General features: G+C 41.1%; 1 protein-coding gene across 1 annotated transcript; it reads left to right on the plus strand.

The window, feature by feature from the left end:
- The first annotated feature begins 30,292 nt into the window (after positions 1-30,292).
- SLC22A4 (solute carrier family 22 member 4) lies at positions 30,293-101,500 on the plus strand. The gene is made up of 10 exons (XM_089530708.1): positions 30,293-30,778; positions 67,729-67,832; positions 69,091-69,245; positions 76,760-76,931; positions 85,597-85,723; positions 90,508-90,605; positions 93,062-93,276; positions 94,301-94,483; positions 95,300-95,435; positions 98,080-101,500. The coding sequence occupies exons 1-10, from the start codon at positions 30,383-30,385 to the stop codon at positions 98,162-98,164; spliced, it is 1,671 nt and encodes a 556-aa protein (XP_089386834.1). The 5' UTR covers positions 30,293-30,382; the 3' UTR covers positions 98,165-101,500.
- Positions 101,501-112,406: the final 10,906 nt, after the last annotated feature.

A 112,406-nucleotide genomic window follows, 5' to 3' on the forward strand; every position in this document is an offset into this window, starting at 1 on the left:
AAAGCAAAAAGTGATTGTAGAAGGCCACAGGAAACTATAGTTTTGAGGGAGCTTTGAAAACATTTTTGGGGTGCTGCCTGCTTCTTGGGAGAGTTGATGGGGCAGGAAACAGGACCTCTCTGTATGTTGGAATGGTGTGCTGCCTCCTATGCTGAGTTTGTGCATTTCTTCATCAACTGCAGTATTGCAAAACCATGCAAAGCTCCGGGGATGACTCCTCACAAAGGAAATTACCATACTCAGTTGAACACTCACTGCCTCAGGGAAGAAATCATAAAACAGTATGTTTAAACATGTTTATTATTTGCCTCAGGAGATAATTATGGCTGTGCAACTATAGTGCTGTATACTGCTAACAGCCTTTGTACTCTGTAGCAGTGCTGTGGGGGACGGAGTCCTTCAAAACTGTTATGTTTGTGTCATCTTAGACATTCTTCTTTCTCTCCCAGGGTGAATTACCCAGGATATACCTACTCTTCATTAGTAGAACTTTCTGCTTGAATTCTTGCAGTGCCCTTAACCAAGTCGCCTTGACTGCACTCCTCCCTGTCATCTAAATGTTGTTCATAAATTATTGGCTAGTCGGTTTCCATTTCAGGGATTGAACTTCACTTGTAGATTCAAAGAGCTCAGGAAAGCAAACACTATATAATTGCACTCCGGAAGGAGTAAATATATATATATATATATATATATATATATAATATGAAAGCCATGCAGGCTACTAGAGACTTGGAAAATACATATTTGAGAAAGTGATTGGACTTTAGGATGATGCTGTGATCCCAAACTCTCTTGGGAATAAAATACACTGAACTCAGTTGACCTTCTGTGATGGATCCCTTCTCCAGGCTGGCCCAGCAGTTGCAAACCCTTGGGCTGGTGTCACTCGCCTTGCCCCTCAAGATCCCTCCCTGGATCGGCTTCTTGGGCCTCAAGGTAATTCCTCTATGGACCGGTGGATGTGCTTGGATGTGGATCAGTGGTGTTCAGTGGATTCACTGTGGTAAGCATAACCAGACTATCAAAATTTAGCAAGAACAGCCAGACACCATTGTAAAAAAATAATAAACAAGTAGAGGTTTATCAATACAAAACTAGATCACACATTAACTCATGAATTATTTAATCATTTACAGCTCTGTAAAACCCTATTCCGTTTCCCCCTGACTGATTCTCCTATCTCTATTACAGTTTTTCCATACCTCTGTGCCATCTTCTACCTATCTCTCTGTAATCTTTCCCCTACCTGCCTTCTGACAGAGACAGCCCTCAGGTTTTGTATCCTTTCTCTCTCATTTGTTGTTTGTTGTTGTGTGCCTTCAAGACATTATGGCAACCCTACGGTGAACGTATCATGGGTTGGGGTTTTTTTGCAAGTTTTTTTGAGGGGTTATGCCACTGCCATCCTCTGAGGCTGAGAGAGTGTGACTTGTGAGAGTGTGGCTTGCCCAAGGTCACCCCCATAGCCTTCCCTGAGCTGTTATTGGTTGGTGCCAACCAGGCTTACCCAGCTCCTCCCTTCACACCTTCTTTTTATCATGGAGCATATCACATTCTTAAATTATGTAAATATTTTGATGAAATGATAGCACAGTGATTCTGCACACTTGTGTCTAGTCTGTCTAGATTCTAGTCCTGTAGAACAGAGTTCATATTTGTTTCTGTTAGCCTGACTGGCGGAAAAAACCTGAATCCACAAAATGGAAGCTTGAAAAGCAAACCTAGGTCTAATCTGCACTGTAGAAATAATGCAGCTTTACCCCTCTTTAACCGCCAGGGCCTCATGCTATGGAATCCTGGGATCTGTTGTTTGTTGTGGCACCAGAGATGTCTGACAGAAAGCTAAATACCTCATAAAACTACTAATCCCAGAAATCCACAGCACTGAGCCATGGCAGTTAAACTGGAGTCAATCTGCATTTGTTTGTTATAAAAGAGGATGGAAATGTTGAACAGAACCAATGCTTTAATAATTTTTAAAAGGCAATGTTGTCATTGCCCACCCAGCAGCCAGGAAATATTCCCCACTCTTGTGACCTGTGTGTGTTTTCAAGCTCCCTGCATGTTTTCCAGAAAGTTAATTAGTTCCACACCCTTTTGCAATTGCACCTACAAACTGCTCAAATAGTCTGGGGAGAAGTTAACTCTTAGGTTGATCCTTTTTCTTTTGGTGTGAGTTCATGCTATCACCATTCCAAAAGTTTCCACCTATAGTTATTACAATTAATTCAATGTCCATGAACATTCTGTGTGCCTCCCCCGGATATTCTTTACTTGTTGAAGGCAGAACATTCCTGCCCCTAAGGTGGAACTAATCATTGCATAGTGAACATAAAACCTTACTCCTTGTTTTCTGGAAAGGGCAGGCCATATCTTGTGCTTGCACTATACAATATTGCAAAAACTAAGTGTTCCCCAAAGGGATATGTTAATTTTTTTTTTACGGCAATTATTGTGATAAAGCCAAGATGTTACAAAACCTTTCAGCGCCTCCATCTCTTATGAAATTGGCCCATATTTGCATTCATATTTCATGGCTGCAACTTTAGTTCAAATTTTCTTTGAGAATTCATTTTACAGGTCAAATGTTAAAACATTACATCATAGCATTATTGCCCAGAGACTTAAAAATTACTAGGAAAGGATAGATGCGCTTAGTTAATTTTATAAGGTAAAAAGTCTAATTAAGGCGCGGTACATACTGCCCCAAAAAGGTGGTCTGAAGGCACCCAGTTTTCCTCCGGAGGGACACCGCAGCAGCCAAACCATGTGGTGTCCCTCCGGACCAAAAAGAATCTGGAAAAAACAGATTCTCCTTGGAGCGCACAGACACCATCATCCATGCGCCATTGGCGCACTGTGATATGTCCATGATGGAAGTGTGGCACCTGGAGGTGTGGACGCGGTGCCGTGCTTGTGTCATGCACACATGCCCTATATGGATGGAGCTGCATAAAGATGGTGCCATCCATATGTGCTAGGGTTCTGGAGCATGCGGATGCTGCACACTCCGCAACCCTAGAATTGGCCCCAGGCCGTCACAAACCGGTGGTCTGTACTGGGCCTGAGTTTAAGTTAAAAGCCTATACAAAAACCATCACAGAAAGATGTTGGGAAATGCCATCAGTGATTTTGTCCCCATTCCACCCTCTGCTTCCTCCTGTTTTGGGTTTGGGATAGAAGGAAACAACTGCATGCATTTTTGAACACCTTACTTCTCATCTGCCTCACCAAACCACTTTTTTTTGCCCTCCTTTTCCCCATTCCTTATAATCTTTTAAAATGTGGATGCAAAGAAGACCATCCTCCTGCTTAGCTGCCCTTATTAAGTGTTGGTTTAAAATATTTTAATCTTGAAATTAACTAAACCTTATAATCATGAACTAAAATAAGTGGGCTGGATCTTGTGATGTAAACACTGTAACTGAGAGACTAACCAAAAGGAAGTAGGAGTTTGGCAAAACAAACAAATAAAGAAAACTTGGCTTTAAGTAAAGAACCAGTTGAGAAATGTAGCATTTGCTGGCACTGTCTTTAAACATTGTTTCTCATTTAATCAATAAATAACTTAATTCTGAATTTAAGGTAATGCTGAAAATCCAACTTCAGTCAAATTAAAAATAGATTTAATTACGCTGTAACTACCATTAAATTTAGCAATACTTCAGCAAGATGAATGCTGGTTCAACTTGGCTGGTATAAGTTATGAGTATATACGAGTTCTCACTTGTCTGCATCCATTGATCCAGAATATGAATTTTTGCAAACCTGTCTTTTCAGCCATCTCACTCTTATCTATATGCCATTATCACCACCACTGCCCCAGCATTTAAATAGCAAGAGTTTTACTTTTTTAACATTTACAAATACCAATTTTCCTCTTTTGCTGCCCTGAGCAATTTCATTATTTGAAACAGCCCTCCCCAAACTGGTGCCATTCAGTTTTTGTTAGACGACAACCAATCTCCAACCAGCATATCTGTTGACTGCTGTCTAGGATTGTAGGAGGTTGTACTCCAGTATTTATGGATATCACTAATGTGAGGAAGGGTGGTTTGGAAGATGAGCAGGATGTGAAAAGAGACAGCAACAGAAGTAAGAGGCAACTATTACCTGATGCTGTTAATAAAGCTCCAATGCTATACAACACTTTACTGTGAATAAGTCCTATTAAACAGAGTGAGGCTTGTTCCTGAATAGACAGGTATAGAATTACACTGTTCACATATTTTAATGTTTTTAACATTCTCTCACAGTGGTTTTTAGGAGCCACATGGTGCAGTGGTTTGACGGTTGGACTATGGCTTAGCAGACCAGGGTTCACATCCCTGCTTGGCCATGGAAACACACTGGGTGATCTTGAGCAAGTCACATTTTCCCAGCCTGAGAGGACAGCAAAGGCAACCATCACCACCTCTGAACAAATCTTGCCAAGAAACCCACATGATAGTACGTAGTGACACCTTGAAGGCACACAACAACACCACAATGTTTTTTATCATTCACTCTATCATCCACACATATTTTTATCCCAGTTTTCTTAGTCTGACATATTTACTTAGTCTGACATATTTTGAATCACACATTCTTACCTTTTCTTAACTTTGAGTTCCAAAAGCAAGGTCATCAAGGGACAATATTAATTAACAAACTGGATTCTTGCATAAGAAATGCAGAGACCATAAAAGAAGCCAATAGCCTTGTTAGTCAATGGTGTCACCAAACTATGAAAGTAAGGGTGACAGGAAGGGTTTAGGATTGTATTCTCCAAAGCAACACATTATCGTATGGGACATCATATGGGTAGTGAAATCCTGAATCAGTGATATTTTTGGAAATAGGCTTTGTCTTGATATTTGAAAAACATTTTGTGGATCAGTAGCAGTGTCCTTTATGCAGTTCAGGCTTATTGTTGCTGTAGCAATTCCATGATAATTTTATGGTCATAATTTGACATCTGCTAGAGTATGAAAGCAGCCCAGGATATTATGTGATTTAGCTTTGAGTTTCCCAAATTTGTTCACAAATTCTATTTCTTTAATGATGTTAAACACTTACTGATTTGGCTACAGACCCTAAAAGTCATTATCTGTTGTGATATACAAAATCATCTTTATTTCATTTTTTAAAAATGTATGTCCTCATCTTTTCATAAAAAGAAATCTAAAATATCACCCTTTCAACCACTGAGAATTTTATCAGCAGCTTACAAACTTGGGAATACCTAGCTAATTTTCCTCCCACCTAAACCAGCTTATAGGCTCTGAGAGTTTTAATGCCAAAGTACAAGCTTAATTCCACAAAAGAAATTAGCTTTCTCCTGAAAATCCCAATTAAATGATTTTCTCTCAAATTCTGATTTCCACTAAGCAGTCTGGATGACAGACACATTCCTATTCAAAATAACCTAGTGCTGTTCTTCTCAACCTTATCTGATGCAAGGGATCAGTATTTCCCCCCCTAATGAGCCAGGGACTGACACCATATTTGGGCCCATGGGCTTAGAATTGTTTCTTTCTTTTATGGAAAGTCACAAGAGACCAAGAGCTAATAGCGTGTGGTTGGCACTACACCAGGGACCACCACTTTGCAGAGCAGTATATGCAATAAGTACTAAATGCTATAAGTAGATGATAGGAAAGCAGTCTGCATTCTGTTTGCTCTTTAAAAACTTATCACTGAAAGAACAACATCAGAAGATACAGTGAAGGAGCCATAGCCCAGAGTGGGAGCTAGAATAACCAGGATTAACAGCACTACAAACTAGAACTCTTTTTATCATACTCAGGGCTGGTCTACATGAGCAAGAGACCCTGTAGTCACTTTGTAGCCACAGTGCAGTTTCCTGGTCCGCAGAGACTCCAGTAACACCACACTCTTACCACGATGAGATCAGAGTAACCTGGAACAAAAGGGCAGTCCCACAACTATCGTGTGTCATATAGTGCGGAGTATTTCTGGCCATACCACCACGTCCTCACCAACAATCAAGATTTTCCAGGCAAATGCATGGTAAAAGGCAGCTCATTCCCCCCCCCCCCAGGATATTTGCATCACATTGGTTGTGAATCCTGAAGAACTTTGTGTACCCAGCTCACATTTAGTATGGGGTGAATACAGGATTTCTCATCAGTGCATACAAGTCCTCAGCCAGGATTAGGAGATACCCACACTCTGAAGGACATTCCTAAGCTCCATGGCAATAAGGAGCATCTGCTCCCAGACAAAATCAATAAGTAATATTGTAGGCCAGGTGTTGGATTTAAAATTATAACCCTTCCTACTAATGTATATATGCAAACTTTAAGGAAGCAAATCTAATTATAAGGTTAAGGAATTAGGAGATAATATGCAAAATAGAGAACCATTCAGGAATGCATACAATAAGCAAAAATATAAAAGCTAAGTTTCATTGCTTTATTACATACCAAAAACATGGAGTTCACACTGCAGGGCGCTCAACACCAAATATCACTAGATTACTCAAAATGCTGCCATATGAACTTGGAAATATCCACTTGATTTTGTTTCTGGTCAGCATTCAAACATTTCAGCATCCACTTGAATGACATCTTCTGCATAACCAACTGCTCATGAATTATAAACCCTATGCGTTCCTGGGATATCTCTAATGTCTCAGCAATTGTTTTAGCTGAGATTTGCCGATCTGCCAAAATCAGGTCATGAACACACTCAATTTCAGGAGTTGACCCTATTGAAGGCCTCCCAGACCTTGCTGCATCTTTGATCTCAAAATCTCCATGCTGAAAGTTGGTCCACCACTTCTTCACCGCAGAGTACGAGGGGTACTCGTCACTCGGTATTGGCATCATATATGCATGGTTGGGAATTGCAGTTTTATTCTGCAGGAACAGGAACTTCATGACAGCCCAGAGTTCAGCACTTGAAAAGTATACTCTTTTTAAAGATATAGTTCCATCAGTAATCTTAGTTACCTCTTCTTTAGGATTCTTCTTTTGTGGCTAAATTATGTCTTACTTCTGTGTTTGTCTTTGGATCCCATTTTTAATAGCCAACAGTTATTGAGGCGAGAACCAGCATGGGATAGTGGTGTGAGTGCTGGACTAAGACACTGGGACACTAAGGTTTGAATCCCTGCTCGTCCATGGAAACCTAGTGAAGAAGGCAAGACCTCTAACAAATTCTTCAACAAAACAAAAACAAACCATTTGGGGTCGCCATAAGTCAGAAACGACTTGGAGGCACATAACAAGAACAGCAAGTTATTGAAACTAATGGGATTGCATGTTTGTGATCCTTTCTCAAGAAGTCCAAGTCTTTGGTCCATAGTTTCTACCTGCAACAAAAGTAAAAAAATTTTTTGGATGATATCAGTTTTACCTATGCAACACCTAAAGGTTTTTCCATATATATCAGTACAGAGCCATTTTGAGAAATTCATTGTTCTCTGCCTGACAAAAGACAGTGATACCCTGAATCCCAAGAGGAGTTACTTTAGGGGTATTAATGGAGTTTAAACTTTTACTGTCCTTTGTCTCGGTCCCTACATAGTCAAGACAGGAATGGCCTCTGTCTGCCCTGTATCCCACCAAACCGAACTACAACAGAAACAACATCTGATACAAAATGTAGGCCTGTGACACAAGCACTTTTCTTTCCTGTATGATTTCCTGTGATTCTAAGGGCTCATTCCCACTGGAGGAATAACCCGGGTCCTGATTTGGCTCTGCCCCGCTAAACAAATTGATTCCAAAAGGCCCCCCATTCCCACTATGAAAAGGGGGCCTGTTTGGAATCGATTTTTCTTGTTGGCACACTTGTTGTTCCCATTGGGAAGATGGAGCAGCCCTTCAGCCAGAAGCCCTGCCAGCCCTGGTGGAACCCGCTGAGGCCCGGCAGCAGTACTGGAGGCCTATCCGACCCTGGAGAAGCAGCTGGGCCTCCAGGGCCAGCAGGTTTTCTGGCATTGCTACCGCACTGCTGCTGCTTGCCTGGTGCTGTGCCAGAAACCCCGCAAGCGCCACCACCCCTGGAGAAGTAGTGGAGGCCCAGCAGCAGCGCCAAAGGCCCCACCAGCCCCAGGGAAACGGCAGAGGCCCAGCAGCAGTGCAGAGGGCACTGCCAGCACCGGGAGGCACAGAAGGAAAGAGAGAAAGGAAAGGAGGAAGGAAGGAAGGAAGGAAGGAAGGAAGGAAGGAAGGAAGGAAGGAAGGGAGCCAGGAGGAGGAGGAGGAGGAGGATGGGGGGGTTGCAAGTAGCTGCTTTGCCAATCTATCAATTTTGCAATTAGTTTTATTTTTTTAAAAAAAAGGAACCAAAGCGGTGGCACTGTGTGTGTGTGTGAGAGAGAGTGTGAGTGTGAGTGTGTGAGAGAGAGACATCTCTGGAAATGGATGACACACACCCCTCTGCCATTTGCCCCTCCCCTCTGAAAATATAAATCCTGATCTGGCGTTCCCACTTAATAGATGTGGGCCGGGATCGAGTCTTAGCAGAAGAACCACTAAAAATGGCTACCAAAATACCCCAGGCTTTTGGAGTTTGCCCCACTTTTTCCCACTGTAATCGATCAAATGAGGATTGGAATCAATTTCAAGTGGGAACCAGGGGCATATAAATCGATTCAGGATTCAGAGCTTTTGTTAATGGGAATGAGCCTTAAGACTGTCACCTTTCTTTCTTGTGTGATTTTTAAAAACATCTTTTGTCTGATGAGAAGCCAATGGAGCTGAAAAAAGTTTGTATAATGAGTTTTGTGCATTTTGACTGGCCAATAAAGGTATATTTTTTCTTTTTTTTAGATTTTGGGTTTAGTTTTAGTTTGCTATATGGCAAACACAGCTACCCTGATTATAAATTATTTGTTGTTGCTACACATGTTTTTGAAGAGCTATTCATATTGTATAAAACACTTAGAGGGATATGTTTCTATCTTCTGAAATACAGTACTCTACTTTGATAGAGTACTTCCTTTAATGGCATATGGATAATAGCAGTTTATAAATAATTTTAAGAATATATTTCCATCATAGAGAAATGTTTTAAATGTTCCAGGACTGAACACTTTAATAGGGACAATTAGAACATAAGAGCTGCTCTGCTTGATCAGACAAACCACTCATCTAAATCAGTATTCTGCTTCTAATAGCAGCCAGCCACATCTCTCTATAATGTTCAAGAGCAAAGCATGAAGCAAACAGCCCTCCAGCAGCTGGTTTGTACCCAACCTTGGACATTCAGGGGCACGCTGCCTCTAAAAAGAAATATAAATTGAGGGGTTGTACTTGCAGTAGTTAACTTCAATCTGTTTCAAGATTTACATATGCAAAGAAAGAGAAAAAGGGAAAGAAAGTTACATGTTTAGGATTTTAACTGTGATGATTTTAGCTTGTTGAAAATTGAGAGTCCTTGCCTTAAATTTAGGGGCGTCAGCCTTTGCTGTAGAGTAGACACTCAGCACAGGGCTGCAGGCAATTCTAGTTTCTTGATGAGTAATTGTGTTATGAGTTATGACACATTTACACAAAACTGCATCATATTCTCGCCATGCATTCTTAGGTATACACTTAAGGAAAAGTTATGTGCTGGCATTTGCCACAAACCCATTGTCTTTTTGAAGCAAAGGTAGTTTGTGAACAGAACAGAAATAAAGCCATAGAGGGGCACTGCTGGGATGGAGAACGAGACCACTATAAGAGAGTCTAGTCTACAACCACTTTTCACTCCGACGTTTCTCTGTTCCAACTTCTCTCCTACTGGATCTGCTCTTTTTAACCAAGAATACAGAGTACATCAGTACACTGGGATGAAAGATCTGAGGTGTATGCTTAAAAATGTTTATGACAGAGACACAGACCTTGAAATACTTTTTTTTGACAGTAAGGGAAAGGGGAACAAATCTAATGTTATATATGCATATTTCATTAGGCTTTTACTTTCATTGAACAAATGAAAATGTACAGGCAAGACAAGCTGCCTATTAGAGCTGAAAATCTTTGCCATTCATTTGTAAGCACAATATTGCCTGCATGGTTTTGTCATTTTGTAATTGAGGTCACTTCCTAAGGCCATCTGCCAAGTCCAGCTGTTCAGAAAAGACTAGTGAGAGGTATATTAGATCCACACACAGAAAAGGCTAATAGGAAGTATATTATATCCATGCACATAATGACATATTTCTTGGAGAAAAGCCACTCTTCACTGGGGTAATATGTAAATTGGCTTGCTCTTTCCCTGGCCACCCCCTCCCAGGCCATTGCATAACAGGGCACACTGCAGCCTTCGGAGAGCCCATTCAGGATTCTCCCATGGAAAGGCTTTCAGGGTCTGATGCAGCTCCTGGTGTGCTGGAACCTGAAAGCGCTGCTCCCTCCAGCAGTCACTACTTCTGATGGGGACAGCAGCACTGCGGCCTCCAGAGAACTCATTTAGGGTTTGTTGCAGCTGCTGGATGAGCGGAAAAGCACCCTTTCTCACTTGCCCAGTACCGCCCCACCAGGTGACATCCCCCTCTGGGGTGTCACCCAGTATGGTCACACTCCTTGCAATGATGCCACTGGTGAGACCTACATTGTCTTTTAAAGTACATTTGTGAGAACTCATAGTGTGGCATCTGAGACAGATGCAGAAAGGCTTCCTGCTTCAGATGACAATTTTCAGATGAAATCAGAAATCAGAGCAACTAGATGCCGAGGGAGGAACTACAACAAGATTAGCCCCCCCCCCCCCCCATTTTAGACAGAGCTGATGGCTACCAAGGAAACAACCTCATCATTTGCACTTATTACAGGAGAAAGAGCAGTGTCAAAAGGAGCAATGGCTCTTTCATAAGCTCAAACAGTGATGAGCAATTAACCATCTGGCATCTCAAGCTTAGTTAACTAGAAATCTTCCAGCAGTTGTTGAGAGTTCTTTGTATTTATCGGCTTGCTGCCCTCTCTTGGTGTATCCACACTGCAGAATTAAAGCCATAGTGCACGCACTGGTAATCTCAAGACTGGACTTCTGCAATGTGCTGTACATTGGGCTACCTCTGTACCAAGTTCGGAAACTTCAGTTAGTTCAAAACACAGGAACCAGACTCATTACTGGGACATCCAGAAGTTAGCACATTATACCACTTTTAAAATCATTCTACTGGCTGCCAGTTAGTTTCTGGGCAAGGTATGAAATGTAGGTTATTACCTTTAAAACCCTACCTGCTGAGGTCCAGATTACCTACAGGATCTCCTCCTCCCATATAATGTGCCCCATATGCTCAGCTCCTCTGGCATTCCAATCAGCCAGGACTGAGTTGGCGGCTGTCAGCCAGAGGACTTCTTCAGCTGCCCCTAGATTGTGGAATGATTTACTGGAAGAGATTTGGCAGCTGAATATGATGTCTGAGTTTAAAAGAGCATTGAGGACCAATCCCTTCTGGCAGGTTTATCATGATGATTTTTTAAATTATGAATTTTAAATGATGGATTTTAAATGTAGATTGTTTTATTATATGTATATCTTATTTGTCTTTTTAAACTGAAGTGTGTTTTAAATTATGTGGTTGGTTAATTATTGTTGTCCCCCACTGTGACCCATGGGGAGAGGCAGGTAAGAAATTTATTATTATTATTATTATTATTATTATTATTATTATTATTATTTTACACCATTATAGCTGTCATAACACTATCCTACAAAATCCTGGGATTTCCAGTCCCTGGTAGACCAATTATATCTGGATGTGGCTCCATAGTGGAACCCTTTTCTGAATTTGTGGATTTCTTTTTGAAGCCCCTTGTCCCACAAATATCAACATGCATCAAAGATATGGGACACTTTTTACAAGTTCTGGAACAGATAATAACACCCAATAATGATTGTATCTTGGCAACTCTTGATGTGGCATCTCATTACACTAATATAATCCATGATGAGACAAGAGAAGGGATTATTTATACCCACCAACACACTTTTTGTGTACATCAGCTGAGATTACTTTGAAACAGAACTACTTTTCCTTCCAGGACCATTATCATTGGCAGACTTCAGGTACTGCAATAGGGTGCAAATTTGCACCGGAAGTGGCAAGCTTACATATGGACAGCTTTGAACACGAATATATATTGAATAAAGATAATATTTTCAAAGCTAACATATTAGAATACAAAATATCTGGATGATATTTTCATTGTATGGAATGGTACAGAGAATGACTTATTTGAATTCCATACATATTTTTAATAATGTACACAACACGATAAAATTTGAACTTAATTTTGATTATGTAAGGATTAATTTTTGGATTTATTAATAGTGAAAAGAGGAACCTCACTGGAAACAGACCTCTACAGGAAAGAAACTGAGGTATGATAATTTCCATCCATCTCATATTAGGAAAAATCTACCCTACTCTCAGTTTATAAGACTGAGAAGAAATTGCTCAGGTCTAATTGAGTATGACAGACAAGCCAAAACCTTAAGAGAGTAATTTGCAATTAGAGGATATCTCAAAAAGAGATTGGAACAGGCTTACTTTAGAGTAAGAAAAATGGAAAGAATAAGTCTGTTCCAGAATAAACAGGGGGGGGGGGGGGGAACCAATCTAGAATGCTATTACCTGTCACATACAATAGACACACAAGATATACCGAGACAGCTATACTTAAATATTGAGACTTACTTCAGGATATTCCTGGATGCTCAGAGAAACCTCTATTTGTATATAGGTGCTCGAGGAATCTAAAAGGCATCCTAGTACAGGGGTAGGCAACCTTTTTGAGCCGGGGGCCGGGTTGCTGTCCCTCAGGCGACTGGGGGGCCGAAGCCGGGGGGTGGAGCTTCGACCCTCCAGGGCGGGGCCACGTGCCAGGGGTGGAGCTTCCACCCTCTGGGGCGGGGCCACGTGCCGGGGGTGGAGCTTCCGCCCTCTGGGGCGGGGCTGTGTGCTGGGGGGTGGAGCTTCCACCCTCCAGGGGTGGGGCTGCATGCCAGGGGCGGAGCTTCCACCCTCCAGGGGCCAGGCCTCCCCATTTTTGCTGGCCCCTGACGGGCCCCGTCAGAGACCGGCAAAAAAGCTGGGGGGGGGCCTGCCAGCGCTGGAGGCCTTCCAGAGTCCCCCTGCCGCCCTCGGAGCCCTCCTGGAGGGCCCCAGCGACGGCACCAGGCCCCCCAGAGGCGCCCTGCCGCCCTGGGAGCCCTCCTGGAAGGCCCCAGAGACGGCAGTGGGCCCCGCAGAGGCCCCCTGCCGCCCTGGGAGCCCACCTGGAGGGCCCCAGAGATGGCAGCGGGCCTCCCAGAGGCCCCCTGCCGCCCTGGGAGCCCTTCTGCAGGGCCCCAGAGACGGCAGCGGGCCCCGCAGAGGCCCCCTGCCGCCCTGGGAGCCCTCCTGGAGGGTCCCAGAGATGGCAGTGGGCCTCCTAGAGGCCCGCTACTGCTGCCGCCGCTGCCGCAGCGGCCGCTCTCAGTGCCGTCATTTTGGGCGGCAAAATGGCGGTGCCCAGAGCGTCGAAAAGCCGCGACGGGCGGCTGCGGCGGCGGCGGCTGCAGCAACAGCAGCCGGGGGGGGGGTAGCCAGGCCTTCGCGGGCCGCATCCGGCCTGTGGGCCGGAGGTTGCCGACCCCTGTCCTAGTACATAGCAAATACACTGTTCACAAAGCTCAGTCAAATGTTATGTTAAGAAAAACTAAAGGGAATTTTCATAGAATCACAGAATCGTAGAATCTCAATCAAAGAATCCCCGACAGATGGCCATCCAGCTTCTGCTTAAAGACCTCTGAGGAAGGAGACTCCACTACACTCCGAGGGAGTTTGTTCCACTGTCAAACTGCCCTTACTGTCAGGAAGTTCCTCCTGATGTTGAGGTGGAATCTCTTTTTCCTGGAGCTTTCATCCATCGTTCGGAATCCTGTTCTCTGGAGCAGCAGAAAACAAGCTTGTTCCCTCCTCAATATGACATCTCTTCAAGCAAAATGGAAGTAGTGGCAAAGTTCCTTTTCTCTGCTGTTAAAACACGTGAGATTATGACCCAAACTAAATGAACAGCCTTATCTTTTATATTTCGAATACCCAAACAAATATCCATTTTGGCCTTGTGTTTTACGGCTTAGTATTATCTAATGCATCTGTGAGTGCTTCTGTATATATACAAATATACATATTACAAGTACGTCATGAATATCTGTTTTATAGCCCCATTTTAATAAGCTTTATATGTTTTATGCGTTTTATACACACTTTGTTGTCTAATGGCCTGTTGGCTGAAATAAAGATTTATATATATATATATATATATATATATATATATTTATTTATTTAAACAGGGCAATCATATCACCTCTTAACCTTCTCTTCTCCAGGCTAAACATCCCCAGCTCCCTGAGTCGTTCCTCATAGGGCATGGTTTCCAGACCCTTCACCATTTTAGTGGCCCTCCTTTGGACATGCTCCAGTTTCTCAATGTCCTTTTTGAATTGTGGTGCCCAGAACTGGACACAATATTCCAGGTGGGGGCTGACCAAAGCAGAGTACAGTGGCACTATTACTTCTATTTTATTGATGCAGCCTAATATTGCATTGGCCTCTGAAACCTGATTTTGTGATTATGGAACTGCCTTCTAGATGTTCACAGACTCTCTGTTTAAGGATCTGCTCTAGAATCTTTCCTGGTATTGATGTCAGACTAACTGGATGATAATTGTTAGGATCCTCTTTTTTCCCCTTTTTGAAGATGGGGACAACGTTTGCCCTCCTCCAGTCTGCTGGGACTTCTCCTGTTTTCCAGGAGTTTTCAAAAATTATTGCCAATGGCTCCGATATTACATTTGCCAGTTCTTTTAATACTCTTGGATGTAGTTCATATGGTCCTGGAGTCTTATATTCATTTAGATTAATAAAGTATTCCTGTACTATCTCTTTACTTATTCTGTACTGAAATCGCCCTAATCTGTCCTCTGCTCCATTATCCTCAGGTTGAGCACCCTTTTCTTTTTCTGAGAAGACTGAGGCAAAGAAGGTGTTGAGTAATTCTGCCTTTTCTCTGTCTTCTGTTAGCATTTTGCCATCTTCTCCACATAATGGCCCTACCATTTCCTTTTTCTTACTTTTGTTGCAAACATATCCAAAAAAGCCCTTTTTATTGTTCTTAACCGCTCTAGCAAGCCTGAGTTCATTCTGTGCTTTGGCTTTTCTGACTTTACCCCTACATGTGCTTGCTATTTGTTTGAATTCTTCTTTGATGATTTCCCCCTTTTTTCCATTTCTTATACATGTTCCATTTGAAACTTAGCTCAGTTGAAAGTTCCTTAGTCATCCATCCTGGTTTCTTTAGACACCTCCCATTTTTCTTCTTCACTGGAACTATTTGAAATTGTCCCTTCAGTATCTCCCTTTTGAGAAACTTCCATCCATCCTGAACTCCCTTCTCATTTAGTATTCTTAACCATGGGATCACCCACCAGTATTTCTCTAAGTTTACTGAAATCAGCTTTCCTAAAGTCTAGAATGCGTGTCTGACTATGCCTGTCTTCTCCTTTCCATTATATAACAAACTCCAGGAGAACATGGGCACTTTACAGAGCGCCCAAAAAGGGCACTCTGCCGGTGCCCGTGTTTGCTGCACTAGGGAACCGCAGCAGACAAACCGCGTGGTTTCCTGGCGCAGCAAAAAGAACCTGCAAAAAGCTAAGCGTCCGCAACATCAAAATGGCAGTGCCCATGTGTATAGGGCACCGCAATTTTGTACATGCTCGGCACGTACTAGGGTTAGGGGTGTCCGGAGCACGTACTCTTTGGCAGTATGGAATCCGCCATGGTCACTTCCACCTAAGGATCCCACCACTTGCACCCCATTAGCCAAGTCATCCCTGCTGGTTAGGATCAGATCTAAAATAGCTGACCCCCTTGTTGCCTCTTCCACCTTTTGGAAAATGAAATTTTCCATGCTATAACTGCAGCGTTTGTAAAAATTGTGTAAAAACCACAGAATTTATCAACCCTGTTAATAATAAAATCTATTATTTGAATTATGTGTGTGTGTGTGTGTGTGTGTGTATAGACACAAAGGGTGTTATATACGTAATCCAATGTCCTTGCAAAATTCTGTATGTCGGGATGACTACCAGGAAAATTAAGATGAGGATTTGTGAACACAAGAGCTGCATAAGAAACTGAAGAACCACTGCACCAATGTGGTCCAGCATTTTTTTACAATATAAACATACGGAGAAGGTTATCAAAATTTGGACAATTGAGAAAGTGTTTGGTACTAGGGAAAACTTGGAGAGGAAATTGCAAAGAGAACTCTTCTGGATCTTCACCTTGCAGACACAGAAACCTTTTGGACTAAATGAGAACTGTAATTGGGTGGAAATACTGTAATTTCCCTTTTTTGCTCTATCTATTTGAACATATATATTAGTTTGTTAGCATTTAAACTGCACTTTGTGTCGCTCTTTGCAGGGTATGCACTCCCTGCAAAGCAACCCTAATCAGTGTGTAACAGGTAATTAAGAGAGGAATATAAAGCTCTCCATTTGAAAAAGTCAGTATAACACTACATTCCAGTGGAGTACCCATGATTTAGTAAATATGAGTAATATCTTTAATCACTTTGAATTTCTTCATTAAATTTAAAATATCTACATATTTTTCTTATGTATACTTTTTTCAGATTTTGATTGCCTAACTTACTTACACTGGATGGTTCCATGCTAATAGACAAATCATTGTGTTGCTACAACAGGTATATTTGTAAAACAATTACTTCACAATATGGTCTTCAACATTTTTATTGACATACTAATGATACTACATTTTTATCTTTCTAGCTCTTTTTTTTCCACTGAGGAAGATGTGTAGTCGGAACGTGTTTGGTTTTATTTGGTTTCATTGGTTTTGTACTTTAACCTTTATTATATGTCCTCTGGAAGTGCATATATTTATGCCAATACATGCACTCTGCTTGTTGGACATTTTTATATTTTGTATCCCATTTGGGATAGATAGTTTTCAGCCTTTTATATATATTGGCAAAATCTGCACTTTACATTCTGTATGCAAATGGCTATTGTATATTATTTATTATTTTCATCTTCTGGCAAAGCGCACAGCCTTGAATATATATAGTTTGCCTGAATGTCAGAGAATTTTTGCTAATATACTATCTTTTGAACACTTCCGATAATAAAACTTTTTCATGTATTTTTCTTTTGCCACTTTTCCCCTAGACCTTTTTGTTTTGTCATAGATTTATAACAACCTTATAAACCACCTTATATTTTTTTTAAGAAAAACAAAATAAGACCTTCTGAAGTATAGCCTAGAGCACTTGGTATTTGTTGGTTGTCTCCCATCCAAGTACTAACAAGAGCTGACCTTGCTTAGCATCCAAGATCAGATGAAATTTGGTATTTTCAGGGTATTTAAGCCTTCTATAACATTTGTTGTTGTGTGCCTTTAAGTTGCTTCCAACATATGGTTACCCTAAGGTCATATCATGGGGTTTTCTTGGCAAGATTTCTTCAGAAGAGGGCTTGCCTTTGCCTTCTTCTTAGGCTGAGAGTGTGACTTGCCCAAGATCACCCAGGGGGATTCCATGGCCAAGTGGAGATTCTAACCCTAATATCCAGAATTTTTGTCCAACGTTCAAACCACTACACCACGCTGGCATTACACTTTAAAAACAACAACTGGCTCCATGTGTATGTGAAGTGGGAGTGGAAAATATACTCTGTTATCTTCTGTAAAGGTTGGTTTAAGTTCAAAGAGTAAACGCTAACATCCCTGACCACCACCACTATTATTACTCTTTCAAAATAGATGTATCATACACATAGGGTAGCCATAGCACTCTTTCTTGAGATAGCCCTCCATTCAAACAGTTAATTCCTTTCAGGCAGGCTGAAAGATTTGCTAAAAAGTATTTATCTCCCTTCTACATCTGCTTTGCAGCTTACTCATCAGGCAAGTCCCAGAAAAGCCCTCGGGTGAGGACTGAATTGCCATCCAGCTTTCCTTGCTGCACCCTGCTGGCTCTGTTCAGACAGCAATAACGTGTCATGTTTTATAAGTGTTCATTGCAAACTGATGACCTACTTACTCACTCAGCCTTTGGGCTGAATCTGTGTCACTGTTGCGCACGTTGCTTTTTAAGGGTATATGCAGTCTCCCGTTTTATTGTTATCTATAGATTGTAAAACTGTATTTAATATTGGAACTATTTTATAACAAAAAGCAAGTAACAAATGTTATAAAATGAACTGTAAGTCAACAATTTCAAGTTTTTCAACCCCCTTAGCTCCACCATTTCCAGAAATAGCCAACAAACGCAGGGAAATGCAATCAGGGCAGATATAGCAAGGGTTGCTTGATGATAAGGAAAACTGAAAATATTCTCCTTAGCCTTTACACCTGATTGTTGGGGAAACCAAGAATGGTCTTATATTCTTCTGCATTTTAGCAAGTTACTTCCAGATTTCTTGCAGTTTAATCTCTTCAGGATGTCATTTGTAACTTGAATGTTTGTGTCATCAGAGACAGTCATCTTACTTGGTCACAGGCCAGATACGGAAAAGAATGCCCTTGTTCTGTGTCAATCTACAGATACCTTTCCCTGAGTCAGGCCATAACCTGTGTTTCTAAATTCTAAATTCCACCCCATGCTCCCCATCTGTCAAGAAATCACTACTAAGTTAGTTATAGACTCAAGAAAATGCAGAAGAGTGCTTAAATTGATTCACCATAATTCTTCATGGCTACCCATCTATAGAAAACATAGGATGCTGCCTAATATCCTAAGTACAGTTAGTTCTACATTTAACTGACAATGGCTCTCTAGGTAGGGTTGCCATAAGTGAGGACCTCCAAACCGGGACAAATGTTGGACAAATGTAGGGCAACATTTTTAAATGTAGGACACGTTTTCATAAAAATGGAGGACACGCAAAAAATTGAGTTTTTTTTTTAAAAATGGTAATATAAATGCATGTTTTTAGGCATGATCAAAATGGAGGACATTTTGGCATTATTCCTAGACAGATGGCAGAAATGTACTTGCCCTCAGGTTCAACTGTACTTCTCAGAAGTGTGTACTTGGGCAAGGGACTGTGGTTTTTCTTCACTGCGCATGAGTTTGTAAAAATCACAGCAAGTTACATTGGCCGTGCCTCAGAGGCTTGTTGATATCAATATCATCATCATCATCATCATCATCATCATCATCATCATCATCACTATAATTGTCCAGGAAAGGCAGACTTGTTAGCAATCAAAGCGCCATAAATACACAGAAAATGCACTTGCATATATTTAATAATAAAAAATAATGAAAAAAAAACAAGGCAGGGGTGTATATATTTGATAATAAAAATTGTAATAAAATAAAAAACAAGCAATAATAAAAATTAATGAAATAAAATAAAAACAAGCAATAATAAAAATTAATGAAATAAAATAAAAACAAGCAATAATAAAAATTAATGAAATAAAATAAAAACAAGCAATAATAAAAATTAATGAAATAAAATAAAAACAAGCAATAATAAAATTAATAAAATAAAATAAAAACAAGCAATAATAAAAATTAATAAAATAAAAAGCAATAATAAAAAGCAATAATAACAATTAAAAAATTAAATAAAATAAGTATTTTATATTTTTAAAAATAATTAAAAAACCCCAAAATACCAAGGCAGACCTAATGGCCATTGACTCAGCTTTCCTCCTCCTCCTCCTCCTCCTCCTCCTCCTCCTCCTCCTCCTCCTCCTCCTCCTCTGCCCCAATTCTGCCCTGGCCCCTTCAAGGCACCCTTCTTCCGGATCTTTCCTCCTCCTCTGCCCCAATTCTGCCCTGGCCCCTTCAAGGCACCCTTCCTCCGGATCCTTCCTCGTCCTCCTCCTCTCCCCCCTCCTCCTCCTCACGATGGCTGGTGCGCGCGGAGGGAAGCGGGGCAGGCGCGCACATGCGTGGAGGGAACCAGGGCAGGCGCGCGCATGCACAGATGGAAGCGGGGCAGGCGCGCGTGCTGCCACTAGCCCCTGCTGAGGCCTGGGTGGCGTGCGCCGAGGAGCCCGTCCTCTTTGGCCAGCTGGCCGATGGCTGGCTGGCCAAAGCAAGGGACGAGCTCCTGTTTTGGAGCCCCGCGCGCGCGCAAGCCCTCACACTAGAGGCGCGGTGGCGGCGGCGCTTCTGCCGCCGAGGAGGAGGAGGAAGGCGGAGCAGGAGGAGGAGGTGGGTTGGCGCTGCCCACCGCGAAGATGACGAGGAGGAGGTGGGTTGGCGCCGCAGCAGCCGCATTAGCGGCAGCGGCAATGGCTGGAGCAGGCCCCCGAACTGGGAACAAGGCACGGGTGGGGGCCCAAACCGGACCGGGACCGGGAGGGGCCCCCCGAAACTGTGATTGGCACGGGAGCCGCCGGGTTATGGCAACCCTATCTCTAGGGTTTCAGGGAAAGGTTTTACCAGCCTAGAGATATGAAGGGCCAAGAAAGTAAATAATTTAAAGAAAGTAAATAATTTAAAAAATGAATATATATATATATATATATATATATATATATATATATATATAATTTTACCCATTGTCCCTGAACTACTGGTATTTGTCACACAGGAAAAATTATAAACTTTAGAACAGAGGGAAAAAATTCCCAATAAAATAGTTTCTTATGAATTTATGGAAGTGTTTTTCAAAACAAGATTTTCCTCACTCAAACTGCCAGGAATTAAATAGTATGAAGATCCTCAGAACTGGTGCCATCCGGCCATGGAGGGAGAGATGCAGGCCCAGCTCCATTGGGCCTGGCCTAGATTAAGAAGCAGAGACCCCCACTCCAGTCCATGTGCCATGGTCCAGGCCTCAGAGGGAGAGAATCATAGAATCATAGAGTTGGAAGATACCACAAGGGCCATCCAGTCCAACCCCATTCTGCCATGCAGGAACTCTTAATCAATGCATCTCCGACAGATGGCCATCCAGCCTCTGCTTAAAGACCTCGAAGGAAGGAGACTCCACTGCACTCCGAGGAAGTGTGTTCCACTGCTGGACCTGATTCCCTGCCCCACCACTATTCCTTCTTTTTTTGTGTCGTGTCTTTTTAGATTGTAAGCCTGAGGGCAGGGAACCATCTAATAATAATAATAATAATAATAATAATAATAATAATAATAATAATTGTAAGCTGCTCTGAGAGCCTTTATGGCTGAAGGGAGGGGTATAAATACCTTAAATAAAATAAAAAAGATAGGGGGGAAATGAGTCAGGATTCCTGACATTAGGCCCTTATCACACAGAGGTTTTTGCAGCTCAGATCTGGGGTGATTCACGTCATAACGTGACTGTTTTATCACAGTTGGTTACCCTTCCGTTGCCTTTCCAAATTGAGGGTGAATCGAATCCAAGACAAGTCACGTGATGCAGATTCACACAAAGTGGAGTGAGTGCAAATTGTATTACTACACCGGTGCATACCATACGGATTCAACTATTCGAATCGGCACTCTTGCACATGCTCAGTGGGGGTCTGAACACAATGTGAACCTTTGCACTTCCGGGGTGAAGAAGGGGGCCACTTCCTGGTTTCACTTTCACGTGAATGCTAGTCTCATGTGAATGACAGCTTCAGGTTCTATGGGCATTAGAGTCCGTTTTGGCACCCAAACTAGCACTCTTTCTCTGGGATATATGCTCCGTTTTTTCCCAGCAACACAAGGAGCCTTTCTATGGGAGATATGGTCCCCTGTGGCACCCAAACTAGCACTCTTTCTCTGGGATATATACTCCGGTTCTTCCAGTGACACAAGCAGCCTTCCCCAGTGGCATCGGAAACAGCCACTTTCCCCCTCCCCGTCAGCATGTTTCCTGTCCACATTAAAACTTCAATACATTCATTCCCCAGTAGCTCTCTGCCCTTTCCCCAGCAGCATCGGAAACAACCGCATTTCCCCTCGGCAGCAATGGAAGTGCGGGGGGGGGGGAGGAGTACCAAAAGCAAATGGGGCAAAATTGCAGGGCAGCATCATGAGAAATGTGGGACCTTGGAAGTTTGGGGGCAGGGAGGGAGGAAGCAAAGTTGCATTCCGCACCAGACCAATTTGGAGTGAAATCGAAGCGAGCTTGAATGTGAATTCTGTGAATTCACTTCTTTCCGAATTCATCGAAATGAGGAGTCACTTTGGAATCACTGAGGAAGCGCCACGGAAGGAGAGCTCATAGAAAGAAATCGTGTGTGATAACACATCATGTTATTGCGTGAATTCGCATTGTTGAACCTGCAGTCATGTTGGATCTGAGCTGCAAAAATCTGCAAAAACCTCCGTGTGATAAACACCATTCTTCCACACTACAAAAATAAAGCAGTTTGACACCACTTTAACTGCCATGGCTCCATTCTGTGGAATCTTGGGATTTGCAGTTTGGTGAGATTAGGGATGCCATAACCCGGCGGCCCCCGTGACAAACCCGCTTTTGGGGGCCCCCTCCCGGTCCCGGTCCGGTTTGGCCCCCAGCCCCTGGTTCGGGGCCCGCATGGCGCCAACCCACCTTTCCCTGCCTCCCTGCGTGGCCGTGCCACCCACCTCCTCCTCCGTTCCAGAGGAAGCAAAGGAGGAGGCGAAGGAGGAGGCAGTGTGCAGGGGGAGGCGGGGGAGGATTGCAGGCCACGCCAAGCGGAGGAGGAGGCAGAGATGGCTGCCTGGCTTGGTGCTCCTTGCGCGCGTGCGCGCGCCAGGGCAGCAGGCACTGGCAGGCAACCACCCACCGCCTCCTCGGCCTGGCGCGCCTCCGTGCTGGGCACTTTCTTGGGCCCGGGAGGCGGAGGCAGAGGAGGAGGCTGAGGCGGAGGTGGTTGGCTGCCTGCCTACTGCCTTGACACTGTCTTCCAGGCCCCAGGGAAGGCTTGGAAGCGGCCTCCTCCAAGCCTTCCCTGGGGCTTGGGGGGCGCTGTCTCCCAGGCCCCAGGGAAGGCTTGGAAACGGCCTCCTGCAAGCCTTCCCTGGGGCTTGGGGGCACTGTCTCCCAGGCCCCAGGGAAGACTTGGAAACGGCCTCCTCCAAGCCTTCCCTGGGGCTTGGGGGCCGCTGTCTCCCAGGCCCCAGGGAGGCCTTGGACAAGGTTTTAAAATGTAGGACCTTTTTTTTTAAATTTCCTGGCAAGGAAATTAAAAAAAAAAAGTCCTACATTTTAAAACCATGTCCTACATTTTTCCCGGTTTGGAGGCCCTCAGGGATGGCAACCCTAGGTGAGATATTTAGCATGATCTGTCAGAAGGGTATGGTGTGTCACCAAACTACAAATCCCAGGATTTTGTAGGTTAGAGTCATGGCATCTAAAGTGGTGTCAACTTGCTTTATTTCTTCAGTGTGAATGTACCCTGAGACCTCAAAACTCATGTTCTGGAGACCATGATTACAGAATTGCAAAGATTCAGTGACAAGAGCCCCGAGAATGCTAGGGAGGAATGCTAGGGAGGAAGACTTCTTTTTGAGGCATTGTAAAGCTGCTACTACTCTCTCAATAATGTTTTTGGGTTTTGTTTTTAATTTCTTCTTGACTGAAACTCTCCAACTGTGGCTGAAGGGGAAGCAAGTGCTTACCAGTTATATCTGATATATAGGGATATATTCCCATAAACTTGAGACGTTTATAGAGATGGTAGTGTGATGCAGTGGTTTGAGTGTTGGACTAGGATGTTGGAAGGCCAGGGTTTGAGTTACCACTTGGCCATGGAAACCCATTGGGTGACTCTGTGCATGTCACACTCTCTCAGCTTGAAAGTAAAGCAATGGCAATGGCAAACCCACCCTGAGCAAAATTTACCAAGAAACCCCCATGATAGGGTCATCTTGTTGTTGTGTGCCTTCAAGTCATTTCTGATTTATGGCAACCCTAAGGCAACCCTATCTGGTTTCTTTCAGTTGTTTGTCATTGCACTGAGGAGGCTGAAATAATGTGACTTGCCAAAGGTCACGCAATGGGTTTCTATGGCCGAGCAGGATTCCAATCTGGTCTCCAGAGTCATAGCCCAATGCACCTTAGGGCCTCCATAACTTAGAAACAACTTAAAGGCATACAAACACAACAACAACAACAACAACAACAGTGATTGTAAGAAACACTGAATCCTCTCTGACCACATATCTGATATGTGCAAGCAGTGGTTTTAGAAGGCCATGATTGAGGCTTTCCAGGAGCTAATGGAAGTGGTAGAAGAAAATGTTTTGGTTTTTTTTTTTTTAAAGGTTTTTGGTTGCTGAAGCATAACATAGAGTTTGGAGGATGTCCTTTCAGACCTTGAGCAAGGACAGGGTAGGGTGCCTTAGACCCTCTGATGGAGTTGTATAAAAACTTTGATAAGACTGCAAACTTATAAAAACAGGTGTTGTGTGCACACTGGTTCCTGAGCTAGCAAGCATTCCAAAGAACATGCTCCATTTGCCCAACAGTTGGGATTAGAAATTATCAGAGTAATTAAATATTATTGGAAGCCAGTGCGTTCTTGATAGAATCAGAGTAGGATCCATACTGGCATTCGTGTCAATGCCAGAATGTGCCAAATGTGTTATAGATTGGGTTCAGTCTCTGGAGCCAAAGGAAATTTCCGATATGAGGGTGAGTTGAGTTATATCCTTTGGAAAAATAACACAAAATCAGGAAAATCTGTTTATGATTTCATGAGCATTAACTTTGACTTCCTTAACTTTCTTCTTAATAGGTTTTACTGTAAAAATCTTAAGCCATAAATCAAATACTGAAGTCTTTCAGGTTCAGGGTCCATAGTTTGCAAGCTGGACTTGGACTATAAATAAATCTGTCCTTCAGAGATAACTAGTTTTTTCTCCTTGAGTTTTGCTTACTTAGCTGCCTGTAACTTATACAGCACCTCCAGGGCTGGGAAGTGGGATAAGAATAATCTGTCAGATACCAGATTCCATATCATGGGCAGTTTCAGGATAAGCAAAGAAGCATTCACAGAGGAAAGGCACTCAGCAGATGCTCAAGAACATGTTGCTTAGGATCCCTAAAAGTTTTTTTCTCCTGTTGACAGAAAATATTCCAGAAGCCTTCAGTCTAAGATTCTGGAATTTTTAAAGAAATACATTGACAAATGTGAAATACAATAACATCCCAAATCCACAAAACAAGGATACCTTTAATTGGCCAGCCAAAATGTACAAAATACATTATGTATTTTCTGCTTTTGGTTGGCCAGATAAAGGTACGATTATTTTGTGGATTTTGGATGTTGTACTTTGCTACCAGCATGGTGTAGTAGTTTGAGTGTTGGACTAGTACTCTGGAGATCAGGGTTTGAATTCTAGTTCTGCCATGTAAACCCACTGGGTGACCCTGGCCAAGTCATACACTCTCAGCCTCAGAGGATGGCAATGGCAAGCCCCCTCTGTCCAAGTCCCAAGAAACTTGCCCCCCCAAAACCCCACAATAGGTTCTTGGCTTTAGGCTCACAATAAGTCGGAAACAACTTGAAGGCACACAACAATATGGCCAACACAACAACCCCTGAATAGGTTTCCTTGACAAATGAATTCCTTTGGAGAAAGTATTGAAAACATGCCAGGCAATAGGGATAGTCCTATTCTGTCTATTTCTTCCAGAGGTACTTTTATCTCACAAAATTCAAAGATATAGCTGTGTTAGTCTGGAAAATCAATATGCAAAAGGACCTTATAGCATCTTTGAAACTAAAATTGCCTTCTTTCAAGGGTGCTAAAAGATGCTTTTATATACTGATTTACTTCACAGAGGCCACTTTCATCTTCTGAAAGAGCATAAAGGTCCCCTCTTTGAGCAAAAATGAATCCCACAGGAGTCCCATTCCAGTCCCATATACCACCCCCAGCTTTGATGCATTTCATCCTCTGGCTCCTGCAAACGGTGTCCAGAGGTCCTCCCTTTCCAGGACATATCCAACATTTCAAACTTTAGGAGGAATTCTCAAAATGTCCTTCATTTTGTGCATGGCTAAGAAGCATGCATTTACATTTACATTCATGTTTTTAGCTTTTATTTCTAATGTCTATTCTCCTTTATGGGTCTGAAACACGGGTCACCTATATCACCAACACCTACAACTCCTCGAACGCTTATTCACAATTCTAAATATACACTGGACCGACTATGTGATGAAAGTTGCTGTCCTTGAGCAAGCAGGGATCTCCAGCATTGAGGCCATGCTATTGAGGACGCAGCTACGCTGGGCAGGACACGTTTCTAGGATGAAGAACCATCACCTCCCCAAAATAATACTCTATGGTGAACTCACCACGGGTCAGCGTAAGAGGGGCACTCCAAAGAAGAGATACAAGGACTCCCTGAAACAACATCCCAGGCTCGGCCAAATTGATCACCAACAATGGTCCGCCCTGGCCTTGCATCAGATTCAGGAGACATGGAGATGCACTATCTACAATGCTGCAGCCCTTTTTGAAAGCTCATGCCAAATGAGTCCTGAAGAGAAACGACAACACAGAAAGAACCTCAACCCGGAAACATCACCCAAGGAGACATTCTGCTGTGCTTTCTGCAACTGGACTTGTTTATCTCAAATCGGCCTTTTTAGTCATCAACGCGCTTGTGGAAAGCGCGGGATGAGTCCTTCCTGAATCTTTGTTCGTGAAGAAAAGCCAGAGAGAGAGAGATCCTTCCTTTTTCTTTAAAGTCCTACATTTTGCAGTACCTTGTGCCACTTTGCAGTGAGGACATCTGGTCACCCTGCTCATGTCTCCATATGTCCATCTCATGTCCAGGATGTCCAGATGTCCTCCTTTCCCAAGACATGTCCTACATTTCAGCCTTTTGTCCATGAGGAATTCCCAAATGTCCTCCATTTTGAGGTCATGACTAAGAAGCATGAATTTGTCTTGAGTGTATGTTAGCTTTTATTTGGTCATGTCTCTATTTTTTTTCTTGAACAACCTACATTCTGGGGTGCCTGGTCCTCCTTTTCGCAAGGACCTCTGGCTACACTGCTCATATCTCCACATCCCCACATCAGTGTTTCATGTCCAGGATGACCAGAGGTCCTTCTTTTCTAGGACAGGTCCTACATTTCAACCTTGTGTCTAAGAGGAACTCCAAAATGTTCTCCATTTTATGGCTAAGAAGCATTAATTTACTTTTATATAAGCGTTTGTAAGCTTTTATTTGGTCATCCCCCCCCCCCCCCGCCCTTTGCTCTTGAAGGTCCTTTATTTTGCAGTGCCTGGTCCTCCTTTGTGGTGAGGACATCTGGACACCCTGTTTATGTTTCCCCATCCCCGCTTCAATGTTTCCTCATGTCCAGGGTGGCCAGACACATCCTCCTTTGCCAGGATACAGCCTACATTTCAACCTTCTCTCCAGGAGTAACTCCAAAATGTCCTTCATTTTGAGATCATGATTAAGAAGCATCAATTTCTATTAGCTTTTATTTAGCCATATTCTCCCTTGTTGCTCCCTTTATTCTGAACAGCGTGCCCTGTTTATAACTCAAAGTTTCCTGACAGGCAGGAGAAATTTTATGTGGACTATCTTTTTGCAGACAGCAGTGAATAGGTAACTACCAAAGTTGCTAAATTCTTTGCAGTTGCTATTATTTGCTGTAGAAACTTTTTAAAACAGATGCAGTAAATTACTATAACTTCTTCCGGAGATACTTTGATAGTAGTCAGTTATCTTTGTTATACCCATATATTTAGTATACTGTTAAATCCATTTAGGTGTACGACTTTGGATTTTATCTTTGACATTTATATGTATATATGTATTCATACGGTATGCTAGAATATGTTGTTTCCAATGGATGCAATGCAGTGTAGTTTTTGTAAACATTTTAATATTTTGTGCTGGCTGTGTGCTGTAATTAGCTTTTATTTGGTCAGGGCTTCCATTTTGGGGTGCCTGGTCCTCCTTTGGGCTGAGGAAGATCCCTGGCCACCCTGCTGTGTCTCCACACCCCTACGTCAATGTTTCCTCATCCCCATGGTGACCACAGGTCCTCTTGTTACGTCTAGAAAAAGACAGATATTCCCTCTAAATACCCAATGTCCAAATAAGAGTTAGAGGATTAAAACAAGAACAAGTTTTATTGTTGATTTGTAAAGCAATATGACTGGGTACAGTACAGCATATCTCTCAAATTACCAGTAAAGAAACAACAGCCTCCCAACTTCTTTTATATCCATGGGCAGAACCACTGTACTTCATTCCTATATTTAGGGTCCAACATCTAATCTAATCTAATCTAATCTAATCTAATCTATAAAATACCAAACAAGGTATGGCAAAAAGGCAGAAAGCACGGCCTCATACATAGACAGGAATATCCCAAGTAGCTGTCTCTTCCAGTCATAAAACTATGTGGAATATTCTGACAAAGACAATCTTCTGGTCTCAGTTAAAGTTTCCTTGAGTATTAACAATTTAATATTAAGAAGTAAATCTCAGATCTTGAGATAGCACTCCTTTTCCAGGACAGGTCCTACATTTCAACCTCAAGTCTAGGAGGAACTCCAAAATATCCTCCATTTTACAGCTAATGAAGCATGAATTTACATTTCTATGTATGTTTTGAGTTTTTATTTGGTCATGCCCTTCTTTGTTCTTGAAGATCCTTTATTTTACAGTGCCTGGTCCTTCTTTGTGGTGAGGACATCTGGACACCTTGCTTATGTCCTACATTTCAACCTTATGTCTAGGAGGAACTTCAAAACATCCTTTATTTTACGGCTGAGAAGCATGAATCTACATTTATACAAGTGTCCGTAGCTGGTCATGTCCTCCATCTTTTTTCTTGAATGGTCTACATTCATAAGAAGCTCGTGGGGTTTTTTTTTTTTGCCCCTGAGTAAAAACAAAAATCCACAAAAGAGTGATACCTTTTATTGACCAACCGAAATGCACAATATACTTGTTACAAGCTTTCAAAGCTCTCCTGGCTTCTTCATCAGGCAAGATGTTACAAACCAAACAAGAGGAAAATTGGAGATGTTAGTAAGATGCCTGCATTCTGTGGTTGTTTCTGTCCTTAGTTAAGATGTTAAATATACAGGCATTTGACTCCATCTCCAATGAGTTTTTCCCCCCTCCTGTTTGGTTTGTAATATCTTGCCTGATGAAGAAGCCAATGGAGCTTCGGAAGCTTGCAACAAGTATATTGTGCATTTCTGTTGGCCAATCTTTTTATTTGTTAAATGGCCAACACTGCATGTTTTTTGCTGTATTAGCTTTTATTGGGCCGTGCCCTCCATTTTTTCCTCGGAAGCCCTCCACTTTGAGGTGCCCCTGTGCTCCTCCTTGGGGGTGAGGAGGTCCTTCTCTCCACATCCTCCCCTCAGAGTTCCCTCATGCGACAAAGAGGCTCTCTAAGGAGTTTATCCCATGGGAGGAATTTCTCTTAATTTTGAATGAAAAGAAAGTGGGGACAGAACGCATTCATGTGAATTCGCTACTTCAGCAAATTTACATGAATGCAAATTGTGTTCAAACTGGCTCCCCATTGCCCCAAAATAACATGCCATTGCCCGAGTTTGCGTGTGGTAGCCTATCACGCAATAACGTGAAACCCATGATTGTGTTCAGATTGCCATTGGATTATACTTCCAACTTCCCTTGTCTGATAACGTCCTGAGTTTTTTGTGGGTTTTTCAGGTTATGTGGCCATGTTATATAAGAGTTTATTCCTAGCATCCCTTTGGAGAATGCTATCCTTGAGTGGTGTGTGTGTGTGTGTATATATATATATACATATACACATGGTAGATGGCATGGAAGAGAGTGGGGTATATCTATACTGTGTGACCCTTGTTTGAGAGGGAATGATTTCCATGTTAATCTGTGTACTGTTCTGTTGCTGATGGCGAGGCCTGAGGGTGGGAGGATATGCAAAGAGGATTTGTGTCTGTTGAATCAGAGGTCCATTATGACCCTGACTGTGAGTGGCTTCTCATGTGCACTTGCTGGGCCTTGGTTTTGCTGTGCTGGTAGCCAAACTGTGTTCACTTGAAGGGTTTCTTCCTCCCTGTGGAGGCTGTCCAGGTGTTTGTGGGTGCCAATGGCTTCCCTGTACATGTTGACCTGGCAGTTGCTGGCATGGCCCAGAACTTCAGTGTTTTCAAGGAGCATTTTATGTCAAGGGGGAGGTTTATAAGGTGTTCTGCTGCTGCTTTCCCTCTGAGGAGGGCTGTGCTTTTCCCGCCCAAACGGAGGGCGCTTGCCGCTGCTGCCGTCTCTCCCTGACAGGAGCAGCCCTGGTCGTCGGCCATTTTCCCGGTGGGCGTGGGAAGGGCGGAGTCCGCGGGAGAGGCCCCTCCTCCGCAGGGATGGAAGAAGAAGAAGAGCCGCTCCGGGCGGCAGCTGCTGGTGCTAGTGCTGCCGGTGCCTCGTCGTTCCCGCTGCCGCCGCCGCCGCCTCCGGTGCCTTGGCCATGGGCGACTACGACTCGTGGACGTCGTTCCTGGGGGAGTGGGGCCGGTTCCAGCGCCTGGTGTTCTTCCTGCTGAGCGCCAGCATCGTGCCGAACGGGTTCAACGGGATGTCGGCGGTGTTCCTGGCGGGGGTCCCCGAGCACCGGTGCCGGGTCCCCGAGGGCGCCAACCTGAGCGCCGCCTGGAGGGAGGCCAGCATCCCCGAGGAGCAGCGGCCCGGAGGCAGGACGGGGCCCCACCGCTGCCGCCGCCTCCGCCTCGAGGCCCTGCGCAACTTCTCCGCCGCCCGCCTGCTCCCGGGAACCGACGTCAACCTCAGCCTCGTCCCCACCGAGCCCTGCCTCGACGGCTGGGAGTACAGCACCAGCCCCTACCTCGCCACCATCGTCACCCAGGTACCGACCACGACGACCTCACGCCCTCCCTCCCTCCGGCCCTTCCTTCCTTCCTTCCTTCGTCCGTTCGTTCCTTCGTTCGTGGGCAGGACAGGGCACCCCTCCCCAGGACTCTCTCGCTCGCAGACCCAGCTCCGCTCCTCTGACCCCCCCCTCCCCCGAAGGGCCTCCTCCATCCTGGAGCCATGGCCAAGGAGCAGGCAGGCATTGGCAGGCAGGAGGAGGAGGGGTCTCGCCTTTGCTTTCTGCCCAGGAGGAAGCCCCCAAATGACCCCGTCCTCAGCATCACTGGGTCTATGGGAGGAAGGCTTGTAGCTTTTCTGCCCAGGAGGAAGCCCCGAAACGTCCTCCATTTTGAGGCCGTGACTAAGAAGCATGCATTTATATTTATAGACAGGGGGGGTCTAACAGCTCTAAGCTTTTATATGGCCATGTCCTCCATTCTTCTTCAGCGTCCTCCATTTTGCGGTGCATTGCCCTCCTTTCTGGCGAGGACACATCTGTTCCCCTGCTGCTGAGCCGGGGGGGGGGGAATGTGGAGACTCAGGGAGGGAGACTGGGGGCCTCCTCCTTTTCCAGGACCTGACCTACATTTCAGCCTCCCGTCCAGGAGGAATCTCAAAATGTCTTCTATTTCGAGCGTGGCTAACAAGCCTGAATTTACCTTTACAGGAAGGGTTTTAGCTTTTATTTTCTGTCCAGGAAGAATTCCCCAATGTCCTCCATTTGGAGCATCACTAACAAGCATGCAGTTACATGTATATAGGTGAGTTTTTCACTTTTATTTTCTGTCCAGGAGGGATTCACAAAATGCCCTCCATTTTGAGCACCACTAAGAAGCACGGATTCACATGTCTATGTGAGGGTTTCTATCCTTTCGTTTGGTCATGTCCTCCATTTTTCTTCCCCGCCCTCCATTTTGTGGTGCCTTGCCTCCATCCTTTGCAACGAGGAGGACATCTGATTCCCCTGTTCAGGTGGGGATGTGGAGGCAGGAGGAAACATTGAGGTGGGGATGTGGAGGCATGAGTAGGGTGAGCAGAGGTCTTCACCTCAAAGGAGGAAAAAGGGACTGCAAAATGTAGGGCATTAAAAAAAACTAGACAACGTGACCAAATAAAAACTAAAAACATACAAATAAAAAGACAAATGTATGATTCTTAGTCCTGCTCAAAATGGAGGACATTTGGGGATTCTTCTTGGACAGGAGGCGGAAATGTAGGATGTATCCTGGAAAAAGAGGACCTCTGTTCACCCTAGACATGAGGAAACATTGAGCTGGGGCTGTGGAGATGCACAGCCATTGACTCCAGCAATGGCTGGGGTTGCCAGACTAAAACTGGTGGGGCTCCAATTCAAGGTGACCGAGTGTCCTCCTTTTCCTGGATATGCCCTCCATTTCAGCCTTCTGTCCAGGAGGAATTCCAAAACATCTTCCAGTTTTGAGCACGACAAAGACACATGCATTTATATTTCTATTAGTTTTTTTTAAAGGTTGTCATTGGTGGTGTCTTCCCTTTTTTTCTTGAAGGTCTTCCATTTTGTGGTGCCTGGTCCTCCTTTGTGGTGAGGACACCTGGCCACCCTGCTCTGGCCCTTTGACTGGTTCTACACTAGCAAGAATCCCAGCAGGTGTGACTCCTCACGAGGAGAAGCACCTGCAGGTATATTCCCACCACCATCACCAGATTCCCTGCTGACCTTCCTAAAGTGGGAGCATAAAGGAGGCGAAGGAAGGAAGGAAAGAAAGAAAGAGGGCAGCCCGAGGGTCTCCCTGGGCCAGTCCTTGGAGAAGGTGCCTGGCTGGGGGGAGCATGTGGCGCTTTCCTGGCCTCTGTTGCTGCCTTTGTCTGGTCCTCTTGGGAAGGTGAGCCCAGATGGAAGAGCCATTTGCCTCTGTGTGGGAGAGGGGGGGGGGGAGTGCTGTACTGAATGTTAAAAGGAAGTGAGTGGGGGAAGCAAGGTGACCAGATGTCCTCACCGCAGAGGAGGAATGAGGCAATGCAAAATGGAGGACATTAAGGAAAGATGGAGGGCCTGACCAAAAATAATCTAGGATTGGATTTTCAGGCTATGTGGTCATGTTCTAGAAGCCTTCAACTTCACAATAGCCTAGAAAACACTCCTATAAATGTAAATTCATGCTCATAAGGGAGGAGATTGGGATGGGGGGAAAGCAGGGTGACCAGATGTCCTTACCACAAAGGAGGAAAAAGGGACTGCCTAATATAGGACATGGCAAGGAATATTAAGGAGCTGATCAAAGAAAAGCTCAAAACACTCATGGAAATGGAAATTCATGCTCCTTAGTTATGTTCCAAAGGGAGAACCTTGTGGAATTTCTCCTGGATAGAAGGTTGAAATGGAGAGCGTGTCCAGAAAAAGGAGGATGCATATCACGAAAAATGGAGGACCTGACCAAATAAAACTTAAAAAATACACATAGAAATGTATATTCGTACTTCTTAGTCTTGCTCAAAATGGGGGACATTTTGGAATTCCTCCTGGACAGGAGGCTGAAATGTAGAGCATGTCCTGGAAAAGGAGGACCTTTTGTTTTGCATCTTGCAGCATCATTTCTATCTGTCTGACATGGTAATAATGTCTGACATCTTCAAGTAGCAACCTTCCTGATTAGGATACGTGAACAATGTGGCTCCCCTGAGAAAGCCAGAAGAGAGATGTGCACAAGCCACTGACATGCGTAAATTTACCCCTCAGGGGACAACAAATTACATTCCTCTTTCTGTAAATATCATTCAGTTGGAACCTGTTTGCGGATTTAGTCCAGGGTTCTTACAGCTCCTCCAGTTACTGGCACATCATTCAGCACATCCAGATTGATGCTGCTCAATGTGTTAAACTCTCCATTGCAAAGTTTTATTCTGTTAACTGCCTCCCGTTCGACTTCGACCCATGAAAGCTCTATTAATTAGAGACCTCCAAGTCACTCTGTCATCAGTAGCCCTACTCAGGTTCCCACAGATGCATGGCAGTAGTTTCCATCAGGAAGAGTATCCATCTGTAATGCCATCTTCCTCTTTTCCTATTCACTTTACCAGGCATTGTAGCCTTTTCTAGTGAGCCCTTTCTTTTCTTGATATGGCCAAAATACAGCAACCTCTGTTTAGTCATTTTGGCTTCCAGGGAGAGTCTGGGCTTGATCTACTCTAGAATCCATCCACTGGTCTTTTTAGCAGTCCACAGCATTCTCAGAACTCTTATCCAGCACATCCCAAATGTGTTGTTTTTCTTCCTGTGGGCTTTTTGTATGATGCCCTCAGCATACAAATTAAATAAGGTGATATAATACAGCCTTGCCTGACTGCCCTTCCACTTGCAAACCATTCTATTTCTCCATGTTCTGTTCTGAAAAAATACCATTGCAAAATCTAACTGTTAGTTCCAGCTAGTGTAGAGTGAATGAATGGGACTTATTGATACTTACTGATTCAATGGCTCTACTTGATTTGGGACTCTGCTTGGAGTTAGCCTTACATCCTGGGCTCAGTATTTTATTTATTTGTTTATTTTAGATTCAGTTTTTTATTAGGAGCTCTGATGGCGCAGCGGTTAAATGCTGGTTGTGATTTCATTTGATCCTGCAGTGCTCTAGGCTGACTCAGCCTTCCATTTCTTTCATAGATTGGTAAAATGTGTACCTAGCTTGTTCAGGGCAATTGGCTAATACATTGTAAACCACTTAGAGTGCTTAGTTCACTATGAAGCGGTATAGAAACATAAAGTGCTATTGCTATTACTTTCCATGCAAAACAATTCTACAAAAGTCATTATATGTACAAAACTATACCAAATAACAGTTTTCTCCTCTTTATAAACATCATGTATTTTACCAATTTCTAAATTGTGTACCTCTCACCCTCCCCTTAGTACAGTAACAAAAGCATTGTTGGTATCATCCTATAAATCCGCAAGATTATAATATATTCTTCTTACAAGAAAAAAAATCCTGATATAGGCATTCCACTTCTTAATAAACAGTTTCTTTTCATACAGTCTATTACCAGTTTGTATATCTTATAAGCTCCAACTCCAATCTTTTATCAAGTTCATCCCCTCGAAAGCTACATAGAGACCTGCATGCTAGAAGTTGTGTAGTTATTGAGTAAAAATAATAGAAGAAACGGGGAGAAGGAGCAACTGATTGCCCACAAATTCTATCAGGTTATTTTAGATCAATTGGATTATATATATTTACTCATACAGAATAACATTAATTTGGTTGCTAAGGGTGTGTCATTCAATGATTGTATTCATTAAAAACATTTTTCCTATCTTCAGAAAGAAAAAGAAAAACATTGTGCATAAAATTAGACTGCCAAATTATACCCCTAATCTAGGAGTGAACATGGTACTAATATTGTTCATCAAACCAAGTGTAAAATAATCTATAGAGATTACATCAGGTCTGTTTATTTCTTCCTTTAAAAATGGAGTAACTCAGTGTCATTTTAAGATACCTCATTGTCATTTTAAAAGCTTTTAAGACCACGCTCACCACAAGTATTAACCCCACTCATACACTGTGGTGAAGATTTGTCTGTTTAGGTAGGCAACTTTACAACAGATCTTTCTAAAGAAGCCCTGTTATAAGATTTTTCAGAAGACTACTTAATCTTATTTAAATACAAATGTGTTCCCCAGTACTTTTTCTTCAAAATTTCTCTCTGCAAAGAAACAGAATGTTTCCTAATCCTTCATAAAATGACAACATTTCTACATTAAAAAATATTATTCCAGTGTTTGTTGCTGTTGTGATTGCTGCATGGAATCAGTTGTGGACATCTGGGGTAGCGCGTGCTAACAGTATTGGTCCTCTCCCTGTATTTTTAGCATTTTAGACTGGTTTGTTGACATTAGTTATTTTTATTTAAAGTTTCTTTTTAATTGAAAACTGAGGTTGATTAATAGCAGACTCTCCTCAAATAGGAAAAACAAAAAAACCTAGAATTCGAGCAAGAAATATGGAGTTATACACCCCAAAGTAAGGATGCTTAAATCACAGATCAGCCCCCATCCCCGTATTAACTGAAAACATGGGCAGACAGATTGGTCCTTCTTGTACCTCAGTTTGTGACTATTTGTGTGGAAGAGATGAAATGAAACATTTTACAGCTAATTGATTCATGGATGCAAATGTACTTAAACAACAGGTGTAATCTCCAGTATAAAAAGGAGAGAGAGAGGAGGAATCCAGCCCCTTTTACTTTTTATGCTGAGCCATGTTAGTCTATCTCCTTTATAATGTCCAATGTGCATGTGAAAGTGTTAGTCTTGTGGTGAATTAAAACAACAACAAAAAACCACTTTGGGGGGGGGGGTTATGTTTGTAGCAAAAGGAAGAACAAGGAAATGGTGGGGCCACTGCGTGAAGAAGATGGTGAAATGTTAACATCTTGGGACAGTCTATTTGGAAAGCAAAGTATAAATGGCTTAAACTAATAAATAAGATATTCGTTGTATTATACCCTTACCATTTAAGTGACACGCTTGGTTTTTAAGATGTTGCTTTGAATGAGGGAATCATTTGTCCCCTTTTTGTTTATGTGACAATGTGATCTTAAAAAGCACAATACAAGCATACGCAAGTATATGTGGTTTTGAATTTATCAGAATGGGCCATATTGTACGTAGCTTACTTAACTAGTGTTCTAAAATATTAGTTCTACAACTAGAAGTTGTATAGAACATAATGGCCATACCATAGTGTGGAACTTGCATCCAGGCCTCAGGTTTCTGTCCCCTCCCCCTCAATTGTTTCTTCATGTACTGCATGTATTCTGATTACCTCTCTTAATTACTTGTTTACAATAAATCTATCCTTGCCACTATGTATGAACAAGATAAGCAGTAGCTGCTCCTCAAACCAAAATGAGAAGCCTTGAGATGTGTAGTTTCTGTGCTCCAAAAAGGCTATACTATTAAAATGAAATTATTCTTCATGGTCTCTGTGTCTTACACATGTGGGATGTAATGTGCCTGCGCAGTACTAATTTGGAATTTTCAAAGCAGTTAGCTTGTGTTCTAGTTGGTAGCCCTTTCTCTCCACACCTATGTATATGAGCCCCCTCTGGTGTTCTAGACAGTGAGCTCAAACTCACTCACGAAATGCACACTACTGCAGGAAAGTTTGGTTTCCCTCAACCATCCTTCCAATGCAGACCCAAATTCCAGAGATTTCAAACATAATCATCAAATCATTTTCAGCATCAGAACAGATCCACCAACCAACCATCTCGGCCTCATCTGCCTTCTAAGCAACACAGGCCCAAGCAAGGTCCGTCACGGAAATTACCTCATGACCAAGGTAAATGGTACCTTTGACACCCCGCATATCCCAAATTGTCCACCATTCTTCCTAGACAAACTTCATCCATTCTGCACTGCACATGCCTCTATTACTACAGACACATGAGTCCTCAGCATCATCAAGGACGGCTACATCATCTAATATAATAATAATATAATTTATACCCCGCCCAATCACTAGGAATCCGGGTGGCTTACAACAATAGGGAAATACAGAGCAGTAGCAATAAACAATAACAATACACATAAGATAATAAAGAAATATAATCTAATTCGAATCCCTTTGTCCCACAGGGCATTTGTCCCTCTACATCATCAGAGGCCCTTCGCATGGAGATCCAAAATCGTCTCCTCAGAACTGCCACAAAGATTGTCCCTCCTGCCCTCAGGCACCGATCTTTCTTTTCTTGTTATTTTTTGGTGGACAAAAAGGATTGAGGCCTCTGTCCAATCTTAGATCTCAGAGTACTCAATGACCACATCAGAACCAAAAGGTTCAAGGTGACATCCCTCTGCGATGTTTTTCCCTTACTCCAACAAGGGGACTGGTTTGCGATCCTGGACTTAACATTTATTTTCACATTTCAATACATAGTTCACACTGCAGGTTCCTTTCCTTCGTGCTGGATGAAACCACTTTCAGTTCACCACCCTTCCATTCGGCTTCTGCACCGCACCCAGAGTTTTCACCAATTGTGTTTCAGCCACTGCAACCTTTTTCAGACAGAATGGAGTCATAGATGACTGGCTACTCATTGCTTGATCCAGATAACAACTACTGCAAGACATCATCTCATCTTCAATCTCCCCAGCCATCTTGAGATGGTCATCAACCTTGACAAGTCCTATCTCATTCTAACTTGGTCCATCACCTTCATTGGTGTGGTGGTAGACTCTGCGATGGAGACAGCCTTTCTCCCTCTTGACAAAGCCTTCAGGATTCACATGCAAACCCTTCACTTACTCCGTGCGAGGTGCACCCATGCACACAAAGTCCAAAAACTCTTGGGCTACATGGCCTTGAACACTGCCATAATTCCACATTCATGGCTGTGCATGCACCCCCTTCAGACATGATTCCTTGCCTCCTTCAACCACGGCCTCGACCCAGTATTGAAACCACTCACAATACCAAGACATCTACAATGGTCCCTCTGATATTGGTCCTCAATCAGTAACCTCATCAAAGGCATGCCTTTCTCTTCACCCCAACTGCATCTCATTTTCATAGTTAACATTTCTCTCCAGGGCCCACACCAAACACTTATTTGTCCAAGGGACTTGGACCAAGTCAAAGTCCACCTTCCACTTAAACACCCTAGAGATGCTGGCCGTCATCAAAGCCCAACAAACCTTCCCGATCCTCATTGCAACCGACAACACCACTGTTGTATATTACATAAACAAACAGGGCAGGACGAAATCCCTGAGCCTCATCAGCTTAGTTTGTCAACTCTGGAATTAGTGCATCAGGAGATCCATCCACCCTGTGTCTATCCACCTCCTGGGCCACTCCAATGAAATCATGGACTCCTTAAGCAGGACCACGCTATCCTCCCACAAGCGGATGTTTCACCCATCAGTCCCCAGCAACCTATTCCTCCAGTGGGGTTTTCCCCAGGTAGATCTCTTTGCCTCGCCCTGCAACCACCAGTGCAAGATGTTCTGTTCTAGGTTCCCCAGGTCAAATCACAACCTCAGTAACACCTTTCTTTTCACTTGGCTGGGACCTCTCCACTATGCTTTCTCTCTCTTTTCTCTGATAAGGTGATCTCCAAACTACACTGGTTCAAGGCGCACTGCATCCTCATCACACCATGGGGTCCCAGACAGCCCTGGTTCTCCCCTCTGATTCAGCTCTCCAACAAAGACTTGCTCCCCCTTCCAACCCACCCAGACCACCTCACCATCAACTAATGGACAGTGAGGCACACTGACCTCCACAGGCTTCGTCTCATGGCGTAGATGATCACCCAACAATCTCATCCCCAGTAAGACGGATTCTCCAGGCAGCACATAGGTCGTCAACCACCCAGTCCTATGATTATAAACGCAAATCATTCTTTTTCTTTTTTGCAAAGACTTTCTAGTTCTCCACATGATTTTTCCACTCACCATGTTCTGGAATTCCTCTCCACTTTAGCACAGAAGGGCCTCTCACTTTCATCCACCAGGTGCTACTTATCTCCCATTTCGTGGTACCAGCAACAAGGGGCATCCCTCCTGCTTCTCTGATAATCTCATTAAGACCTTCCCCAAAGGCTATCAAAACCTTTGCTGTCCAATCACACTTCCACCTCCCAGTTGGAGCATTCATTTTATCTTGTCTCATTACAAAAACCTCCCTTTGAACCCATGGCCACTTGTGACATCAGGCTTCTGACTTGGAAAACAGCATTCTTGGTTGCCATCATCTCTGCCAGGCAGTGAACTCTGTGCCCTCCATTCCGAGCCTTACACCAGATTCCACAAGGATAAGGTTATCCTATGCCCAGACATCTACTTCCTTCCAAAAGTAGTCTCGAAATTTTACCTCAATCAGGACGTTGTCCTCCCTGCCTTTTTTTCAAAACCTGTCCTCTGACCTCGAGATGTCTCTTCACACCCTAGACGAATGCAGTGCTCTGGCCTAGAACAGCCAATTTACTTAAAACTAAATGTCTTTTTATCTGTTATTCAAAATCGAAATTGGGACAACAGGCTCTCAGCATTTCTCTAATTGGGTAACATCTACCATCCATTTCTCTTATGAGTTGGCTGGCAAAAACCCTCGTTCTCCACTGAAGGCACATTTCACCAGGGCGGCTGCCACATCCACTGCCTTCCTAGCAGGCATTCCTCTCCAAGATGTTTGTTGTGCCGCAACGTGGTCCCAGCAGTCCACCTTCATCTCTCACTACCCGATTGACAACAGATCCCAAAGAGATGCTGCATTTTGGCCATGCTGTGCTCTTCTCCTCCAGTGTGTGACACTCCTTCCTCCACTGATGTAAGACATCTCGCTAAATTCCTGCATGTGTAAGGCACAGAGACCACAAAGGAGGAGGACAGGTTGCTTACCTGTAACTGTGTTTCTTTCAGTGGTCATCTGTGCCCTTACACAACCCACCCTTCCTCCTCTCTAGTGTTACTTTCACTCCTCTTATGGTCCTGCTGCTGCAGACTTTGAATTGGGGTGAGGACACCAGAGGGAGCTTAAATATGGAGGCATATACCGCCAAAAACTCCAGCTAACTGCTTTGAAAGTTCCAAATTAGTACTGCGTAGGCACATTACATCCCACATGTAAGGGCACAGACGATCGTTTGATGAAACACAGTTACAAGTAAGCAACCTGTCCTGCAGCATATAAAATTCTTGCCTGCATGTAGAATAAATGCTCTCCTGTCCCTGTTTTCTTCTCTAGGAACAGCAGTCCTCTGCTGCCATTCTGCTTTGCATATTCCTGATAATTGCTATCTATATTTTCTAGCTGAGAGCCATCTGTTGTCCATCAGATAATATGATGAAAGTATTACTGTACTGTGATAACATCTTCTCTTCTTTCAGCTGCATTGTTGCAGCATTTGACAGTGCCTGAAGCAGGTCCTCGAAAATGTGGGCAAAGCTCTGCCCTGTTGTCTGATTTCAATGCTTATGTCAGCAGGGACAAAGGAAAACATGGAAAGAAAGCTAGAGGAGAATGCCATAATAAAAGATTAGCAAATTCATAAATTTGTTTGTATGCTGTCTACTCCAGGGTATTATTTCTAAGATTTCTATTAGTTGCTCTGGTTCTTTACGTTTAGCTGTCTGGTGGGAACTATTGGGCAGGATCAGATGAAAGTTGGTCCAAAACACACTGCAAAAATAATCCAGTTTGAGACCACTTTAACTGTCCTGGCTCAATGCTAGGGAATTCTGGGAACTGTAGTTTTGTGAGACATTTAGCCTTCTCTATCAGAGAGCTCTGGGGCCACAATAAACTACAGTTCCCAGAATTATCTAGTACTGAGCCAGGGCAGTTAAAGCAGTCTCAAACTGGATTATTTATGCAGTGTGCTTTGAACCATAGCCTAGTTAGGCAGGAATGATCATTGAATGAGATCCTGGTCTCTTCATGCATGTTTTCCATCACAACTATAAGGAAAGAATAAAAACTGTTCCATTTTATAAACTCTGCATTTCTTCTTCTTTGGTATCTGTGGAACTCCATACATACTACAATATCCAAAGGTCCCTTAATCTGACTTGTTTATGCTGATACCAATTATTTTGAGCTTCCTGCAGATAATGGTACTCTGAGTTTAGGTATGAGGTGGAATTTAGTTTGCCCCTGTAGGGAAGTAGTCACAATAATCAAAATCAGTTCTCTCAGAATATTGATATTGGCATTTAGTTTACTTGTTTGGTTTTGTTCCTCTGACCTTTTTGAGTTTTTGAGCAAAACATACGCTCTTAGCCTTTATATTTAAAGAGGAATATATGAAAACACAGAGGTAGCAAACACTGCCACAGCGTGGTTGGCTAGAGTTATAATAGTTCTTAGGAAAGTTAGAATAGTAGCTGAATTTGATAGTTCAGATAAGAGAAAGTGGGCACAGTGGAAGTTGTCCTTTGGCTCCCTCCCTGTTTCTTGATTCCTCAGGGGGGCAAAGGAGAGATAAGACGAAACTACGGTTCTTGATATCACTAGCAAAGCAGACAACAGATAGCATGTTTGGAAAACTTTTGCTAGCCAGGGCTGTACACATCTTGTGCATTGGAGATAAGAAAGGACACACAGCAGCGGCAAGGAGGAAACAAAAATCTTGACCATTCTGTACATTCCACCCCCTAAAGATTGTCAGTAGGAATTAAGGGCCAAATTAATGCTCATTTGTATCTAACAAGCAGTTTTTTAAAAGTTCAAATTACATTAGCTTCAGGTTTGGGGCTGATAATTAACAGTGGAGAGGGGAAATTTAATCCTGTTCTCCCCTGCAGCTGATTGAGGAAAATCCTTCCTTTGAAGTTGGCATTTTGTGTCAAGGCAAGTTTCTTCGACCAGAAAGAGCAAGAGTTGAAAGGGACAATTCTTTCTCCTCTCTCTATATATATATTCATACATTTTAAGCCTCTACTACAGAGAAGGAAAAAATGTAAAGAGAATTTTTTAAAAATTGATGAAACTTTGCATTAAGTACGTATTCTACTTTCTGTTTATGTTTAACCTTTTACTACCTTAAGAATATAAATGAATTTGCAACAAAATGTGTATCTCTTTTTTAAATTGTAAAGTAGAAGAGCTTTTGTTAAAGCAATTACAAATTCTTCTTGTTTTACTAATGTTGGTAAGCTGAAAATAACACCTGTGTGAGAGAGAGAAAATTAATGTTGAAAATCAAAACTGTCAGAAAGTTTAATTATCTGGAAAGAATAAGAAGCAGTACATAGATCTCAGCACTGCCATGCAGAAATATGTGTATGTGCACTACAGAGAAAAACTTTGAAAATAGATCTTTCTATAATGCAATCACAATATTTCTGATTTCTGTGTATAATTGTGAAAGCTGGACAGTGAAACAAGCTGAAAGTAAGAGAATCAACTCATTTGAAATGAAGTGGTAGAGAAGAATTCTACAGAGAACAAGGACCGCCAAGTGACCAATAAGTGGATCTTAGAGTAAATCGGCCCTGAACCCTCCTTAGAAGCCAAGTGAGTAAACTGAGGCAATTGATCTTTGGCACATCATGAGATAACATGATTCATTAGAAAAGATGATAGATAATGTTTGACAAAGTGGGACACAGTATGAAAAGAGGAAGAACACATTAGAGGTAGAAAGAGTCAACCAAGGAAGCCACAGCCCGGAGATTGCAGGGCTGTGGATGACAGGGGGTCTTGGGAGAGTCTGCCATTCATAGAGTTGCCATAAATCGAAGTTGACTTGACAGCAACAATAATTCAGTCAAAAAGTGGTACTAAATTTGAATATGGATGCACATTTTAATACTTTTTTTTTTGTATTGCTGGGAATAAATCCCACAGAATTGCATTAAACAAGCATCAATAACTATGCAGAAAGTAATAATTTGGAACCCATCTTTTATTTAATTTATATATTGTTCCATTGCAGTAATAATATATTTTTGAGCTTTGATAGTATTACGTTCAAGTTAATTCTCTTAATTGATGTCCACTGCTTCATTCTGCTCTTTCGGTGGAAGTTTCATGAATTTTAGAAAACAAACAGTTTGAATGAATTGAAATAAATGCATCTGTTTCATATGTAACTTGGTTATATGTGTACAGTATATGTATTTGTCCTTTGGTTATATGTGTATACAGGTTGACTATCCCATATCCGGAATTGTAAAATACTCCAGAATCTGAAACTAGCACATGGGTGGTTGAGATAGTGACAGTTTCTGATGGCTCAGTGTACACCAAATTTGTTTCATGCCCAAAATTATTACAAATATTATGTATAAAAATCAGGCTGTGTGTATAAGGTGTATAAGAAACATACATGAATTTCATGTTTAGACTTGGGTCCCATCTCCATGATATCTCATTATGCATATGCAAATATTTCAAAGTCTAAAACACTTCTGGTCCCAAGCATGCCGGATAAGGGAGACTCAGCCTATAGATTCAAACATTCATATGAAATCTACCTGGCTGATACACAATTTAAAACAAATATCTACAAGTGTTCTGCATTTTGCAACATTTGAAAATGCTTCTATTTAGGAGAGTACAATGGGACATAAGAGGTACATTTTCCTTGTCCTTCACATCTCTGGGTGAGCATACACTGCATTTGGAGATCTAATCTTGAGTTTCTGAAGGAACAGCCTTACAAGTGATAAGCTCTTTCATCATCAGGCATCTCTGATCCTTCAAGTCGAAATTGCACTCCTCTTCCTTCTGTAGCTTCATTTAATCTGTAAGGCAGCAGTTTCACTAAAGTCTGTCATGTTGTTATGTGCCTTTAGATCATTTCTGACTTACGGCGACTCCAAAGGCACCAGATGTTCTGATCTTGCAAGCTAAGCAGAGTCAGGCCTGTTTAGTATTTAGATGGGAGACTGCCAAGAAATAGCAGAAGCTGTATTTCAGAATTAGGAACTGTCAAAACCACATCTATGTAGCCATTGCCTAAGAAAAGCCTATGAAATTCATGGGGTTACCATAAATTGACAAGCAACTTGACGGCACATGCACAAACACACACACACTTGGTAAGCCTGCCATGGACTTTTCTTGCCAGAATTTGTCCAGGAAAGGGTTTGCCATTACCTTTCTCTGAGGCTGAGAGAATTTCCATGGTCGAATGGGGATTCAAACCTAGTCCTACTCAAACCATTGCACCATGCTTTCAAACCACCACAGCATACTTTCAAACGTTTTTCATACCAATATGTTATTGTGTTATTAACACATTTTACAAGGCACTGGCTAACAGTTTCTTAGAGACTGTCTTAGTTAAAGTGCAACTGGACTGACATTTATATTTCCCAGTGTGAGGAGGTGGCAGCAGGAGTGTCGGGATGTCTTGGACAATTAATGACAGCTGGAGAACAGAAAGCAGCAGCAGAACTACAAGACCCAAGAACAATAGTGGTCGGGGTAGGGTCAGTAGGCTCAGAGGTGGAGGAAGGAAGGACGGGGTTGAAAAAGGAGGGAGAGGTGGTCGCTGGGGAAGGACGTGGAAGATCGGGAGAGAAAGAGGCAGACATTGAAAGGGTTAGAGGAGAGAATGGACTGAGAAGCGGTAAGGTGGCGGCTTTAGTAAGGCATGGCAGTTGGTTGCGAGCCAGCAGTGTGTGCACTGACAGCTTGAAAGACCCCATAGTCGAGGAATACCTGGGGGAGTATCCCAAAGCTCCTCAAGAAGAGGTTCTTCCTCAGGAGAATACCCTCCGCCTATCTTATTGGAAAGCGGGGCCCCTTTAGTGGAATATTAAAGGAAGGTGCTGGCCTGTGGGAGATACCTCTGATATAGAGGGAGACTTGGACAAAGAGAAAGGCTTTAATCCAAAGTAAAGAAGAGTTATATAAGTTAAGTTGAAAAGCAGAATGTGAGGGAACATTCACTTTTGTTGGCAGCACTACTGTGTACATGCCTTCTCATTGGGTTAATGCAACATGGAATCCACCAAGAAGCCAACAGCAGCAAGTGGACCTACGGGCCTGCCACACCCAGTTTTTGTGACAACAAGTAACAGCTGTGTAAAATATATTTTGCTACTGTCTCTTTCTTTCTTTCTTTCTTTCTTTCTTTCTTTCTTTCTTTCTGCCTGCTTTTGCTTCATTGTAAGACTATCTGTGTTTATCTCTTTTTCTGTTTGGCTCAAAGTCTATGTATGTCATTCTAGTTAAATGCTGTTTGTTATTATCTGCATCCAGTGCTTGGAATGCTGTATCATCATTGCCAATTGAACCTTGATTTTTAATTAACTATTCTCAGAATATAAAGGGATTTTGTAGCACTTTTGAGACTGAGAGAAAGAGCATTTGATAGCATAAGATTTTTGTAGATTTGAGTCTACTTCCTCAGATGAATTATCTATATTCCCAGGATACATTAAGAATGGGTTCAGTGAAGACTGGTGAAGAGGTTCATGACTTGTTCTAGACACTAAATATTAAAAGTCACAATTTTAGGATTACTTAATGGCATGTTTTGGTTTGTTTGTTGTTTTGCTTTTCTGTAGGATTTTTTTTAAAATCATAAGTGCACAGTCACTACCTGATACGATATTCATACATTATCTTGCTTTATTTTCTGGGACTTCCTTTTCAGTCACTGAATGCAGTATATAAAGGGATCTTGTAGCACCTTTGAATCTAACTGAAAGAAAGAAGTTGGTACCTTGAGCTTTCGTACACTTAAGCCTACTTCCACAGATGCATATTTCTGAGGAAGTAGGCTTAAGTCTATGCAAGCTCATTCTACCAACTTCTTTCTTTCAGTTAGTCTCAAAGGTGCTACAAAATCCCTTTGCATATTGATCTTCCAGACTAACATGGTTGTGCCTTTGAATGCAATACGTTTTAGGTTTGCGGAAAATTCAGTGCTTTGCTCAATTAGTACTTCCATTAATGTTGGGAAGCTCATGTTCATAGACACCAGTAGAGTTTCCCTGGTGACAAGATTAATTGCATGGGATCACTCTCTCCATCTAACCCCACTTCCAGTTATCTTTTTCAGGGTTCACACATTTTATGAACTTAGGTTAAGTACACAGTGCACACAAACGGTATAACTGTGTCTAGAATATGATTATTAATTATTATTTTTCCTAAAATAAACCTTTTTGCATTTTTTAAAAGGAACTAATGTTTGCCTTTGCTTTAGTAGTTGAAGGCTTAACAGTATATTTTGAAAACTGTCTGTTATAATATTTTTGGATGTACCCCTAATCCAATTTAAATCGTGGGATACTGACTTCAATGGTATTAGAATAACAGCAACTAAGCATGTTTCATACCCATAGCTTTCCCATGGAAAAGAAAGGAAAATTCAGTGTAATTGCTTTCAGTTTCATAAGACAAGTAATAAAACTGCCTTAGTACATTTCAGTTACCTCTCTTTTTAAGTTTCTTCTTATAGTGTTAAACCTGTACAGTCTCAGGTCTAAGATCCCAGGATTGTGTACTCAATACAGACTTGTGTTTCTTGAACAGCATCTCTGCATGCCATGTGGCAAATGAGCTATTTGGTTGGAGACTGATGGCAACAATCTCATCTATAATATAAAGAGATCTGTACATTTTGGTTGGCCTTGAAAACTCTGGCTTCCAGGGCCATGATTTTCTGCCAAGGAGTAGGATGTTATCTTGCACTAAACCTCCAAAATGCTGTGTGTGGTGAGGAACAATTTCTTGCTTCTCTTTGTAGCTCCAGGCCCTGAAACAAGGATGGGAATGGAGGTGGAATCTAGAAAAAGGGAAACCAAATAAAGAAAAATAAAGTCTTAGACTTCCACCAGACATTGGGCTAAGGAAATGTGAAGCTGGAACCTGACTTTGGGCTGAGGAAGCCCTCTGAACCTGCAGGTTTCAGAAGATGCCTTGAGTTTGTCCCATTTTGCCAAACACTACCTGAGCAGTCACCATGTCTACTGAACCCTGCCAATTGAATTATCTCAAAATTATGTCTTTTGTTGACACCCTCTTCATTAGGCTCTTTACTATAAGTCTTGATATTGTACCAAGATGACATATATCATAAGATATCTCAATATTATTAAAAGTTATGTTTCAGAAACTCCATAATATGGGACATCACAGATCTTTTTGATTAATTTATTATTCATTCTGAACAAAGTTGGGGTGATGAGAGGTTGTTCTTTTATCTTGTTTAGTAAACTTGAATACCATATGTCATTCTGTAGCGAAGTTCCTGAACCTCATCCAGGTGAAATACCAGGGTTGATCTTGAGAAAGAACTCTTCTAAATGAAATTGAGCTATCATACTGGTGTGTGTGTGGGGGGGGGGGGAAGAACAAACATGCTCAGGGACAGTGTTATACAGTATATATTCTCTTGCCATCATGTGGTTACAGATTTCCTGATGATGGCTCTGTTCATGCTTTGGCTATTGGAAATGTGCTGTGGGTTCAGATATGTCCCATATATGCACCAGGTCCCTCTTCTCTTTCCTGGTTTCAAGTATTCCTTAGGAATTGGTTATTGTACAATATGTTTTCATTTCATTGCCATTTGATCCTGCTGTTTACATTTCACTCTCTCAACACCTATGATGTAACTGCCAAAAGAGTATGACAAATACTTAATGCATCTGATGAAGAAGAATCTAGTCCATAATGCTATAATGAATTACCATAGCCTTTGAGGTACTGCAAGAGTTTTTGTTATGTTTTTCTGAAGAATGACATGCCTTTCCTTGTCAGCCACCTCCACACTAAAAGTCTAGCTCTTGTCCTGTATGTATGTACACATGCTACATTATTAATACTTTTGGGGAAATTTCCAATTTCTGGTCAAACTAATTCTTAAAGATAAACATGGGATAATCTTTTTTCAGCTAATAACTTGAAATATAAAACACAGTTGGAAATCTGTGGGCAAGAACTCATGTCCCATTTGGTCTCTCTGGTGCTTTGCCCTTCTGTGTAGTTTTTCCCAAACTTTGGTCCTCCAGTGTGCAGTGGTTCACAAACTTAGGATTTCTGTGTCCAGAAGCTCCAACCACTTTAGTCAACAGTCAGGAATTCTGGGAGATGAAATCCAAAACATTTGGAGGACCAAAGGTTGGGAACTGCTGCACTACAACTTCCATTTCCTTCTTCTGAACCACCTCTTTGTCCTTGCTGCTTTCAGGGAAGTGCTACTCATTTGCCCATCTGCCAAAACCAGATTTTATGAGCACAGAGGAGGTGAAAGTGAAAGCTGTAGTTGTAGTCTATCTGAACTTTTAAGATATTTATTGGCCTATGAGATACAGAGTCAGATTGTGTTGGTGATTCATTGGGAAAGACTGGGTGTAAATCTCTGATTTTTTTATTGTTTTTGTCACCCTGTGTTTATAGAGGATGGGGGTTGGCTGTCTGCTTCTTCAATTCTGACCAGGTTTGGTACTTCGAGCTGTAGAACTATCTTTTGCAAATATGCATCCTCCATCAGCCTAGAATTAGTTCCTCTGCTTTTGTCTTTGACCCTTGTTTCAATTTTTTAAATAATCTAAAGTTTTAACACAAATTACTGTTCCTGTGTGAATGCATATCCTGCATAACCAACAGGCATGATTTCAATAAGTTGTTGTGAACTCAGTGTGTTACCCTTGACTGTGCATGGGTGTGGGTAAGCTCGCAAGCAAGAGATGAGCACAACAGCCCTCTCTTTCCACTGTATAACAACAGCTGGTATTCAGAGGTTTACTGGGTCTGGTAACTGGAAGAAATATAGCCAAGCTGGTGGCTATCACTATCTCTTCTGGTTTCAGCTTCCATAGTTTTTCTGTGCACTATCTGAGGAGCTACTTGCTTTTGTCTGACCTGAATCTTCCACCATAGTAAGAAAGAGGGAGAAAAGACTTCAACATAATCTACTTTCTCCCTCCAACAAATATGATGTTATTCACCACTGTCATCCTCAGCACCCTTAATCAAGTTTTTTTCATATTAAAGAGCCCAAAATATTGTCAGCTGTCCTTCGCTTTACACTTGTTTACACTGAACTATTTTTGCCATTTTAATGCTTATTTCTAAAATTTGGAGATATCCTTTTGGGACTCTTTATTATCCCATTTTGTTTAAATCACTTTGAATTATTTGGGATTGTCTGAAAACATGGCCACCTAACTGCTCACTTGAACTCTATGTCATTTATAAACAAAATCAGGAACAGTCTTTAGATCCACTGTTTTAGAAATTTTCTGCACTTTACACAGTTATTTTAACGATTTAACAGTCAATACAGTGGCATCTCCTATTATCCTATGCTAGAATTTCTCAAGGTAACCGGATGGCTTCCTTTTGCGGGACAAGGCCTACATTTTAACCTTTTGTCCAAGGGTCCAAGAAGAATTGCAAATTGTTCTCCATTTTGAGGTTGCTCCACCAAGCCCCTTCCTCCCACCAGACCTTTTCCTCTGGGTTGTTTGCAGTTGGGAGTGCAGGGAGGCAGGGTGCCCAGAGGATGAGAAGAGAAAGAAGGAGCAGTGGTGCTGCCTCCTACTCCTGCTACCACCAGTGATGTTCAGGAGAAGTGAACTGGGCCACCCGGTTTGGGGCTGGAAAGGTGGCAGGCACAGCAGCCTGGTTTGGGGGCATACATGTGGGCCCCAGAAACACCCCCTGGGCTCTACAGGACTCAGGCAGTCGGTAGGAGAGAGACCCTGGCACTGAAGAGGGCAGAGGGGAGAGCAAAGGAAGTGGTGCAATCCAGCAGTTGTCCTCATTTGAGCCTGCTTTCCCACCTGGAGGCATGCAAAGAACCTCGCCAATTCCCCGGTTTGCTGCCTACTGCAACCCCAGGCAGCATCAGTTGCATTCCCTTGCTTTGGCTCTGCTGTATCTCCCACCTCTTCCTCTTAATTGTGCATCGACAATGCCTTCTGAATGTTGGACTTTGACTGGGGAGACCAGGGTTTGAATCCCTGCTTTGGCCATGGAACCTTGGGTGCTCTCTCAGCCTCAGAGGAAGGCAAAAGCAAACATACACATGCACACCCGAATAGATGTTGCTGTGAAAACTTCTTAGGGTCACTATAAGAACACAATGAAACTCCTCATCTGGAAACACCTCTAGATTGTTCAAAGACAAAAAGTACTCACAAAAAAAGTCAGCAGACTGGGATGCTCCTATTGTACAAGGAGTAAGGGAAAGGGAAAGGAAAAGCAAAATGGTAAGGGGAGGCATTTGTGAATTTTTATTTATATTAGTGTTTTTAGCTTTTATTTTGCAATGTCCTACATTTTTCTTGAATATCCTCCTTTTTGCGGTGCCTCATTTTGCTTTGTGGTTATGACATCTGGTCACCTTGGGTTTTCTCAGCAGTTGTTGGTAAGGAACTTTATTCATGAGTAATGCCACGTTTTGGCTTGGTAAGCTTATGGGGTAATAATGCTTTCCTTCTGCCGTGACAACTAGCAGCTATTTTGAGTTTTGCGTGTCTAATGTTATAGCAACTTTCTTAATTCCAGAGCTGTTGTTTTTGGCAGGGTTTTAAAGTACATTAGATTTTGAAATTATTTCAAGGGTTTAGACTCACAAGTTACAGTTTTATTTGTGCATCTGGAGATTTCTCAATAATATGCAAATATAGGATCATATTTAATGGTGTATTGTTATACAACTATACTGGGTCTGTGGCCCAAAGCAGTGGGATAATTAGTAACTTTAGATTGAGTAACAGAGTAAAATCTAGTGCATAATAAAAATACTACAGAGGTTACTCCTTTTTAAACCTGCTCCCTATGATTAAGAGGGAATATGGCTCTTTGAAGGAAAAAGTTATCAATTTCTCTCTTTAAAACTGCAGACAAGAATTTGTCCTGGCTAGATTGTTTATGAGAGTCAAGGGCATGTGAGCATGTGCATGTGCACCCATCCCAGCCCTAGGATGCCAGCCCTGTAATGTTGTAAAAAGTATGCATGTTTTCATTGATTTTTGCCCGTTTGCACTGTCTGCCACATTTTCCTATATATCCTGTCACAAGTTCTGAAATATTCCTACATTTTGTAGGCAGCATATTGGCCTCTGTGCTTTTATTTCCTTTTTAAAAAAGAAGTTGGTTCTCTTTATTGGAAAATATTGAGGAGATTAGAGTCCTTGCGTCAGTGCCTTATTTCACCCCAAGCCCAGGACTTGGTTTACTAAAAATAGAAATGGTGGAGCTGGTTTCCCTCTCAACCCTTCCTAATAGTACTGTTATTTTTCTACCTTTTTTGGTTATGTCAAGATGTATACCAGATTTTGTTGTAAGTCACCCACCCATCCCTGGTTGAACTTAGTCTGTCAGCCAGCTGGTGGTGCATACATACGGAAAACCAGGAAATCTTAGTAATTTCTTTATACGTATGTATTAATTATCCTACTGACCAGTAAAGGTATTTCATGCAAAAAAGAGACCACAGTTTCCACTTTGCAGCTCCACATATGTTTCTGCTTCAGTCTCTGATCTTAACAGCAACTAAATCTAGTACACATGGTACTTATCCTATATGTTTTTAGACCCTGGCTACTTGGGTAGCAATTCATCAGCTCCACTGTGTTGTACAACTCCTTGTACAATAGGAGCATCCCAGTGTGCTGACTTTTTTTGTGAGTACTTTTTGTCTTTGAACAGTCTAGAGGTGTTTCCAGATGAGGTTTTTATTGTGCAGTTGCTCTGATTCATATGCAGAATTTGTAAAGGAAAGAGGGAGAACTCTAGATCTCATTGTCTTTCATTTGTTTTTCCCCACTGTTTTTTCTGTAGTTTTTCTTTCCTTGGGGAATTTGTTTAAGGAACAATTGCATGGTGTGTTTTGGTTGCCAGTATTAGTAGCCATCAAGAGCTAGTGTGGCCTAATGGTTTCAGTGTTGGACTACAACTCTGGAGAGCAGGGTTGGATTCCCCATTTGGCATCGAAACCCACTGGGGTAATCTTGGCCAAGTCAGTTCCTGCTACAGAGAGGAGGAGGAGAGAGGTAGCTGGGCAGTCATAGTAAGTGGTGACTGTTTAATTTTTTTTTTTAAACTCTAGGAAGAGTGTGCTTGTAGTCACATCTTCAGTGAGTCACATCTGTGAGTCACTAGGGGTCGGAGCTAGCAGACTAGCTCTATATTACTCCTCCCAGAAATTTTAATTCTATTTTAATTTCATTTTTTTTTTCATCCAAGGAAATCTACAGCAGAGGCAGAGTTGATTGAGGTCACTGCCACAAATTGTTGAAACATCAGGAGCTTTAACGTTGGTGTTTTCTGGAGGATTCTTTTTTTCAGGAGGAAGCCCACAGTCCTAAGACTTTGGACTGAAATTTCCTAAGACTTTTCAGTATGGACACTGACAGAACCACTGCAGTCACCTTCAACACTTGTGGGATGTTTGTCTTCTTGCCTACAGAAGTGGAGAACTTCACATGCCCCAAGTACAAGTTGGTAGCCCTCTTGGAGGAGAAAGTGCAGCAGTTGGAGTCCAGAATAGCTACACTTCAGCATATTAGGGAGCAGGAGGATTTCCTGGACACAACAGAACTAACAATCCTGGACGAATACCACGCAGAGGAAGATGCCTGAGCCGAGGAGGTCACTTCACATACACAGGAGGCAGACAGCTGGAGGAATGTCACACGGAGAAGTAAATAAATAATAAATAAATTTATTATTTCTATACCGCGCCTTCCAAAGATCAGGGCGGTTTACAGCAGGAGAATACAACAATTTACATAACAATAACATAACACTGCATATTTCAAATACATCACAATATCAGTAGCAATACATCTCAATAATAAAAAGGCAACAATACAGTTATCAATACAGTGGTACCCCGGGATACGAATTGATCGCGTTACGAAATTTCCGGGGTACGAAAAAGTTAGATTGGAAAAAACTGTTCCGGGTAACGAAAGATTTTTCGGGTTACGAAATTCATTTCGGCACGAAATTCAAATGTGAAGCGCGGCTAGCGGCTTTCCAGCGCTAACGGAAAGCCTTTTCGGGTTACGAAATGTATGGGGTTACGAACGGCGCCGCGGAACGAATTAATTTCGTAACCCGAGGTAGCACTGTATAACATCAATGCATATCACAGAACAGCAATATTACATAACAACAATAGCAATATCCAAACAAGATTAACCCTCCAACCCCCAGAGTTACCACTAATACAAAACCCCAAAAAACTGCCCAGATGGTAACAGGGCACAAACCAAAGTTCTTTCAGCTGTGCTTACAGCAGCGGCAGTGACAGCGGCTTTGGGGCAAGTCCTCCGGCCGCCTCCCCGGTGGCATGGGGGGGGCGTGGCGGCGTCCTCCTTCGGGTGCCAGCGAGCCGGCTTAAATAGGCTGCTCTCACCGGCCTCTCCCCTCCGCAGGTGCGCCGCCAGAGCGGCTTTGGGGCAAGTCCTCCGGCCGCCTCCCCGGTGGCATGGGGGGGGCATGGCGGCGTCCTCCTTCGGGTGCCGGCGAGCCGGCTTAAGTAGGCTGCTCTCACCGGCCTCTCCCCTCCGCAGGTGCGCCGCCAGAGCGGCTTTGGGGCAAGTCCTCCGGCCGCCTCCCCGGTGGCATGGGGGGGGCGTGGCTGCGTCCTCCTTCGGGTGCCGGCGAGCCGGCTTAAGTAGGCTGCTCTCACCGGCCTCTCCCCTCCGCAGGTGCGCCGCCAGAGCGGCTTTGGGGCAAGTCCTCCGGCTGCCTCCCCGGTGGCATGGGGGGGGCGTGGCGGCGTCCTCCTTCGGGTGCCGGCGAGCCGGCTTAAGTAGGCTGCTCTCACCGGCCTCTCCCCTCCACAGGTGCGCCGCCAGAGCGGCTGTGGGGCAAGTCCTCCGGCCGCCTCCCCGGTGGCATGGGGGGGGCGTGGCGGCGTCCTCCTTCGGGTGCCGGCGAGCCGGCTTAAGTAGGCTGCTCTCACCGGCCTCTCCCCTCCGCAGGTGCGCCGCCAGAGCGGCTTTTGGGCAAGTCCTCCGGCCGCCTCCCCGGTGACATGGGGGGGAGCGTGGCGGCGTCAAGGCCAAGAAGGGATTGTTCGGGGAGCTTGCAGATAGAGAATCGATTTGAAGCTCTTTCCCTTATCAAGGAGGATGAAGAAGAGCAGCATGTACAGACTTCAGGGACAGAGCAGGTAAGCCTGAGAGTCTCGCCCAAGGGAACAGCCGCTGCTAAACCTCATAGGAGGCGTGTGGTCGTAGTGGGGGACTCCTTGCTGAGAGGAACAGAAGCAGTGATTTGTAGGCCTGACAAGATGTCTCAAGAGGTGTGTTGTCCCCCAGGGGCAAAGTTCTGTGATGTGACAGAGAGGCTGACAAGACTGGTCAAGCCTACTGACCAATACCCCTTCCTTTTGGTCCATGTGGGAACCAATGATACTGCAAGACACAGCCTGCAGAACATCAAAAGGGATTACAAGGCACTTGGTAAGAAGCTGAAAGGAATGGATGTACAGGTTGTCATCTCGTCTCTTCTGCCAGTTGAAGGGCACGGTCCAGGAAGGGAGAGGAAAATAGCGGATGTGAACAACTGGCTTCGCAGATGGTGCCGCCAAGAACGATTTGGATTCTTTGATCATGGGCTGCGGTTCCATGAGGAGGGACTTCTTGCAACGGACGGGTTGCATCTCACACCAGTTGGAAGAAATGTTTTTGCCAACAGTCTCAAGAACTTGATCAGGAGGGCTTTAAACTGAGTTCCGTGGGGAAGGGAGACAATATTAAGGAAGGCGAAAGGGCTGGAGAAAATAGTCAAACAGACATAGAGGAAACAAGAAAAAAAGTGCAAGGACCCAACAGTGGGAGGCAAAACAAACTTGCACAAGCAGCAGGTAAATGGGACCCATGGTCTGCGATGTCTCTACACTAATGCACAGAGCATGGGAAATAAGCAAGATGAACTTGAACTCCTAGTACAACAAAGCAAATATGATATAATAGACCTCACTGAAACCTGGTGGGATGAGTCTCATGATTGGAATGTGGAAATAGAGGGGTATAACCTTTTAAAGAGAAATAGGCCAAACAGGAAAGGAGGAGGAATAGCACTATATGTCAGAGATATTTACACCAGTGAAGAGATCTAGGACATCAATCCTGGAAGCCAAGTGGAGAGCATCTGGATAAAAATTAAAGGGGAGGGAAACAACAAGGATGTTATGGTGGGAGTCTACTACAGACCCCCAAGTCAGACTGAGGAATTGGATGATATCTTTCTAGAACAGATGACCACACAGTCAGAAAAGAGAGATGTAGTAGTGATGGGCGACTTCAACTATCCTATTTGCTGGAAGTCAAACTCAGCAAAATCCTCAAGGTCTTGCACATTCCTCACTTGCCTGGAAGACTATTTCATGGTCCAAGAGGTGGAAAAGGCAACAAGGGGGTCAGCTATTTTGGATCTGATCCTAACCAACAAGGATGACTTGGTTAATGGGGTACAAGTGGTGGGATCATTAGGTGGAAGTGACCATGTTCTCCTGGAGTTTGTTATACAATGGAAAGGAGAAGCCAGGCAGAGCCAGACACGCATCCTAGACTTTAGGAGAGCGGATTTCAGTAAACTTAGAGAAGTATTGAGGGTGATCCCGTGGTCAGAAATACTAAAAGGGAAGGGAGTTCAGGACGGATGGGAGTTTCTCAAAAGAGAGATACTGAAGGCACAATTTCAAACAGTTCCAGTGAGAAAGAAAAATCGGAGGTGTCTCAAGAAACCAGAATGGATGACTAAGGAACTTTCAACCGAGCTAAGTTTGAAAAGGAACATGTATAAGAAATGGAAAAGGAGGAGATCACAAAAAAGGAATTCAAAGAAATAGCAGGCATTTGTAGGGGTAAAGTCAGAAAAGCTAGAATGAACTCAGGCTTGCTAGAGAGGTTAAAAAGAATAAAAAGGGATTTTTTGGATATGTCCGCAGCAAAAGGAAGAAGAAGGAAATGGTAGGGCCACTGCGTGGAGAAGATGGCAAAATGCTAACAGAAGACAGAGAAAAGGCAGAATTACTCAACACCTTCTTTGCCTCAGTCTTCTCAGAAAAGGCAAAGGGTGCTCAACCTGAGGATAATGGAGCAGAGGAAAAGGGGAATTTCAGCACAGAATAAGTAAAGAGATAGTACAGGTATACCTTGTTAATCTAAATAAATTTAGGTCTCCAGGACCATATGAACTACATCCAAGGGTACTAAAAGAACTGGCAAATGTAATATCGGAGCCATTGGCAATCACATTTGAAAACTCCTGGAAAACAGGAGAAATCCCAGCAGACTGGAGGAGGACAAATGTTGTTCCCATCTTCAAAAAGGGGGGAAAAGGGGATCCCAACAATTATCGTCCAATTAGTCTGACATCAATACCAGGAAAGATTCTGGAGCAGATCATTAAAAAGAGAGTCTGTGAACATCTAGAAGGCAATGCCATAATCACAAAAAGTCAACATGGGTTTCAGAGAAACAAGTCATGCCAGACAAATCTGATCTCTTTCTTTGATAAAATTACCAGCTTGGTAGATGAAGTGAATGCTGTGGATATAGTATATCTTGATTTCAGTAAGGCCTTTGACAAGGTTTCCCATGACATTCTTGCAAACAAGCTTGTAAAATGTGGGCTAGACAAGGCAACTGTTAAATGGATCTGTAATTGGTTGACCGGCCGAACCCAAAGGGTGCTCAACAATGGCTCCCTTTCATCCTGGACAGAAGTGACCAGTGGGGTCCCACAGGGCTCTGTCCTGGGCCCAGTGTTATTCAACGTCTTTATCAATGACCTGGCTGACAGAATTGGGAGCATACGTATCAAATTTGCAGATGACACCAAATTAGGAGGAGTAGCTAATACTCCAGAGGACAGGATCAACATTCAAAATGATCTGAATAGACTAGAAAGCTGGGCCAAAGCTAACAAAATGAAATTCAACACAGAGAAATGTAAGGTACTGCTTTTAGGGCAGAAAACTGAAATGCACAGATATAGGATGGGGGACACCTGGCTGAATGAAACTACATGTGAAAGAGATCTGGGAGTCCAAGTAGACCACAAGTTAAACATGAGTCAACAGTGCAATGCGGCAGCTAAAAAGGCAAATGCAATTTTAGGCTGCATCAATAAAAGTATAGTGTCTAGATCAAGAGAAGTATTAGTGCCACTGTATTCTGCTCAGGTCAGGCCCCACCTGGAATATTGTGTCCAGTTCTGGGCACCACAATTCAAAAAGGACATTGAGAAACTGGAGCGTGTCCAGAGGAGGGCCACTAAAATGGTGAAGGGTCTGGAAACCTTGCCCTATGAGGAACGACTCAGGGAGCTGGGGATGTTTAGCCTGGAGAAGAGAAGGTTAAGAGGTGATATGATAGCCCTGTTTAAATATTTGAAAGGATGCCATATTGAGGAGGGAGCAAGCTTGTTTTCTGCTGCTCCAGAGAACAACCCGGAACAATGGATGCAAGCTACAGGAAAAGAGATTCCACCTCAACATTTGGAAGAACTTCCTTGACAGTAAGGGCTGTTCGACAGTGGATCACACTCCCTCGGAGTCTCCTTCCTTGGAGGTCTTTAAGCAGAGGGTAGATGGCCATCTGCTGGGGATGCTTTGATTTGGATTTCCTGCATGGCAGGGGGTTGGACTGGATGGCCCTTGTGGTCTCTTCCAATTCTATGATTCTGTATGCTCTCAACGGCAGGGGAAGGCAATGGCAAATCTCCTCTGAATAAATCTTGCCAAGAGAAACCCATGATAGGTTCACTTTATGAAGGCACAGAACACACACACTAGTAACCATCTGTTGGGTGGTAACTGGGACTTGAAATCAAAGGACCAGGCCAGCCATCTGCGTTTGTGACTGGAGGAGGAAATGGTTTTCCTAGCATGGGGCCAGCATAGAACAGTCAAGCTCTCGGAGAGTAAATGAGGTTCACATTCAGTTGTGCAAGAAAACTTTTCCCCCCTTCCCTTTCCTCCTCCTCCTCCTCTTCTTCTTCTTCTTTTGGAAATAGAGGTGGTGAAGAGATCAAGCTTGATTCTCTCTTGAAAGGAGCCATATGAAATTCTGGAAAGGGATTTAATGAAACAAATTGAGAAGGGCTAATTGGGTCATAGGATGATGCTCTAGCTCATATTACACATCATGGTACACATCTGGGTGCTATTAAAAGACAGTAGAGCAGTGTTACTTAAAGTGGTGGCCCAGGCACTGATACCAGCCCATTGGTTACTGCTTCAAAGAGATTTTCCAAGAGAGAAAGAAACTTCTGTCCTCAGGGGTCACAAGTACAGTGTTGGTCCCTATTACACTGGGTTAAAAAATCCTGCTCCCCCCCCCCCCCCCCCACACACACGGGATAGTTTCAGAAGCACTATTGCAGAGGATAGTATTGTATGTCTAGCCATTGTTATGTGGTTGTCCCTTGGTATCTACTGTGGTTTGGATGCTCAAGTACCATTATATACAATGGTGTAGCAAAATGGTGCCCCTTGTTTTAAACAAATAAGAATATGGAGGTTTACTTTTTGGATTTTTAAAAAAATACTTTTACAGAGCCAGCTTTGTGTAGTGGTTTCAACATTGGACTGGCTGCGTAGACCAGGGTTTGATTTCCCCACTTGGCCACGGAAACCTTCTGGGTGTCCTTGGGTGAGTCACACACCCTGTGCCTCAGAAAACCCCATGATAGGTTAGCCTTAGAGTCACCATAAGTCAGAAACAACTTGAAGGCACACAACAACAACAACAAGTAAAATTGCATCTCTTTTTTTTAAAGGCAAAATCAAGGTTTGTATTTTGAGGAGTTAAAAAATGTTCAAGTGGCAGGTGATGGAATCTGTGGGAACAGAATCCATGTACACAGAGGGCTGGCTGTAGTTCCTTTTAAAATACTGTGTTAGCTATTGTTGTTCTCAAATTCAGCAAATTGTCAAAGATCCAAGGCTAATCACTAGCTTAATTAAATATCTCTGGTGCCAAAATATGTATCTTGCTTTGTTTTGTGTTTTGTGATGTGCAGACATTTGCTTTGCTTTGTTTTGTCTTGTTTTTAAATTAAAGAATGAGAAAAATAGAAGATCTAATCTGTTCTTAATGATCTGTCCAGATCATAGTAACTGAATCCAGCTTGTGCTAGAATTTTCAAGTGCAGGACAAGTGGTTGGCAAAGCTGGTTATTCTTTCTTTGCTAGAAGCAGCATTTTTTGTACAGTGACTGCCCTAGATTATCTGTTTGCCTTTTTTTTATATTACTAAGAGAGAAAAACTTTTAACATATAAATTTAAATTTTATTTTTTGGAAAGCAAAGTCCAGCCTAGATTTCCAGAAGTATATTTTTAAGTGTAGTAAGAGCTATCCACCTCATTTGGTGATTCATGTGTGGCATATAGGATACAAAGTGCATTGCTTATTTTGCTTTGTTAGAACAGTGTGTTACAGAAAGTTGCATCACATTGATGTTAAGTGTGCCTAGGATTCTATCATCTATCTTTCAGTACTAGATAATACAGGTACTTAAAACAGACTGATCAAATTTCCATGGATTGTGGTTTAGGTAGAAGTCTTGGAGCCAAGAAAATCATTTCACGGTTACCTTCTGATAATGCTCAATTTGTGTGAGCACTCAAAGAACAACCCTGACATACATTAATATTTTCTTTTAGAAATGATTGTGTGATTCAGATGCATCACTTCATAATCTTTGCAACCCATGTCTGAAAGTATTTACCACCATCAACATCTTTGTCAATGGTTGTCCTTGAAATTGCTGTCAGCAGAAGAATTTAAATGAGTTAAAAAGAATTAAAAATTATTTCTGTCTTCTCCTAAGCCTATAGTTAACATACTTCATTTATTAGCCATGGAAAAAATATCTGAAGAATACTGAATGTTTACATAGGACAGATAATTCTTTGGAAATAAGAGGGCAGAACCCATTTTTGTTTTGTGTTTTGTTTTGTTATTAATTGCTATGTGGTATGCTTCAGGCTCCCACACACCCATTTCAGACAATGGCAGGCATGCCTCCCAACCATCTGGCTGATTTTCAAAATACCAGTGTCATATGACACTTAAAGGGTATTCTCAGTGTCAGGAAACCAGGATGGACAGCTAGAGTTTGGTATGACGACTCCTGTTCATTCACTAGTTTGGGGCAGTTCAGTTAGCTAATATGGGAATGGGCAATTTTCAGAAATTTCAAAAGAAGGATGTTAAAAATATAAAAGATGAAGAGTTGGGAAATAGAAATGAGCAACTGTGGCTCACCGAGTAAGACACTGGGTTCTCATGCTGTTCTTGAGAAATACAGTCGGCCCTTCTTATACACGGATTTTTTATACACGGATTTAAGCATACACGGTTTGAAAATGTTCCAAAAAAGTATAAATTTACCTTGATGTTCCATTTTTTATTAGGGGCACCATTTTGCTATGTCATTATATTTAATGGGACTTGAGCATACACGGATTTTGTTATACACGGGGGATCTTGGAACCAAACCCCAGCATATAACAAGGATTCACTGTACCTCTCCCCATATAGGTCTATTTTGTGTACCATACAAATAAAAACAAACTTTGTGAGTGCTAGGCCTACTGAAAACAATTTTTTTGTTGGAAATGTTATTTGCTAATAAAATTGGGAGGATGGAGGAAAGAAGCAGAAACTATTAGGAGGTTTTGGGACTAAATCAAGTTCCTCACAGGCCATCAGCTGTTGCTTGGAAGGTTATATTTGAATCTTGACCCAAGTGGTGAATCACAGATGTTACTATAAACTGATCCTGTAACATGGAAGAATAGAAAGCCAGCATAGTGTAGTGACTTGACCATTGGACTACAAATCTGGAGACTCGGGCTTGAATCCCTGCTCAACCATGGAAACCCACTGGGTGATCTGGGACAAGTTACACTCTCTCAGCCTCAGAGGAAAGCCAAGGCAAAAACCCCTCTGAACAAATCTTACCAAGAAAACCCCATGATACGTTTGCCATAAAATAGAAACAACCACAACAAAACATGGGAAGAACATATTTGAGAATAATAAGGAATGTGAGAGGAATGCAGTAAGTACTTCTATGCAGGTATACCTCGGTTAGTGAATTACTGTAGATATGTTCCTGGTGTTGCTTCTTTAACAGAAACTTTGGTACCAGAGCTAGAAATATCATGGAACAAATAGGGATAGGTTCCTACTCCACAAGAGCAGTTCAGTATATTTCAGCAAACTTTTTATTCAAAACTAACATTATTTTATTTCATTTTATTTTATATCCCACTTTTCAAAGTGACTATGAACATATGAAATAAAACAACCGGGTCAGATAAGTCTTGAATACACATACACATAACCTATTGAAACCTTTCAAGATGCATCCTGGGATGATTCCCCCTCCCCTTAACAGTTTTATAATGATTTCCATTTTGGTGGCCAAACTTACAGGTCTGCACTTTTCCAACATGTCAGAGTAGCTGGAGAGGCAGGGTATTCTCCTTTCCCTGTTCTTTTTGTTTTGCTCTTCACCATGCTCAGTAGGTCATTCTGGAGGCATCTGTTTACTGTGCTTGGTGCAGGTAAGCACACACAGCTACAGTAGGAACACCAAGAAGATTACTGCACTACACTCTTAATAGTGCTACTATTCCACATTTACTGCTCTGGCTGCTTCCTGTTGCATTCTGGGATTTGCAGTTTAGGAGGGCAATAAGAATTCTCAGCCAGAGAGCTCTTAGGCTTCACTGAACTACAAATTCCAGAATGCAACAAGAGGCAGCCAGAGCACTAAAAGTGCAATAGCAACACTAAGAGTGTAGTGCGGTAATGTGGCAAGCAGGGCTGGGGAGTAGGAGTATATATTTGTTATTCCTTATTCCTGTTACTATATTGTACATGCAAACATAAAAAAAACATTTTATTATATTGCATTGGGGGAGGGACTGGGAGGCAGAGAAACACCCACCCACACACCCCAGCCTTGCAAAGCAACCGGGTTGGGGAGTAAGAGTAACAGGAGTAGGAGTAACATTAAGAAAAAAATCTTACTCCAGAGTAGGACAAGGAGTAACCCCCAAATCACCACTACTCCCCAGCTTGATATATGTTGTATGTTTCTTTAAGTCTTACATCCTCTCTCTTCATTCACCTGTTCTGTGTTACTGTGTTCTTATAAATCATTATGTGATCTTGGGAGTTGTTTGGAAAGAGACTGTGTGTGAGTATTCTGAAGCTCCAGCTTTCCAGAAGATACTGACTTTTGAATAAATGTATTTATCTGTTTGAGGAATTTGATGGAGCATTCTTCACAACATTACACCAGCCCTGGTGGCAAGAGTAGAATCTAACTCCCTCCCAGGTCAATCTTTATTGAATTGTTTATTGCAGTCACTGGTGCCGCAACTCAACACAAAAAGGCTGTGTTTCTCCAGCCCTCTTTCACGATCCTCCCAATGCCAATGCTATAAAAAGGGCCAGCTAGATAGAAGATGAGAAAGGGTTGGCTAGACTAGGCTCCCATAAAAAGACTGTTAAAATGAGTTTCTTTGTCAGAAGCTTTGTTAACTGAGGCATGCCTATATTTCTTGTTTTGTGTTTGCTCTGTAATAAATGTCTGCTTTAGAAAAAAAAAATTAAAATGCTGCCCCCATCATCTGTCAAGGATGCATTTTTTCCACAAGGAAACAATTACTTTTGTCCCCTCCCAAGGAGTAGCATTGTAGAAATGCAAGTCTCAGGCACTTCAAATTCAGACACACTATGCCTTTAGTCAGCAATCTCCAGTGATAGGACTGCACCCAGTTGTATTATGATGGACATCTGAATTTCTAGGAATATTGAATCCAACCATGTGCAAAAAGGGTCATTGTCCAGCTTGGCTGATAAAAACAGCTAATTCGTGACTTTCTGTAAGGATCATAGCAGTAGGTAGGACATGTCTCTTTGAAAGGAAGTGTTATTCTGACCCTCTGAATGAAATGATCGTTCAGGTGGTTGAAGCATATCAAATCTGAACCAAACCAAGTTTATTTTTTAAAAGTAAGCATATGGGAATGGCAGTATTTGAACACCTGGTGGTATCTAGCTATTTTGGATAAAACTGCTTATTTTTTGTTCTTTTCCAAAGGGACGTTTTAGAATCATAGAGTTGGAAGAGACCTTAAGGGCCATCCAGTCTTTCTGCCATGCAGTAAATCTAAATCAAAGCATCCTCGACAGATGGCCATCCAATCTCTGTTTAGAAAACTCTAAGGAAGGAGATTCCACTACACTCCGAGGGAGTTTGTTCCACTGTCAAACAGCCCTTACTGTTAGGACGTTCCTCCTCATGTTGAGGTGGAATCTCTTTTCCTGCAGATTCCTAGTTTTGACACACAAACTGTTCTAATCTCAGTGATGAATGGCCATCATTAATAGATGATTTGGGAAGTGTAATGCTGTTGATTCCCCGAAAGGTTTTTTTTTTTTTTACAAGGTTTGGTTTTTACAGAATGTAGTAGTCAGGTGGTGGTGGTGGTTACGTCATTTTAAATTGATGTGTGTTTCCACTGATGTCTTTTAACTGATGTTTGTCTGTTAACTGTTCTTGTTCCCCACCTCGATCCATGGGAAGAGGCTGGTAAGAAATAAACATTGTTCTCGTTGTTACTACCCAGTGCTGGAACATTTGAGAATATCACTCCAGAATTCCCCACTGCACAGGTTGCCCATGGGCAAGCCTAGTTTAAAATCCTACACTTGGTTTTGAAAATCTCCATAATGTTCAAGGCTACATTAGGTTAAGACTGCTTTAATTCGTATGAATTCATACAGTTCTTGAAAGGAAAATGAGCAGGGCATCTATTGCATATCCTTTCATGAAAGCTGGCAGACAGGCACAGAAAAAGAGGCCTTTAGTGTGGCAGCAAGACTTAAGGAGACTTCTTTACCAGTAGAAACAACCCAGTTCGTGGGGGGTTTTCTTCCTTTTTCTTCAGCAGGCTCTTAGAATTCAGTATCTCAGTTTGTTGTGGTAATGCCAGTATAGGGGAGAGTCCATGTGTCAGGAAGTCAGTTGCTTAACTTCTTCTGCATCTAGATACTCTTGGAACAAGTGACCTTGAGGGTGTGGCTGTGCATTTCATGGAGGGGGGGATGAATGGGAACCAAAGATCTTTGTACAAGGAGGCCATGGTGGAATACTATGAGAATGTGTCTGCTCTAGATAAGAAACTTGGATCCACTAATCTTCCTAGTCAAAGTGAAGGCCCGTGTGCTTGTACCATGTACAAGTCTGAGCTCACCTCTCACACACAGGGCAGGGGGAAGATCAGAGGATTATGATGCCAGACTCCCAGAGCTAGGAGGAAGAGGGTAACAGAGGTTGGATGGCCATGTCTCAGGGATGCTTTGATTGTGTTTACCTGCATGGCAGGGGGTTGGACTTGATGTCCCTTGAGGTCTCTTTCAACTCTGATTGTATGATGTTATTGGTTCTTCCCATGAAAATGCACCTGTATTTGATTTACAGAGGAAACAGATAATTTCATGTTTGTCCTATAACTAGAGCTTGGAATGAAATCTCTGCTTGTAATGAAAACAGGACAAAATAGAAAGGAGTGGTTAATTTCTACCCTGTCACAAGTAATTTGACATTTGATTGGTGATTTCCAACTGTATGTATTCTGCAGGGCTCATACAAGGTTGTGACTCAAGCTCTGTGGGAGTAGATCTGGCTGTTGGCATTTCTTGCTTTCATCTGAAGCCTGCTTGGCCTGGATATGTAGTGTGTTCATCTTATCTTCACAGGCAAATGCACAGAAATAGAAAAGCTTTTAAAGTTTCATTATTAAAGCTGAACCAGTTGATAAGGTAATTGGGAGACACAGCCCAGAGATATCATCAGTTTGTTTCATGTCACTAATCTTCAACAGATGGTCAGTGAAAAATCATACTGTAATAGTATCAATGCGCCATCAGCAAGAAAGAGAAAGATAACACAGGATTTAACAAATTTGGGCTAGCCTTGTATTGGGGAGGGGGTGCATGCTCATGCACTTTCAAGTCTCCTGTCACCTGCTGACTTATGCTGATCCCATAACTTTTATAAGCTTTTCTTAGGTGAGAATACTCAGACTTTCCTCTGAAATGTAGCACACTACCAATGATACAGATCTTTTTTAAAAATTTGGGGAAAACCTGATATCTATTATAACAGATTAATAATAATAATAATAATAATAATAGGTTTTATTTATATACCGCCCAATCACTGGGAATCCGAGCGGTTTACAATAGAGGGGATAACAGACAGTTCCCTGCCCACAGGCTTACAATCTAAAAGACACAACACAAAAGGAGAAGGGAATGGTGAGGGGGGAGGGAATCAGGTCCAGCATTCTTCTCTCCCTCTGAGGCCTGGACCAAGGCAGATGGACCGGAGGGAGGGCTCTTCTTCTTCAGGCTAGCCCCTGATGGAACTGGGCCAGCTTTCTCTCTCCCTCAGAGGCCGAAAGATGACAGGGAGGGAGGAGCCTCTTTCTTCAGGCTAGCCCCTGATGGTACTGGGCCAGCCTTCATTCATTAAGTGGGGTTTTCACTCACACACACACACACACACACCATGCATTTAGGATGCATGTGAACAACGAAGATTCAACCTGGACTCATCCTGGATTATTTTCACAGTATTAACCCTTTAATGCCTTCAGGATGTTTGGGCTGGCCTTAGTAGCCAGGAGGGAAAGGTTGTTTCTAACAAGGATATCATTCCCACAACTCCAACGAGAGGTGCCTTCAAAATCTTTTATTAAATCCATACAATTCAATACCAAGCTAGTGTGTAGCATCCTAGTTTGTCGTAGAAAATTCCATAAATTAATTTGCTTTGTGTGAACAAAGTTGTGTGTGTGATGGGGGGGTGGGGTGTATTTGGTTTTTTGTTTTTGTTTTGTCTATCCTGAATTTACTGCCAGTTAATTTTATCCCCTTTAGCTCATAATAATAAAACTGGTAATGGTGCAGTTCTTCCAGTAAAAAAACCTCTGTATTCACTTTGCTTATACCCTACAAGGTATTACAAACCTCTGTCATGGCCTTCATTTTTAGATGATTTAGTTATCTTCTTTCCCAAACAAACCACTATGGTCTTTCTTTAAAGTGTTACATAATAGCTTTAGCTTTACAATACCTTTAAAAAATATGCTAGATTCCAAATGTGACTATACTCTGTTTTCTTTTTGTCCTCCTTCTCCTTCTCCTTCTGCTTTATTTATATAGCACTGTAGATTTGAACAGCTCTGTACATACAAACAATAAAATAGATACTGTACAAGTAAACCTTACTGTCAGGAAGTTCCTCCTAATGTTGAGGTGGAATCTCTTCCTGCAGCTTGCACCCATTGCTCCGGGTCCTAGTCTCTGGAGCAGCAGAAAACAAGCTTGCTCCCTCCTCAATATGACATCCCTTCAAATATTTAAACAGGGCTATCATATCACCTCTTAACCTTCTCTTCTCCAGACTAAACATCCCCAGCTCCCTAAGGCGTTCCTCATAGGGCATGGTTTCCAGACCTTTCACCATTTTAGTCGCTCTCCTTTGGACACGCTCCAGTTTCTCAATGTCCTTTATTAATTGTGGTGCCCAGAACTGGACACAGTATTCCAGGTGGGGCCTGACCAAAGCAGAATAGAGTGGCACTATTACTTCCATGGATCTAGACACTATACTTCTATTGATGCAGCCTTAAATCGCATTGGCCTTGTTAGCTGCCACATCACACTGTTGACTCATGTTCAACTTGTGGTCTACTTGGACTCCTAGATCCCTTTCACACGTAGTTTCATTCAGCCAGGGGTCCCCCATCCTATATCTGTGCTTTTCATTTTTCCGCCCTAAGTGCAGTACCTTACATTTATCCATGTTGAATTTCATTTTGTTAGCTTTGGCCCAGTTTTCTAGTCTGTTCAGGTCATTTTGAATCTTGATCCTGTCCTCTGGAGTATTAGCTACTCCTCCTAATTTGGTGTCATCTGCAAATTTGATAAGTATTCCCCCAATTTTGTCCTCCATGTCATTGATAAAGATGTTGAATTAGAACTGGCCCGAGGACAGAGCCTTGTGGGACCCCACTGGTCACTTCCCTCCAGGATGAAAAGGTGCCATTTTTGAGCACCCTTTGCGTTTGGTTGGTCAACCAATTACAAATCCATGTAACAGTTGCCTTGTCTAGCCCACATTTTACAAGCTTGTTTGCAAGAATATCATGGGGAACTTTGTCAAAGGCCTTACTGAAATCAAGATATACTATATCCACAGCATTCCCTTCATCTAACCTGCCCATGGCGTATAATCTAAGAGTCACTGTCATGCAGTGTGCCTTTTTTTGTTGTCTGAATGTGTCTTTTTCAACATTGCATTGGAGAATCTCTGTCAGATTTCCAAGATCTCTTTCCTGGTCTGTCACCACCAATTCCTTGAGTTATGGAAATTTGTGTTTTCTCTATGGGAAAATAACTTGAAATTTTTCCTTTTTTTTAATAGTGGAATCTAGTATGTGATGATGACTGGAAAGTCCCCTTGACTACATCTTTGTTCTTTGTGGGAGTGCTGCTTGGATCCTTTATATCAGGACAACTCTCGGACAGGTAAAGTACATACAGCTAGTTTGTTCTAAAGTTTTTTCTAATGCTGTTTGAAGCAGAATGATTTTTGGTCTGAGGGAGAATTCCAGCTATGATTATCTGAACCAAACCCAGGCATGCTCACTCATCAATATGGCAGCAGAATAGAAACAATCTGCCAAGCTTGGATGAATGTTCACTTTATGTTTTGCAATCATGTGTCATATGATACCACACAGTTTTTAAAAACTGCATACAGATTTTTCTGGTAACAACATCCTCTATATTCATAAATGTGTACCTACATACCCTGGGCGTGGATGTGAAGTATATGTATTTGCAGAGGGTAAGGGAGTGCAGAGGGTAAGGGAGTACATTAGTATTGACAGTAAAGATAAAAGAAATTGAACTGAAGTAAACTGTTGTTTACAAGGATTTCACAGTCTGTGTTACAAAATGCAAAATGCAGTTGTGAAGAGTGATACTAATTAGTCTGAATAAGCTGTGCATACTAAGTTCCAGCCGTTTTCCAGCCTTGGGAAAGAATCTTGTTGAGCAGATGAGCAAGTAAGAGTGTGCTTAACTCTTTTCCTACTGTGTGTTCTAGAAAAATGTTTACATGGACAAACATATATTACATGGAGCCTCTGTGGCTGTCTGAGCTGATTTTCATTTATTTTAAAAGTTGAAGCCACACACTACCTGTGCTTATATGTGGTGTAGTAGTTTAGAAAGTTTTAGGAAAAGGGCAGTTGTACACTTTCTGTGTGCCTATGAACTCCCTAGATTCATACATGTTGGTTGATGTGCCATCTCAGTTGCAGTCAGTAACTTGGAGTATGCCCTACTCAGTCTGAAAGAGCTGCTGTATGTTCCCTGGCTGCAGATTGCATCTATTATCAAGAGTAAATCAATAATATAAATAACAAGGAAGATATGCTGCCACCATGTGTTCACCTGGAAACATTACTGAGGAGCTTACACCATTTTTGTGGGTTAACCTTCAGAAGATTTATCTTGTTAGTTATTTCATGATAACATCTCATAACTACAGTGGTTATGGTCTTACTGTGATGTGTTAGCTGGAGACTAATGTTGCCTGATAGTCAAGCACTTTGTAAAGTTTCTAAAAGTAGACTAGTTTCTCCATTTTCTACAGCACAATGGGTAGCAGTCTCTGTAGGAGGAACTTGTGCTCCTTGAGCCTTGAGCTGGAGTCTTTGACAATTATACTCATCAATTCACAGTCTTCTTACTTGTTTGTTCTTCTTTTCCCTGTAAGGTTTGGCAGAAAGGCTATTCTGTTTGCAACCATGGGTGTGCAGACAAGTTTCAGCTTCCTACAGATCTTCTCAACCAGTTGGGAGATGTTCACAGTGCTTTTTCTTATAGTTGGCATGGGGCAGATTTCAAACTACGTTGTGGCCTTCGTATTAGGTAAGACTGTTTTCTCTCTTTTCAACTATAGTATATCATAGTGGTTTCATTATGCCTAAGCAGTTTCATTTGGTAAGAAATTACTGTATTGCAAAAGGTACTTAATGTTCTCTATTTCTGCAGTGAAGACCAGAGATTAAAGAAAGCTCATTGCTCTCTTGCCCTAGCCTTATGAAGATGGTCAAAACGTGCAGTGATTTTGACTTGATGGTGATTTTAGACCACTATTTTTATGCCTTGTCCATTGTATATACCTTTCACTCTGAAGATCAGAAATTTAGGCCTGATTCTCAGGGCCAAATTAGATGAGATGGCAGAAATCTGCTCTTTTTTAAAAGTGAATTTCAATCTGCCAAATCTATCAACACAAAATGCAAAAGAAAATGTTTAATGAAGAACATTCCCACTTCTTTAGATAATGTTATCATTATTTATTGATATAATGTGCACACTCATTCATGACTGAGCTGTTGTTCTTTGAGAATTATCACCCTCCACATTGCAAACACTATCTTCTATAAATTTGGTCTTTTCACTGATATTGATGTACTGTATTAATATAGCCTTTTACCCACTTAGCTATTTTTAAAAAGTGCCAGAAGATGTTCATCTAATAGCATGAAACCTCCCACAGCACATTGGATCAGCATGTTCTTGTCTTACTATTATTCCATTATATGAAATGGAAATGATGGATGGGGGACCTCTTTTGTTTGTTCTCATTCCATTATTAGGCAGAATTGTGTTTTCTTAAACTGTTGCACACTACTTTTCACCTACCGGAACTGGCTAGAGGGGAAGAGAATGGTGCCCATCACCAGAATGCTTTTTTTTTAAAGTTAAAATAAATATTGAATGCTGTATTTTAAAAAAGGTAAACTTCCGTGTCTTGCTAAATTGCAAATATATATGCCCTAGTAGCTGCATAGCATTTTTCATATTTTAGAAGGTTGGAATAAGCCAAGGGCATCTCATACTTCCTAAGTTGCTCAGTGGGGTTCAAACAAAATAATGATTAAGCTCTTTCTGTTTGTCATACTGTGACAACATAAACTGAGAAATAATGTATTACTCTTAAATATTTTAAGTCTTTAGACCTTGTCCATATTCTCCACTTGTATATATTTTTTCATTGTTTTGTTATGCTTTGTTAGAGAACATTCAAATACTATAGCCACACACCCTCAGTCCCTGCAATAAAAGTAGACAAGGGAGAGGAGCTGGAGAACAGTTTGTATAACTGTGAATTTGTGAAGCAAGTGGATCAACCATAACAGTTTTGAATTGTTCTCAATGATCTCAAAGTGATTTACAAACTGAATATCAATTAAACATTTAAAAATTAATCAAAATGTCAGACATTAAGAACCAGTATTTAATACTCAGGGAGTGCTTGAGAAAGGTGGACATGCTTAGTGTAATCTTCTCCCATAATCTGTCCCCAAGGTAAATTCTTTGTCTCAACATTTTGTTCACACACAACTTAGCAAACTGTTTTCCTAGGAATCTTGGCATTCAGAAGTCTGTTAAAGGTCTCTTAACATGAAAATCTATAATGACAGAAAAATATTTCCAAAAATAATCTTACCAGTTTTTATATAATAAAGCAATCTTTATTATTATGATTGTCATTCATTTATTTATATACTGATTTCCCTCCCAGAATTGGGACTTATTAGAGAACTTTTTTGTTTCTGATGAAATCATTAATGATAAAGGAATTATCTTATAGTTCCACAAGCTTCTGAAATCTTCTCTAGAACTCTTTCATAAAACACATACCTCCTCCTGTCGCTCTGTTAATCTCGATGATGATCCTGTGTGGGTGGCTGGGGCTTTCTGTTAATATCAACAGAATTTGGATGCAGAATTATTTGAAATACTGCATGCTTTTTCAGGTTTCTAATTTGTGTTGGTTCATACAGTGGGTCTCAGCTTATGCAGACAGGTCATGCCTCACTGGAACCAAATGCATCTTTATGACTGGACTGGCATATTAACTTTATTACTGCAGTTTCTTTTTTATGGTACCATTTCAGAAAAACTGTATGACTAAATATCAGTTTTCTAAGCAGTCTTCTGATTGTTGAGTGCATAACGCCAAAGAATAACAACATAAAAGAAATGCCTCTTTTGACAAAATGAGAAACGTTAAGCATGAGAGGAGATGAAAAATTCTGAGATTCCTCAATTCCTGGTTGCATGGGACTGGCAGGAGGAGGGCACAAGGCTGAAGTTCTCATTTTGGATTGTGCACTTTGTAACAAACTATCATTTAACATGCTGTGGAAATGGAGTCATGTATAGGGGGTAAGGACACTGTGACCTGCAGCCTGCATACAGCCCTACTATGCTATTTACCCACATGCACACACATTTTTGAACCTTTCAAAACTTCTAGATCTCAAGTAGCTGCCACCCTACCACAGTTCACTGATTTCTGTGCAGTTTTAAGGTTTCCTCTTCACTTTGTTCATTCCAGGCCATACCCCTTGGCTTCATGCTATTATAAAGTCGATTGGGAGAATTAAAATCCTGGAATAACTTTGAATTGATGTTAATATAGGATGTTTGTCCTACATATGGTAGGACTACCAAACAGAGCTGATTGCCAAGTTTATCGGTATCGGACCTGAGTGAGGTTGTCATGTCTGATCTTTCAGAAATCTAGAATTTGCTATAAACACTTTACCAGATGGCATAGGAGCTGTTGTTCTTAAAAACACACACTCAAATACCTCTTCGAAGAATGGACCTGTGCTGGTCTATTGTTGAGTTTGCTGCCTTCCATAGGCCTAAAAACATTAGCACTGATTTAGCAAATGTTTACTAAATATCTAAATATCCATATTAAATATCTTCACAGATGACTTGGCAGTAATTTGCAGTGGGCCAAACATAGAGATTCCATTAATCTTAGACATCATCTCAGAATTTGGCCAAACTTCAGGCCAATAGGGATCAAAATAATGTTGTTGTTTTTTTAAATGTATCAATGTACCTAAAATTAATGGACAAATTCTGAAGAGATTAGTAGACAGACATACCAACAAGAATTCTGTAAAATATTTGGGAGTAATTGTCAGTGTGGTGTACTGGTGTGAGTGCTGGACTATGATTTTTGAGGCCAGGGTTTGAATTCTGGCTCAGCCATGGAACCCCCTCTCAGCCTCAGAGGGTGGCAGTGGCAGGCACCCCCTGAAGAGACCTGTTGGAAATTACTTGAAGTTGGAAATGACCTGAAGGCACAACAATAAATGTCCCTGGAAAACTAAATACAATTATTGCACTCAATTATAAGTCACTTGTGCACTTAACAAAACAAAAACTGAATCAGAGGGGTGAAGCAGACGGCAAGGAAGCCCTCTGGCCTTGATCAGGCCAGGACCATGGTAACCACACAACCTGTTCCCAAAATGGGCCACTGCCTGCAGTGACAAGCCATGCCACCCAGGAACCAAATTAAATAGCTCCTTTTTAATCCAGTCCTTTGGACTGGAGGGGCAGCGTTGGAGTGGCTTCCAGCTGCTTTGGGGCATGTGCATTGTAAAAGCCATGTTCCCAAAGCAACCAGAAGCCCCATCACTTAGCCCATGTGTTTTGGACCTGTGGCATATGGTAAGATTATCTTGATTTAGTAGAATAGCAGTAGTCAAATGACAATCCTTCCAAAGCTTTGCTACCTATTTCAGACCATACCTATGACCATACAAATTCACTTTCAAAATACTGGCAAAAATTGATATTAAACGGTATCAATAAAGATAAACGGTCTAGAGTTACAAAAACTATTCTGTACAACAGGAATGAAGATGACTGGGGAATCCCTTAACTAGATTCATCTGCCAGATCAGATTAATGATTCAGATTCTAAAGGGAAATTCTGTGAAATCTTCTGTTCCAGTAGAAATCAAAAACATCCAAAGGATTTCCTTTCCTTTTATTTCAAAAACTATTTTATCACATTGTTACAAAATAGGTTGAGGATTTGGCAGAGATGTCAGAAAAAATAATATTAACCACTCACCTTTTTTCTGTTTTTTTTTTTTTGTTTACACAAAAGTTGGGTGTTATCACAAAGATTGGTAACATCTGTGTTTGTTAACATTCTTAAGCGATCCGGACTGCAGCCATACTGCAGAAATAATCTAGTTTTACACCACTTTAACTGACAAGGCTCAGTGCTGTGGAATTCTAGGAACTGTAGTTTTGTGAGACATTTAGCCTTCTCTGTTATAGAGCTCTGGTTACACAGCAAACTACAGTTCCCAGAATTCCATAGCGTTGAGCCATAGTAGTTAAAGTGGTGTCAGTATGGATCATTTCTGCAGTGTGAATATATACCCTAGGTATAGATTTATGCCCCAAAACTGCAGAGCAAATCCATGGGCAAATAACAGGAAGTTGGAAGAATATTACATGAATCATTCATTCATTCATTCATATTACAAATTTTACAAATTTTCCAGATAACACTTCTCTTCCCACCCACAAGTAAAATAAGCTGCATTGAAGAGATTTACCACACCCAGAAGAATTTATTATTAATAATACTGATTTAATTAATGGTGCAATATCTAAAATATGTATTAATCAAAGTCTCACTTAATAATATTGGAAGTACTAAATTAATATGAGACAAGGATCTCAGCCTTGCTATTGAAGATAACAAATAGAATAAATTTGGTCCCAAGGACCATTTTGTTCAGCTTCACCCTCAACTAAAGAATGAGAGTATAAATGGCATTATACTTTCTTAGGACTGGGCCAGATAACAAAAAATACATTTCCTCTCTAGTTTTTTGTGGGTTTTTCGGGCTATGTGGCCATGTTCTAGGAGATTTTCTTCCTGACATCTCCTCTCTGTTAGAAATGCACTATAACAGAAGAGCTGTATTTATTTATGCAGTGGTTATGCTCCATTATCAGTTCTGGACGTTAGTATTTAATGAGATTTCTAAGATAGCAAGGCAAAATGCCTCATCCAAGCCTAGATCCTCTGTCCAGTTTTCTGAATAGAAATGAAGGGCTTTCATATTAAAATATGAATAGCTTAGCAGCAAACTTGGTAATAGCTAAGCATTTAGATATAGAAAGATTCCCAAGACTTCCACAATGTATGATTGGTTAAATAAACTATGGGATTTAGCTGTTGTGGGACAACTGGCATATTTTATTAAAGATATGAGGAATCATAACATGGATAACTCATTTTGTTACACTTGGTAGTGACAACAGTGATATGTATAGTCCACCGGCAATGTACAGTACTATCGAGAGAGTATCTAACCTGAAGTTTTACTCTTCCTAGATTAGACATTGACAACTTTACATCAAGTGACAGGACTCTCAAAAACTTTAGCTTTGTTTGGCATTTATTTTCCAATTTTTGTTATTACTGTCTCATTTTATATTTTTATATTTTGTATAACACTGTTCTTTTGTAGGTTTGCTGTGACTTTATAGATGCTGATAAAGCAACCAATAAAGCTGTTCTTTTCTTTTTAAAAAAGAAAAGAAAGTAGCATTCAGACTTGTTAAGAAAAGTTAATGGAAGCTCTCATTTTAAGAACTACGGATTAGGAGTACTACAGATTTACGTATGGCAATTTGTTCTCAAATGTACAGCTGAAAATAGAGCACTTTATTTTCCATTAACTGACATAGTTTTGCAGAGATTATTGAAAATACAGAAGTAGAATAGGTTCATTCAGTGGCTTTCTTCCATTAGATATGATATGAAAATAAGATGTTCATGAAAGGCAGATAGGAATGTAAATCCAGCATTCACTGGCTTTCCTGGTTTGCCACACAACTGGCAGATTTGATATTTGAACTTGATTTGCTTCGTTTTGGATTAGAACGGTGCCTAACAGTAGATAGCAATGTTATTTCACCTGTACAGAAACAAATACATGAAACTTTTAGTGAATGAGTAACAATAGTAATTGTGCTCAGGATAATAATGACTGATATAAGGGCCCTGGCTAACAGATTGATATTCTAGATTATGGACTTGATAGGGAGCTTCAGAAAAGAGTGTTGTTAAATATCTTCTTCCAGTCCACAGTAGAGAAATAATAATATTTACCAGGGTCATTCTTGCAAAACCCAGTTTTAAAAACTACAGGGATCAGCTATTGCAAGGTTAGTGGTCGGGAGGCAGCAGGACTACATTGCTGCATTTGCTTTTTTTTTTAACAAGACGTGCAGATTCAACAAATGTTGCCAGTTCCTTGTCAATGTGTGTTCTGAATATATTTCTACAGGCCCTCAATTTTTAAATCTAATAAAGAAGAAGTAGGGAAACCCCTTTTAGTCACTTTTGCAATAAGGCTATCACCTGATTTAAAGAACACTTAGTTGAATGAGTTTTAGTTGATTAATTTGTTTAAATTTGCATAGAAGTGCCTGTGAATAAAAATAACTCTGAAGCAACAAAGCATACATTCTGTATTCTTTAGATAATTCACATATGCCTTGTAGTAGACATCATTTTACAATATACATTTCATTGTGTACATGAGAGGATAAGAAATACCCCTTCCCATGCATGTTACCATACATGTATGTTTTTATTAGTTCTTATATTAAAAAGAATATATACCTAGTATTGTACTTTTTGAGTCAGTCAAACGAGTTACAGTATTTTAATTATAAAATTAGGATGTAGAGAAATAAGGTATTCCCCCTCGCTCACTAACAGGGGAAGCTAATTTGCAATAAGTTTACAGAAGAATAAAAAAATCAAGTATGTTATGGAATTCACAAGGTTTGTTGATGACCCTTAGTTTGTTTAAGTTTTGGTGGGAGGGAGTTAGACAAATTCATGGAGAGAAAGATAAGCTTGTCCTTGATTCTAATTTGTGACACCTCTATATCTGCAAGCTATATATTTATTCCAGGTGCTGCGAGACAAATGAAATTACTACCATCTCCATCCCTAGCTAAAGTATAACTACAGCAAGGGCAGGGAACTTGTGGCTGTCCAAATACTGGTTTCTAATTCCCAGAAGCCCTTGCCAGTATGGTGAGTGGTTAGGGGTGATGGGAGGTGTAGCCCCCAAACATCTGGAATGCCACTAGGTTCTCTACCTTTTGCCTAGAGGTATATGAATGTAACAGGTTGTTATTGTAAACTAGCTGAACCTTGTTCAGATCTAGATGTATATGAATATAACAGATTGTTACTGGAAATTAGCTGAATCTTGTTCATATCTAGCAAAGGCAAGCCTAAAGATGTTGACATTTAGTCTCTGTAATGATATAGCAGTGTTCGGTAGTCCCCTCCCGAGTAACTTGTTTTTCCTTTTATTATAAGTTACACATTAAGCAACAGTTATCTGAAGAATTGCCAGCTATGTTTCTTCCAGGTTTAGTCTAATTTTGGTCCATGCTGTTGGACAAATGATATATTTAAAAGACTGTATTTATTTCAAAATGCAATAAAATATTTAGGCTAACTTTAAAAAAAAAGAGTTAAGATGCTAACGCACACTCCTTGTTTTGAACAGGCTCAGAAATTCTTGGCAAATCAGTTCGTATTATATTCTCTACATTAGGAGTTTGCATATTTTTTGCAATTGGCTACATGTTGCTGCCACTATTTGCTTACTTCATCAGAGACTGGCGGATGCTGCTACTGGCTCTTACTTTACCTGGGGTGCTCTGCGTTCCACTGTGGTGGTGAGTTCAACTGTTTTGAAAGGTGTTCAGCTTCAGAAATGTCCCCTCTGTAGCTGGTAACTTTCAACTTACATTGTTATGTAAACAGCTTTTTACAGCCTTTGATTGCTGTAGATAGGTTTTTGCCCCAGACATTTTGTTGTAAAGAGCAGAGAATTATCTTGAACATTCAACATGCTCTTCTTAGATAAATTATTTTTTATTTTGAGCCCAACTGACACTGCTTATTTGATTAAGAATGTCATGTACTGGCTCTTCGGGCATGTTTAAAAATTCTTTCTGGGTTATCTTATTCTTTAACCTCCAGCTTTTGAAAAATTGCCTTTTTTGCATCTTGATTATTACGAGATGAGGTCACTTTTTAACCTTTTCCCTTCTTCATCTTCCACCCTATTTTTTCATTGGATGCAACTACAAATCTTCCTGATGATTAAAGTGCAAAATGGAGGGCACATGCTTTTTATAAAGGGCAGTCATGGAAATGCACTGTGATGAAATCTGCCTGTACCACTTTTTCTTGTTCAGATAACACAATTTCACTTGGATCTGTGCTATATCTTGGACATGTGTTGGATCTATAGGACCATGTTCACAAAACCTTTCACAGCTCCACACTTCCTAGTGGCCTAAATCATTATTCATAAGCTCACATATAGGGGTTTCTTTATCAGTGGCTGTTCGTAGTTTGCAAGTATTGATAGTGGGACTGACCAACTGGGATGGAGTCGGCAATGTTTTTTTCCTACTGCAACATACAAGTGCCCTGTCCAGGTATAATGCACAAACAGCTATCATCTCCATGAATTCACTGGAGTGTATCACATCCTCCCTGTTGACATTCTTATTTACATTTAGTGGCAAATAGTTCAACTATGATGGTTCTTCATTCATCCTACAGACGGTATCTGCTGAAAATACCATTTTCTACTCTACAAGTAATATAATCTGTTTTTCCCTGCCTCTGCCGAGGCACCTTTTGTATATTGTATTTTTAAACTCTAAAACAGGGTGTATATACAACTGAAATACCTGTGAGGGATAGGTTTTACATTTTTATTAACTTAAAATAGTTACATCCTTTTTCTATTAATATTTCCCCCCTCTCTCCCTCCCCCCTCTCTCTGCATTACAAGTTTCTGTGAATTGCCTTCTCTCTCTTCACTCCATAGTTAACCCTTATCTTCCTATATCCCACAATGCATGCTCTCTGCCACCTTTTTTTATTACCTACCCACTTTTTCTTTTCTTTTCTTTTAGTTCTGAAGGGACAGAGAAATCTTTGGCACTCCAGCAGTTTTGAGCTATGCTTCCTCCAGACTGGCTTAGCTAATTGTAAAAGATCGGGGGAGTTCTAATTTAAAACAGCTGGATGGTCAAAGGTTCCCCACTATGCTCTAATAACATAATGCAAGCTTCCAAAACACCTTCTTCTTTCTTTTTCTACAGGTGTCTCTGCCTGCCATCTCTTTTCTTTGCTCTTACATCAGACTTCCTTTTTGTTTTATTTCAGCCCACACACACTGATACAGACTTTTATTCTTCTTCCTGATTCTGAGTAATAGCACATACATCTTCACTTACTGACAGATTCATATAGTAATGGTGCCTTTTGATTTTGTGCATGGCTGGCTGGATTAAAAAAAATAGTGCATATTTTGCCGTGTGCCTCTTAAGAAAGAGGAGGAAAAATGCATACCGGTTAAAAGTTACAGCCACTGTCTCCTCTGTGCCCACTCTTTTGAGGGTCTTTACTGGCCTTTGGATATTCCCCAAAAAGGTGAAAAGGGGTCAGAGATGAGGGCTATGTAAAATTACTGTTGGAAACCTACATTAACCTGTGCTTTTGACATTGTGCATCATGCATTCAGCAGTGGGAATTTACAGTTTTGTTTTGGAAGTGTTGTTGGTTCAAAAATGGGTTACAACATGAAGCTAACACCAAATGTTAAACCCCAGTATTACCCTTCAAGCATCTTTATTTAACTAAAAATTGAATTATAAATATATTTCTTGCTTTTTGAAGAAGTTTTAAAGAATCAGCTGGTTTATTAAGAATATAGATACTGTACTAATTCCTTTTGGCTAAGTGTTAGGTCATTTTATTCTACAGGAAATACATATAGGCTACACTCCTCCAGAGACCAGTGTGGTATAGTGGTTTGGGTGCTGGACTACAACTCTGAAAACCAGGGTTCAAATCACCACTCAACCATGGAAACCCACTGGGTGGTCCTTAGCAAGTCACACACTCTCAGTCTCAGAGGAAGGCAAAGGCAACCCCCCCCAACAAATTTTGCTAAGAAAACCCCATGATAGGGCCACCTTAGAGTTGCCATAAGTCGGACATGACTTTAACACACATCACCACACAACAACAATATTCTCATCCAGCTCTGTTCCACTTCCACAGAACTCAGTCAATTCCCCACTTTGGCTGGTGAAACAAATATGTGCTTCACCTTCATCTGTTCATTCTACTTTGCCAGTCAATTAGCTCTGAAGCCTTTGATAAATCACAATGAAAGGGGAGTATTTCTCCCATTGAAAAGTGATTGCTTAATCAGGAGCCATAAAATGTAGGCCAATCATGGGAGGCAATTTTTCATCAGTATTAATAGCTTCAGGGTAGAGAAAATTGACACCTCATTTGGGTTGAGTAACCATATTATTTGGGTGAAAGTACAAAGTGCTCCCCTCCCTGCCCTTTTATTTAATTTTCTGTTTTGCCTGCGCTCTTCCTCTATGTTCTTTCCAGTCTTAAGTCAGTTCAGTTTTAATCTGCTGCTGCTGTTGCCTGCTAACACCTACATGCATATGGATAAAACTTTATCTTTCAGTTTCCTGGTCTCTGTGACTCATGCAGATGGGTTGTCTGCGCCTGTGCAGTGCATCATTCAGAACCTTGTACAGTTGGGAGATAAGCATTTTGGCAGTAAGTTTTCTGATATATGTGACCAGTGTGGTTCCTGCTCAGTTCCTCAGTTCCTTTTTAGTCAACACTGCAGCAGTATCAATTGGTATTTTTGTCTGAGCAGTTTCTCTCTTGGATCTTTTATTCTTGAATTTTTTTTGGTTGTTTATCGGATTAACAGATTTACCTGATGTCTCTCATTCTATGATTTTGGCTTCTGGTTCATCGTCTCATCAGTTCATGCTCGCAGGGGCTTATGGCTACCACCAATGCCTTTAAAGGATGCTTGTCCTGTTGGGGTAAGACACCTTGGGAGTAGCAACCAAGCAGCTGGCTGAAGAGTGACCAAGAAGCTGCTTGCTTATGCCAGTCTTGGAGCTAAGGCCGGCGCAGGCAAGAGCCTTCTTGGTTGCTGTTTGACTGGCTGTTCAATTGCTGCTCCCTTTGCATCCTGTCATACTGGGAGCAGCAACTGAGTAGCTGGCTGAGCAGCAATTGAGAGGCCTCTCACCCGTGCCAGCCTTGCAGCAAAGGCCAGTGCGGACAAGAGGCCTTACTGCTCAGTCAGCTGCTCAATTGCTGCTCCCAGGGTGATCAGATGCAAGGGAGAAGCTTCTCTCCAGGGAGGAGAACCCTTCATTGGGGCAGACAGAGGTGCAGATGGTGTGTATGTAGGGGGTTTACAGAGGCCACATGTTCTGGACTGGCTACAGGTGTGGGAAATTGAGAGATTTTAACTATAGGAGCCACTCCAAGACAGAGACTCTTCCCAAGAATTGAGCACAGATACTCATAGAATCGGAGAGTTGTAAAAGACCACAAGGGCCATCCAGTCCAACCCCCTGCCATGTCTTCCCCATACAACTGCATGTATCCACACTCCCACATAAAGATTTGTTTCTTCTGCTACCTGTTCTCTCTGTCTGATGAAAGAGAACAGGAGCAGGAGTACAACTCCAACCTGCAAGCTACATCCCAGGAATGCTCACAAAGCTTAAGCAGGGTCACAAATTTGAAAGTTCTTTTGCCACAACTTCTCGCCTGCCACCGTGTGCTCTAAATCTTTGCTCTATTCTGTCCCAAAATGGTACTGTTCTGAGCCACAGAAGTGATGCCCTGTGCCCAGGTCTCACAAGAGTTTCCCAACTGCCCCAAGATGACAGTAACGGAGTGAGCTCACATGGGCAGGTAAAAAGCGGGAGACACCACCAAACGAAATGATCAGCCACATCGCCACCATGGTTCTAAAAGCCGCTGGTTCCCCTTGTCTTCCTGCACACCAGTACTTTGACTGAAGGTCCCCCTGCCACCCCCTTTTTCCCTCACTGCCCCCTTTCCCCCTTACCATCCCCGTGGATCCTTCCACCACCTCCGGGGGGGGGGGGGTGTACCGCCCACTTCGGGAATCACTGTCATAGGGTCCATGCAACATTCCAGGCTGCATTTGTGAGAGCTGACCTTTTCTCCTGTATCACATGACATTCCTTTCTTCTATAGTGAGTAGCTTGCATTTGTATTAGTCACAGAGACCATGAAGAAGAAAAACACGTTGCTTACCTGTAACTGTGGTTCTTCAAGTGGCCACTGTGAACTCACACAACCCCATCTTTTCCCACCTTTTTTGTGTCCTCTCCTCTCCTTGGCTGCTGCTTTGGCAGCTATGGAATTGAGCGAGAACCACACTGGTCGCATGTACCAAGAGAAGAAGGGGCTATTACCAAAATGCTTATCTAGCTCTAGAAGGTTCTGAAGTATGCACTGTGCAAGCACAGTACACAGATGACCACTTGAAGAACTACAGTTACAGGTAAGCAACCTGTTCTTCTCCATTAGCTGTTTCCCATTATTTCACTTCTGACCTACAGTTGCACTCTTTTATTTTGACCTTTAAAAAATTAATACCAACTAAGGAAATACTTCTATAACTCACTTCTGTAGGTTTTATTGATGAGAGAAAAAAAATGTCCAGTATGAAAAACTGTGTTGGTATGTTCTTGACTAAGTGATGGAGGCGGGGGCTGGTCAAAGACTGTCTGCTCTGTAAAATAAATTATTTCAGACGTCCTAGTTCCTCAATTTCCTTTTTTTGATATTGATCCTGACCTGTAAATTTACTTTCTTACTTTCTTAGTAGATAATTTCCCTTTATATTACAAGATGCCAGAGAAAATATACTTTCTAATATAGTTTCTAATATGTGACTAATTAATGTTACTGTTAGTAAAATGCCTAATTTTGCTGTTTGTTCTTTTTTTTTTTCTATTAAAGAAAAAGAAAGCACGGGCCATCCTCTATCTCTGTGATAGGAGGTCTCACCGCACCCAACATAATCTCCTTTTTAGAGATTATAGTATCTAGAATCCCGAAGCCTCCATGTCTGCCCAGAGGGCTGTCTGGGAGATTTTGGATGTTCTAATCCAAAACTTCAATTTTGTAAATTCTACACTTGATACATGTCCTCTCACCATTATAGGAAATAGGTGCATTGTTTATGCCTCTTAGATACCTGCATGGCCTCCCCTCCTTTGTTAAGTTAATGAACTAAAATTCATGTTCAGTGAAAAGTGAAAGAGCAAATGGAGAGTACTTGGATGAGTAGGGTGGAGGAACAAGGGATCCAGGTCTCTAGTACTCTTTTTGAAGAGAAAAATAGAAGTTCCATGAAATAAAACCTCTGTTCTGGTTTTCTAGAAAGTTGATGCTACTTAAAAATGCCATATGCATCTAGACATAAAATTATTTTAAAATGTATTAGTTATAGTTCAGAGTCACTCTGAACTGTACACTTCACTGAGCATGGTAAGACATGGTTCTTGGTAAACATACATAGGGTGCATAGGTATTGCTGCTTTCAGTGATAGTTCCTAGTACTGTTGCATTTGTATTACAGTTAGCTGCTGTTTTGACTGAAAGGTAGCATATAATTTTGAAAAATCTATAAAGAAGGAAAATGCTGGTTCTTTGCCTTTCTGATTAGAAATGTGATAGCAAGGAGATACTGAACAAAAGCCCCAGATTAAGGTATACTTGTAGAGAAATGGATATCCTAAATAAATACTTCTACCTTTTCTGCACCAGGAGGTCATATAGTCTCAGAGAGTTAGAAAAAGATTGTACAATGCTGGCCTTGGCTTCCCAGTTTTATAGATGGGGTTTGGTATGAGACAGTTTTACACTTCCTGGGTTTGGCAAATGCCTATTTCTTGCAAAAGATCAATGGTACAGCATTCTGTGCGATGGCTAATTAATGGTCAAAGGAACAGCATGCAAGAAGCAACCCTTATTTGGGCCAGAGAAAGGTAGACAGGGTTAATAGAGCATTGGTGATGACGGCCTGTGCTCTGTGAGTTAGGTTGGGATGTCCTTTTGTACCAACACTATGTTGCTTATGACTTGAGTACTCCTAGTGCAGGAATAAGCAGGATTTGGGCTGCTGTAAATTTAGAAAAAAAATGTTCTGTAACCAACATGTACTGGAATGAAATTATCCTTTTCACTGTCAAACTCTAGAGTAAGATAGGCAGTCTAAATGAAAGTCTGGTATTTTGACATAAACATTTTATATTTTTAATCTTTTTTTATCTTCTTTTTTTTTTTACTAAAGAAATTGACATGTGTATTTATCCCTCAACCTTCTTAACACTGAATAGACAAGAAAGTCTTTCTACACACACTAGGTTATATAATTCCTGAGATATTTTTCTGGAAATAAAGACTGTTACCCCTGTGTAAGAAAACAAAATCACAATTCAGAAAGAAAAAAAAGGAAGAAAAAATATAATAAAGAGGGAGGGGCATAATTTGTATGAACCATAAACATAGAGATGCTTGGATTTTGCTTGTGAAACAGTCACGTCCACAAGATGGCACTACAGGTATTTTCACATTGCCATGTTATAAACCAGACCTCTGATCTCTTCAAGTGATACCTTTCCCAAAATTTGGAATGCTTTCCTTTTTTGGGCCCCAGATGGGATTTAGTTTTTTATGTTTCATGCCACTTTAAGCAATGCCTTGGTAAAGATAAAGTATTTATTAAGTATGCAAAGTGATCTTAAAGCACCTTTGAGACTAACTGAAAGAAAGAAGCTGGTAGCCTACTTTCTTAGATGCATCTAAGGAAGCCAGCTTAAGTTTATAAAAGCTCATGCTACCAGCTTCTTTCAGTTAGTTTCAGTTAGCTATAAGATTCCTTTGCATACCGATTTTCCAGACTAATATAGCTAGGTCTTTAAATTCTACTCTCTTAGGTATTTCTAAAATTATGACGCATTAAAATATTTAGTAGATACTAATAGTAAATATTTTAATTGATATTATTAGTAGTACATAGTAATATTTTAGCATGTACTATTTATAAACATATGCACTCATCTGTATAGTTGCCATGCTATTTACTGATGCTGATCAGGGCTAATGCCATGTTAGAAGTATCATAGATGTACATCGCCTTAGTTGTGGTTGACTGTATATTAAAGTTGTTTCATACTTAAGCATGCTTACTGGAACTAAAGTATATTGTTTATATTATTAATATCCAGACAAATGTGCTTTCAAATTGGGCTATAAATTGTACTTATAACTATGTGGCTTTACCGACTTAATATAATTAGTTTACTTCTAAAGCCTTGACATGTTTCTGCTGAAGAATATCAGAGTAAACAAAGAACATTTTATTTATTTACTCTTTTAAACTGTGACACACTTGCCTAAACACATATACACACCAACCACATTCATAAATAAGAGTATTTCTAGCCCACCCGTTCCAGTTAATTGGGATTGCCCACCTGCTTAACGATCAGATATAATTGTATATATCAAGGCCTGTGGGGCTAGCACATGTATTTATTCATGTCTGCTCCTATCTTACAGAAACAGGTTGAGGGAAAGTGACACACAGGCCAAAAGGATCATGTTCTCCCAGCCTCGAGTCTTCCTGACCAGACAATGCAGGCCATTAGTCCCAGGCTGGGATCAGCCAATCTAGGCCCCTAACCTATCCCAGCCCAAAGGGTCTTTAACCCAGTCCCAAAAGACCAGCTGTTTGCCACAGAGGTTCTAGGAAACTCTGCAGTGATAGCCAGAAGATTGGACAGCCCCACACACCCTGTGCCTACCACCACTGTCGCGTTCATCCCAAAGGCCCCTGTTGGTGCCTCTGACATGAGAAGGGGGCCCCTGGCCACATGGATGTAGCCAGGCACCCTGTTTCCATCCTTACACGTTGTAACAGGGGCCTTTGGGATGGACATCATGGTGGTGACAGGTATGGGGTGCACTAAGGCAGTGGGTCCATTATGCAGAGGCATGCAGGTATGTAAACATCCACCTGTTGCCATGCCCCACCCAGGGACTGATGAGGGGTAGAACCAGCAGCAGGATGCCATGGGCCTGGCCTGTAATATTCTGACCATCTGCTCTAGCCCTTAGTCTAACCAATTGCAATAGCAAGCCGCCTTTCAGGTGAAAAGTACAGAAGAGAGAGCTTAAAAGTAAAAAAAAAGTTCAGCTCCTCTTACACTTAAGAGTTCTTTTCATGTCAAAACTAGAACTTACTGAAAATGGTGACTTCGGAGATCTTTTATGTAAATGCAGCAGCCACCTGAATAAAGTGTGTGTGGCTTCTCTGATCATGCCTTCACTAGCCTTCAGATACCAACTAAGGAAGCAATCAGCTAATCTAGAACCTTTCAGTCAGCATTATGAAAGCTGCTGTGAAAATATCAGCTTCAATATTTGAATTTGCTGCAGGCTCATTCCTGAGTCTCCCCGTTGGTTGATTTCTCAAGGAAGATTTGAAGAAGCTGAACAGATTATTCGGAAGGCTGCAGAAAAAAATGGGATTACAGCCCCAGCAGTAATCTTCGATCCCACAGAGGTAAATTTTATAGTCAAGTGTTTGTGTGTCGCTGTGCCTTGGGTTGGTTGCTTGCTTGCTTGGTTTGATGATAGGGTTTGTAAAGTTGCTTTCCAGAAGAGTAAAATGCTCTAGGTCATAGATTAACATCTTACTATTGCACAGTTACCAATCCTTTCAACATGTAATTACTTTAAATTCTTCTTAAAACTCTGTAGTAAACAGACTGTGTTAAAACAACTCACATATTAATAAATACAATTGGTCCTCCATTATTAATAAATACAGTTGGTCCTCCATATCCATGAATTCTACATCCATGGATTCAACCCACAACTTGGAAAATACTTACGGTAAATACTTATGGTAAATAAAATAAATCGAAAAACCAAATCTTGATTTTGCTATTTTATATAAAGTACACCACTTTATTATACCGCTATATATGGAGGGTCCTGGAACCAAACCCCAGGGGATACCAAGGAGCCATTGTAGCACATTCTCAGCACTGGAAGCTAGCATATGGCCTTTGGTATCACATGAGCCTGAGTAGTTACACACATGTTAATTATTACACTCCTGATTTGCTGAGATATTGATTCAGAGCCCAGTTCTTCTGGTATTCATGATAAGACATTTGAACATTTTAAACAAGCAAAAATCAGTACCTCAGATAATTTTTTCTTGCATCGGATACTGTGGGCCCTTGATATCCACTAGGGTTTGGTTCCATGAGCCCCCATGCATATCAAAATCCATGGATACTCAAGTCCCATTAAATACAATGACGTAGTAAAAAGGCAAAATCAAACTTTGCTTTTTGGAATTTATATGTTTTTTTAATATTTTCAAGCTGTGGATGGTTGAAAGCATGCATCTGGAAGGCAGACGGTACTCCAGGTGACTTCACTGTAAACTAGTGTGTGTGAGAGCTTTGTGTTCTCTATGATGACCATGACCACCCCTTGATTCTCCCCCTCACAGAGGCCCCTCCCTCCCATCACAGAGTTGTTCCATGTGCTGCTTCACACCCATTCCTCCAAGAGCCAATCAGTAACCTATTTCCAAATTGTTTCCTCCTTGCTTCTTCTGTTACAACTTCACACCAGCATCACAGGCAATTGGTGGGAACATGATGTAGTGGTATGAGTAAAGAAAACCCTATGATAGATTTGCTTTCCGGTCACCATAAGTCAGAAATGACTTGAAGGCACATCATCATGACAAACCTTCCCAATGACAAATACAACCCACTACTATTTTTAAATTCTCCGCATGATACATCTTGTATCATTTGAGGCGGCCTGGAACTTGCTTATTTTCTTCTATCTCATTTGGATTTTCCCATTATGGAAGACAGCGACTGCGGCATCTAGGCCATTCTGGTGGCAGTAGCATACCATCAGTCTTCAATGGAACCACAATGACTCTATGAAGTAATTATGCCTGTGCACTTTGTGCAGGTTTTCCGTAGATATCCTTGCTTTCTGAGCCACTTGCACATTTTCACTGTGGGCTGATCATCTTCCTGATAGGTTTAGCAACTGTTCTTACAAGTTGCAGAATAATTGTATGCAAACTTTCTTTGCATAATGGGAGAACTAGCCCCTTTCCTAAAGTGAACACTGAAGTAGCAAACTTCACCAGACCTTGTTGGGACAATCAACACGCATGTATAGTTGCTACAGAACTTCGTTACAGTCTTGAATTTTAAATGTGTGGCACACTACAGCTTCCCATAACACTGAACAACACCAGCCCTTTTAACACAAAGAGAGGATGAGATGGAAAAAATGTGCAGCCTAAGTTTGGGCTCTGTATCTGGCACACAGGTAATCATAGGCTGTGTGTACAGCTGGCACTTGCTCTACTCCTCCTCAGTATGTCTAAAGGCTACTGGTAAATGTTCTCAGCTATATCCGACTTGGTGTCCTTTAGGTGTTGGATAATGATCCTCTTTATACATATACACACACGCACAAATACATCCAGCATGGCCAGTGACCAAACCATTGGGATTTAGGTCAAGGTGGGTGAAGGCCAGAATTCATGAAAATTAGCATAACCTAGGAGATACACGCACATGCAAACATAAGTACACATACATATGTATATATGCATACGGACACATACATGCTTACATAACAAATATGCACAAATATAAAGTAATCAATTATTTGAATCACTTATTCAAATTAAGGCCACTCAATCTAGACCTATAAATAGCAATGTGGGGGAAGATCCCTAAGGCATAAATCAGTTGTTGAAGGAAAATCTTATGTTCTCAAGTATTTTATCCAGACAAAATGCTGAAGTGTTGGTTAAAAAAACTACATACTGATATTGAAAGTACATGTCTTTTACAAACACTTTAACCTTTTGTCTGAAGGAAATATTGGAGAGTTTAAGAACTTACATTCTTATTGGCCATCTCCCATATTGCTACTTATAGGTTCAAACTGTATGGTTTGAATTTGAACAGTTGATTATTTTAGGCATTTATCGTATTTGTTCACATGTGTTATATATTTTTATGTATATATTATGTTTTATTTAACTTGTTTGTTTCTCATCTCATTGAATTAAGTCTTATTCCTTTCTCTGTCTTCTTCTTTTCTTTTCTGATGTTCTCTCTCTGTTCATCCATGCATGGAGGCTAGAATACATAGAATATTGTGGAACAAGATGCAGGTGAAAGGAAAAAACAAAACTAGTTTTGATTTTCTTTTTTCTTTCTACATTTCCAGGCAAGGGACAGCCTATAGTGGATCCTGGGGGCAAAATATTGCCCCCTGGGCTGTTGCACGATTTCCATTTATGTTGTAAGCTCTGGTGTGCAAGGGCTGTAACTTCTGAAAGCCATCTGTGACCAATTTTGGTGCATATTAAGAAGATAAAATCTGCAGTGGCTCTGGCAATAGGAGGTGCAGTACAATAGATTTGGAGGGCAGGAGTTTGGGGATGGCTGCAGAGGTCTGGCCCCAGAGGTTGATGAGTTCAAACAGTTTTCTGGGGTCTGGGGGATTTTCTTATAGTTTTAACAGGCAATCATGCTAAGGCTCTGGCGGCTATCAGTGTGGTACTCAATCTACTTGTAGAGCCATGTTGGCTTCTTGTTAATTTGAGGAACTGAGGGTCATGAAATGACACAGTTGATGATTACAACTGAAATCAAGGAAGACTGAATATGACCACAGGTAAAACTCTTATCTTCCGTGTTATTTTGAGGCAGTAATAGTGGTGAAGAAATCTTATTTCTCCATTGTGTCCAACAAAGTTTTTTTCAGGTGATAAGATTTTCTTAATAGAAACCACAGTGTACAAGCTGGAAACCTTGACATTCCTCTGTGATTGCTTTGCTGTACACTATGTAGGTAAAATCTCTTGTATCTGTTCAGATATAGATACTATAGTCTTGAAAGAATAACTGGACGAACCCAAAGGGTGCTCAACAATGGCACCTTTTCATCCTGGAGAGAAGTGACCAGTGGGGTCCCACAGGGCTTTGTCCTGGGCCCAGTACTGTTCAACATCTTTATCAATGACTTGGAGGAAAAAATTGGGGGAATACTTATCAAATTTGCAGATGACACCAGATTAGGAAGAATAGCTAATACTCCAGAGGACAGGATCAAAATTCAAAATGATCTGAATAGACTAGAAAGCTGGGCCACAGCTAACAAAATGAAATTCAACACAGAGAAATGTAAGGTATTGCACTTAGGGCGAAAAAATGAAATGCACAGATATAGGATGGGGGACACCTGGCTTAAGGAGACAACATGTGAAAGGGATCTAGGAGTCCAAGTAGACCACAAGTTGAACATGAGTCAACAGTGCGATGCGGCAGCTAACAAGGCCAATGCGATTTTAGGCTGCATCAATAGAAGTATAGTGTCTAGATCAAGGGAAGTATTAGTGCCACTATATTCTGCTCTGGTCAGGCCCCACCTGGAATATTGTGTCCAGTTCTGGGTGCTACAATTCAAAAAGGACATTGAGAAACTGGAGTGTGTCCAAAGGAGGGTGACTAAAATGGTGAAGGGTCTGGAAACCAAGCCCTATGAGGAACGCCTTAGGGAGCTGGGGATGTTTAGCCTGGAGAAAAGAAGGTTAAGAGGTGATATGATAAACTTGTTTACATATTTGAAGGGATGTCGTATTGAGGAGTGAGCAAGCTTGTTTTCTGCTGCTCCAGAGACTAGGACCCGGAGCAATGGATGCAAGCTGCAGGAAAAGAGATTCCACTTCAACATTAGGAGGAACTTCCTGACAGTAAGGGCTGTTCGACAGTGGAACACACTTCCTAGGAGTGTAGTGGAGTCTCCCTCCTTGGAGGTCTTCAAACGGAGGCTGGATAGCCATCTGTCAGGGATGCTTTGATCTGGATTTCCTGCATGGCAGGGGGTTGGACTGGATGGCCCTTGCGGTCTCTTCCAACTCTATGATTCTGATTCTAAGTAAACTCTAGCTGTCTGTTTATTCTGCACTTAATGGGGCTGTTTATATACAGTGAAGAGAAGATGAAATTTGATAATGGGTCTGCCATTAAAAATTTCTTTATAGAATCCAGGATGGTCAGGGGGAGGAATGATCAAACTTGATAATGTTTGAGCATTCCATTTTGCAATATGTTGACATGTTCCTTGGAACCAGCAACAGCTTTTTTATGGCTTCAGCTTTCTTGGGCTACCAGCTTGATCAAAATATTTCTCTATGCTTTAGTTTGACTGTTGGGTATCCAGAATTGTTAAATATTTTTGTTTTATTATGACATTGTTTTCTCTCCCCACCCCATGCACAAGGTGAAGGATATGAAGGCCAAACAGCAGCAGGGCATGCTTCTTGACTTGTTCAGAACTCCAAACATTGCAATTATCACTGTCATGTCACTTCTCTTGTGGTAAGTATGTATGAGAGCCCACAGTACATAAGGAGTAAGGGGGTATCTTATTTAGGTTTAATAACTGCAGCACACACTAGCTGCACTACCCAGTGTTTTGGGACACATTGCCAGACTCTAGTGGAACAATCCAATCTATGAGTTAAATGGATTATTCTGCATGTGATTAAGTTGTCTGGATCAGTGGGAACATTTATTTGCTCATTAAGTGGAGTGATAGAGCTTCATTTCTTTGTGCAAACAAAAGTATCCCAGCAACAAACTTCCACTGGGCCTTTGCTAACAGGTTGAATTAACCTGTTCAGTTTATGTATTCAATTTAACAGGTTGAATAAAATTAAATAAGTTGAAATGTAAAACAAAACAGAACACAGGCAGATAAAAGGAGCTTTAAAATACATTAAAGAATCAGTCCATAAAAATTCTTCACTCCAAGGGTCAAATGAAATCATCTTAATGGGGACAGATGGATCTCCTGTACCAGGGCGTTCTATAATCTAATAGTTTTCATTTTCCTTGTAACTGCTTGTGCTTAGATGGATAACTTTCTTTCAGTTCATATGAAAAACATTACGTTTACATGAGTATTATATGGAAACAAAAAGCTGGGGGAGGGGGGAGTGTTTCCAGCTATCACTGAGGAATAGATTCCAGCTAATGTCTTGTAGCCCCCTGGCATAAGGATGCCAATATCACAACCGTGAAGGTCTCATCCACCAAACCGTCCCTCTCCCAGTTTCTCCACTTCACTTACCTTGGCATCAGGAGAGCAGATTTATTCCCTAATGGTTAGGAGTGTGTTGCACCAAGCACAAACCCAGAATACCTATCTATTGGGCAGATAGACATATGACAGTGCAATAGCCTTCACATCCCTCTAGCATTCTAATTCCAAACTATTTTTTAGGATTGGAAGCTGTAAAAGTGTTCACAGCCAATCTGTGGAACAATAGAAGAGAGCAGTGGTTACTTAGCAGTTCATACACGTTCTTCATTGCTGTACTTTCTTTAAGTCTAAAATGTATGCCCAAAAATTGACCCCAAAATTCCAGGTCAACTTATTTACAGATCACTATGGCAATGTGATAGCAGCTCTTTAAGATCTCCCCATGTGATGTGGAGTTTATTTCTCTCTGGAGCCAAGTAGAAAGAGTCCTGAGTGATATTGCTGTTTGTTTAGGAGTCGCCCGAGCGTCTGGCTAAAAAAGAGTCTCTCTTGCCATATACACACCAAAGGAGCCTCCAAGTTTTACTTTCGACCTAATCATGGGTCATGGCAAAATCCATAATTTTAGCCCTAAAACCTGGCCTCAACTTATACATGAGGCTGACTTATGGTTGAGTATATATGGTATCTCATATAGTAAAAATGAATTTAAAAAGTGGAAGGTTTCCTATCTCTGAATGTGAATAGTTACGGTTAAAAACAAGAAATTTATTTTGCATAGCTGCATCCAATAGTTCTAAAGAATGCAGAATTGTTGGGTGGTGGAATCCTACGTAATTAAAGTAATTTTAATGTAAGTAAAGTACATTTAGCCTCTTATTTAATTATAAGACATATATCATTCCAGTGTGTTCACTAGAAATGAGGACAACACCAAAGCATGGATAAGTAAGTTGCCTTGGGTCCCTTTCTGGAAGAAAGGCGGCATAGAAATTAAATAAATAAAAAGATGTACTATCTCACATTGGTGCCAAGTAGTTGTTTTTTAAGTCAAAGATATAAAATTGCTGATGTATTTCAGGTAAACTTTAGTTAGGATAAAATTATCTCAGGCTGCATCTGCACTGCAGAAATAATCCAGGTTGACAGCACTTGAACTGCCATAGCTCAGTGCTATGGAATTGTAGGAATTATAGCTTAGTGAGACATTTAGCCTTCTTTGTCAGAGAGCTATGGTGCCACAACAAACTACAGTTCCTAGAATTACATAGCATTGAGCCATGGAAGTTAAAGTGACGTCAACCTAGATAACTGGTCCCCAAACTGTGCCCTTTAAGGGATTTTGGACTTCAGCTCCCAGAAGTCTCAGTTATGTTGGCCAATAGTCTGGAATTCTGGGAGCTGAAGTCCAGAATCCCTTAAAGAGCAGTTTGGGGACCACTAAACTAGATTATTTCTGCAGTGCAGATGCAATCTGTCTTATTAATCACTTTTTCTTATTTCAGTTATACCACCCTATATCTTGATCAATAACTTCCTGGTAGTATCTGGCTAAGAAAAATGTTCAGCATGGATGTGATCCAGCATAACAATTGTTAAGTTTTTAAACAAAATAAATTGTTTGTCTTATGAGATGAATGCATTTTAGCACATTTAGCACTTCGAGAATACAAAAGTAAATAACAACTCAAATCTGCTGTTACACTGATTATTTTATTATATATTTGATTAGCTAATTCTGTCAGTTCCAGTGCTTTAATATTTGCTCCTTTCATCCTTTCTCTTTCAGGATGATTACATCTATTGGTTACTTTAGCTTGTCACTCAGTACTCCCAACTTGCATGGGGATGTCTACCTCAACTGTTTCCTGTCTGCACTAACAGAAGTTCCAGCCTGTATAATTGCTTGGCTACTTCTCCGAAACTCACCTCGGCGTTATTCAATATCTGGCGCACTCTTCTTGGGAGGAGGAATTATCCTGTTTATTCAGCTTGTACCTCCAGGTCTGAACATACACAAGTGCTCTGGCTTTATTGATATTTGAAAATGCTGTATAAGGACTTTAGTACAGTTTGAATGTCCTTCATTCTGCTTGGGACCAGAAGTGGTTTGGATTTTGGAATATTTGTATATACGTAATGATGTATCTTGGAGATGGGACCCAAGCCTAAACATGGGCTTGTTTCATTTCATATAACACCCTATAAATATAGCCTGAAGGTAATTTTATACATATTTTCACAATTTTTAAATTTTTATTTTTATTAATTTTTTGTATGAAACAAAAGTTGTGAACACTAAGCCTTCAGAAAGTTAAGGTGTCACTATCTCAGCCACCTATGTGGACCATTTTGGATTTGGGTGGATTTCAGAATTTCGGATAAGGGATACTCAACCTATAGAATACTGGATACTTGAAAAGGCAAACTTCAGCTAGGTGTCCAAACGTTGCGTCCACTTTTTTGCCATCTAGTTCCTTATTAACTTTGCCCTATATTCCAGGAACCCCCCATTGTAAATTTATCCTAAACATGAATTTGCAAATAGAATGGTGCAACTATATATCATGAAAACTTCTCAGTGAAGAATAATATGCTGCCCAGAGATTTATTGGGTCAAGCCCTTGCCTTTGTTAGGTGCTCACAGTTATGCAGAAAAAGACATTTGTTTCCCTTGTTGATAACTCTCAATGAATACAGACACAGATCTTAAGTGCTTTCCCTGTATAATTTATACATAATTTAATTAATTCATATTACTTTTTAAAAAAAAAACTTATGGGAAGGATGGACACATGAGCCAGGTTTACTGCCTTTAACTGTTAGAATAGCAAAAGGCAATGTTATGGCCATGCAGAATTATCTTTTACTTGTGTTTATAACATATCTACAGGTATCATGTACAAACATGTTGAGTTGATTTGCTGTTCCTAACACTGCTTAAAAATAGTGTGTAAAATAAGGGAAAATGTCAGCAGTTGTTCATAAAATGCATAGGAAACATTACTCCATTTCCATTTTTTCACAGACCTCCACATTCTCTCTGTCACTTTGGTGATGCTGGGGAAGTTTGGGGTCACATCTGCCTTCTCCATGCTTTATGTTTATACTTCAGAGCTCTACCCAACTGTAGTGAGAAACATGGCAGTGGGTGCCGCATCCATGTCATCCCGGGTGGGCAGCATCGTTGCTCCTTACTTTGTTTACCTTGGTAAGAAATACCGTATTATTGACTTTATATCTAAAAAGCTTTCAAAAGAAAATACCGTACACTGTGAACATTTTTCTTAATTCTAGAAAAAATCTCTGGCAGGTTTCCCTTGATTCCGTAGTAGTGACAAAAAGCTTCCTGCATTAGCTTTTGAGTCATTCTTGCTTCAAAGCACAAATTTCAAAACTTCCAGCATGAAATATCATTACAGTTGGCATTCCGTATCCATGGATATTTTATCCATGGATTCAAGCATCAGTGCTTCAAAATAGTCAAAAATATATGAATTCCAAAAAGCAAGCCTTGATTTTGTCATTATATATAATGGACACCATTTTACTCCACCAATGAATTTAATGGGACTTAAGTATCCATGGATTTTGGTACTGGAACCAAACTCCAGTGGATACCAAGAGCCTACTGTAGTCTTCAGATGGCCATAAGTGTCCATGGAAGGCACATTTTAAAAATAGTAATCCATTCCCAATTCTCACCCAGTGAGAAATCATAATTTATTTTTAGTGGTGCTGAGAGGGATTATCAAGATTTTATTAAATTTGTTCCATCCTAGTGGTGCAGTGGTGAGTATTGAATATTACTGCAGCTACTTGGATACCAACTGTCACTCAGCCACAAAGTTTACAGGACTACCTTAAACTCGTTATGTTATACAGGAGCATGCTTAATATAAAATGGAAAAACCTATGCATGCTGCCTTGAAGCTCCTTGGAGGAAGAGTGTGAATCAAATACAATACATTAATAGCTCAAATTTTATGTAACTGTCTAACACTGCCACTTTCTCTGGATTCACCAGGTGCCTATGATAGGTTTCTGCCATATATCCTTATGGGCAGCCTTACTGTGCTGATAGGAATTCTCACCCTCTTCCTACCAGAAAGTTATGGGAATCCTCTGCCAGAGACATTTGAAGAGATGCTACAAATCAAAGGGTAAGTACAGTAGATGTTGTTGTTGTTGTCGTCATCATCATCATCTTCTTCCCAGTTTGGGACTCAGTGCAGCTTACAACAGTTAGAACAAGCATAATTAAAAATGAACAGCATAAAAAATTAAAAAGTAAATTAACTATCATAAAATTGAAAACTGTTAAAAACAAATTAAAACAATTACAAATAAAAGTCTAGCACATTATACAAGGTCTGTTTCCCCTGAAGAATCAATTCTCAAAGGTCTAGTGCAATGAAAAGAGCTTTACAGTGGACCCTTGCCTTATGCGGGGGATCCGTTTCGGATCCCCCCCGCGTAAGGCGAATTCCATGTATGCTTGAGCCACGTTCATTTGAATGGGAGTTGTATGTGCAGCTGCGCAGGAGCACACAGCGCCACGGGCACGCACCCCATTCATTTGAATGGGATGCGCCGCCCTGTGCACTCCCCGTGGCTTGAGTGCATACGCTGAAGTCCACGTATAGCACGCCTGCGTATAACACAGGTGCACTGTACTTGCCTGTGGAAAGATAGTAAATCTAGAAAGAAAGTTTCAAAGCTTGAGGACAGCCACTGAAAAGGATTTCTCCTGTGCTCCCACCAAATGTACTGATGAGAGTGGTGGAACAGATAGCAGGATCTACGCAGTAGAACTGAAAACATGGGCTGCTTCATACAGGATAGAGAACCTGGACCTGAATCTTACAGGGCTTTATAGGTCATCACTAGCAATTTGAATTCTGCCTGAAAAGAGACAGGCAGCTTGTGGAACCGTTGCAGTAAAGCAGTTGTGTGGTCCCTTTAGCGAGCCTTAGCTAACAATCTGCATGCTCTTTGAACTAGCTAAAGTTTCCAAACACTCCTCAAAGGAAGTTCCACATAGAGGAATTCAAACAGTATGTAACCAGGGTAGTACTGGTATTCTTAGAGGCATAAAATCTCATGAAGCTCAGGTCAAGAGACAAAAGAAAAATGTACATGGATTTTCTACCAGTATCAAAAGGATGCTAAGAACAAAACCAATCCATAAAGGAAATCATGTATGCTCAAGATTCTTACACAGTAAATGGTTGAGTCTGCAAAGTAGGGAGGCTTGCACACTTTGGAAATTTTATGGAAGTAATGTTAGATTTTGGTTTTCTTAGTTTTTCTGGGTGGAAAAGAAGAAGAAGATATTCAACTACTTTGCCTCATTTTGCCTCTATTCTGGGCTAATACTCCTATCCCTTATTTCAGGAAACAATTATATTTTTCAAATATAAAATACATTAGCTTCAAACTTAATTGTCCTTCACTCCTGTTAATATTGTTCCATTCCACATATGGCGTTTGCACAGAGGCTGGATGGCCATCTGTTGGGTATGCTTTGATTGAGATGTCCTACATGGCATGGGGTTGGACTGGATGGCCCTTGTGGTCTCTTCCAACTCTATTATTCTATGATTCTACAAACTGTGGAGTTGAAAGGGAATGCAGCACTGAATACCCTTACTTTAAATTCTCCATATTGTATGAACATAATGTCTTGGTCAGTCTTGGTAGAACCCCTTATTTGTGGCCAAAATTACACTGTGAAAAGCAACACAATGTAAAAAGCGTTCACTCCTCTGTGATACTCATCTATGCTACGCAAGACAGCTCCTGTAGAGTAACTAACCCTCTTTATTCTTTCAATTTATGCTGTTTTTGTCGTCAATAACAAGGTAAATATACCAAGACAATTAAGTCATCCCAATTTGCCACCTAGCTCTTACTGATACAAACCATGTACCAAAAATTGTAAAATACTTTTTTAAAAGCAAAGCATATTATTTGAAGCCTGTTTAATTGTCAGGGATATTTTCTTTGATCATCTGTGATTAAATCATACATGACAAAATTTTGTTTTGGACCAAATCACCATTTAGCAGTAGTAGACTAGGGAAGAATCTAGTAATTTTTATCAGGAACATCCCTATTGGAGAGGAAACAGGTGTAAGATATCAAACTGTTCTTCCCTCTTCTACTTTATTAAATCCTCACTACTTTCCCACATCCATAACCACTCTTATGGAGGCTATACATCTCCTTGGGTTAACAAAATAACTAAGATACATAATTCAAACAGTAGGAAAATAGAGCACTGCCCTCAAACACTCCCCCCCCCCCCCCCCAATTTAGTTTTGTTCCTTTGATGGTGAACCTGTTGTCCAGGGAAGCAGCCCTTTTAAGTCCTAGTCTGTGAGCTGATGTGAGTTGGTATGAACTGCAGGAAATTGCTAGGAGCTGCCAAGTAAGGTCTGGATCCCTCTCGGAGATTTAGCATTGCTGGACAAGATGATAATGTGCAGTGTCCCTGACTGAAGGCATAAACTTACTTTCTCTGCTGCAGCAAAGCTCAGTCCTGAAATAACTCTAGTGCTTTGCATTTTGTGTCTGTTCATGCATATTCAGAAGTATATCCCATTCATTTCAGTAGGACTGATTTCCTAAGATCTATGTTTAGGAATGCCTCACTTAGATTATAAATGTTGCTTGTTTACATAATTCTTGTTAGAAGGATATTTAGACAAAAGAGCATTAGAGGAGTGTTTCTCTGGATGATATAAAAACTAGTGATGTTACTATCACTGTTTCTAATGTACACAATCTTCTATTTGTTTTCAGATTCAGAAATAAAAAACACACCTACAAAATAGGAAATTCAAAGCAAAATGAACTGAACAGCAAGAATCTGAAGACAGCACTATAAATATATATATCTTGGGCTGTTGATGAAATGGACAACCAGGACTTACTAGCAAATGTTTCTGAAGATAAAAATGAAAAGTCATTAATGCTGCTAGGGAAGGGGTTGTCTTATTGCCAACAGTTCACAACACAGCTATACCAAAATGAGTGGGTTTTTGGTTATGTTACTGTTGGTATACATAAAGTTCCTAGTAGTTATTTTGTGCCTTGATTTTAGAATTTGTTGGGTTTTCTTGTGAAGTCTTAAGCACTTTCATTTCATCCTGCTCCTGATGCATTTTGTAAAAGAAGGTCATTAACAACTATTGGGAGATGTGAAATACTGACTGTATAGAATCTTAAGAGTTAAAGTGATAACATACCAAATTCCTTTGAACTCAAGTATCACTTTTAAAAGACCCTAAGAAGAGCTGAATTAATAAAGAATTCCATTTAATGATGTTAATTTAATTATTTTAGGAAATGAATATTTTTTTCTTTCAAAAAAAAGAATAAAGTTTAAAAGTTTGATCCTAATACATAGAGGTGTAAACATTTAAAAACATTTTTAGAAGCTAAGTATATTATTTGGACCTCATTTCATAAGTATGAATGTCAACAATACCTCTATCTATTATATCTGACGATAACTGTAAAGTCCAAATGCTTAAAATTAGTTGGTATTAACCAAATGGTATGGTTTCATTGGAAGCTTTCCAGAGCATAGACAATAATGTCCACAAATTATATCTCCTCACGACCCCTTTCTCTCCCCCCCCCCTCTAATTTTACTTATTTGTCAGATATACAACAGTACTCACCAAGCCCAAACTCACAGCTGGTTCCTGGGACCAGAACCAGAACTTCTGCAAATCAGATCCTATGGTGCACCCGTGTCATCCTGCCAAAAGAAATTATTGTGATTTTGGGGTGGTTTTTTAATGTTTATTGCACATACTGTAGGTTTCTATTCTTAGAGCAGAATATAACGAATATTTTGAAAAAGAGAAGAGTATTTCACCTAAGATATATTTGACAGTTATTTCTTTATGAGCTTTTGAACAAATTTGTAGCAAAGAAAAGAATATTGACTTACAGGTCAGACAGTTGTGCCAAGTCAAGTTCCTGTACAAATCAAAGTGTATTACCCACTTAACAGTAAAATTCTCTCCTTTGCAAACACAACGTATGTCTATTTCATAACCTTTTTATGTGATGTCTCAGGATGGGAGATGAAAGACAATCTCCTGACAACAGCTTTGTGTATGAAAAAGAGGACCAGTTCGTATGTCATTAGCAGCAGTGAAGCGGTGGTGAGTGGGACTGTGCTCTTGCTGCTGCTGCTACATCTGTTCCTATGCCGCTGCTGTGGTAATGTACATCCGAACAACAATGTGTAACCTGGGTAAACTAATAGATGAGTAAGCTAAGGGTAGCTGTTTATCATTTTCTAAAGATTAACATAAGCAACAAAGCAACAATACATCCTAACTATGTTTTATACAATTAATCCATAAGACTAATAATAACTAGCCAAACAAGCCTTGCTACTGTTAAGATTTCACCATTCCAAAATCAACTAATTCCCCCTTCCCCCCATAAATATTTTCATTTACCACGTAACTCCTATATTAAGAAGAAGATTCTGTTCTGCTGTGTCTGCTTTATTTATCAATTCTTCTTACATAATTTCCATGGCTTAATGTGTAATATGATTCTTTGAATGTTTCAAATGCTTGGAAGGTTGTGAAGTTTTGAGTTAGAAACTCCCAAGTGTTGCTTTCCAGGTCAGCATTTGAACAGTATTTTCCTCTTCTGCCACTTTACCCTGCTTGCTCTGTGGTCAAGAAGATATATAACTTTTTGCCCCATAGCAAACTGGCAGGTAAATTATGTGCTTTAGTAATCATCCTGAAGGGTGTAGTTTGTTTGTTTGTCTTTATCTCTGAGTATTTAAGCAGTAACCACAGTCCCCAAGTAAACAGGTCCAAATCATAATTAATTTCTAGATAAAGTGTCCAGCTCTGCAATAGATGAAAATGTTTACAGTCTATTGTAATTTCTGCAATATGTCAAAACACTTTATATTTATGTAGATATTTTATACAAAAATAATGGATTCTGATCATGTTTTATATTATTGTAACTGTCACTGTTTCTAAAATTTATCCTGTATATATTGTGGTATTTTCATGGAGGACTCAGTTTTACCTGGGTTTCTTTGACAATTTAAGCTTCTCTGCATTTTCAAGAATTGTGACATTGTAAAATAAAGGCTTCATTTTTGGAGGGATCAGATTTGTAAAGACTTTTCCATTTTATAATTGCATAATGTAGTGCATATTATGGGGGAGCCTTTCTTTTTATAGTACTGATCTTAGAAAAAGTTGCTTGTTGCAGGGTGGGTGGGGATAATTGCAAATAAAATGTACATCCTTTGCCAAAACATGATTTTCAGGGATTTACCATATAATGTTGGCAGTAGTCCAAAGATTACAAATGAAAGAAGGATTGAGATGGGAAATGATCTGATGCTGGCACCTTATAATGTTGTTATGTAATCTTTCAGATGTTACTGACCAAGCTTTCATTAACTATTGGGGGACTCACTAATGTTAAGTGGGGAATCATTTCTTTCTGCTACAGGCCTATACAATTTAGACCATTCAGTAAAATGCATAAGGTAGCATCTCAACAAAGCTCTGCCTTTTTTGCTGCCCTGCCTGGGGAGAAAATATATACATACCATGCTGCAATAAATGGCTGTTTTAGATTTGGTGGAATCACAGATTATGTTGTGTAGGCTGTTCTACTGCAAGCTTTGTAAAGTGCCTGTTTGTTGTGAGATTCTTTCCCACTCCCACCTGCAATCCCTGTTATCACTGGTCTAGCCAGACCTAATTTTGCTGAGCTTTTGAAATCCAAGAACAGTGTACTCAGGGTTGTGTGTACCTAACACAACTGCTTAAGTAGGGAGGCAGGAGATACCATTTTAGGAAATATCTAAGCCTGAAATGAAGAACCAGGATTGATTTCACACTAATGACAAATAGATACTGCAATCTGTATGGAACAATACTCTTAGTTATAGTGAGGCCACTGTAGTTAATGTTTCATCATGTTCTCAAACTTGCTGTTCTTTCATATAATATACTCCAAAATAAAGCTCCTCTGATTACCAGATAATTGGTGTATTTTCCCCCCTCAGAAACGTCTTGGAATTGACTTTGGGTGCTCTGGTCACTACACTACATCTCATTTCACTGAACTGTAAATAGTTTGGATTTGTTGTAGATACAGATGGGCATACCTCACTTAACAAAGCCTCTAACAAAGAAGCTCCTTTTTACAAAGATGTTTTGTTTTTACCCACCCAACCCCTTTTCTTTTCCTCTGTCTAGCTGGAAATTTTTGAACAGCATGTAGAGGGTGGTGAAAGAGGGCTGGAAAAACACAGGCTTTCAGTTGGTGGGTTGCAGCAAGAATCCCTTACTGAGCATATAGGAAAAAACAAAACAGAGAGCAAGGGGGGGAGCAAATTAGTTTTGTGAGACTTTTAACATTCTACATCAGAACTCTGGTGCCACAACAAACAACAGTTCCCAGCATTCCCTAGCACTGAGCCAGGGCAGTTAAAGTGGTCTCAAACTGGATTATTACTGCAATGTATTTTGGTCCTAATACTTGTTTTGAAATCATCTTGTCCTTTTGACCAGAGAATCAAGCCTTTTCACTTCAAAAGACTTCAAGGCATATTTTTTAAAAAAAAACAAATTGTTTAAAAATATGGTCTTACATTTGATAGAGAAATAGAATAGTGATTCTGATTATCCCAGCTAGGAGATGGCTTATATCCTTTTAAGTCTATATTTATTCAGCATGTTAATATTCATATATATATATATATATATATATATATATATACACACACACATACACACACACATTTTCTAATTTGAATATTGCTACAATACTTGTTCCAGTATTCAAAAAGTGTAGTCTGTTTCTATCTTGAGCAATTCAGTCCATTTCTTCAGTTGATTGTTGGCCCTTTATCTATTTTGGAAATCTGCAAAACCTCAGCTGGCCAGGCACTGAATCCCAATTTCTGGAACTGTAGAATTTTCCATTGTGATAGCAATAACAAAAGGTTTATTGTAAGTTTAGCAGTTGACCAATAGTACAAATTCAAAAGATGTACTAATAAGCCTGGATCAATATGCAAGTGAAGTGCACTGGGAAATAACTAGATACAACCTTGCATCTAGTCATTTGCTTGACTATAGTGAATTATTTATGCTTTACTTTACTTAGTATTAAAGAAAAAAATTGTGATTTATATGTTTATCCGTAACAAAGAATATACAGAATTCATTACCACACCTGATTTACTTGCTTATTTGAACACAAGCTCAGTGGAATAGGACTGAATCTTTTTCTAAATGCTGTCTAAAGTCCCTGCAGTACAACAATTTTTACTGTGGAAGTTGTAGCTGTGACTAGATACAGACAGCATTGTACACTGTCTTCATAATACTTGCACAGAGGAAAATGAGATAGATAAAGCTTGACTGCTATCTAGCGAAAAGTAAATTAGAGTCACACAGCAAAACCTCTTTAAAATTGAAATTAGTCTGATCTTGTTTGTTTGCTTTCATAGCTTTTACAAGAAAAGCACCAACATTGTATAATCCTTGAGTCTGTTTTAAAAAGCTTTGGAATTTATTTTAATCAGATTAACATATATTTGTAGTGTCTAGAAAAAAATATAAACAATGAAGAGCCTTTCACAGTTCCCAGTAAGGAAAGTATGCCTTACTCCTGGATGTCATATATAATTATATGGCAATTAAAATTATAACCACAGCATTTTATTATGATTGAATCTGATAATGCTTTTTATCAATATAGGTCTCCAGTAAGCAAAAAACAAGTCATCTGAAATATATAAAGTTGTTGTCCAGAAAGTAAAGTTAACCCCACCTTTTTATTTTCTTCAATTGAATCAACTCTTGTAATCCATAATTCCAGTGACAAAATTGAAAACAGCATGGGTTCATCTACTTAAAATAAAAAGTTACCCTAAGATGGATATTTTGTACACATGTGTAAGGATTTCCCCCTGCTTCCACTTCATTTCTTGGGTAGGTTTTGTGGAGATGATGTATTTCTATATGGAACTGTATAAAAGGTAAAGGTATTCCCTTTACATAAATGTCTAGTCATAACCAACTGTATGGGCCAGTGCTCATCTCAGTTATTAAGCCGAAGAGCCATCATTGAGGACTGCTCTGGTGGTCATGTGGCCAGCATGACTGCACCGAATGCTGTTAGCTTCCCACTGAGAAATGGTACCTATCTACTTGCATTTGCATGTTTTCAAACTGCTAGGTTGGCAGAAACTGGGACTAGTGACGCTCACCCCATCATGCAGCACCTGGGCCTTGAACTGCCAACCTGCCGATCTTGCAGTAAACAGTCAGCATCTTAACCACTTAAGCCACTACACACTTTTATTCATTTATATCCCGCCTTTCTTCTGGTACAGGGACTCAAGGCAACAGAAAAGGTTGCACAACCTTTCTATTGATTAGCATACAATCGGCCTTCCATATCCACGGATTCTGTATTCACAGATTCAACTATCCATGGCTTGAAAATATTAAAAAAAAAATATAAATTCCAAAAAGCAAACCTAGATATTGCCATTTTATATAAGGGGCACCATTTTACTACACCACTGTATTTAATCGGACTTAAACACCCATGGATTTTGGTATCCACAGGTGGGTCCTGGAACCAAGCTGCAGCAGATATCAAGGACACACTATATTTGGGGGAAAGGGAAAGAGCCTGAGGATCCATTTTGTCAGAGGTATAGATTCTCGCTGCCCTCCCCTTCCTTATTTCATCTCAGGTCAAACTAATCCTAAGAATGGTATTCTGACCACAGTGCTATACCAGTTCCCTAATTCCAACCACTGTCATTGTCAAAGACTGTGGATGCTGAAGTCCCATTAAATACAATAGCATAATAAATTGGTGTCGCTTACGTAAAACGGAAAATCAAGGTTTGTTATTTGGAATTTATACTTTTAAAAAAATATTTTCAAGCCATTGGTGCTTGAATCTGGATAAAAAAATTGTGGATAAGGAGGACTGACTGTATATTGACAGTTAATGGGACAGGTATCTATTTTTCTAAAAATACGTTAAAGGAGGGCCATAATGAATATTGTATTTTATATGCATTTTTTTTAAAAAATGAGTATGGTAGGATAGGCAAAGTAGAAACAGATGAACATTTTCCTGGATATGCTAATTTAATACACAATTTAGCAGGCCATTAACAATGAGATACTGAGCAAAAAAGAAGTTTAAGGAGTGTACTCTACTACTTCCTGCTGTCCACTGAAGGCAGTTTTCCTACACAATCCCGTTTCTGCCCTGCTCTTTGTCCTACAGGGCGAAGTAGGTGAATATCTAAATTTTCCCTCTACATGTTGTAACATAGTATGGGAGGGCTATCTTGAACAGAAAAACATTCAGGTGAAATGTTACAGCTACTCCTCTCCCGCAGGCAATTGCCAGCAACACTGAAAAGGGTGTGGTTTGGGCTGGAGCCCAATAAGCCAGTTTACATTGGATTCTTTTCTTCACCATTTCTACTATGGCTTTCCTTTGCTGTTAATTTCTTCAACACAGAAGAAATAGATGTTAATATAATGCAGGCTTCTATACTTCATTTTTGCCTCCTTTTCTAAGATGAAGGGAAAGGAAGCTTGCCATCCAGCTGTTTGCTACTGCAAACATAGCAGTACACAGCTACAGTAATAATTGTCTACAGAGCAGTTATTCTACACATTCAGACGGACAAATAAAAGATGAAGAAAGCATTCTGTAGGTTAGACTTCATGCTACAAAAATAATTCCAAGGTCCTTGTCACCACAAGAAATGTCCAGAAGAGAGAACTGATGAGCATATATAAGAAACAAAAGCAAAGCAGGATATAGGTGTCCCTGTGCTGATAGATGGTCACTTGTTTGTTGTTGTTGTGTGCTTCCAAGTCATTTTTGCCTTATGGCAACCCTGAGGCAACTCTACCATAAGCTTTTCTTGGCAAGATTTTTTCTGAGGGGGTTTGCCATTGCCATCTTCTGAAGCTAAGAAAGCCTGACTTGCCCAAGGTCACCAGTGGGGTTTTATGCTCTAGCTGGGAATCATATTGCCTATTAATTAAACCTAATGTGTTTTGGCTTCTACCAAAGTTGTCATTCTTCAGGGGACAAACATATAGGTGGGTTACAGACCGCCCGTTTGGGGCGGCCTGCACCCGCCCCTTTCCCCGCTGTATTGGGGCCTCAGCTGCCAGACCGGCAGCCTCCGAGGCCCCGATCCGCCACTTTGCAGGCCGCGGGAAAGCAGCAAAAGGCCGCTTCCCCGTGGCCTGGAAAGGGGTGTCCTTGGGGCTTCAAGCCCCAAGGACACCCGGCGACGGTGGGGAGGAGAGAAAGGGGCCACTTGGCCCCTTTCTCCTCTGCGTCACTGGGCGCAGCCATGTAAAGGCTGCGCCCAGCGACGCAAACCCCAGAAGGAGCTCCGTTTCGGAGCTCCTTGCACTGTGGAAAGGGCTCTCTAGGTGCCCTCGCGTGGTGCAAAGATGTCACGTCCGCGCCACCTCATTTGGAGGTGGCGTGGTAGTGACGTCGTAATGGCGGCTGTGTGGAATGGCCGTCGCCATTTTGTACGGACTGGGTCCGTACTAGGGTTAGAGGCGTCAGAAAGTGACGCCCCTTTCTAACCCTAATACGGACCCAGTCCGTATTTTCAGGCCCGTCTATAACGGGCCATAAAAACATTTAAATTACATTGTTATACATGTTAAAAAGCACCTCATACATTGCCCAGCAGTGGCTCTCACTACCATAGAAAGCATAGGCCAGTGGTTCCCTAACTCTGGCCTTCCAGGTGTTTTGGACTTCAATTCCCAGGATTCCTGACTGTTGGCCAAGCAAATTTCTGGGAGTGGAAGTCCAAAATACTTGGAGGACCTATGTGGGAAGCACTGGCTTAGAGAAATTAATGGAGGATAAAAGTATCAGTTGCTACTGGTCATAACTCTTTGAAGCTCTGGGTTCAGATGGAGGATACCAGCTGCTGGGAAGCAACAATGGATGTTGTCTCAAAGCCCTGTTTTCTGTCTTCTTGGAGGCAATGAACTTGCCATTATGGAAAGCAGAGTGGCATACTGGAGGAACACTTGATCGGATCCTGCAAAGCACTTGTGGTCATTTAAAGTAGAACTCAGTACTAGAAGAAACACAGTATATGTGTTATTCATCAGCATATTCTCAGCTAATAGATCTGCTTAGGTTTAATTGTTTATAACAGGTGTTGTCAGAAAAACTACTGAGTCCCCACTGTGAAGTTTATTACCACAGCAGTTCAGCTGACTGTAGCTAGGGTGTTCTTATTCACTTAGGAGAAAAGCACTAGTAAATGGAATAGAGCCAAAACTCAGAGGTGTGCTCATGTGGTTGCTATGGTCAAAATGGAAGGGAATTACTTTGATTAGACCATCACAATGTCACAAATTAAAATAGTTATTTTATAAATTTGATATGTACCACTCTGGAATAAAAGCCCTAAACATGATCCTGAATAAGGCACCCTAAAAAAATCCCAAATAAAACAATGATTAAACACAGAAATCAATTGCAAGGTAACAATAAGACCTGGCAAAATAGTGGGTCCTCACCCGGCACAGAAAGAAACAGTAGTAAGCGCCAGGCAAACTGACTTATGATCATTCCACAAACCAGAAAGTCTAGATTTGAGTGCCACACACTTAGGCCAATGTCAAATGCAACCATTTTACTTACAGAAGTAACTTCTGTGACCACAAGTGGAAATAAGTAGCCCCTTCCCCTCTTGCAGCCCCTTCCACTCTAAAAAGAGCTGCTCCAGAAAGCTGGGACACTTGGATGAAGCCTCAGAACATTTAAGGCATCTGGAGATAGGCGCAGCAGGCCAGTTTAGAGATGGGCAGAAACTCCTGATGCCACATTGGATTTAAGCCCAGGTGTAGCAACACCTAAGATGTTCTTACAATGTAAATGCATTGGTAGATACATTCAGGAAGAGGTACCTCCACACATGCTCACACAGGACTAATGTTGTTTTCCTTTATTTTTTTATTAACTTTATTTTTTAAAAAAAAAGCAGGAGTGAGAATTGCACAGCACTCCATATGTTGTTGAACTGCAGCTCCAAGCACTTCTAGCCAGCGTAAGCAAGGATGAGAACTACTGGGAATTGCATTCCAGCCAGGCTATAGTGACCTCCTAGATTGCTCACTTGTCATTCCAGCCAGTCTCTTATTCACCTGTTCTGAATACAGAAAAAACATCCTGACACATCTTATGAAAAAGTTTTACATCAAGTCCTTTGATTATATAATATGCCTTTTCAGAAATCCACTGATTTTATAACTGTGTATGTTTAGAGCTGCACACTAACACCTTCATAATTTTTTCTTTCTTTCTCATAACAAACAGTCCCTGCCCTCCATGCTCTTACACAGTTTGCTCCTAACTTTTGAATCTGCAATAATGTTGATGAAGAGCTCATCTGGAATCTCAGCACCTGCAGAGTTGGCTGTACTATAGAGAAAGGTCACATAGCTTGTGATTTAGGGGCACTTCAAAAACATGAAATACAAATATTGCCTGCAGTTGTTATTGTCCAGTGAGTAGTGTAGCCTCCATCAGAACCATAAACCCTGATCAAGTAAAGGCGTTTTGACCTTCCCCACTCTGATGGTTCCCTGCAGACTCCACTGAGACTCTCCACACAGCATCCATCCGTTTCAAAGAGGGAGAAAATTATCCTAGCATGGAAGAGTGCAAGGCTTTTCAGACAAATCATGTGAAGTTGTCCATGGTGTGATGAGGGTTGTGATGCCGGAAAACATCCAGTGTGACATTCTTAAGATTGTTGTGTTCTGTGTGTGCATCTGTTTTTCCTCCTCTTTGTTCTTAGGGGGTTTTTTTCTTCGTTGTGTTGACATTCATATCATATGCCTATGTAAAACTTGCACACAAGACTCTTCTGTATAATGCTTTCAGATTCTCAAGATTTTCTCTCACTTTTTGTAAGCATCAATGTTTAGAAATATTTTCAACCACAACCACTGTGACAAGAACGCACAGAAACAGGAAGCAGTAACAGGAAATATTACTTTAGCTTCTGCTGCAAACAACTCAGTGCACTGCTGCTGTTGTTAACTGCTGTCAGGTTGATTTAAAGACCCTATGAATGAGAACCAGTGTGGTGTAGTGTTTTGAGCATTGGCCTATGACTTTGGAGACCAGGATTCAAATCCCTATTCAGCCTGGAAATTCATTGGGTGACTTTGGGCAAGCCACACTTTCTCAGCCTTTGAGGAAGGCAAAGGCAAAAAATCCTATGAACAAATCTTGTCAAGAAAATCCCATGATCAGTTCACCTTAGTCACCACAAGTCAGTTTGAAAAGATTTGAAGGCACACAGCAATGAATGAGAAATGTACAAGTCTCCCTATCAGCAGCCCTGCTCCAGTCATGCAGACTCTGGGCTGTGGCTTCCTTGACTGTGTCTATCCATTTGTAAAGAGATCCTGTAGCACCTTTGAGTCTAACCGAAAGAAAGAATTTGGCAGCATGAGCTTTCGTAGACTTCAGTCTACTTCCTCAGATGCATTCTGAGGAATTATACAGACTAACTTCTTTGAATTCTATCCATCTGTAAGACAGCCACCCTCTTTTCCTACTGCATTCTACCTTCCCAAACATCATGGTCTTTCGTAGGGAGTTATGTCTTCTCATGATATGGCCAAAGTAGGACAGTCTCCATTTATCTTAACAATCCTAACTATTGTATTCAATGATACACACCTCAGGATCTTGTCTAGTTTCTTCACATCAGCCCTTCCAAGTTGTTGTCTTCAGATTACTTGACTGCAGTTTCCCTTCTGATTAATGACTGAGCCAAGGCATGGGAAATATTGAACTATTTCACTCTTCATTATTATGTAAATCATCTGTGGTCATTTTTTCCCTTAATGTGCCACTGTAAAACCATCTTTGCACTTTTGTCCTTGACCTTCTTCAGAAGTCATTCCAAGTTGTTCTTATTTTTTTCCTAGTAGTATGGTGTCATCTGCATATCTTAAATTGTTGATGTTCCTTCCTCTAATTTTTATACCTCCTCCAAGTCTAATCCTGCTTTACATTAAACAAATGCTTAATTAAACAGAAAGGATGATAAAATGCAGCCTTGCCTGACAATTATCTTTTCCATCTTCTGTCCCGATAGCACCCTCTTGTCTTGAGTACAGGTTACATATTAGGATAATCAAATAATTAGCATAAAAAAAGAGCTATCCACAGTTTTTCATGATCTACCCAATCAAGGCTTTGCTATAATCTATAACACAGAGACTGATTTTCTTCTGGAAATCTTTGGTTCACTCCATTATCCAGCATATGTTTGCAAGATGATCCCTCATGCTCCTTCTTTTCCTGAATTCATCTTGGACAGCTGGCATTTCTCCATATATGGTAAAGGTCTTTGTTGTAGAATTTTGAGCATCACTTCGCTTGCATGGGAGATTAATGCCATGGTCCTGTGGTTACTGCAATCCCTGGTGTCTCCTTTCTTAGGGCTTGGGGCATATATTGAATGTTTCTAATTTGTGGGTCCATTATTCTGCCTTCCATATTTGACAATGCATTATTGATATTGTGTGTCTTCAAGTCATTTCCAATTTATGGTGACCCTAAGGTTAACCTATCATAGGGTTTTCTGGGGCTGAGAATGTATGACTCACCTGAGGTCACCCAGTGAGTTTTCATGGCCAAGAGGTGAATTGAATCCTTGTCTCTAGAGCAGTGGTCCCCAAACTGTGCCCTTTAAGAAATTTTGGATGTCAGCTCCCAGAATCCCAGACTATTGGCCAACATGGCTAAGGTTTCTGGGAGCTGAAGTCCAAAATCTCTTAAAGGGCATTGTGCTGGCCAAATGGCCGTAATAAAGTTATTTACTTACTTAAAGGGCACAGTTTGGAGACCACTGTCCTAGAATCATAGTCCAACACTCAAACCACTGGACCATACCTTCTTCTCAGGAGTAGCAGCTCATACAGTTAAGGTATGTTCCGCAAGTCCCAAGTAACAGCTTTACTAGCAGTGGAATGTCAGAACAGTTTTCTAATAATAATAATAATAATAATAATAATAATAATAATAATAATAATAATAATATCTTTATTTCTATACTGCTTTTCCAATAAGATCAAAGCGGTTCACAGATTCAAGGAAAACGTATACATCACATCATATAACAATACAGTTCTAGGCAGCCAGACTAGAATCCATCCCTCTCTCAGGCTGCCAAAAGCAGTTCCATAATCACCTATAGCAAGAGATAGACTGTACAATTGTAGCAACACCTCTTTTGGTCTGCAAGAGATTTGGCCTGGGAATGGCTAACTTTCCTGCTGCCCACTTATCCCTTGAGTAGCCAGCTATGTTGTTAATTTGGAAATCAGACATAACCAGGACAACATTTCCATATCAGAGCAGGTAGTTTAATGACTAAGACTTCAAATGTATTTTTCTGGAGACTGGTTACATAAATACAAGTATTCTGGAAACAAGAACTCCCGCAGGGAAGGCTGAGGAAGGATATTCCTTTTTAAGACATTGCCAAATTGCTACAATTTTCTAACCAAGTGGATGGAGAACCCTTGCTCCTTCTATGAGTTTTGGTCAACAGTTCCCATTATCCCCCTTCACAATGGCCAATGGTAAAGGATTGTGAGAGTTGTCATGAAACACATATTTGGAGGGCTAAAGGCTCCTTGTCTCTGCTTTAAACAGTTAGAAGCTTTTAATTGAGAGTGTGTGTGTGTGTGTTCCCCATTAAGCCAATAGGGCAACCCATTTAAAGATAATACCCATGGTTTGTTTAAGGCCTAGATTACAACATGAACAAAATTTAACTTTACAGATAGCTTGCACACTTAGGCTAACTGGCTGTTGGACTTTAGTCCAGATGTTACAGGTAACTTTGCAGATTCAATGCATGTTAATCAGGATAGCATCACTTTCCACATCTCTAGCAACTTTGATTACCAGAGTAGCTAAACTGATTGGAAGCCAGTGTATTCTTAATACTCTTTGTTGTCTGTGAGCCATAAATCAAATGCTAAACTCATTATAGATTTGAGGAGCCACAGGGTGCTTGCTGGGGCCAATGTGCTGTGACTATGAATGCCATGACGTGCATGATGCTGTGGCCTATAGCTCTGAGCTTTGCTACACATTCACAGAGAGGGCAAGCACAGTTTTTTTGGATTGGATTTGGTATGGCTCCTAACAGGCAAGCCAACACCAGTGTTGCCCTATAGCAGTAATGGTGAACCTTTTAGAGGCCAAGTGCCCAAACTGCAACCCAAAACCACTTATTAATTTCAAAGTGCCATGTCCCTCTGGCTTTCTAGTAACAAACTCTGGCAAACTTTGTGCTGGGTCGATGGCACATGTGCCCACAGAGAAAGCTCTGAGTGCCACCTCTGGCACACATGCCATAGGTTCGCCATCACTGTCCTGTGACATTCCTGGGGTCCCCATAGGTCTCTTTGAGAATGCTTCCCTCCTTAAAGATATCTATAAAGGTTGGAAAGACATCAGAAGCAGCACCCACCATTAACCTCATTTGCCATATTAACGGCCACCTCTTCCTTGTAATATGTTTTACAAACCCCATAAAAAGGGTTTTATTGCCTGTACTGAGGTCACTGCTTGGGGAAGTTTGCATGTTAAGCGGAGCAAGCAACGGAGGAAAAAGCCATGCCAGGACTTTCGAGGGATAAACAAGACTTCTGCCGCTGTGACCAGACAGTTGGCTGCATGCCGCAGTTTTTCCTGGAACTTAACCGCAAATTCCTAAGACTTTAAACGTTTAAATAAGGACATATCCCCATTACATCTCAGTGCAACATGAAGGTTGTGTGCATGTGCCTTCACGTTGTGTCTTGACTTATGACAACCCCATAAATTTCAATCCAAAGGAGCGTGTTCAGGGACATAGCCAAGGGGGGGGGGGATCTTGGGGTCCGGACCCCCCCTCCATTAGAAAAATGGTGTGCTGCTGTGCTGCCGCACCCAAGCCCCATTATAATGGTGGCACTTAGTCTGGACCCCCCCCCCCCCTTTCCTAA

Source organism: Sceloporus occidentalis, unplaced genomic scaffold (assembly GCF_023333645.1).
Source record: "Sceloporus occidentalis isolate IW3139 unplaced genomic scaffold, rSceOcc1.0.p SCAF_1, whole genome shotgun sequence".
Lineage (NCBI taxonomy): Eukaryota > Metazoa > Chordata > Lepidosauria > Squamata > Phrynosomatidae > Sceloporus > Sceloporus occidentalis.

Excerpts from the sequence above, each read along its gene's own strand:
- SLC22A4 (XM_089530708.1), top strand. The coding sequence starts at position 30,383 with ATGGGCGACTACGACTCGTGGACGTCGTTCCTGGGGGAGTGGGGCCGG. Across the intron at positions 76,932-85,596 it reads CTCTGCGTTCCACTGTGGTG|GCTCATTCCTGAGTCTCCCC; the intron begins GTGAGTTCAACT and ends AATTTGCTGCAG. Across the intron at positions 95,436-98,079 it reads GAGATGCTACAAATCAAAGG|ATTCAGAAATAAAAAACACA; the intron begins GTAAGTACAGTA and ends ATTTGTTTTCAG.